A 137,561-nucleotide genomic window follows, 5' to 3' on the forward strand; every position below is an offset into this window, starting at 1 on the left:
TGCTAAACTTGTCAGAAGGGCGTACATAGAGGTAAATTACTGCTCACTGGTTGCTTGGATTTATTACAGTAGCATCCGGCAGGCAGACCACTCTCTGTCTCTCACCCATAATGAAAATTCATTGAGCTCCTGGTGGGAACTTCAGTCCAACTGCTTGCAACCTGCAGGCAGACTCTTTAATAATTAATAAGGTCATCTGCTTCAGGCTGCCATCACAGTGGGGTTGAGACCCAGTGTGTTCAAAAATAGTGATTTAGTAGTATAAACGGTCTTAATTAATCCATACCTTGAAACGCGGTGGACTTGAGTCTGCCCACAATTTGGATGTTGCCTTTGATATTCTCTTTAGTGCTCACATCAATGTGTCATCTAAGACTTCCTTTTTCCACCTACAAAATGAAGGAAAATGAAGATGTTTTTAGATAGGTAAACATTTATTTTGTGCCTTTGTTTCAAGAAGAATGGATTTACTCCAATTAGACAAATAATTTTTGTCTACCACCTGTATCAGATGTTGAGAAGCTGCTGCAAAGATCATTCAAAGGAATTGAAAGTACAACCTTACCACTCCTGAGCTTGGGTCTCTACATTGACTTCTAGACAAATTTAGCTCTGGATTTCCCAACATTTAAAATGTTAAATGATGCTGGTGCGCCCTGTACCTTACAGAACATCTCAATACAACTGGATCTTGGACTTCCATACAGAGATAGACCCCAGGCAGTCTGTGTCGGACACCATCACCAGTACCATCATGCTGAACACTGGTGGCCTCCCAGAGCTGTGTACTCGGGCAACTTCTGCCCACTCTGCTGACTCACAATTGTATGGCTGCAAACAGCTCTTAACACCATTTTTAAGTTTGCAGATGACCCAATCGGTGAAGGGTCTCATCAGCAATTGGAATGAGTCAGCTTACAGAATGGAGAAATGACGATTGTCAAAACTGGTGCAAGCGGCACAATCTGTATTTTAATGTGGACAAGACGAAAGAGATAATTGTTGACTTCAGGAAGGCCCATGCTGTCCACACTCCACTGCACATTGAGAGCTCTGTGGCATAATTGGTCAAGAGCACCACCTCCATAGCCAAGAAGGCACAGCAGCATCACCACTTGTTTCGGTGGCTGAAGATGGCAAGCCTACCTCCTCCCATTCTCACCACATTCTTCATGGGCACTAATGGAAGAATATCATGGGGTTGACCCAGGGGACACTGGGAGGATTACACTGGTCAATGAGAATAGAAGCATATCATAAAAGTCCCCAGGAGGACCTTAAACAAGTCCCTCAGAATTGGATGGTTTGGTTTGTTTCGCTTGACATATTGCGTTGGACCATCACGTGGATAAACAGAGTGAAAGTAAAGTAAAGTAAAGTGAAGTGACTGGCTGAGTTTATGATTGTCAGTTTTAGAATTTGAACTTGAGGTGAGAATGAAAGCCTATGTACGAAACGTGTAATGGACAGGAATGCATGCAATGAGTAGTGCTATTGTTTCAGTTGACTAGTTGCTTTTAAGAATGTATCACAATGTACATATTATGGACCACCAAAGCAAACAGTGTACCAATTCTGGCTTCAGCGTGATACATGACAGACTGGGCTGTGGTCCGGAGCACCACCTCCATAGCCAAGAAGGCACAGCAGCATCCCCACTTGCTTCGGTGGCCGAAAATCGCAAACCTTCCTCCTCCCATTCTCATCACATTCTTCATGGGCACCAATGAGAACATTCTGACCTGCTGCATCAAACTTGTGGTTTGGGAACTCAAGTTGGACAGTTGGGAGACAAAGTCAGAGAAGCGAGATTGCGTTGGTTTGGACATGTGCAGAGGAGAGATGCTGCGTATATTGGGAGAAGGATATTAAGGATAGATCTGCCAGGGAAAAGGAAAAGAGGAAGGCCTAAGAGAAGGTTTATGGAATTTGGTGAGAGAGGACATGCAGGTGATGGGTGTAACAGAGCAAGATGCAGAGGACAGAAAGATATGGAAGAAGATGATCCACTATGGTGACCCCTAACAGGAGCAGCCAAAAAAAGAAGTGTCTCTGACCACAAGGTCCTACAGTGGATCATTGGGACCCCTTTGCCCTCCATTAAAGACATCTTAATTAAGCACTGTGTCGAGTAAGACCTACAGCATCGTGAAGGTACACTCTCACCCTTCTCATTGTCTCTTTGACCGACTTTCATCCTGCAGAAGGTTCTGTAGCATCCAAAGCAGTTCTGCCAGGTTCTGCAACAGCTTCTACTCCTTGGTGGTCCAGACTCTGAATTTTGTGATGCTGACCATCCCTTCATATCTGCACCTAGCTTATTTAAATGTAGTACATTTGTTACACTTGGTATTACTTTTGTACTTTTTATTATTAGTTATTATTGCTCTGTATTTTAAATTACTATCTATTCACTTGCCTATTATTTATTTATAGTATGTTATACTTCTTTACCTGCCTTGCACTTGTACTGTGTTTATATGCATGTCGCATTGTAGTCTTGGGGGATCTTATTTTGTGCCACTGTATACTGCAATATGGTGTATGGACATGACTTGATGTGAACGTATTAAACCATACATTTTTAAGATGCAGACTTTCTCAAGCTTCCATAGCTGAACAGGCTTGCTGTAGGGGGTTATACGATTTATCTGCAGGGAACACAAATTTAAATCTACTTGCAAGCTAAGTGTAGAGGTTTATTATCAGGAAAGACATCCAGTACCAGGGATCTCCTTAAAGTCTTACCTCTTTGATCTGGTTATGGGTGTGTTGACACTTAAGATGAAAGATCAATTCTCCTGGTGCATTTTTTTTTTTTTTGCTGAGAACATTGTGTTGGATAACACCAGAAAGGAGGAAGTGGAGACTAAGTGGGAAGAATGGGGAAGGGCTTTGGAAGACAGAGGAGTGAAGATATGCAGGAAGAAGAGAGGATATCTGAGGTTGAAAGATGATCAGGATTCATAAATTTATCTGCATGGAGAGCTACTGAAAACAGTGGAGATGTTTAAATATCTAGGATCAGAATACATAGATGCAGAGATAACATACAGAGTGCAATGTGTATGGAACAATTGGAAGAAGGTATCAGGAGTATCCTGTGATCAAAGAATAAAAGTAAAGGTTAAAGGTAAGGTTTTTTTTAGACAGTCATAAGTCCAGCAATGACATATGGAACTGGGACAAGAGCAATAAAGGGTGTACAGGAGAAGGAGATGGATGGGTGTGGAAACAAACAAGGACAGAATAAGAAATGAGACAAGTAGAAGTACAACAAAAGTGGGAGAGATATCCAAGAAGGTACAGGAAAGTAGGTCGAAGTAGTATGGACATGTGATGAGGAGTGACAATGAATACATGGGAATGGGGAAGAGAAAGCAATGGAGGCTGAAGAAGAGGTGAGTGGGTAAAGTAAAAGAAAATCTGAAGGAAAAGGGTTGGATTGGGTGGGAGGGAGGTGCAGGACCGAGCCATATGGAGAAGGTGGATCAAGCACATTGACCCAACACAGAAGTGGGAAAAGTAGATTGCTGAATGATGCAGGCACAGTGTGAAGATTTTGTTAACATCGTTTAACTCCGGGTCACTAAATTTAGTTACGATTGCTTTAGACCAAATGTACGAAATTCAAATATTTTCAGAGAGGGACCGAGAAGCACAGATTCCAGCCACCCAGAGACCGTCTCTCAATGATCCACCTATTGAATTTTGGTGAGCATCCAGGTGACTTGAACGTTGCTCCCCTTTACAGACGGACCCTCGATTGTTTGTTTATGACACTTCAAACTCAATGGACCTCGACTTATCCGCCAATTTTTGCAAAAGCAGCCCGAACTGAACTGACAGACTGCGCCAGCCTGTTGAGCGGCCGCCTCTGCCAACAGCACACGGGCACGCGCGCGTTCGCTCACGCGCTGTGTCGTACTCGAGCCGCCGTCGCGTAAGGGGGCGCTCGAGCCGAAGCTTTTCCCACCGCCATCTTGGAGACCCCGAGGCCGCGGCGAATTGACTGGCGCTCCGAGGCGGACCGCCATGGAATCAGAGGAATAAGACGAAACCGTTGAAAAGGTGGTCCTCGCGTCCTTTTGTAATATTGGTAGTGGTGTTCACGGTGACGAAAGACAAGAACAAGGAGGCGGCGAAGGAAGAAGAAGACAACTACGCGCTGCCTTTTTTTCCGACGTGGATTTCTGTTTATTCTGCAGGAAACGAGCGTCTGGAATGCTGTGTTTCGTCCCCTTCTGAGCAGAGCTGCCACGGCACCTCAGACTGGAAGCAGGGTGAGGGTGAGGAGGAGGAGGTGGAGGAAGAGAAGGAGGGTGCGCACCATGTAAAACCGCTAATAGGACGGAAAGACCCCCGGCACAAGCAGATAGCTCCCTTCGGCTGCTGTTGGCGTGGAAAGACGACACAAGATTTTGATATTAGAATTTGTTTGACTTAAAAAAATGTCGTCAAACTGCACAAACACTGCACCGGTGAGCGCAAGCAAAACCAAGACAAAAAAGAAGCACTTCATTGGACAGAAAGTGAAATTATTCCGAGCCAGCGAGCCCATCCTCAGCGTCTTGATGTGGGGAGTGAACCATACGGTGAGTACGTGATGCAGTTGTCCGAGGAGGCGCGCCCCGCTGGCCGCTTCGGGGGTGACTGGCAGGGCGGCGCGGACAGGCATCTCCGTCTCCTCCCCGTCGCTGTCTGTCTGTGATCTTAAATAGCCCCGACGGGGTCTGTCAGTCCTGGCTAATCCAGAAGAGAACTGCAATCCCAAATCACCTGTCGATTTGCTCAAAATCGACCATGTGATCAAGAGATCAATCTGTAAAAGAGGGAGCACGCCTTTCGCGAGCGCATGTGGCCAGGGTTGTCACTCAGCGCTAATTTGCATTCCGGTAAAGGCCGTTTTGCCTAATGTTCTGCTCTTTTTCTGTTTCATCTCCATCTGTTAATGTGTGCGTACATTTAACTGTAAAATGTGTTACCAGACAGCATTAACTGTATGTCGCAGTCGAGCAGAATAATTTGCATAGCGCTGTTCATATTTGAAATCTTTTCAACTAACAAAATCAAACGTTAAGAAAGAGGAGAAGACGTATACCGTTAGTGCCTTCTTTGGAGTAATACACAGGTCTCTGACATTAAATGCTGCAAATGTGTATAGAATATAGGGGGCTGTTTAGTTTACCCCTGGTAGATGAATCAGTTTATTGCCCACCTTTAATCAGTTGTCAAATTTCAACACTCGATGCTCGCAAATGACACCAACATTTGGGGAATAGCAGACAGTGAGGAGGTTTCAGAAATACCCGGACAAGCTTCAGAACTGGGCAAACACTTGAAAAATACAGTTTAATGTAGATAGAAGATGGGCAACACTGAGCAACAGGGAGCAACCTCTGGAAAAAAGATTTAAGGGTTTATGAGGACACACCATTTTCATCAAGTAATGTCCAGATGCTGTTAATGGGACAAATAAAGTGTTAGATTATATTATTAAAAAAAACTGTTCAATATAAATCAAGAAACATGCTTTGACTATGTAATGCACTAGTGAGACTACATCTGGAGAATTGTGTGGATTTCTGGTGACCACACTACAAGAAGAACAGAGCAACACTTGAAGCTGGTGCATCCCAGGACATAGATAGACAGGTTGAACCTTGTTTTTCCCCAAGAAGAAATATAGCTTTTTCAGAAGGTCTTTAAATAAACACATAAATAAATAAGTGTGTGTATGCATGTTTATTATATATATATATATATATATATATATATATATATATATATGTTACATAGTTTACTGTCAGATAATGCAAAGAGTATGTGACATGTGTTTTGCCCTTATTTGGGTTCATCTGGTGTACACACTCCAGTGCACCCCTCGCGGGAATCGAACCTCGGACATCAGCATCAGAGACAAAGTCCCTTTACGCTGCGCCACGGTGTGTGGTTCGTTTATTTGACAGCATGGAGATCGGAGTAATTACATTTATAGCATCTGTAGTCTGAGTCTCGATCCAAATAAGGGCGAAACACATGTTGCGTACTCTTTGCATTATTTGACAGTAAACTATGTAACATTCTATGATCTGCTTCTCGCAACTAAGAGGGCCCGTGGTGGATGTTTGCCGACTGGCGGGCCAACCACATGTGTTACCTGGTAGGTAACCACCCATACAGTCAGATCGAGACTCAGACTATGGATGCTAGGAATATATATATATATATATATATATATATATATATATATATATATATACACACACTTAGATCTGAGCACACACCAGAATGACTATAAAGAAAGAAAAGTTCTGGGTTTTGGCTGTCACCGTGAGGCATTATGCCCACGTACTGCCGTTGGTATAAAGGAGCCCCAGTAGTGTTTCTTGGCACACACCTGCTGGTTTATTCTTTGGCTGAAAGTCCTCAGTGTTATTGTGTTAGAGATAGGCAGTATTGTTCATAATGGTACTCAGTTTTAAGTCTCTCCTTTGCTGCTACCACCAGGAGGTCCAGAGTGTGGACCTTCACACTCTTAACTGAGCTTGCCCTTTTAATTACCTTGTTGATTTGGTTGTCCTCTTTTAACATGTCCTACTCAGGCAGACCCAGAGAATGGAGCAGAGAAGACTGCATGGAGAGCTAATCCTGGTCTTCAAAATCCTTAGATGCATTAATGAAATAGGTCCAGCAGAATTCTTTCAGTTTAGGTGAATCACATACTCAAAGACACCTGTGGGAATTAAAGGAATACTCCTCTCAAAAGTGATATTTTTTTGTGTTTTATTCACATAGTTTGTAGTGGTGGCTGAAAAAAGAATTTCATGTTTTTGTAGAAGGAAAAAAAAACCTAACAGGTTCAAATAGAATGGGACCAAATGGTTACCAATCCTGTGCAATGGCAAACAATGTGAAACAGTTGTGTTGCATATTCCACGTTGAAGGCAGGATTCTTGACCAATGAATGAGGAGGAGAGGTGAATCTTCAAATGCATTGTATTGTGGGAATCAGCCTTTCCTGTGATATCTGTTATGCTGGGTTTACCAGAAGTAAGAAATAATAGCATTTTAGCAGAAATGCAAGATTCCTCCCTGGGGACAAATACAGTTCTATCTGTCTGTCTATCGCATTCTGAGAATATGAATAGATAAAACAGTGTGAGCATCACCTCAGCACTGACCCTCGAACTGAAACTAAAAGAAGTGGGAGTTAAGGGTATTGTGTGTAGATGGGGGCAGAATTGGCTCAGGCACAGGAAGCAGAGGGTGATGGTGTGAGGAACCTCATCAGAATTGTTAACAGTGGTGTCCAGCAGGGTCAGTGCTGGGGCCGCTGCTATTATTTTAATATATATAAATTATTTGGATAGGAATATAGGTAGAAAGTTGGTTAAGTTTGCAAATGATACCATGCTAGGAGGATTGGCAGGAGATTCTTTAATCTGTTGAATAATTACAGAGGGGCTTGGACAGCATAAGGGCTTGAGCAGATTTGTGGCAGATGAAATGTAATATAAGTAAATGTAAAGTATTACACATAGGAAGTAAAAATGTGTGGTTTGAATACACAATGGGAGGTCTGAAGATTAAAAGTCCACCTTATGAGGTTGATTTAGGAGTCGTAGTGGACTTGACATTATCAATTGCCAGACAGTGTTCAGAAGCCATTAAGAATGCTAACAGAATGTCAGGTAGCACCCTGATGTGTGCAGTACAAGTCCAAGGAGGTTCTGCTCAAGCTTTAAAAAGCACTGGTGAGGACTCGCCTGGAGCACTGGGTACAGTTTTGGTCTCCAGACTACAAAAAAGGACAAAGCAGTGCTAGAAAAAGTCAAGAGAAGAGCGATGAGGCTGAGTCCAGGGCTGCAGTTGATGAATTATGAAGACAGATTAAAAGAGCTAAAGCTTTTCAGTTTAAGCAAAAGAAGAGACCTGATTGAAGTGTTCAAAATTATAAAGGGAATTAGTCCAGTGGATCAAGGCCATTATTTTAAATGGAGTTCATCAAGAACAGTTGGAAACTTGTTAAGGGTAAATTTTCCAGAGACATTAGGAAGTTTTTTTCTTTACACACAGAACCACAGACACACGGAATAAGCTACCAGGTAAACTCGACTTGATGTCCTTTTAGAAGAAATTAAGTGGATGGGACTGGCAAACTTTGTTGGGCCGAATGGCCCGGTCTCCTCTAGATTGTTCTCATATCTCCCCGATGAACTTGCAGACTTCGGTGGCTAAACATTTTCTATAAGGTTTTCAGATTTGCTTTTGCATCTTCATCAGAAAGAACGACTATTTCTTGGATAGTACATCAAAGAAAGTGAACAGTCTGCAAAAAGGTGAGATCAGTGAACCTATTTCATCTTTCCACCTTATCAACCCTCTTTTTCAAGTATAGGATCACGGAAAACTGGTTGCTACATTGATGTACTCTTGTGTAAGAAATTGCACATTCATTTTTCCTCCAGTTCTTAACAACAACATTTATTTCTATAGCACATTTTCGTACAAATAATACAGCTCAAAGTGCTTTACATAATGAAGAAAGTGAAACAAGACAAATAAGAATTAAAATAAGGGAGCACTAATTAACATAGAATAAAAGTAAGGTCCGATGGCCGGAGAGGACAGAAAAAACAAACAAACAAAAAAACTCCAGATGGCTGGAGAAAAAAAAATAAAATCTGCAGGGGTTCCAGGCCACGAGACCGCCCAGTCCCCTCTAGGCATTCTACCTAACAAAAATGACCTCAATCAGTCCTTATTGTATTCAGGGTTCACATGGAAGAACTTGATGATGATGACGGGCATGTGGACTTCTCGCCTTTAATCCATCAATGTAGGGACATCACGGTGCTTTGATTAGGTGGTGGTGGTGCAGGTCGCCACCCCAGAAAACCGGAAAAAGAACAGAAGAGAAAGTAGGGGTTACTACGGGTTTTGAATATGAATACTATGAATAATAATGATATTTAATTGAATATACAGAGCATCAGGATTAAACTAAGATGAAGCGATGAGAAAGCCATGTTAAAGTAATGTGTTTTCAGCAGTTTTTTTTTTTAAAGTGCTCCACCATGTTTGCCTGGCAAATTCCTATTGGCAAGCCATTCCAGATTTTAGGTGCAATAAGAAATGAAAGCACACAGAGTATGGATGACAGCATAGTGGTGTGCTGTGCAGCACCGAGGCCTAAATGAGAATCCTACTACATTAGTCCTGTATGACTTAGGCATTTCTCTGGGCCCCACTTTTTGCCGTGCGAGTGATGTAATGTAGCAAGTCTAAATTGGCCTTGGTGTGAGTTGTTGTTGTTTGTGTGTGTGTACCCCGTGATGGACTGGCACCCAGCCCATGCTTGTTTCTTACATTGTGGCTAGTGCTGCTGGGATAAACTCTGGTCTGCAATGACCCTGACTTGAATTAGGCAAGGTTTGGAACCATACATGGTTATCTTTATAGGGTAGTTATTGTCATATGCATTGGGTGAAATGTTTGGGGCTGTCCAGCACTCTAATCAGTGAATATGACAACCTTACTTTGAAAAGCCGTCTTTCTTACCTCAAGGTTTCTGTCTTGCATCAAATATATGTACTGTGAGAGCTGGTCCGAACACCATCAGACAGACACCAGCACCTTTATAAAACACACGGTTATTAAATCTAACAGTCCCACACAACACATGGTGCTCCCGCACCAATCACTCCCAACATGGGCCTCTCCCAATGTCTGTGGGCTGCCTTTCTTCCTCCTGTCACTGGAGCTTCATCCTGCTCCAGCTCCTGACTGTAGGAAGGCGGCCCCTTTTATATTCACCCGGATGTGCTCCAGGTGCTTGCTGGTGACCTTCCGGCGGCACTTCCTGGTGTGGCAGAAGTGGCACACTAGCACCCGGAAGCACTCTGGGCGTCCCTGGAAGGTTCTTCCTCCACCTGCACAGGTGTGGTAGAAGTGCAGGTTTCCCAGGCTCTACAATGCTCAGGGCGCCCCCTGGCGGAGGCCACAGGCCCCTATAGGTTTGAGCCACCTGGCTCGGTCCCCGTGGTCCCCTCCATATCCAGGGCGGTTGCTCCCTTGTGGCCCGGGGGACGTATAGGCTGCCTCCCGGTCCTTCCAGACATCCCAGCTGGGTCTGGCCTCCTGTCACAGTACATAGTAGAAAGATTTTGACTTAAACAGGCTATTCAGCCCAACAGATTCAGACTAGCTACTGGCTGAGCTGGCATAAAATTTAAGTAAGATGGCGATTGCTGACTGTTCGATGTGATAAGATATCACAGTTTTCTCTTTTTTTCCATGTTGAACTGAAGCTTTTTTGTGAGGTTGGAATTTTCTGGGCCATGAAATGAATCCATCGATGACAACTGTTCTTCCTTATGTTGCCTATATAGTGCTGCTGCCTCAACACACCAAGGGTTTGGCTTTGAATCCTGCCCTGGTCTCTGTCTTTGGGGGCTATCGCTTTGTCTCAGTTTCTTCTGTGGGTTCCTCTCCAAGTCCTCTGATTTTTTTTTTTTCCTACCACATCTCAAAGACATGAGGCGAGTTAAATCGGTTACTATAGGTTGACCGTGTGGGTGGATGTGCCCTATGGTGAACTGGCACTTTGTCTAGGGTTGGTTATTGCCTCATGCAGATTGTTGCTGCGTTTGACTTCACACCACCCTCTGTGAAAACAGAGCTGGATTAAGTGGGTTAGAAAAATGGTCAGACATGCAGTTTGATGTTTCTGGTTTAACATTCAGATGGCAGACACCAGGCGTGTAATTGCAGCAGCTCATTAAAATGCAGACGTTTTCATCTGATTTTAAAAATGATTAACGCTAAAACCAGCAGCTTATACTGGGCTATGAGGATCAAAATTTAGGAATAATGGACTTGATCAGAATAAAAAATATATTGTCCTATTTACTATTTTTCTTCATCATTATTATTTATTGATATGTCACGTTGGTTTTGTTGCTGATGGTTTGAATATAAAATAATGTAATTAACAGTTTGACATTCTAATATGTACATTTCCTAAAATCAGTGTTGTAACTTAAAAACTCCAAACTTGTGTGTTTGGATATTTACAGCAGTATATTTTTGACAGAGAATGGCCTTGCAGCTTGAGAGCTAATGATGAACATCTTTAATGGCATTTAAAAGGTGTGCTTTTAGTGTCACAACATTCAGTTCCAAAGTGTTACTGGACTGTCAGCATTTCTTGTATTTCGGCTGTGCTGAAGTCTTGTTGTTGAGTTTTTAAGATAGATAGATAGAACTTTATTTGTTCCCAGGGGGGCTGGCGTTGGCTTTGGCTTCTTACAGAAGCTCTTTAAATAAATAAATAAATATAATAAATACACACGTACATAAATAGGTAGATAAATAAATATGTATACACACTATGGCCTGAAAACACACCAGAATATGTAAAAAGAAAGAAAATTTCTGTCCTAGTGAGGCCCTATACAGGCATATTGGTGTTAATATAAAGGAGGCCCAGTAGCGTTTCTTGACACATTTCTACCGATTGATTCATTGGCTGAAGGTCATCCGTGTTAGTTTGTCGCAGAGAAGATATGCAGCATTGTTCATAATGGCACTCAGTTTTATTTTAACTCTCTCCTCCACTACTACCTCCAGAGGTCTAGAGTGTGTTCCATAACCAAGTCTGCCCATTAATTTAGCATGTTGATCCAGTAGGCCTCTCTTGAAGTGATGTTACCAGTCCAGTACACCACACCGGACATCATAGAGTTGAAAAGGATGTGAAGGATGTCACTTCCCACATTAAAGGAACGCAGTTTCTTACGGAAAAGAGTTCATCTTTAGTTCCTTTGTGTTCCGAGACCAGTGCAACCTGTCATTAATGTGGACCACTTCTATCTACATCCACTCCCTGAATAGTGACAGGACATAGAGGCTCTTTGGTGTGGTGAAAGACACTCGCCAATTCCTTGGTTTTGATGATGTTAAATTGCAGACGGTTCTCTTTGCACCAAGAAGCAAAGTTCTGCACCTGACTCCTAAACTCTGTCTCATCTCTGTTATCATTACACCCCCATACATGCAGCATCATCTGGGAATTTCTGCAAGTGACATGACCTGCTGTTATATTTATAGTCTGAGGTGTATGGAGTGAAGAGAAAAGAAGACGGGACTGTCATTGTGTAGGTCCAGTGTTGCTTACATCCGTATCAGAAACACAGTCTTTGAGCCTCACAGACTGCGGTCTGCCTGACAGGTAGTCCATTATGTGGAAATGCCATATGCTCATCTTCCTGTGTATCTCTCTGAGTTTACCCCTTAAACAGGGATGGCTAGATGGTATTGAAGACTGTGGAGAAATCTAAAAAAACAGAATCTTCACTGAGCTGCCAGCTTTTTTCCGGTGAGAATAAGCCTTGTGGAGCAGACAGACAGCAGTTATCCTCCACTCCAGTCTTTGTCCAGTAGGCAGTGCGTCCAGGTGGTCTACTAAGGGAGATTCGGGCCCATTTCATACCAGCCAACCAGTTCACCTCCTGGCCACTTTAAAAAAAAAAAAAAAACAAACGCGAAAACTCTCAGTGATACTGTATTGGCATAAATTTAGGGTTCTGTCTTGATGCGGGCAGCACAGTAGCACTCTGGTTAGTATTGTTGCCTCACAGCATTCTGGGTTTGAACTCTGTGCCTGATGATTGTTTTTACTCCCCATTTTCCCCTTTTATTTATATGCTATTCAGATTTTCTCCTCCTATTTCTAAAGATGTGCAGGATATGTTAAAATGGCAGGTCTTAATTGGCCTTGTGTGTGTGTGCGCTTGATTGCTAGTGTGCAATGCAATGGTGACCTTCTTGTCCAAGGCTCCTTCCTGTCTTATACCTCATTATTTTGGGATGGGCCGTGACTCTCATAACCATGATTTGGATGAAACAGGTTTGAAAATGTTATTTTATGTTTGAACCTAGCCAAATCTAATAATTGCAGGTTTCGATGCAAGTGATGCAATGGTTGTGCCACACCTCAAATTAAAGCAGTCCCACGTTGAAGAAAACCTGTGCAATGGATATAGAATTTATGTCCCATTTTTACACGTCCTTCTGATTTTTTTTATTTTTTTATTTTTGGAGGGGGAAAAAAGTCTCCTGCCTTTGGAACAACTACACCATCTTGAAAACCCACCTGTGCACACAGCACTTGAGTACAGTTGTTAGCTACTGTGATTCGGCAGGTATCCCGCACTGTAACAAACCTTCTGCCACCTTATGAACATGCCCACAGCCCCTTCAGTTCCTGCTTAGTTCCATGGCCGTTGAACCATATTCACTTAACGGCAGTCATTTTGCATCTATGCTTACCTAGGCCGACTGTCAACTCTGTTAACAGCCCACAGCATTAGATTGTGTACTGAGCGGCTGAGTAAGAAGGGCCATTATGATAAGATCGATTCATGCTGAGCCTGCTGAGAGTCCCCGGTGGGGAGGATGCATGTTTATTTGTTTCCCAGTCGTCTACTGCTCTGTCAGGTGTGTCAACCGGAGACTTGTGCCCTGCAGTGAAAGAGGAGCTTCATTTTTGCAAATGGAAGATGCCTTATCAGATGAGTGTGAAGTGAAATATGCATGGGTTTGTGTGCTTTTTTTATTATTATTTTTTTTAAACATCTGTACAGACAAAAATGTTCAGAAAGGAATGATGTCTATATGTGAGCATCTTTCTGTTTAAACCCACCCAATAATCATGTGAAATGGAACCAACCATGTTATGCCCAAAGTAGCATTTTTTTTAATAAAAAAAGGATGCAGGCCAGTCTTCAATTTAAAAAAACAAAAAAAAACAAAACAGTTTTGTTTATGCTTTTTCATCCATATATACAGTGGGTATAGAAAAGCGCCCCCCCCCCTCCCCCTTTGAAATTATTCACATTTTGTTGCTTTAAAACAGGAGTGCCCACACTTTTTTGGCTTGCGAGCTACTTTTAAAATGACCAGGTCGAAACGATCTACCTACATTAAAAATGATGTATCTATACTAATAAAAGGCAAAGCCCTCACTCACTGACTCACTCACTGACTCACTCACTGACTCATCACTAATTCTCCAACTTCCCGTGTGGGTGGAAGGCTGAAATTTGGCAGGTTCATTCCTTACAGCTTCCTTACAAAAGTTGGGCAGGTTTTATATCGAAATTCTACGCGTAATGGTCATAACTGGAAGCAGTTTTTCTCCATTTACTGTAATGGAGATGAGCTTCAACGCCGTGGGGGCGGAGTTTCGTGTGACATCATCACGCCTCCCACGTAATCACGCAGTACATAGAAAACCAGGAAGACCTCAAAAAAGCGCTGAAGAAAACATGCATTATATAATTGAGAAGGCAGCGAAACAAATACAACCATATTGATGAGTTCTGCAACTTCGGAAACAAAGCACGATGTAAACCTACACTTTAAATTAAGTTCATAGACAGGCTGCCGCTGGCGTTTGTAATTTAGTGCCTGCCCATTAAGGCCGTCCGTCAGCGGCAATCCAATAGCAAACTGCCACTAAATATTCACGGGTGAAGGACTGTGCTTATGGAGAGGAAGATGAGATGGTCAGGGTGGTGTTTGACACAAACTCAGCGAAACTGCGAGAGAAAGTTTTAAGTGCCAGGACTAAGGTAACATTAAATACAGCTATGGACATAGCACGAGATGGCACCAGCACAGCTGGGAACCTTCGATGCATGTACACCGAGCGGCTCACGTGAACTGACGCAGTGCACAGATAAAAGCAACAGTTCCAAAAGCGCTGAACAAAACCGAATTACACAATTGAAAAGGCAGCAAAAATATGAAGCGCCTGATAAGCATATTCATAAATCCAACTACTGCGGAAACAAAGCACACGGTGGAAAAAGTCAATGTCCCGCTAAAGGAAGACAGTGTAAAAAAAACCCGTGCATGCAGTGTGTCAGGTCTCAGATAAAGAAGAAGACGAGCTGTTTATTGATGCAGTAAGAAACGAATCGATGAATGAAACCTGTCATCTTTACAACGATTGACAAACACGGAATGTAACTTGAACACAACACATCCTACAAATACGAACCTGATTGAAAGAAATAATGATAATCAAATCCTTGATGACAGCAACACTCAGTAACACTCACAAAACAAATACTGTATATTGACAGTCATGTTACGTTATTTTTAAAATGTTCCCTTTTCTTTTTCTAGCTTTTTTAACACACTACTTCTCCGCTGCGATACGCGGGTATATATATATATATATGTATACATACTCGAATAATGGATACTTTATTCGCCATCAATGATTGTTTTGGTAAAGCCATACTCAGTGTATTCATTAGATGAACGGTAAAAAAGTAAGAGCGAGGGAGGATGACTCATTGAGGCATGCAGGCTGTAGTGCTGCGTCAACTCTATCTGAATTGCGATCACATTTGAAAAAATATATCTTTTCAAGTTCTATTTAGTCCATATGTGTCAAACTCAAGGGCGCGGGCCACATCCGCCCGCGTGTAATTATATCCGCCCCGAGATCATTTTATATACTGTATTATTGTTATTAATGGCCCGGTATATGAAGCGCTGGTAACACAATAAACTACAGATCCCATAATGCAGCGCTTCAGCTGCCTTGCCGAACACTTACCGCATTAATCAAGTCTACCTTATGATGCTGCAAGTTATTGCGAAGCTATAGTTATTGCGCACTGAGTTTGCACGGCGCTTTGGTGACTTTGAAGAACAAAAAAAGTCCGTCTACATGCGGCTCGAACCTTGTGCATGTTTGGTAGCACATATCTGTGTGAGAAGCTCTTCTCAGTGATAAAGACTAACAAAACAGCACACAGGAGTCGCCTCACTGATGAGCACCTGCAATCCATCCTGAGAATCTCCACAACACAGAACCTCACACCAAACAGAAACGAACTTGTGGCCAAAAAAAGATGCCAGGCGTCCAGCTCTAAAATGACATGAAAAGACAACTGAATGATTTGATTTGTTATTGCACGTAAGAGCGGAGTCAACCGTTTTAACAAACAGCGTATTGCACTGATACGAAATAGCTGTGTGTGTATATATGTAGATATGTATGTATATGTGTATATATATATATATGTTTATATATGTGTGTGTGTATGTATGTATGTATATATATATATATATATATATATATATATATATATATATATGTATTTGTGTGTATATATGTGTGTGTATGTATGTATCTGTATATATGTAGATATATATATATATATATATATATGACAACAACACTCATCACTCACAACAGTGACAAAACAATTACATTGACAATCAGGTTACGTTATTTTGAAAATGTTTCCTTTTCTTTTCATTGCTTCTTTAACACACTACTTCTCCGCTGAGCTGGTATTTTGCTAGTATACTATATATACAGTATATATATATATATATATATATATATATATATATATATATATATATATATATATAGCATTCGAAGTCTGAATCACAATCTGATTGTATGGGGGGTTACCTACCAGGTAACACGTGTGGTTGGTCTGCAAGTCGGCAGCCATCCGCCACGGGTTCCCTCTCAGTTGCGAGAAGCAGATCATAGAATGTTACATAGTTAACTGTCAAATAATGCAAAGAGTACGCGACATGTGTTTCGCCCTATTTTGGGCTCATTAGGCGTATACACTCCACTGCATTCCTCATCGGGGATCGAACCTCGGACATCAGACAAATGCACTTCGATTGTGACATTGTGAGGAAAAAAAAATCCTCTACCAATTCCACATCCAGCCCATACTCTCCTGAAACAATTTTTTTTTTTTTTAAATCCCTTCTTTAGTCGATATAAATTGGAAGGCTAACTAGATCACTGCCGGAGTTTTGCAGAAGCTCGTGCGTTTGATCGTGCCTGCATGATGACCAGTGTGTTAGAAGAAAAGAGATCTCAGAGTGGCCGCCCTGTATGTCAATCAAGTGGCAGATGTCATAGGGAGAATATATTTTGACTAATGTTTAAAAACTGTTTTTTTTTTTTAATACAACGCGATCTACCTGCACTACCTTTGTGATCTACCAGTCGATCGCGATCGACGCATTGGGCACCCCTGCTTTACAGCCTAAAATGAAAACAAACCATTTTTTCCCATCTCTGTTTACTCAATGCAACCATTCTCATCCATGTCAAAGATACATAAGGAACGGTTCTGAAAAATAATAATTAATAGATACCGATGAAGTTTAAATTGATAAAGGATCACTAACCCTGTGTTAGTACTTTGTGGAGCCACCTTTTGCTTTAATCTCAGCCTTGAGTATGTTGGGATACTTCTGTGCCAACTTTTCACATCTAGACTGAGCATTATTTACCCACCCATCTGTACAGAACCATTCAAGCTCAGTCAAAGCAGATGGTGACTGTTGGCGGACTGCAAACATCAGATTATTCTAACGATTTTAAATAGGGTTTTAGTCTGGGCTCTGACTAGGCCCTATAAGAACATTCACTTTTTTTTCCTCCTTTAGCCACTCTCTAGTCTAATTTTGCTTTGTGCTTTGGGTCATTGTCATGTTGAAAGGTGATCCTTCTTCCCATCTTTAGCTTTCTGGTAGAGGACAGCAGGTTTTCCTCAAGAATTTGATGTAATGTTTGCCCCATCCATTTTTCTTCTACCCCGACAACTGCCCCAGTCTCTGCTGCAGAAAGACACCCCATACAACGGGATGCTAGCAGCTCCATGCTTTACTGCAGGTATGGTGTGTTTTGGAAGGTGACCTGCATTAGCTTTCAACCAGGTGTATCATCTGGTTTTGGGGCCCATTTGTTCAATTTTTACTGTAATAGTGTTCACTTCGCCTCAGAATTGTCAAGGTACATCTTGACAAGACCAATTAAGACTTGATGTGGCATTTCTTGAGAAGTGGCCTTTTTTATTGCAACCCTCCCATACAAGTTTCTGATATTGATATTACATGCACACATTGACCACTCTTTGGTATAAAGTTCTGTATCTTTTTCAAAGTTGCCATTGGCCTCTTGGTGGCCTTTCTCACCAGTTTTCTCATCACTCATCCATTCAGTTTGGAGGGATAGTCTGATCTGGGGAGGGCCCTAGTAATACCAAACACTTTCCACTTCTTGGTTATGTGCTTGGCTGTGCTCCTAGGGACTGATAAGGTTTTTAAAATCTTTTTGCAGCCATCTTTTGACTTGTGTCTGTCCACAACTCTATCTCTGAGATTGAAAGCAATTGCCTGTTTTCAGTTGCACTTCCAAGCACTGGAATACTAGAGGAATAGCTGGTTTGATGCTAAACCTATCACAATGGTTACAAATGATCACGAATAGACGTCATTTACCTTGGTGTACAATGGAGAAGGAGACTACTTGCTGTAACACCTGATGAAGTTTATAAATATTGCTTAGAAGGGGCAGAGATGCTCTATCAATCTATCAAAATTTATCAAAAAAATGCCTGGATGATAGCGGTGCATCAGTATCTCACAGTGGCCTCTCTGGACACAAAATGGTGCTGTCTTGTACTATTTTGTCTCTTACCTTGACCTTCTTTAGTAAATTGACATCGGAACAACCAGTGTTCATGTCTACCATCATCATACTCTTTTGCTGTACAGAAATCGTCCAAAATTCATCCGAAAGGACGATCTTCTGAAGAAGTTATGTAAACTCGGACTGCTGCGAGGACCTTGCCTTCAGTCTTTGGTGTTGCCTGATACCAATGACAAGAGAAGGTGCACACAAAAGCAGTGTGCGGGGACGTAGAAAATGAGCAGGAGTCTGTGCCAGGCTCCTAGGAAGCCATAGCCGGCGGGCTTTTTCATCTGTTCTGTTCTGAAATGTTTGCTCCCTGGGCAATAAACTGGATTACATCTGACTTTGGCAGGCTACCCAGCATGACTTTAGAGGCTGTTGCATCTGTATTGTTACAGAGATGTGGCTTTGCGACAGCATCCCGGATTCCGCAGTTCAGCTGGACAGACAATCTGTGTTTTGTGCCAACAGAAATGCTGCTCAGTGCGGTAAGGCACGTGGCGGCAGCGTGTATGTTTACATCAGCACGAAATGGTGCAAGAACTGTGCAAGTGCCTAGCCACTGCTCACTGCTGGTAGAGGTTGTGACTGTTATTTGCAGACCTCCTTATTTACCTCGGGAATTTAGTACTGTGTTTGTAGTTGGAGTTTACATTCCCTTCCTAGAGCAAACGTTAAGAAAGCGCTCTGTGAGCTGTTACGTGTTATCAGTGAATGGCAAAATGCTCATCCACATGGACTGTTCATTGTTGCTGGAGATTTCAACCATGCAAATCTCAAGTCAATGTTCCTTAAATTCTATCAGTATGTGGACTTTGCAACGACAGGAGGGAACACACTGGATCTTGTTTACACAAACATTCTTGATGTTATTGGATGTAGCCCGTCACCACCTGGGCTATTAAGACCACCTCTCTGCTATGCTAATTCCAGCATACAGCCTGCTTGCCAAGGGATTCAATATGGCTCTAAGGCAGGTGAAAACCTGGTAAGCAGGAACCATCTCAGTTCTTCAGGACTGTTTAGAGCACAGTGACTCGGAAATGTTCAGAGAGGCTGCAACCAACAGCGACTGCACTAACCTGGGGGGTACAGTGCATCTGTGACCAGCTACATCGACAAGTGCATTGATTGATGTTAAAAAGTTACCAATCTGAATCCGTGGATTATTGCAGAGGTGTGTGCGCTACTGAGGGCCTCAACATCAACTCTATAGACAAGAAAGCCCAGCAGCATCTTTACTTCCTGCAAAGGCTGAGGAAAGCCCATCACGCATGTTCACCATATTCTACAGAGGGACTATCGATGACCATCCTGTGCAGCTGCATCACTGTCTGATTTGGGGACTGCACTGCCATGCAGAGCATAGTGAGGACAGCTGAGAAGATCATTGGAATCTCTCTTCCCTCCATTATGGATATGTATACTACAAGCTGCATCCACAAGACCACCAGCATTGTGCTGGACCCGACACACCCCTCACATAAACTATTCACTGTCCTGCCATCTGGAAAAAGTTACCAAAGCATTCAGGTCTTCACTACCAGAATATGTAAGTTTCTTCCCTCAAGCCATAAGACATCTAAACACTCAGGGACTAGACTGATAGCTTACACTCTGCTTCCCACTCCAGTAGATCATGTCTTTATATTTATTAAATATATTCCTTATATTAAGATATTATCACATTTTGGCACACCCTGCTAATTTGTTTGTATCTTTAGATATCAAAAAGGTGTACTGGTTGGCACTGCACTGTCTTCATTTGTACCACTGTCTGTCTTTGCAATGTCCTGCAATGCTTGCACACTTGCTCTTTATGTTAAATTGTGTAGTTTGTCTGTAGTCCTGTGTAGCATTGTGGTCCTGGAGGAACGTTGTTTCCTTTTACAGTGTACTGTACTCACTGTATGTGGTTGAAATGACAATAAAAAGCTGCTACTACTAATAATACAGTATCAGGGATTCTTGTTTTTTATTATTTTTCCAAACAGCTGCTGTTGCATCTTTGACTTGGTTGTGATAGGTTGGTTGCATCAAGGTAATAAAGCTGAAAGAAATATTTTGGATGTGTTTTCATTTTAGGCTGTAAAGCAATGAAATGTGGATATTTTCAAAGTTGTTGATTCTTTTCTGTACCTATAGGGAGGGTGGTCCAGATCTAATTATGCAATTTTCATTACGCTATAACTTATTAAGTTTATTACATAGAAAATCACCCGAAAAATGCCAGACCATCGAGAAGAGAACTGATGACATGAAGAATAGTCTTCGCGCCAAACTGGAATCGTCCCAGCATAAATCAGAGTCATCCAGACAATCTGTATCTGCATAATTAGATCTGGACCACCCTGTACTTTATATGAAAACGACAAGTGCTTAGGTATTTTTAGCAATTAAAGGTAGAACTGTTTATATGATAGTTTGAGGATACAACCAGGGCTGTGGAGTCGGAGTCGAAGAGTCGGAGACAATTTTGGGTACCTGAGGTTGGAGTCAGCAAAAATGTACCGACTCCGACTCCTAATAAATTTAAATTGTAATGAAAAAAAAAAATACAGCAAGTTCAAATGTCCCATTTCACAAACAATAGTCATAATTAAGTACTAATCTGATGTAAGAATAAAGTCCAGTGCATAGTAGTATTACTACTAGTGTGAAGTTCAGATGAAGTATTATACAGCCTGACATTCACATATTGTAATCTGGATTATGGTACATTACAAAAAGTGTTTTAATTTTATTTCAGATATAATGTGTTTTAATAAGTTTATTTGAGTGTAAACAAGTGTAATGATGTAGGCGGAGGTGTGTGCTATGGCCTGGTGTGTGTTCCGGGATTCTTGTCTTTTGTTTAAACTGGCCAAGACGGTAGAGAGTCAGCTTCCTAGCCAGTATTTCTGTGTTTAAATGATGTGCATGTTGCCTTCCTTTAATCAACATGGAAAATACATTAGCATATTAAATAGAGAGGAGTCGGAGTCAGAGTCAGAAGTACCAGACACTAAGTAGTCGGAGTCGAAGGATTAATCTACCGACTCCACAGCTCTGAATCCAACGACAATCAGTAGTATGTAACTTTTTTATTAGCAGGTGCCAAGTATGGGCTGGGTGGGCTTTTGGCCTGGAACCCCTGCAGATTTTTCTTTTTTTTTTCGTCCACCCTGGCCATCTGACCTTATCATCAGACAAGACTGTTACTTAGAAACTTAATAAAATAATTCTATATTAAATTTTTAAGGGCTCTAATTCCCTTATTTAGATACCTTTCTTATGTAAGTGTCCAATATGTATTTATCTTTTGTACACTGTGTATTCATTAATATTCTTGTCTAAAGTTAATTTGTTTTCCTTTGCATGTAACTGCTTTTTTGACATGGATCTAAAACACTTTTAGCAACATCCTGTGTAAGAAAATTTCCTATGTGTTTTTTTTTTTTGTTTTTTTTTGTTCTTGTGATTCTTATGTTACGTTATTCCTGGCTCAACAAAACGCAGAAAAGCCACCCCTGCTTGCAGCTCATACGCCCTACTATGAAGGTTACAAATGCGAAGTAACCTTGGTGTTTTAAGTAATAGCAATTTTTAATTTCTTGTGCTCATATTTAAAAGGTATCTTATGTGATGTCTGAATTTCATAAGCCTGTAACATGTCAGCTGTTAACATTCCCAGCATGCATTTCATTTAGGTTGCTATTTTTAGCCATATGTGTAAATTTATAAGCCAAAATCACCTCTGGTTTCAAGTGTTCATATGTGACTTGAGGACCCCCGAGCGGCCAAAGCATTTGAGACACCTTGGGTGTGGAGTACATTCTGAAAGGTGTCAGACAAAATATGCAACCTAAACTTACAATTGGATTGGTTGGGAAGTGGTTTATTGTATCCAAACTTAATATTTATTATAAAGATACACAGATTCACAAAATGATACCTAGAAGCAAGCCTCTTTATTATGCACTTACTTTCTGATGCTCAGTAAAATATAAAGTTAGTAGGATGGCAAAATACCTTCATTATATTTGTATTTGCCATCTTTTTTTATCATTCAGCTTAGTAAAATAAAGCGTGTGTTTCTGTTTAGTCTACTCTTGTAAGACTTGACTGTTCCGTAGATATGTAAGGCTTAGGTTTCCCTTTCAGAAATTCCAAAAGTAAACCACATTACTTCTAAGGAGTTTTCAAAACCAGACAACAAAACAGAGAAAAAGCAACTGTTTTGGAGCATCATATTTGTACTGAGTTTATGTCAGCAGATTATAAACATAATAAATTTGACAAACGAGAGGAGCCTTTCAAGCCATCAAGCCTGTTTGTTTAGCTAATAGCTAAGCTGTCCCAATATCTCATCCAGGCTGTACATAAAGGTGATCAAGGTTTCTTCTTCAACTCTATACTTCGTCAGTTTGTTCCAGAACACCACAACTCTTTGCATAAAGATGTGCTTCCTGGCGTCAGTCATAAATGCACATCCCCTAAAGTACAGGTGAGGAGGCACCCACATTGGAACCAGGGATCTCTTGATCTGCAGTCAAATGCTCCACACTCATGTTCTGAATCAAATGTATATCACTAATAAGCCATATGACCTCATTGCTCCAGCATTTTTGCTTCTCACTTGTTTATGTGCTAACAAGAACGTAAGATGTTTGACAAACAAGAGGAGACCATTCCTTTCATCAGGCTCATGTTTTTAGCTAATAGCTAAGCTGTCTTGAGTGCGGGATTCCTACTTAAGCCAAAAGAATCTTGCTGGGTCTCCTTTATCAGTGCCTTTGAGGATTTTACATACCTGGCTGAGGTGCCCACTCGGTCTCCTATGCTCGGGACTTAACAGGTTTAATTCTCGGAGCCTGTCACAGTTGGACCTGTCCATAAGTCCTGGGATTCACCTGTTTAGCTCTCCTCTGAACCCCAATGTACAGTTTTAGCATAACAACCCTTGAGTTAAATTCAACAGGTTTTATGATGTAACCTAACATTTTATTTGCCTTTTTAATTTAGTGCATTGCTTTGTAAATTAAAAGTTAGCATCAACATAAACCCCTACATCCTATTCATAGGTTGCTTTCCCCTATGACAGTGTCTCCCATCTTGTGTTTATAATTGATGTTCCTTTTGCCCATGTGTAGCACTTCGCACATTTCTACATTAAACTGCATCTTCCAGGTATTCGCCAAGCACTGAAGGTTGTCCAGGTCTTTTTGAATTCTTCTTACTGCCATTTCAGTGTCTGCTATACCTACAATTTTAGTGTCGTCCACGAAGTTCACAAGTTTACTAACTGTAGCGGCTGGTGGGTAAGGCAGAATCAGGCTTGGGTCAAATGCAAGCCAAAAGAAATTGCTTGGTCCAAAAGTTCATTTTAAAAAGTTTAGTGAAAATTCAAAGCAAACCGTCAACACAAGAATAAAGAAAAAAGGTGGTTACACACATAGAATAAAAAGTAAAATAAATGGGGAAAAAGTCTCTTCTCTAAGCCTTTTCTTGTTAAACTTCAGTTGTTTTTATACTTAAAGATGCTTTACTTCACCTTCAGTACACTCTGTATGTACGGCACTGCACATACAATAGAGCATGTTGTGTTACATACTATTGGGCACGTTAAGGCCCTCCATGCCTTACTTACAGGAATGGCAGATCACCAACTTGAGACTAATTTATGGTCAGAGGGACAAGAAACGGAATGTACCAATTCAGTTCAGTTTGTGGGGGTTACAAGAACCTCTCTTAGGCTATGCATTTTTTATAGCCAAACATTTAACTATCAAATACTTCTATCTACTTGACATAACCTAAATAACTAGCAACTGGCTCTTACACTAACTATACCATCATTAATATACATCAGAAAAAAATAACAGGCCCCTGGGAGACTCCACTCATGACCCTGCTCCACATAGAGCATTCTACTCCTATCTGTACATTTTGTCTCCTCCTGGTTAGTTAACCAACTAGAAATGCCATTTTGTAGGTTACCTCCAATGCCTACACCTGATGTTGAGATTAATATTTGGCTGCTTTGTACCTTGAAGTTTATCATTTTCAAGAACCACCATATTTGCCTGTGTGCAGATGGTTGCCATGTGTCAGTAGGAAGTTAGCTAGTGCCACTCACTCAGTAGTTTCCAGGCGTGAATGAGGGATCAGATGTCCAGTACTCTTTAAAATGCCACTGTACTGCATATGCAGCTGTTCATTTGTCTGATGCTACAGCCAACACATTCCAACAATGGCTTTGATAGTTTGAAAAAGATATTAACTTTTTTTTTTTTGTCAGGGTGACTTCTGTACAGACTTTTATGCTTTTTGTTAATGTATTTACACCCTTAATAGTTGATTATTTTTCCTTACACAAATTTCACTGTGCCTGCTTGCCCTGCATTGCCATACTAGATGATTGCTTTGTTTTTGCTGGATATGAATAAAGTTATTGAAGTGTGCTTTGTAGCCAACGGCGACATCTCCATTTTGATATTCTGATTAGCTTTTTAGACAATGGCAGCTATTGTTCTTCTAAAGTCGACTGACATCCTTTACTGTTCCGTAGTTAAAAATGGCAAGCTGCATTTCCAAATAATTTAACAAAATACCAAATACACATTTTCAAGCCTTAACAATAACCTGTGTTTCTTGGAATTTAAGTTGTTTTTAGTAGACTTGTAGGTAATTTATATAGAAATGAAATGGATAATTATTTTCTTCCATAGGCTGTGTAAATGCAGGCATAAATTATATTCCTTGGCATTGTATGTGAGTTGGGAAAGATGCTAAATGCCTGTTGTCACATCTGTGCAAATCCTTTTTATGGTCTCCAGGACAGCACAAAAAAGTTTACACAAATGACTGAGTATGCAGCTACGGAGTCCATTACATGTTTTCTTAAGCCCTTTGTTGTGTTTACAAACAATTCCTGAAGACCCTAAACAGGACTACGAGGTAGAATGATGGTAATGTCCGCCATTCCTGTCCAGATTTGATTTTGATTTGATATACTTTAGTAATCCCCTAGGGGAAATTGTCTTTTCACATGACCATTGAGGGTCAGAGCGCATGGTCAGCCATCATACAGTACTCCTGGAGCAATTTTCAGGTTAAGGGCCAATGGAGCAGGAGGCCTTCTGGCAGTAACTAGATTTGAGACGAAAACCTTCCATATACCTGTACTCTCCCATCCTGCATTGCTTTTATGTGTTTAAGGCTATGTCACATTGGATGCTTTTTTTTTTTTTTGTGATTTTACATAATCTTTAACAAGTTGAAGGCAGTAGGCGCTGCACTAACATCAAGTCCAGTTGTTTAGTCTTGACATACCCAGAGACCTACTCCGCCAAAATCAAACAAGGAAAAAGGAAACTGTGTGATTGGACCTCCAAAACGGAAGAGAACATAATGTGTCTGATGTGTCATCTTTCACATACCACAACAGAATGGAAAAAGAAAGGGAAAAAAAGTGCAGAGAGTGGGGCTGAACTTGCAACTTCTTAACCCTTCGTACATCACTTACTAAATCAGGCTTCATGCAGTTTGCTGTTAGAAAAAGTAATGAGCATGAATTGGGCTGAACAGTTGCTAAATTTGACGTGCCCAACAGTTTTCAGTGGAGTGATGTAAATCCACACGGTCTGGCGATGAAGCCGACAACAGTACTCAGCAAGTCTGACATTACCCAACGACTAGAAGTTGCAGAATGTGACATTGGCTTTACTTGGAGTTGGAAGCTGTCATCTGCAAACATCTAATTGTCTGGCCAAGTGGCCATTGGATCCATAAATTCACAGAATTAAATGTTTGAATGGTTTGTTTTAATTCTTGCTTATAATTTCATAGTAACATATAGGAATGTTCAATTGTTCAAATTTTGCAACATTTGAAGCATGGTAAGTTAAATGATTTGAAGAAGGTCCTGCATCAACTCTATGTTGAGTATTAAAGGAGCAACTTTGTACGTTCCAGTCTAGTACTTTAACCACTGAGACACAATGCCTACAATATTTTTTTTTTGAATATATGAGATATTTTTTTTTTTATTGCGAAATCATGTGAATGTCATAGTCAATAGCAATGTATGAGTGTTTTAGTTATTTTTGCTGGGTTTATTTCTTCCTCATGGCTTATGTTAAGAGTCCCCCAAGCCCCCAATTTGTTAAATGAAGTGTCTGAAACAATGCTCTATAGCCTAAGAGGACAGAAATACTGCGGAGTCAAAAAACCAATTCCCTGAAACTTAAATTGTGCAAAGGTCCATACCTAAATAACCTCAGCTGTGCACCTTCTGTAATGTTTATTAGCGAAGTACAGGGTCTGCAACACCACCTTGCAGTAAGGCAGCATATTTAACAGAAAGTTTAGCAACAGCTGTTGGAACACAGAGATATACCTGTACAGTAGTTAGCCATTGAGATAGAACATGATAAATTTATTCCATCCATGGGCGATGTTTCCAAAGCCAGTAAGTATGGGGAGGAACTAAGAGAGGTATAAGGTTGCAGTTGTCATACATAGTCACGACCAGAGCACATTTTACAGTGTAATTATCTAATAATATGCCTGGCAATATTCTACACACAGTTGAGTTATTAATCTGATTGAAAATGTAATACACGTCTCCTTATAATAGAGTGCTTAACAGGCCCTTCTGTTTGCTCACTTAGTATATGGCAAGCAAAGCAGTGCTTGGTTTTTTTTAGTTAAAATGGTCTGAAAATGGGAGTCCACTCACTAACCATCTATAGACATGTCTACCTAATGAAAGGTTGGTTCCCCCAGCTTGGACTAAAAGACTTAAAATGCTGACCTATATGGGCTTTGTATCTCACTGATGTGGTCAATTTCGGTACCAAATCGCTTGTTTCATCTCATCCCACAGATGCTCAATCATTTTCAGATATGGTGTCACTGGGGGTGGAAATGCAACAAACTGAATTCACTTTCATCTTTCTGAACCAATTATAGGATTTTCCCGATTTTGTGGCATGGAGAATGTGTAGCAGATGGGTATGCTGCTGCAGTGATTGTGGTGAACCTGACTGGCATACAAATGTCTCTCTGCTTGTAACAAGGAGTACAGTGTCTGAGCAAAAAAAAAAAAAATATATATATATATATATTGTCACGGCCAAAAACACCCAGCTCACAGTAAATGTTAGGGAGCCAGTTGGGCAACACAGTTTTAATGTTAGAAGCACAAAAGTATCATGACATGCAAATGAAAAAAAGTGGGCCAATCCAACCTTTAAATAACAGAAAATAGCCATGAAAACTTGGCAAACAAAACAGCCCTTCCAGTTAAGAGTCCTGTGTCTAAATGAGACGTGACACTCCGGACAGGGCCCTTTTAATTTTGTCCCAACTGGAATGGGTTTGTCCTTCTCCGGGCTCCATAGGTGGCATCGATTGCTGAGGTGCTTCTCGGTAGTGTGGATGGAGGAGAGAGAACAGTTAACAACATTGCATATATATATGTGTATGTACAGTGTATGTCTGTGTGTGTGTGTGTGTGTGTGTGTATATATATATATATATATATATATATATATACACACACACGTGACAAAATTGTTGGTACCCTTCAGTCAATGAAAGAAAAACTCACAATGGTCACAGAAATAACTTTAATCTGACAAAAGTAATAATAAATAAAAATTCTATGAAATTTAACCAATGAAAGTCAGACATTGATTTTCAACCATGCTTCAACAGAATTATTTAAAAAATAAACTCATGAAACAGGCCTGGACAAAATGATGGTACCCCTAACTTAATATTTTGTTGCACAACCTTTTGAGGCAATCACTGCAATCAAACGATTCCTGTAACTGTCAATGAGACTTCTGCACTTCTCAGCAGGTATTTTGGCCCACTCCTCATGAGCAAACTGCTCCAGTTGTCTCAGGTTTGAAGGGTGCCTTTTCCAGACGGCATGTTTCAGCTCTTTCCAAAGATGCTCAATAGGATTGAGGTCAGGGCTCATAGAAGGCCACTTTAGAATAGTCCAATGTTTTCCTCTTAGCCATTCTTGGGTGTTTTAGCTGTGTGTTTTGGGTCATTGTCCTGTTGCAAGACCCATGACCTGCGACTGAGACCAAGCTTTCTGACACTGGCCAGCACATTTCTCTCTAGAATCCCTTGATAGTCTTGAGATTTCATTGTACCCTGCACAGATTCAAGACACCCTGTGCCAGATGCAGCAAAGCAGCCCCAGAACATAACAGAGCCTCCTCCATGTTTCACAGAAGGGACAGTGTTCTTTTCTTGATAGGCTTCATTTTTCCGTCTGTGAACATAGAGCTGATGTGCCTTGGCAAAAAGTTCAATTTTTGTCTCATTTGTCCATAGGACATTCTCCCAGAATCTTTGTGGCTTGTCCACATGTAGTTTGGCAAATTCCAGTCTGGCTTTTTTATGATTTGTTTTCAACAATGGTGTCCTCCTTGGTCGTCTCCCATGAAGTCCACTTTGGCTCAAACAACGACGGATGGTGCGATCTGACACTGATGTTCCTTGAGCTTGAAGTTCACCTTGGATCTCTTTAGAAGTTTTTCTGGGCTCTTTTGTTACCATTTGTATTATCCGTCTCTTTGATTTGTCATCAATTTTCCTCCCTGCCACGTCCAGGAAGGTTGGCTACAGTCACATGGATCTTAAATTTCTGAATAATATGTGCAACTGTAGTCACAGGAACATCAAGCTGCTTCGAGATGGTCTTATAGCCTTTACCTTTGACATGCTTGTCTATAATTTTCTTTCTAATTTCCTGAGACAACTCTTTTCTTCGCTTCCTCTGGTCCATGTTGAGTGTGGTACACACCATGTCACCAAACAACACAGTGACTACCTGGAGCCCTATATATAGGTCCACTGACTGATTACAAGATTGTAGACACCTGCCTGTGATGCTAATTAGTGGACACACCTTGGATTAACATGTCCCTTTGGTCACATTATTTTTAGTCTTTTCTAGGGGTACCATCATTTTTGTCCAGGCCTGTTTCATGAGTTTTTTTTTTTATTAATTCTGTTGAAGCATGGTTGAAAAGCAATGTCTGACTTTTATTAGTTAAATTTCATAGAATTTTTATTTATTATTACTTTTGTCAGATAAAAGTTATTTCTGTGACCATTTTGAGTTTTTCTTTCATTGACTGAAGGGTACCAACAATTTTGTCCATGTGTGTATACATTACATGCGGCTGCTCTGTCACATGATATCCTTCTTGCACGGCGCTTCGCATACTTAAAAGCCTGAACAGCACCTGTCCTTTCTGGCTGATTGCTTTGTTTCTCTCTCCTCCCCCAGACATCCTGTGCTCCTGTTGGGGTCCCACTCCCGTTGTGCACCCCTATGATTATTTGTCTATTCTTTTAATTGAGAACTAACTGCATAGTGAACTCATTTTACTTCACTCTACAGTGTTTCTGTGCCAGTCTTTGACCAGGGTGTGACTATATATATATATATATATATATATATATATATATATATATATATATATATATATATATATAGTACAGGCCAAAGGTTTGGACACATCACCTCCTGCAATGTGTTTTCTTTATTTTCATGACCATTTACAGCACTCCATCACTCTCCTTCTTGGTCAAATAGCCCTTACACAGCCTGGAGGTGTGTTTGGGGTCATTGTCCTGTTGAAAAATAAATGATCGTCCAACTAACCTGACTTCTGCACAACACAACTGCTGGTCCCAACCCCATTGATAAAGCAAGAAATTCCACTAAATAACCCTGATAAGGCACACCTGTGAAGTGAAAACCATTTCAGGTGACTACCTGTTGAAGCTCATCGAGAGAATGCCAAGAGTGTGCAAAGCAGTAATCAGAGCAAAGGGTGGCTATTTTGAAGAAATTAGAATATAAAACATGTTTTCAGTTATTTCACCTTTTTTTGTTAAGTACATAACTCCACATGTGTTCATTCATAGTTTTGATGCCTTCAGTGAGAATCTACCAATGTAAATGGTCATGAAAATAAAGAAAACACATTGAATGAGGAGGTGTGTTCAAACTTTTGGCCTGTACTGTATATGTACTAGCAAAATACCCGCGCTTCGTAGCGGAGAAGAAGTGTGTTAAAGAAGTTATGAAAAAGAAAAGGAAACATTTTAAAAATAACGTAACATTTGCTTTCTGTTCGTTTGCATATGCACAGTCCTTCACCAGCAATTATTTAATGTTAGCTCAGACCAGGCACTTAAAAGTTTCTCTCGCACTTTTGCTGAGTTTGTGCCTAACACTATTCTATCTCTGACCATCTCATCTTTGTTTTCATAAGCACAGTCCTTCACCAGCAATTTTAACTCAGTGATCAAAAGTCTCGTTTATACCCTGCGTCCTCTCAGTAAACTTGTATCTCGCGAATATCGTATTCGTCTTAGGCATGACAAACGCCAGCGGCAGCGTGTCTATGAACTTAATTTAAAGTTAAGCTTTACACCTTGCTTTCCTATTCGTTTTCATAAGCACAGTCCTTCACCAGCAAGTTTAACTCTGTTACAGCAATTTTAACTCCGTTACAGCAATTTTACCTCTCTTACAAAGTGATCCAAAGTCTCATTTATACCCCGCGTGTTCTCATTAAACTTGTATCTCACGAATATCGTATTCGTCGTAGGCATGACAAATGCCAGCGGCAGCGTGTCTATAAACTTAATTTAAACTTACGGTTTACACCGTGCTTTGTTTCTGCAGTAGCTGCACTTATGAATATGCATGTATGCGTCACTCGCTTCATATTCTTTTGCTGTCTTCTCAATTGTGTAGTGCGTTTTTTGTTCAACACTCTTTGGAGCTCTTCCTTGTTCTCTGTGTACTACGCTCATAGTCAGTTCACGTGAGCCGCTCGGAGTACATGCATCGAAGGTTCTCAGCTGTGCTTGTGCTATCTCGTGCGATCTTGCCATGTCCGCGGCTTTATTTAATGTTAGCTAAGACCCGGCACTTAAAAGTTTATCTCGCACTTTTGCTGAGTTTGTGCCAAACACTAGTCCATCCATGCCTGTCTCATCTTCGTTTGCATAAGCACAGTCCTTCTCCCGCAAATATTTAGCGTCAGCGTGTCTATTAGATTGCTGCCAACGGACGGCCTTATATGGGCAGGCACTCAATTACGTGGGAGGCATGATGATGCGGGACGCAACTCTGCCTCACATGGCGACCAAGCTGCAGGCTATGGCCATATATATGTACGAAAGAAGGTTCCAGTTATGACCGTTACGCGTAGAATTTCAAAATGAAGCCTGCCTAACTTTTGTAAGTAAGCTGTAAGAAATGAGCCTGCCAAATTTCAGCCTTCTACCTACACGGAAAGTTGGAGAATTAGTGATGAGTCAGTCAGTAAGTCAGTGAGGGCTTTGCCTTTTATTAGTTTATTAGTGTATGTATATATATATATATATATATATATATATATATATATGTGTGTGTGTGTATATTTGTCAGTAGTCTGTTATTGATACATTACGTTGCTTTTTCAGATACAGTACTCTCAAGTGAAGTGGGTCTGGCATGCACTTCTGTGCTGTGTTCAAAGTCACCTAAATTGTCTGCCTTACTCTTTTCCTTATGAATTGTGTAATGTAACGGTGTCTGTGTTTGTTCATGTTTTTTGTGCTGTTAGTAATTGATCAGTCATTAGAAGGGCAAGTGAGTTTAGTAAAGTGAGAACTTTGATTGAGCTACTTTTTTCAGAAACTAAAAGGCAACATTTCAGGAATAATCACTGTATACTTTCCACTCTGTTCACACTGCAGATACATTAATAAGACTGGAAATTAATATGGTTTTTAATTCAGCTTATTAATATTTTTGTAAACAAATTGCCATTCTGTCTTGCAGATTAATGAACTCAGCAATGTGCCAGTGCCCGTGATGCTCATGCCAGATGATTTCAAAGCGTACAGCAAGATCAAGGTGGATAATCATCTGTTTAACAAGTAGGTAGATGGATGCTGTTGGACTTGATTAACATACAGAAGCAGTCATTGGTTTAGAGTTCATATTCTTGTGGATGCCCGGTAGTTGGTAAAGGAGATTAAACAGGGCCTCGTCTTTTAACACACTGAAAATTAGTTTTAGGTTTTCTGTTGGATTTGAACTATTAGTCATGAAGTCCTTCAGAACTCTTTTTATATTAAAATTAAACTAACATATTTTGTCAGTACACATTAAAGTGATTAACATTTCTTATGTAGTTATGTTCATTAGTAACATTATGGTGTCAGTTATTTGCTGCCTGTTTATGCCTTTTTTAATGTATATGTATTTTAATTTTGCAAAAACATTCTTTGATTAAAAAATTCCTTTCATATACAATATTTCTTATATATCTGTTAAATTAGGTAAACTGATAAATATTTTCAAATTCTTTGTAACATTGTAAACATTGGCCATATACTTTTTGTTTAATTCTGTTCTCTTGTGTCTATTGGTGCTCATGGTGTTTTTAAATGGTTAAATACCAGGTGTTGAAAAAATAAAAATAACACCTTCTTTACTGTAAAGGATATAAGCCCAAGTGTAATATTTGCACACCTCCTTTTCTTGTATTGTCATGTTTTGATTTTGTTTTTAATATTTGAATGACTTAGTGGATAGTGGATGTCTTATGGTCTTAGTGAAGAATTTCTATAGACGTTTGCTGTGTTTGTGCAGTATGGCTGCTTTCACAAGTTACCATTCTGTTTATGTACATTGTCAAATGGAAGTTTGGGAAAAGTGTAAGGTCTCTGTTGATTTGCTACTTGATCTAATATTAATGCATTTTATTTATATTACGTCTTTAACAAAAAAAGAAAAATGTTCTCACCCTTGTTGGGTATTGTTTCACTGTAAATAGTATGACCACAAAATTAATTTATTATTAACAAAATTAATTATTTCAGAATTCGGTGCTTCTCCGTTTCCTCAATGACAGCTACCAGTTTTCAGCATCTTCCCACTGAAAATCCTGTAGTTTTACATTAAACATTAGCACATTTTTAACTTAGCACTTCTGTTAAACAAATGAGTGTGTGTGGTAATATTCTTGGTGGTTTGCATTAAAGATGCATTTAGATAAACTATAGAGTTGAAATCCATTTCCTTCACTGTAGTTCTATTAGAAAGTTGGCTTGGATGGCCTGTAGCTGCCATTTAAAATGAGGTATGTCTCTCTCTGTCTCTCTTTTTAATACTGCAAATTTATATACAGTAACAACAAAAGAAAGCAAAGAAATAGGAAAAACAAAATGTTGTGGAGAAAGCAGGTTAAGCAAACTGTTTTGTTCCTCTGATATTTGGGTATTGATAAGATCCAGAGTATGTGTTACAATGTTTTGTATATACTATACTAATAGTTTGTTTAACTGATTCGTTTCTGCCAGAGGAGTTTCACTTGGATTCTAGAACAAATGACATTTTTAGTCCAAATTTGGTATTTTATGCTTGCTCGTTCATTCATTTACCTTTTTTTTTTCCTTTTATTTTCATAAGGGAGAATTTGCCCAGTCGGTTTAAGTTTAAAGAGTACTGCCCAATGGTTTTCCGAAACTTGCGTGAGAGATTTGGAATTGATGACCAAGATTATCAGGTGAGTATGTTTGCATTAGTAACAGAAATGAAGTTTGAGGTATAGGATCCTTATTACTGTATATCATTAGAATTGTCTAGACGAGAGCAGGCCATTCAGCCCAACAAATCTCACCAGTCCTATCCACTTAATACTTGTTTAAAAAAGAAAAACATGAAGTCGAATTTTGAAAGTCCCTAAAGTCCTACTGTCTACGACACTACTTGGTAGTTTATTCCATGTGTCGTAGTGTTGTCCATGTGTTCCAAGTTCTCTCTGTACTAATTCCCTTCATTATTTTAAACACTTCAGTCACGTTTCCTCTTACTCTCTTTTTGCTTAAACTAAAAAGGCTCAGCTTTTTAAATCATTCCTCATAACTCACCCCTTATAGACCTGGAATCAGCCTTGTCACTCTTCTCTGGACTTTTACTAGTGCTGCTGTGTCCTTTTTGTATCCTGGAGAACCAAACTACACACAGTACTCCAGATGAGGCCTCACCAGTGTGTTTTAAAGCTTCAGCAGACCCTCTGTGGACTTGAACTCTACACATCAGGATGCTATATCACGTAACATTCTGTTAGCCTTCTTAATTGCAAATGAACTCTGTCTGGCAGTTGAGTTGTGACAGTCAGTTTAAGCTTATAATTACAAAGCGCATATTTGTGATTTCATTAGTCGTTATGTATATATATTTGTGTGTGTGTGTGTATATGTGTGTATACATACATAATTGGGGCTCATTAGATAGATAGCTCTTTATTGTCATTGTCACTTTTACAAAGGAACAATGAAATTGAAGGTGCAGTCGACTCAGTGTGTGGCATAAGAATTAAAAAGACAAGAAGAGAGAAAATAATAACAAAATGAATAGTAATAAATAAATGGTGTACGCACCTTTGATACACCTTATAGGGATTGAACCTCAGATGTCAGTGCCTGAGGCAATGCCTCTGACGTTATGCTAAGGTTATTAGTAGTGTGGTCTTGTACTCCCAGTTAAGTTGCAGACTTCTGGTTTGCAGATTCGTTGTATGTCTTCTGTTTTTTTTTTTTTTCTCACAGCTTGCAGTGTTTTATATTTGTGTGAACAAGTGTGTGACTTTTGTTCCTTTTGAATGTGCGTCACAGTCTTTACTGCCTTTCAGCTCTTGGTGTAAAAGAACCTGCAATCTGCAAAATCAAATGTTTTTTGTACCAAACAGGTTTTCTGTTGATTGCAAGGAGCTGTAACCAAAAAACACATGGGCATACACTTCATCATTGTCGTCAATAACAGGGTCTTTTTCTCCTTTCCAGACAGGTTTTTCAGACTGTGGTTAGAGTGATGGTGAAGCCTTTTTGTATTTGTACCACCTGGTGTTTTTGCTGACATGTACTGGCACTGCCCTCCTGTTTTTTCTTGTTACTTTTATATGTGTGAATCTTAGTCTTCTGTTTTCATTTAATCTTCTTCTATTGCCCACCTTTCTTTTTCTTATACCTCTCCATGCCACTTCTTAACTCTCACCAATGTAAATTATTCTGTCTTGGTACTCTCTGTCTTCGATCTAAACTAGATGTTTTTGTCCTTTGAGTTTGTTAATGTAGGCGGTCATCCTTCTACAGTTTAATTCACCTTGAGTCTTGTAAAGGGTGAGCCAAAAAAAAGTACCACATTTCAAACATGTATTCCACAAAAACGCTGCAAAATAAGAAGTTTCATTACGACACAAGAAAGGGTATACAACATAGATTTTTTTCACTGTGTTTTAAAAATGATGTCTTCAAGGTGGAGGTCATCATTGGCGCTACACTCTTCGAGTCAATTTCTGAACTCTTGCATGCCTCGTTCAGCCATTTCAAGGAGAATAGTGGCGATTTTGTGGCGAATAGCGTCCTTGAGGGTTTTGTTTTGGTGTGTACACCTTTGACTTGAGATAGCCCTACAAGAAGGAATCAAACGGAGCGAAATCAGGTGAACATGAAGACCATCCGACATAGCCGTGCAGGGAGATCAGCTTCCCCGGAAACATCTCCCACAAAACCTCCATGCCGCATGAGCTGCTGCTCCATCCTTTTGAAACCAGGCATCCACCACATCTATTTCTTCCAGTTGGGGCCGCAAAAACTTCTTTAGCATTTCAGTGTAACATTCTGAAGTGACAGCGACCGTTTCTCCTCCCTCTTCAAAAAAGTAAGGACTAAGTAAAGTCTGCAACGGTGCACCAAACTGTAACACACTCACTGTGCAGGGGTCTCTGATGAGTTCACGAGGGTTGGTTTCAGCCCAAATAGCGAATGTTTTGCTTGTTTACACAACCATTCAAATGGAAATGTGACTCGTCACTGCACATGACGATGGCATCTCGATGAACGGTTTGCGGAATGTTTGCACACAACTCTCTATGGCTCTCCCATTCTCTCTCAGTGAGTTCCTGAACTACCATCATTTTGAATGGATGGAAATTAAGGTCCTCATGCAGAATCTTCCTCAAAGACATGTTGGAAATACCTAATACAATACAATACAATACAATTTATTTTTTGTATAGCCCAACATCACACAAGAAGTGCCGCAATGGGCTTTAACAGGACTTGCCTCTTGACGGTCCCTAAGCCTTGACTCTTTCTAAGAAGACAAGAAAAAACTCCCAAAAAAACCCTTGTAGGGAAAATAATGGAAGAAACCTTAGGAAAGGCATTTCAAAGAGAGGCCTCTTTCCAGGTAGGTTGGGCGTGCAGTGGGTGTCAAAAAGAAGGGGGTCAATACAATACAATACACAGAACAGAAAAAATCCTCAATACAATATAAAAATACAAATTTTAGAAGTACGGAGTAGAATTTAACAGTAGATGATATCACATAATTGATTTAGAGTCCTGGAGACCTCATCCATCAAGCTGCCTCCCCCATTTGGCCATTCCACAGCTGAAATAGTGATAATCCGATGAAAGGACCCCTCTTTCCTATGATTCCTGTGATTCTCCATCTGGGATGAATTTACCTTAGGCAGGCAAAATAACTTGGCAGGTGGACCGTGGCACCAAGTGCCACCTTTGAGTACCGAGAAAAGAAACCGAATAAGTGAGGGTTAGTATCCAATTATAACTCTCATGTTACTTATGTTTTAGTGCTAATGACTAACAACAGAAATGCAGTCTGTACAGTTAATCAGCAGCTCTAGTCAGGGTGTGCTAAACTGAAGTAGTGAGTCTTCAGCCGGGATTTAAAAGCTGAGACCGAAGGCGCATCTCTTATAGTAGCAGGCAGACCATTCCACAGTTTAGGGGCCCTGTAACTTAAAGCTCGACCTCCCACTGTTATTTTATTAATCCTTGGAATCATAAGCAGACCGGCATCTTGAGATCTTAATGTGCGCTCAGGTTTGTAAGTCATGATAAGTTCAGACAAGTAAGCCGGGCCTTGCCCATTTAATGCTTTATATGTTAAAGAAGGATTTTGAAATCTGCCCTAAACTTAACCGGGAGCCAGTGTAAGGATTTAAGAACTGGAGTTATGTGTTCCTAAGACAGAAGCATTTCTGCGTGCTGAACAAAATTGCAAAATTGACGTCCTTACAGCTTGGATGTTTTGGGGCATTCGTGCAGGCCTAAGACGGCCTGGAGATTTTCTGTTCAATGTTGTATCCATCTGTCTAAATTTAGCCACCCACTGAAGAACTGTTTTCTGATTTGGGACGTCATCGTTAGGAGGAATGCTGAAGTGCGTTCAGAAGGTGCGTTGTGTAATGATGATGAATTCATTGTTTTTAAAGAATGCTTTCGACAGTGAAAGCACGGTGCACACCGGACCAAGGTATGTGGCCGACTAAAAACTACAAAGGACCCCCACTCCAACCCACTCGCCTACCTCTACAATGATCTTGAGAAATGTGGTACTTCATTTTGGCTCACCCTGTACTTTGTGGATCGATGGGGCATCCAGGCAATCCACTGTAAAATCTAGCCACATCAGCCCAGTAGCTCACTTTTATGACTCCCTGCTGCCTCGTGTTACACCTTTTCTTCACTGATGATCTTTTTCATTCTAGAGCTGTTTGATTGTGGTTACTGCTCCCTTCTTTTCCTTTTGAAGATGGGTTATTGTATGATATCTTCGATACTATATGATATTCTATAATATCTGGTTTGAGCAGGTTGAATGGGGTTGGTCTACTGTTATGGTTGTGCTTCTTCCTCCATTTCCTGTTATTATTTTGTATTTGATTCAGTGAAAACATTAATCACAAAAAGTCTCAATGTTGGCCATATGGTTGATGGCACCTCCAGTCAGTGCCACCACCAGTCACACACAGCCAGATGGAGAGATTTATGCAGCTCCATGCTAAAATGATAGGTTAATTATGCTTAGTATGACATGTTGTTGCCAAAGGTACAGAGTATGTCTCTTATATTAGCAGCTACAGTAGATAATGTTAGAGTTTTGGTGCCTACATTGTTTATCTAAAGGCTGCTTCTTCTGCCATTGTATTTTTTTTCTCATTTTTTCTCAATACTGAAGATTTAAATTTAAGACACTGAATAAAGAAGTATTAATTATATTCAGTGTGGGCTGTGAAAGTACTGAGCTTTTAAGCAATCTAGTTGGAACTGGATCTGAGGGTCTGGTGATTAAATTTCATTTTAGAAATCAATCTTAAAGTGTACCGTTCTATAATAAACTTAAACTTACTAAGGGGGCAAGCTCTTGGGATGCCATGTTGTGATCCAGTTGTGCTAAATATAGAAAGCTGACTGTTCTGTCTGCAGACTTACTGTTCAAATCTTATTATCAAAGGAATTAACTCATTGCTAGGTTTGGTAGGCCTCCTAGCTTAGGTTGGAGGTGCTCGGACTATCAATGAAGTTTTGAGTGCTGCTCTTCAGATATCTCATAGTTCTTTTTTTAACTGAATATTTATCTGTGAGGGCTGGTGCAGATTAAAAGGTACTGATATTTGCGTATGATTAATAAGAGTGTTTAGACCTTTCACAATTTGGAAAAAAACACATAAGCAATTAGAGCAGAAAATGTGTAAGAGGGCCATTTTACACATTTATCTGAAAAGCAGGTTCACACAGCATAATTAAGATAAGTTAATTAGGTAATGAATCATTTATTCAGAAAGAAGGTTTCTACATTCAGTTTAAGAGGAGGAAAGCAACCTAATTTTCTGATGAGCAGTGCATCCAGCAGGGGGTGCCATCTCCCTTGGAAATGAGGTATCGAAAATGAACAAAGAAAGCTGGCATGCGTTTAAACTTGGCAAAGAGACAATCCACAAAATAAAATAAAGAAGTGCACTTAGCTTATTTTCTTTTAATGTTTGAATGTGTACGCTCGTCCTAAAGAACAGCCAAAGGAAGCCCATTAGAAAATGGATATCAACACCAAAAGATCTCTGTTTGCCTGAGCTGATTTATTGAGGCACAAATGCTGTAAAGCAGTGAATGGCGAGGAGTAGAATGAGGCAAAGCAAAGCAGACAGCTTCATTAAATTCTTTTTGTGCCTATTTTGCTTTGCCTATTAGTGTATCAATTTGCTGATCCTCTTGTGTTTGTTTCATGACATCTCCTAGTTGGTTTCCAGCTTTTCAGAATTTTGGCTTTTTATTTTTTTTTAAACAGTTGGCAATGTCTGGCAATCAAGAAAGTACACATGCTGAAAAAAATATTACTGTGGAGTGATCCACCTTAACAAAAGAAGTGTCTGTGTGTCCATCTGGTTGCCGTGTCTCTGTCATTCTAAAGGTTGGCACCTCACAGATATTTTTAGTAATAAAATGCCTTGCATTTGTCATTGCAACAGATGCCGTATCACGAACATTAACACTGCTTTTACAAATCCGATAACAAATGACGTATAACAGAGACATATGCATTGCATGTCTACGTTGATTACTTACAGCACGTAACCTGTCTTAGATGGGTAGCACAGCTAGTATATACATAATTGTATTTTTCCATTGGTAAACCTGTTATTTTAAAAATTTATGTAGACTACAAAAATATGACTAAACTAATTTACATTTAAACAGAACCTCTTTAATAACGGAAACACATTTTTTGTCTACATTTAGACCTTGTAGGTGAGAACTGCAATGTTTTATGCTGCTCTGCCACTAGCGCCTAGGGTTTTATCTCCACTTCTTCCCAAAAAAATAAGTTCCTGCCATCTCTCTCTGGTGTTCCATGGCTTGCTCGGTTGTTGCTCCTTATGTGGGATCAGAGCAAGTGACAACATTTTTAACAAGACCGTGGAGATATCACGGTCACTTATGGCTTCCATTTTTCCATTTTTTGTATCAGACACGTAGTGTGACTGTATTCAAAGTATTGTTAAATTGATCTGTAGTGTATTTTATTTTATTTTTTTTGGTCTGGATTGGTTTTTTACCACTGAAATCTGAAGTCAATTTTGGGCTCAGCAGGGCTTGAAAAATCTGAACTACAACAAAGAAAAAAAAAGTGTTTCTGCTGTTTATACAGAAAAACAGCTTTAAAATGCCATCAAATTGTGAATAAATACAGATATTTACCACCATAACCAGTTTAAAGCAGATGTCACGTCATGCGACTTTTAGTTGTTAGTTATATCATATTTGCTGTATGCCATTGATTGCTTTGTCGGACTGTGTTAGTGTACATGACTGAAAATCGCTGGGTGTGTCACATTTATTAAATTGTGTGCTAACCTTTCAGAACAGTCATCCCTTTTTTCTGAGGGCCAATAAATAGTATGCTGCCTGATGGAGCCCATGACGTACTAAGAGTTCGCAAGTGCAGTGAGGTCAACCACAATCTCTGTGCCCAATATTTTTTTTTCCTTTCTTTTTCCATTCTGTCATAGTATGTAAAAGAAGACACAACATACATAAGAGCTTCACTGCTGTTTGTAGAGCCCTTTACCTGCACTTCACTTCAGGGCGAGCATTCATTGGTTGTCAGCTTTCATAGATAGATAGATACTTTATTAATCCCAAGGGGAAATTCACAAACTGCAGCAGCAGCATACTGATAAAAAAAAATATTAGAGGGTGATAACAATGCAGCTATAACAGACAATAACTTTGTATAATGTTAACGTTTACCCCCCAGGTGGAATTGAAGAGAGTGTGGGGGAGAAACGATCTCCTCTGTCTGGAGATGATACTGTTTAGTGGATGCAGTGGATTCTCCATTATTGACAGGAGCCTGCTCAGCGCCCGTCGCTCTGCCACAGATGTCAAACTGTCCAGCTCCGTGTCTACAACAGAGCCTGCCTTCCTCACCAGTTTGTCCAGGCGTGAGGCGTCCCTCTTCTTTATGCTGCCTCCCCAGCACACCACCGTGTAGAAGAGGGCACTCACCACAACCGTCTGATAGAACAGCTGCAGCATCTTATTGCAGATGTTGAAGGACGCCAGCCTTCTAGTGAAGTATAGTCAGCTCTGTCCTCTCTCGCACAGAGCATCAGTATTGGCAATCCAGTCCAATTTATCATCCAGCTTCACACAGTCACCTCTGTTCATGGGGTCCATGAGGGGCCTGGGCCTCCTAAAATCCACCACCAGCTCCTTGGTTTTGCTGGTGTTCAGTTGTAGGTGGTTTGAGTCGCACCATTTAACAAAGTCCTTGATTAGGTTCCTATACTCCTCCTGCCCACTCCTGATGCAGCCCATGATAGCAGTGTCATTGGCAAACTTTTGCACGTGCACACGCACACTCGCCCGCCGCTGCGACTAAAGACAAAATCAAACCTGTTTGATTTTGTCGGAGTGAGTCCTTGGGCATGTCGCATTACATGACTGATTGACAGGAGTGTGCTGCTGATTTCCTCTTAACACATTAGAATTATGTAAATCAGAGCCACGTCTGAAAATTGCCGGAAATGTCATGTAATGTGACAGAGCCTTTTAGTTGTTGATATATGTAAAAGCATTCAATCCTCCAATATTGTAGCATGAAAAAGTAGCACCTTACATAAACGTTATATGTAGACCTCCTGCTCCAAGTATAGACTGGGGTTAAATAAGGCACTGCAGGTTCCCACAGGAGAATATTGAGGCGCCAACCCGCTTTAATAAAATCCAAATTAATGAAACAAAATGGGCCACTATGTACGTCTCTGTAATTAAACAGCAACAAAACAAGGCAAGTAAGCCAATATCTTCTGATTGTCGTTTGGTACGTTTTTTGGAGCTCCGTTCCATGGTTTAGCTGAATTGGAACTGACTGCCTCTTTCTGACAGCGGTTTGCTTTAAAGGTGGAAGACCAGAAGGAGTGAAGTTAAATGCTCTCACTAGGCATCTTCTCGCTGCTGTGGAGGGAAAAAGAAGAGGAGATGGTTGGCACTAGTGCCCCCTCTCAGCCCAGGGTTGTATTACGTGCTTCACGTGATCCTGGAGGCGATCCACAGATGCGCATGTCTGAGAAGACCTACTGTATATGCATGTGTGTATTATTTCTCTTTAATAATTAACAGTATTTATCTAGTAAATAAAAACATAACGTAATATTGCAATGTTTTAATAAAGTAAATGAACCACGGTTTTATATATTTTATGGATATATATTGTAATGAAACTTGAATTTTGGATGCCATCCTGGAGCAATACTTACTCTTATGGACTGGACTTCAAATCCTGCCTGGTCACTTTCTGTGTAGAGTCTTCATATTTTCCATTGCCTTTGTGGCCTTTTTCCTCCAATAACAACACACATAATGAAATAATTAGTGGTGCTAAATTGGCCCCGCATGAGTTAATGTGAATATACTGTACAATATACCAAGTGTTCCCTTCAGTGCACTGGTGCTCTGTCCAGAGTTAATTCCTGTCTTGCTTCTATAACTACCGAGACAGACATCGGTTCTCTGTGCCCCCTGTTGGATTACTTGGATTTAGAGACGGGTGGAGTATTGGACATTTAATATAAACATATATTGAATACAGCACATTTTCACTGAGGACAGAACTACATGGTTGAGTTGCAAAAGTGTGACTGACCCCAACTCTTCTGACTTTTGATATTGTGTGTACTGAATGTTGACAGGCTGAATTGTTATTACGTGAATGGTAGTTTATGGATTTATGCTCACAGAGGAGCACATGCCGTACAAAGAGGAGGACATGTTAGATTTCCCTTCTATAGCAAGCCAGGTCCTTATGTTTTTGAAGTTTTATAATCCATCATAGAGTCCCAAACTTAAAATGTTCACTGCTGAAAATTAGGTAAGGTTAGAACTCCCTCTTCTTAGTTCTGTGAAGCCACAATTTTTTTTAAATTTCCTGTTCAAAATAAAGAAATGTCACAGTTGCACCTAGTTTTGTAAACAGGTTTCTTTATGTAAATAAAGACATACTCCTAGAGGTACAGGAATTTGAGTAGAGTATGACTTTCATTTTCATATAACTGAAACTCCTAACTAAACACAAGTGGCTAGGAGGCCATCTGGTAAGATCTCATTTTAACACACAGCACAAGACCATTTAATTTGACTCCATAAACAAATAATTGTATTAGTCTCTATCCCAGCGGTTCCTAAACTCAGTCTTGGGGGACCCCCTATGGCTGCAGGTTTTTGTTCCAACTTCTGTTTTTAATTGGACTCCCAGCCAAATTAAGTGAGCTGTTATTTCCCAGTTATGTGTTTGGGGGGCAATGTAGAAAATAAAATTTAAAAAAAGTATGGCATTTTTTTATTAAAATATACTAAGCAGTTATATTGGGATGTTGTTTTTTGTTTTTACTTTTTAACACAATTTTATCCTGATTTTTCATTCTGCTTTTCCAGGTGTTTTGATTAATGAATCCATTATTTACTCATTAGGCAGAGTGTTGGTTCTGTAGCTAAGGATTTCCACTTTAAAATCCCATTACTGCCAGAAGAAATCCTACTCCATTGAGCCCTTGAGCAAGTCTCTTAACCTGAAATTTGCTCCAGGGGTTCTGCACAGTGGCTGACCCTGCTCTCTGACCCCCAAAGGTCATGTGAAAAAAGGAAATCCCCTCGGGGATTAACAAAGTATATGAAATCAAAAGCAAATCATTAGGGGTCTGATGCTGAAGTAGTTGCAGCCTTTTGCCATTCGGTGTTGTTTGCCCGGGTGTTTGCTCCTCTTGTTTTGAATTGTCATTATTAGGATACAATGAAGCAGAAGATAATAGGAAAAGAACAAAAGAAGGTTAAGCAATTAAAACTATAGCAAAACAGAAGTATTATATCTTATAAATGTAAAAATCTTACTGATGTGCTTTTCTGAATGTAAAATACGCGGACAGAAAAAAAAAAGGCTAATTAAATGAGATCAAATATTATTACTGATTTATGAATCTGGTTGGAACAAAATCTTGTCACCACAATGGGTCCCTGGTGCCAAGTTTGGGATTTCCTGCTCTGCTCCATTGTCTGCTTGTAAATCCTAGAATCTTAAATTAATGTAATGTTTGAAAAAAAGAACACATGTTCACATTTGGATTTGTGTGGAAGAGTTCACTGGGAATATCACAATAATGGCATTGAGATACATTCCAGCGCTCATTCACTTGGTCGACTATAAAACAAATACAGTTCAGTACAATAAGGTTCTTAAAGAGCAGGATTTCTCTTTTGTGTAGAACATATCAACAAGGCTACTGTTCCTAATAAATTGTTAAGCCCCATAATAAATTCATTTGTTTCTTTTCTTTTCTTGAGAACACAGCAGATTGTGGACTGTTTTAAAAAAACAGTTAAAAGACTTTTCTATTTAGGAAAGTATATTAACAGAATTGCCCCTAATTATTGTTTTATCTTTGTTTTTTATCTTGTTGTGTCTTTGTTAAATTTTTTTTATGTAGCACTTTGAGGTTTACTACAAATGTAAAGTGTCTTATAAATAAAATGAATCATTATTATTATTATTATTATTTTCTTTGAGTAGTTCCCAAACTTTTCTCTATCCCACTCCCCCAGAAAATGTTTGATTTATGTTCACACCCGCAACAAATGTAACATCACATTTGAAGATGAAGTAGTCAGACTTCTAATTTTTGAACCACATACAGTACTGCAGGTGAACAAAGTGAACTCAAAAAGTAAGCTTTGAAATGTAAATATAAATTAAGCAACTCACCTTTATAAATCTCAATATTCTTGTAAATGTTTCCCCTGTGAACGATCCTGTAGGTTATGGATTGGGGGTATCCAGCGAAGCATCAAGCACCCCTGAGGAAATGACTAGGGCCCACGATTTAAGGCAGCCCGCGGAATTTAACGCCACACCGCAGAATTTAGGGTTTTGCTGCGGTAAAACACCACGCCGCAGAATTAACCTAACTGCCACGGAAAATAACAAATCTGAATGAAATCTCACCATTTCAGGCATATTGATATTAGTATGATTAGTTTTGATTACTTCTTTAAGTTTTTTCTTTAGCCTATTGCATCATCTCATTAATGTCTCGTTCGTTGCTACTGAAATCGAATACAGTGGAGCTACAGTCCAGTTAAAGAAGCTGTCGGCGTTGCTGCAAAGTACTGATAAACTTAACAAGCTGAGAGCTGAACTTGAATTTGTATCTGTTCACTGCCAGCCAATGACTATGACTTCTTTTGAGGCACAGTCCTTTAAGGCTGTCGATGTCTACAACAAAGTGTCTGACTTACTGCCTTGCCTGAAATCGTCTGGATTTCCAATTGCAACCAGCAGCTGTGAAGATGCAAAGCACAATACTGCTGCTAAACAGCCGGCAATAGACCAATTCAGATCTGTGAGACTATTTGATCCACGACAGCTACCACTCTTATTGAAGAATTTTGCTGATCATGCACAATCAATGCCAACAATGATGGCTGCAGCAGATGAATGGCAAGCTTATCTGGACATAGCATTTTGTGAAGTAATTCCAGCTGATATCACTGCTTTTTGGCGTACCTTAGAGGACAGACTGCCTTGCTTAGCAGCTCTTGCTAAAGTTTACATTGTGTTGTCGATATCTTCTGTTGCTGTGAAACGTTCGTTCCCAAAATATGGATAGGTGTTGTCACCACTGCGATATTCTCTGTCACAAGAAAACCTACAAGCTTACAGTGCCGTTTTCTTCAACAATAAACAATAACATTAGAAACATTATTCGATAGTTTGTTGAGAATAATATTATGCCTACAAATGTTTCAGCATCGTTTGCCTATAGCAAATCTGTGGATTAAAATGTGTGGATGTGAACGCTTTGATATACCTATTTGATTAGTATTACGAATTATAATTGATTATTATTAAGGATTAAGAATAAGAAAAATTGCATTTATTTTGCATGGGTTACGAATTAGTCTTATGGATCTCTGGTACTGCATTTGCCGCGCCGCGGTACGACACGGAATTTAAAAAAACATGCCGCGGAATTAACGATTTCTTGTGGCGGTAAATCGTGGGCCCTAGAAATGACCTATGATCATTGATTGGGATTTGAGACCCCTGTGAAGGTATGGGTGTCAGTGCTCCACTCAGCAATGAAACACAGTCGTCGAGCTTTGTCCCCCTGATAACATCTGCATGGCAGTTCAAAAACAGATATGCCACACAGCTAAAATTGCTGCGCTACTACCAGGACCGCCAGCAGGAGAGATGGACTGTGAGCAGCAGGTGTTGCATCCAATTCAGTCCCCCTTGTCCCACACCAAGGCAAAAATATCAATGAAACCTTGAAATCAGTGACATTTCACGATCGATCTTTTGGCTTGGAACCCCTGCAGATTTTGTTTTTGTTTTTTTTTTTTTTGTTTTTTTTATAATCCCTGTCCACCCTGGACCAACGGACACCCATCGGACAGAAAAAAAAGACAATTCTGTATTTAAGGACTTTATTTCTCTTAATTTTATACAGTGAACCCTTCACTTACGAACTCAATTCGTTCGCGTGGGCTGGTTGTAACTCAAGTTGGTTGTAAGTCAAGACTATTTTTCCCATAAGAAATAATGGAAATAACCCATAATGCGCTCCGAACCTCCCACAGCAACACTTACTTAACCTTTTCATAATAAAAAATGGTTGTATAATGTGCATAATGTACCAAAACACCAATAATTTTTCTAATGTACTAATCAAAAAGTTATAAAAAGTGCGTAGCCTACCAGAAACAACAATTTCATACTGTACTCACCATTTAATTTGACATCTTTGGGCTGCAGGAAGGGAGAAGGAGGAGAATGAAACGGAAGGTGGTTATTGTTTAGAAGGAGCCTCCTTATGCAAATCTTTTCTTTGTAAAATTGTCGAGATGGTGGATTTCGACATGCTGTACATATTAGCAAGATCGGTCACGAACGCCACTCTCATATTTCAGCACAATTTCCTTCTTCGTTTGGATTGTGATCGCTGTTTTACAAGTTAATAATGACAGTAGTCGAGCACTCCGTTCAAAGCTGGTCGTGTTGTTAACTGCTGTAATAATACACTCCAAAGCAAGCCGGTGCTGACTCAGCCTGATGACATCATCATGTGCCGCGCCAGCCCGCTAGCTAACATCCGTTAACAATCACTTTCTTTACCTTTGTTACCTTCTCTTCCTTCCTTAGCAATTATGCTTCTTGGTTGCCATGGTCTTAGTGAATTATATATATAGATAAATCACTGCACTGACTGAAATTACGTCCACAAACACATGTATCTGGGCTCCGACTGACGCTTACGAACGATCTCGGCTGTTTGTTTACAATCGCTCAAGTGGATACACGTGACCGCTTTCGGGTCGTAACGCTGGTAAGATGTTGGTCATAAATCAAAACAAAAATTTTGGTCGTAAATCAAGTTGTTCGTATGTCAGGCCGGTCGTATGTCAAGGGTCGACTGTATCTGTCTTTTGTAATTTTTTTGGTGTACTATTTTTACATTATTGTTCTTACCTAAATTTAATTTGCTTTCTTTATGTGTAACTACTCTGACATGATGTAAAGCACTTTGAGCTATATCCTTTGTATGAAAGTATGCTATAAAAATAAATGTTGTTGTTGTTGTTCATGCTGCATTAATAATGGAAACCAGTCAGAGTACAGGAAGGGTGGGGAGGACTTTGTCTTGTGGTGCAGGCACAACCACCTGCAACACAACATCAGCAAACCAAAAGAGCTGGTGGTGAACTTCTAGTGGGCCAAGGAGCCTCTGAGACCTGTCGCCTTTCAGGGGGATTACGTGGAAGAGCTACAAGTACCTGGGGGTTCACATGAACAATTTACAGGACTGGTCTGACTACACAAGAGGTGCTGGACAAGAAGGACCAGAGCAGACTGGACTTTCAGAGAAGAGTTGGGTCTTTAGCTTTGTGCAGCAAGCTGCTGAAAATGTTGTACCAGTCCTTAGTAACCAGTGTGTTGTTCTATGCTACTATGCCGTAAACATGTCTTAGGGAAGCAACCTGAGCACAAAAGAAACACAATGCATGAACAAACCTACCAGGAAAGCCTGTGCCATTGCAAGGCAAAGTCTGGGCACACTGGAAGCTGTTGTGGAAAAAAGAGAATGATGGCAAAATTGTATGCCATTATGAAAAATCCCCTCCATGAGCCACCGTGTTGGGGCACTTTTAGCCAAAGGCTCATATACCATGGGGTGCTAAGACGTGCTTCTGGGGGTCTTCTCTGCCCACCGCTGTCAGCTAATTCAAACCTTCCACCTGATGTACTTGTGAAGTTTATTTTTATTGATTGATTGTCTGTATTATCTGTCCTGTGAGTCTGTATCCTTATTTTTATATTTCTTCTGCTGTATGCATCAGAATTTCCCCTAAAATTAATAAAGTTTATCTAATCTAATTTTGTATTTCTTTGGTAGTTAGTAGTGTCTGCTCAAATATGTCAATTTTTCATTATTTCAGAATTCTTTGACAAGGAGTGCACCATTGAATGTTGACTCTCAGGGTCGATTTGGTTCCCGATTCCTCACCACGTATGACCGGAGATTTGTAATTAAAACCGTATCCAGTGAAGACATCGCAGAAATGCACAACATATTAAAAAAGTATCACCAGGTAAATCAGTCAATCATTTAATGCCTGGGAGCTTTCAAATACAAAAGAAACAAAATTAAAAAGGAATATTTATGTGTATATTTTTTTATTTTATTTGGTTTGATTTCTTTTTTTCCCCAGTTTATCGTTGAGTGCCATGGCAGCACACTTCTGCCACAGTTCCTTGGGATGTACCGGTTAACCGTGGATGGTGTTGAAACCTACATGGTGGTGACAAGAAATGTTTTCAGTCACAGGTTAACCGTGCATCGTAAATACGACCTAAAGGTGAGTATGTTTTAGGAGAGTAAGAGCCATTAAGTACATTTACCAGCCATTGTCTCTTTTTGATGACTTTATATGATTCATAATGCTGAGACAGCTTTATGACCTTTTTTCATTATAAGTATGTAATTTATTGTATTTTGCAGGGCTCAACAGTATCCAGGGAAGCTAGTGATAAAGAAAAGGTACCCCAAATCAACAAATCCTCACTTATAAGTCAAGTGCAGGCTGTTGTTACTTGTTGCCATCAACCTGCATTTTAACTAACTGACCGATTCCTCTGCCTGGTCTCTTGTGTCTTTTAGGCAAAGGAATTGCCAACTTTTAAAGATAACGATTTTTTGAATGAAGGACAGAAACTTAATGTTGGAGAGGAGAATAAGAAGATCTTCCTAGACAAGTTGAAGAGGGATGTCGAGGTATGGGCTCCGTTAAAGTTTGTCTTGTTACGCTTTTTTCTTCTGTGTCACACTTTTCTTTATTGAAAAAAGTGTATATTAAGTCAGTCGTCAGTCTTTCTTACCCACTTATTCCTGAACAGGATGGTGATGGATGCTGGGTCTTATCCTAGCTAGCATACAATGCAAGGCAGGACTGGACAGGGTGCCTGTCCATTACAGTTCGAACGCACACATACACCAAACATACACTAGGACCAGTTTAGCATTGCCAGTTCACCTAACCAACATGTCTTTGGATGGTGAGAGGTAAGCCACGCAGAGAACATGCAGACTCCATTTGAGGAGCATTTGGGACTTGAACCCCGGCTTTCCTTGTTGCAAGGCGGTAGACACCGTGCCACCTGGTAGTTCATTTATATACATGTACAGTGCATCCGGAAAGTATTCACAGTGCATCAGTTTTTCCACATTTTGTTATGTTACAGCCTTATTCCAAAATGGATTAAATTCATTTTTTTCCTCAGAATTCTACACACAACACCCCATAATGACAATGTAAAAAAAGTTTACTTGAGGTTTTTGCAAATTTATTAAAAATAAAACTCCGAAATCACATGTACATAAGTATTCACAGCCTTTGCTCAATACTTTGTCGATGCACCTTTGGCAGCAATTCCAGCCTCAAGTCTTTTTGAATATGATGCCACAAGCTTGGCACACCTATCCTTGGCCAGTTTCGCCCATTCCTCTTTGCAGCACCTCTCAAGCTCCATCAGGTTGGATGGGAAGCGTCGGTGCACGGCCATTTTAAGATCTCTCCAGAGATGTTCAATCGGATTCAAGTCTGGGCTCTGGCTGGGCCACTCAAGGACATTCACAGAGTTGTCCTGAAGCTACTCCTTTGATATCTTGGCTGTGTGTTTAGGGTCGTTGTCCTGCTGAAAGATGTCATCCCAGTCTGAGGTCAAGAGCGCTCTGGAGCAGGTCTTCATCCAGGATGTCTTTGTACATTGCTGCAGTCATCTTTCCCGTTATCCTGACTGGTCTCCGAGTTCCTGCTGCTGAAAAACATCCCCACAGCATGATGCTGCCACCACCACGCTTCACTGTAGGGACGGTATTGGCCTGGCGATGAGCAGTGCCTGGTTTCCTCCAAATGTGACGCCTGGCATTCACACCAAAGAGTTCAATCTTTGTCTCATCAGACCAGAGAATCTTGTTTCTCATGGTCTGAGATTCCTTCAGGTGCCTTTTGGCAAAATCCAGGCGGGCTGCCATGTGCCTTTTACTAAGGAGTGGCTTCCGTCTGGCGCCACTACCATACAGGCCTGATTGGTGGATTGCTGCAGAGATGGTTGTCCTTCTGGAAGGATCTCCTCTCTCCACAGAGGACCTCTGGAGCTCTGACAGAGTGACCATCGTGGTCTTGGTCACCTCCCTGACTAAAGCCCTTCTCCCCCGATCGCTCAGTTTAGATGGCCGGCCAGCTCTAGGAAGAGTCCTGGTGGTTTCGAACTTCTTCTACTTACGGATGATGGAGGCCATTGTGCTCATTGGGACCTTCAAAGCAGCAGAATTTTTTCTGTAACTTTCCCCAGATTTGTGCCTCGAGACAATCCTGTCTCGGAGGTCTACAGACAATTCCTTTCACTTCATGCTTGGTTTGTGCTCTGACATGAACTGTCAACTGTGGGACCTTCTATAGACAGGTGTGTGCCTTTCCAAATCATGTCCAGTCAACTGAATTTACCACAGGTGGACTCCAATTAAGCTGCAGAAACATCTCAAGGACGATCAGGGGAAACAGGATGCACCTGAGCTCAGTTTTGAGCTTCATGGCAAAGGCTGTGAATACTTATGTACATGTGCTTTCTAAGTTTTTTTATTTTTAATAAATGTGCAAAAATCTCAAGTAAACTTTTTTCACGTTGTCATTATGGGGTGTTGTGTGTAGAATTCTGAGGAAAAAAATGAATTTAATCCATTGTGGAATAAGGCTGTAACATAACAAAATGTGGAAAAAGTGATGCGCTGTGAATAATTTCCGGATGAACTGTATTACCAAATCATCATCAATCTCCCACCAATGTTTAAGCCCTCTTTTCTACAGCCCTGGAGGACTAAAACTGGGAATTAACGGGCCTGGACTGAATTGAGTGCCAACCTGTGAGCTGATTCCTTATTATTACTTATTCACATCTAAAAGTTAATCCAAATGTGATGACTCAGTAGTAGCCTTGCAAACACACCGACAGAAGAGAACATGTCCACACAAATGGATATCGTGCCAGACAGCATGCCCAGGTTCAAGGAGTTGCGTGGTTGTGCTAACTACTGCATAACCCTGCCTGTTTACTTTGTCACAAATTTATAGAGCACCTTTTCTATAATCACCATCATATAGCGCTTATGTGACAAATGTAGTACAAAACATCACAACAGTGCAGACTACAATAAAAATTCAAAGTGAGATGAATCATAAGGAATGGTTGCATGCAGGGACCAAGGTTGGCAAGTAGTTGGGGCCAAGCCCGAATGCCCGTCATTGCATCACTGGAGACGAAGCTGCCATTAGAGCCAAGCTGGTCGTATCTAGGAAAGGGTCAGCAGACGTTGTGAAAACACATCAGATGAGTTGGAGCACCTCGGGTGTCAGCGCTCTGCAGACAGCTCCACGCAGGGAGGAACCGGGATGTGAACCCAGGTCTCCTTACTGTGAAGCAGATGCACTGCCACCTTGCCTCCTAAAGTGTATTGTATGCCAAGCATTTTGAAGTAGTAAAACTAATTTTAAAAGAATGTGGTTTTATTTAGTTTTAATACCGAAAGTGAGATGGTACCTATTTGTTTCTGAAGTACCCCATTTACTGAAGGAGAATTTCTTTTGATTGAAAAAGCAATTATATTAGGCATGTTTTCAATCGCAACAGTTGAATTAACCCAGCGTCATTTTGGTAAATTTAGCAATAGAGGTTGCTTTACACACATTAAAACGTTTTTCACTTGGTTAATGATGATGATGATGTCATTCTTTTGAAAACTTGCTTTGAGATTTATATGTTAAACCGTCACATTTCAGTTTCTTGCTCAACTGAAGATAATGGACTATAGTTTACTAGTTGGCATTCATGATGTGGACCGTGCTGAACAAGAAGAAATGGAAATTGAAGAAAGGGGCGAAGACGAGGAGTATGAGAATGATGGGGTGGGAAGCAATCTGGCCACTGGATCTTTTGGGACGCCTCCAGACAGCCCCGGAAATCTGCTCAACTTTCCTGGCTTCTTTGGTCCTGGAGAGTTTGACCCATTAGTGGACGTTTATGCCATAAAGAGCCATGAAAGTACGTACTGCAAACCTCTTCTGTTCTTTTATCTTTGTACAAAAGACTCGAGTGAAGCGTGGGTTGTGCATGAGGCCTGTTTTAGAGGATGAATGTAGGTTGTATTTTATTTTCATGATCAAGAAGAGTGTTAGAATTCTGTGAAACACTGAATCATTTAGACATATATTCAGATACGCAATTTTTGCCGATCATATTTTTATTTCCTATACCATTGTCTTTTTCTCAAACATATCTACTGTGAGATAAACTGTCATCCTATAAAGAACTCACCCATCACAAGCAAATCACAGGTTTGTGAAGGGAAAAAAAAAGTTGGTGGGCTTTGGGGTTTAGAAGGTTGCGAGAATCTCACTAGACCATAACATAGTTACCAGTCGACTGAGCAACAGCACATCATTCTTCAACAGTGGCACTGAACAAACCATAAATGCAGGACAGTGGAAGTTACAAAAGCATTAAAGGCGTTTTCACACCTACTTCGCTTGGTGCCATTTTTTCAAGTAATGGTGGTTTCCCTGAAAGTCCTGTTTAGTTACGTAGATGCGAACACAACAGTTGACCTGTGCAAATGGAATGAGACCCTTCAGAAAGGGCGGTCTCGGTGCAGCACTAAGTGAACGCCAGAGCGGTGAAGTACGCATGTAATCCAACATGGGACCAATCTAATTAAACTGTGCATCACGAGAGAAATTCTGCATGGTGTACTAGTCAGGCTAATCGTCTGCTGTCGCTAACCAGCGAATTTCATTCATAGCAGAGTCGGGGGTTAACATGGAACATTAAAAAATTTAGAAGGCAAAAATAAATGAGCACAAAAGTACAAATGCGACACAATTCTCCTAAAACAGCTCACAGACTTACCAGTGAATAGGAGTAAGTAAGGAACTTGACACCAACCACCTATGTGCGCGATCTAAGTGGGTTTTTAGGGGAGAAAACGAGAGACGTAAATTCATTTGTGATGATTCTCGGTGGTGAGAAACAAACGAAACAAACAGCAGTGCCCCCTTAGATTGATAGACAAACCCCTTAATCTTTCCCCATGAAAGTGATGCGTGAAGGCGATTGCTGTTTGGGTGATGAATGGATAGAGAAGCACAGTAACACAGTTTGACACATAGTAAATGTTAACCAGATATTCCAAAATCATCATTATTAACAAATAGTTGCAGGAGTTCCGACATTAGACCTGTGATGACAGGTTACGTCCGTATGGTGGCTACTGGAGAGTAAACCCGCAAGCTGACACCTGATACGTCTACAGTGTGTGCACTCCGCAGACGTTGCCTCCTTTTGTACACTCGGCTATTTGAAATGTGCACTTTTTGTAACAACACATTTTTGAGTTATTCGATAATAGGCAATTTGCTCAAGAATTGTGTTAGGTAAATAAATAATTATAGGAAATGCGATGTTGCGCAAATACAACTATTGCTGACCTTCTGTGATATTTTTGTTCAGGGATAAAAAATATTTTTGCCTAATGAAAGGAGCCCACAGGATGCTTATTAATGTTTAGTTCGCTTAAAAGTTTGTAGTGTGAAACTCAACCAAACTGACTGGAAATCGAAACAAAGTAAAAAAAATCACCCCTTCTGATTCGATCAAAGTAAGCGAACTAGGAGTGTGTAAATGCCTTCAATTAGAAAAAGCAGATTTTCAAGAGATTTGGTAAAAGACAATCGGGAGACTTCTATTTAGAGCGGGGGTCTGTAAAGTTGGTCCTGGAGGGCTGTAGTGGCTGTAGCTTTTCGATGGCATAATTAGAAACCAATCCTTGCCAGTAACGGATCTAATTTAATGTTATGATTTGCTGATGTTTTCACTCTGCCATGTTAGCTCATTCTTCGATAGTAGATTTTTTTTTCTCCCTTTTAAGCATGCCACCCAAATGATTTCTGCCCTTCAGCAAATGAGTACTTCTCAGTCCTTCACTTTTTTTCTGTTCAGATTCCCCCCAAATATTAAATCTGATTGTTTGTAATGAATACACACAAATGAATGACACATTAGATGGAGAGCTGCTGGCTCATTTGCATCTTATTGTTAACTAGCAGAAAAGGAAATATTTTAAAAATAACATGATTGTTAATGTAATTGTTTTGTCATTGATACGAGTGTTGTCATATCTCTCTCTCTCTCTCTATATATACAGTATATAATTGTGTGTGTGTATTATATATATATATATATATATACACACACACACACACACACATATACATATATATAAACATACATATATATACATATAAATATATATACATATATACACACTGTAAAGGACAAGAAAAGACAGTAATAAATGTTGGGGTTTTGCCGGCCCTGTATATTATACACAACAAAAAAACAGGTCAAAATCATAAACTAATAGTTCATAACGCGACGCCGAGTCCTGGCGTCGCGGCCATTTTATTGGGGAGGAGCCGGAAGTGGAGGAATGCTGGGAAGGACCGTGAGGGAGGATGGGAAGGATGACGTCAGGGCAAGATGGCGGAGGAAGGGCGGAAGTGCTGCCGGCTATAGAGGAGGGAGGTCTTTTTTTCTATAAGGAAGCAGAGGGAGAAAGTTAATACCCCGCCATTCCCTGCCGGCGAATGTTTTCCCAGGTGCTTTCGAATCCATCCGTGGCCTCCTACTCGCGCGTGCGTGACAACACATACATACATACATATATACACATATACACACGTTTATATATATATATATATATATATATATATATATATATATATATATATATGTGTGTGTGTGTGTGTGTGTGTGTGTGTGTGTGTGTATATATATATATATATATGTATATATACTGTATATACGTATATATACAAATCTACATATATATCTACATATATATATATATATATATATATATATATATTAGGGTGGACTTGATTAAAAAAATTAATCCAATTAATTAGAGGCTGTTTAAGAATTAATCTTGATTAATCGTATGTAATCGCACACGTAAATTTGCCCCAAATCGCAAATGTTTTTTTTAATTTAAAAGGGTTTTACTGGGCGACAGAATCAAATAATAGACATGGACATGAATATTGTAAACTCAAGCTCTTTTAATTTCTGAAAAAAAAAAATGCTTTTAAACTGCATTTGAATTTAAAACAGAAACAAAAAATATCATCCCTGGTTAAAATTGGGCGGTGGTAGTTTAAGTACTTTAAGTACATTTTCAGAATGGTATTGTCTTTAAATAATAATAACAAAAATTTCAACATAAAGTGCAGTTTTTCTTCTTAAAAAAATAAGTCAGAAACATAAAAGGTAATTTGACCAGCTTCAGCTTTAAGCTCTGAGTAACCTTAGCCAAAATTATTTTGTACATTAGGCTAAAACAGTGTGATCATTGAACATTTTGTAATTAGATGTAATTAGAATTACTAACGGTCACGGAAGTCCAATGGTCCCCAGTAAGAGCCACAAAGTCCGCTTTCTGTAATGCATCTAATTTTGCTTGCTTTTCAGTGTGTACAAAACCATGCTTTTATCAAGGCTTCGCTCGGGTAGTTTTTTGAAATGAAATTTTCCTCCGATCAGTCGTAGGAACGCGCTTCATTCCGACTCTAACATTTTTGTAGCTGTGATGTGTGCATCAATGTAATCAATGTACTGTACCAGGAAATCATGCATTGACAAAAGTTCCCCTTTGCTTGGAATTGAAAGTGTGATTAAATGCGTTATTTTTTGTTATGGAGTACATGCATCGAAGCTTCTCAGCTGTGCTTGTGCTAAGAAAAGTAAACATTTTAAAAATAACGTAACATGATTCTGCATTAGCCGCATATTTTTTCATGCGTCCCAAACCAAGGAGATGCGAGGTTAAAATGAATCGGGAAGCGCGCATACATACTCAGTACATCCCCTCTCGGGAATCGAACCTCGGATGTCGGCGCTAGAGGTGAAGCCTCTACAATTGCGCCACGCGTGTGGCTTGTCTATTTGAGAGTATGTAGATCGGGGTATATATATATATATATATATATTCGCAGCGGAGAAGTAGTGTTAAAGAAGTTATGAAAAAGAAAAGGGAACATTTTAAAAATAACGTAACATGATTGTCAATATACAGTAATTGTTTTGTGAGTGTTACTGTCATCAAGGATTTGATTATCATTATTTCTTTCAATCAGGGTCGTATTTGTACGATGTGTTGTGTTCAAGTTACATTCCCCGTGTTTGTCAATCGTTGTAAAGATAAGAGGTTTCATTCATCGATTCGTTTTTTTACTGCATCAATAAACAGCTCGTCTTCCTCTTTATCTGAGATGTGACACACTGCATGCACGGGTTTTTTTACACTGTCTTCCTTTAGCGGGACATTGACTTTTTCCACCGTGTGCTTTGTTTCCGCAGTAGCTGCACTTATGAATATGCTTGTATGTATAAGACGCTTCATATTTTCTTGCTGCCTTCTCAATTGTGCAATTCGGTTTTTGTTCAGCACTCTTTGGAACTGTTGCTTTTTGTCTGTGCACTGCGTCAGTTCACGTGAGCCGCTTGGTGTTCTTGTATCGAAGGTTCCCAGCTGTACTGGTGCCATCTCGTGTAATGTCAGCTAAGACCCGGCACTTAAAAGTTTCTCTCGCAGTTTCGCTGAGTTTGTGCCAAACACCACCCTGACCATCTCATCTTCTTCTGCATAAGCACAGTTCTTCACCCGTGAATATTTAGCGGCAGTGTTTCTATTGGATTGCCGCTGATGGACGGCCTTATATGGGCAGGCACTAAATTACAAACACCAGCTGCAGCCTGTCTATGAACTTAATTTAAACTTTAGGTTTACACCGTGCTTTGTTTCCGAAGTAGCAGCACTCATGAATATGGTTGTATATGTCAGTCGCTCGCTTCGTATTGTTTCACTGCCTTCTCAATTATATAATGCATGTTTTCTTCAGCTCTTTTTTGAGCTCTTCCTGGTTTTCTACGTACTGCGTTGACAGTCAGTTCACGTGATTACGTGGGAGGCGTGATGACGTCACACGAAACTCCGCCCCCCACGGTCATCCAGCTCAACTCCATTACATTATATGGAGAAAAATAGCTTCCAGTTATGACCATTACACATAGAGTTTCGAAATGAAACCTGCCCAACTTTTGTAAGTAAGCTGTAAGGAATGAGCCTGCCAAATTTCAGCCTTCTACCTACACGGGAACTTGGAGAATTAGTGATGAGTCAATCAGTCAGTCAGTCAGTGAGGGCTTTGCCTTTTATTAGTATAGATAAGGAGGCGTTTAAAACAGTGAATGCTGCAATCTAAGGCTAAAATAAGGACTAAAGGGGAGGGAATCTTAACAAGTAAGACGGCAAAAATGAAACCTAAAAAATGTTACTTGAGAAATAAGAGCTCATTAAGAAATTGGGTTGGAGCAAAAGCCTGCTGGCAGAGCCGCCGTCCATGATAGACGCTGCAGATACCCGATCTACAGGCCAGGTTTAGCTGCTATGGTGCCTAAAAAGAAGAGAAAGACAGTGTAGACAACTCCAAAAGAAGGGGAATATTTAAAAAAACAAAACAAAAAAAAAAAAACAATCAATCTCTTAGAAAGAGAGATGGAGACAAAGGACCCGAGTAAAGCAACAGGTTGGTAAAGGTGCTAAGGGTATTAGAGAGAGTGAAAGTTACATAAGAGACTGGGAGCAAGTCCCATCGCTAAACACTTATGCAAGGTAAGATATAAATTGTGCACAAATTGAAACTGAAAAGCATACATATTGCAAAGAAGAAAAAAAAAAAGCAGTAAGTGCCATATACGAGGTGATACACAAAAATAACCGGATTGGTTAAAAAAAAAAAAAAAATTTATTGATGAATTGCAGCATTCTAAACATTGTCACCTTCTATATACCCACCCCTCCCGATCTCTACACCACTATGTTCGCATAGTCCATTGATTGATATTGTGCTGGAAGTCTTCTTGCTTGAGGCCTTTCAACAGGCTTGCCAGTTCTGTCTTCACTAAATCCATTGAAGAAAAATGTGTTCCCTTCAGGCCACTTTTGATTTTTGGGAACAAGTAAAAATCACAGGGAGCTAAATCGGGTGAATAGGGAGGATGATCGAGAACAGAAATGTTTTTGTCAGTCAAAAATTGCTTTACGGAAAAAGCATTATGTGCGGTAACGTCTTGTTTCACTGTTCGATTTTTTCCACCCGACATTGTCACGGCAACTCATGTAGCGATTGTTGTGGAAATGCTGACTGGGTCATTCGCAAGATATACCTAGCCGGTCAGCAGTTTGAGAGATCGTGTAGGGGGGATATAGTTCTATGATTCACGTTCGGCCGACATCTAGACGGTTTTCCAGGAAAGCCCCGAGCCCAGTCTGGTTAATTTTGTGTCTCACCTCGTATAACGTAAAAAAAGAATGAATGCACCTTACAGGTCTAAAAGGTCTAGAAGTAAGGAGTCATATTCAAATAGTCATAATGGTAGTGCCAAACGAAACATATGAGTGCTCTTTGTCTGTATTTGTTTTAAATAAGAATAGTAAATAGTTTGTCAGGCTTGGTGTAGTTTAGCTTTTTCAAACATTGGTCCTACTGTGTGTGTAAACAGATATGGACCCTTTGCCAGTGAAGCATTCTAGTTTGTGCCTCACCAGTAAAGCAGCATACAACATTTTACTAAACTGGAGTGAACAATCAAAATGTTTTAAGAACGTTAGATTTGTATTTTAAACTGAGAAGGTTACTACTTGAAGAAACATGAATTTGTTTTTCTGTTATTTCTAATTGTTGATTTAACAAGTTGTACTGTTGCTGGATTGACTGAAATTATCGATGCTTTCTCAGATGCCCTAAAAAAGGAGGTGTACTTTATGGCAATTATTGACATTTTGACTCACTACGATGCAAAGAAGAAAGCTGCCCATGCTGCCAAAACTGTCAAACATGGGGTAAGTACATCAAAGAAAGTGAATCTTAAAGATATAAGACCTTAACGTTGTACTGGATTAAAAAAACAAACACCAAAACATTAAATAATGAATCAAAGAAAACAATGTAAGAATCAGTGACACGCGGTAGACTCTTGTCAAGGAGAATTAAAGTAAACTGGATGGACCCGAGCACAGTATGGAGTGCAACTGGCTCTGAATATCTAGGAATGGGGTTTTCAAATTTATTTATTTATTTTTTTAATAAATTTGTGCACCTTTTGAAATATACTTTTGTCATTATGGTATGTTGACTGTAGGCTCAAAAAATATGGGAAACCTACCTGCTTCAAGTCCATGTTTCAGTAGTTTCTTCCCGTTTCCCAGAACTTAATGAAATACACGCTTCCTGGCTTCAGTCCTAAATGCACTTCCCTAAACATACTGGTAAGGGGGCATCCATATGCAAGCCGAGGATCTCTTGAACTGCAGTCAAATGTTCCACAATGTGGTATGTTCTGAATCCACTGTGTAACACAAAGAAGCCATATGACCTTATTGTTCTGGTGTTTTTGAGACAAGAGAAGATCATTCAGTCCATTTGTCACCCGTTTGTTTAGGTAATAGCTAAGCTGCCCCAATATCTCATCCAGATACTTCCTAAAGGTTGTCCAGGTTTCTGCTTTATTTAACTCCATGTTTCGGTACCTCAACTCTTTGAGGTAAGACGCTCTTTCCTGGCTTCAGTCCGAAATTTATGCACAAATGAGAACATCAGATGTTTGACAGACAAGAGGAGGAGACCATTCAGTCCATTTGTCACTCGTTTGTTTAGCTAATAGCTAAGCTGTCCCACTGTCTCATCCAGATCCTTCTCGAAGGTTCTCATGGTTTGTGCTTCAGGTCCATGTTTTGGTAGTTTCTTCCCGATTCCCAGAACATTTAACAAAATACAGTGATCCCTCGTTTATCACGGGAGATAGGTTCCAAGGCCGGCCGCAATAACTGAATTTCCGAGAAGTAGGGACACCATATTTATTTAATAATTGAACGTGTATTTGGACGTTTTTAAACCTTCCCTGTACTGTTTACAACCCACCCTTTACTCTATTAATAACAGGGACATCTGTTAAGCAATATGAAATCGGTAGATAAGTTTACAGTTACTGTATAGCGAAGTACACGTACCTATATATGACGTGATGAATATGCTGTGCAGTAAAAATGATAACGATGAAGGTGATGATGACTTTTACTGCGCAGCCGATGACTGTATTTTACGTCTCTTCAGATGCCGGTGCCATTTCCTGGGGCACCTCTTCCATGGTTTCTGAAGGTGTATCCGTAGTAGTAGTAGGAACTGCCTCTTTTTTGCGAGGCTGCAAAAACATTGTGATCGGCAGCTGCTGCCGCTGCTTCTTTTTCTGGTCGAAAAGCAGCTTGTAGGCGGTCATGACGTCGTCGACCTTATTGCAAAATTGGACCGATTGAACCATATTGCCGTCCCATTCCTGTGACCACTCTTGCAGATCCTTAGCCAGTCTGCAGCCACAGCCGCGAACGTTCTCCCTTCCTTCAACATATCCAGAAGTTTCACCTACTCAGCGATCGTCATCATTCTTTGTTGGCGTTTAGGCTCAGCACCAGCCTTGGAAGAAGGAGCCCGTTTGGGAGCCATTGCAGGAGGTGAAAATTGAAGCGAAGTTCAACACAAAGAAACCACAAAAAAAAAATCACACACAGTACAGTGTAAAGTAAACCGCTCAGCTAAAAAGCTTCAAGCGAAATGGCCGCGGCAGAGAGACAAGGGGAGGTGCTGTGGGATCTGGGCATCAGTCAAAGCACCAATCACGGGCCCGATTAGAAAGTGGGAAGCTGTGATTTGTCATCTCCCTCCCATGTACCAATCACAGCCTGTGTTACAACGCACTTAGTCACTGAACTTGTTTTGTTGTTCTTAGACTAGGAAATACTACTACTACTATATTTAAAAACTCGAAGTCGTGAACCGCGAAGTAGCGAGGGATTACTGTACACGCTTCCTGGCTTCAGTCCTAAGTGCACTTCCATAAACATACTGGTAAGGGGGCACCCATATTTGAACCGGGGATCTCTTTATCTGCCCTCAAACGCTCCACATTCGTGGTATGTTCTGAATCCACTGTATAACACAAAGAAGCCATATTGATCTACTTGCTCTGTTGTTTTTTCTTCTAAAAACATAAGAAGGTTTGGTTATCATTCGCTCTATCAAATCCGTTTGTTTAGCTAATAGCTAAACTATCCCAACATCTCATCCAGATCCTTCGTAAAAAAGGTTATCCAGGGTTTTTCTTCTTCAACTCCATGGCTCAGATGTTTTTTCCACATTCACACTAACTCTGGATATATTGACCACAGATTATTAACTCACTCCTCTTCTTGTTTCTCCACAGGCTGGAGCTGAAATATCCACGGTAAACCCTGAGCAGTACTCCAAACGATTCTTGGAATTCATGTCCAACATCCTATCATAGTATTGTCCCCTTCCGTCATGTGCCACGTTTTTCCTCCCCTTGTATCTCCTGCGGTTTTGAGAGATGCATGAGACTGAAACTTATTTCAGAAGAGAAAAAAAAAAAATTGTTTGTTACACTAAGACCAACAGACTGTAGCAGGTATGTGTGTGAGAACAACAGTATTTAACAGATGTACATTTTTGAGAGAAAATGGCTGCATCCCAGCTGCGGATCTTAGTAAATGTGAATGAACCCAGCGCAAGCCTATCATGTATGTACTAAAACCTTTGTCAGCATTGCCTTGGAGTGTTAACTTGTCACAGTTCTTCAGCGGTAATCCTCATTTCCACCCCCCACAGCCGCCCCTGAGCCGATTGGTGTCCTGACTTGCACAACACACACGTCAGATTAACATGTCAGGCCGCGCTCAACAGCTGGATTTTCATTGACACAACGTAACGTTCTAATGCATGTCTACCATCGAAAGACACGTAACGCAGTTTATCCTAGTGACCCACTTGAAACAGACACACTAGTCCTACTTTGGTAAGGTTTTAATTTTTCTTACATATGTTAAGTTGCCATATGATGTATTTATAATTTAAAGATAAATGCAACTTTTATCAATAAAATGAATGCTTAAAAAGGATTTGATACCCATTCAAAAAAAAAAAGGGTTTTATATGAATCAATATTTTACATATTGTTTACATTTAACATGTAGCATTTTATTTTTATAATTTTTTTTGTTTTGTCATTTGTATGCAGTATTGTTTTGTTGCCAGCAAACAGCAGTAAAGGTAAGTTACTTGAACAGAAAACATAAATAATTCTTACAAAAGGGATTTCCCCCTCCGTTTTTATTCCGATTTAAATTGTACTCTTCCCATCCAGTATGAGAAAGGCCTCTATGAGTAATATTAGGTTTTGCGAGTGCCTAACTTTTATGTACAGTTTTTTTTATATTTGAAGTGGATAGCAAGGTGCTTTTAACACAAATAAAACTATCATGCCTTGAAATGTCCTTTCCTTTTGCAATCTAATTTGAAAAGTTAGAAGGTTCAACTTTAATGTGGACAGTACTGGGATAAGACTTGAGTGATCATTAGGAGACATCTGAAGAAAGAATTGTGTAATATGTGCTATTCAACTAAACTTGAAATGAAAATGTTTAATTTTACTGTTTAAAAGGAGATTCATGTGATGGTAGAGACCCCCTTTAAAAAGGCATGACACTTAGTGTTTTAGCACTAAATGACTCATTGTGTATATTTTAAATTACCAGTATGTGTGCCAGATTAAAAACAAAAGCAAGGACTTTTCTGTCTTGATCCCGAGCTACGACCACACTACTGCGCTTTCATTTAAAAACTCGAACTAGTTTCCATTCTCACCTTTCGTTCACTTTAACTCCCGTCAGGAGACTTTTAAAAGACGCTCTTTAGGACCGTCTGCTTCTGAAAACGAGTGAAAACAGAGAGTTTCAAAAATACCGACTCTGATTGGATAGGACGTGCTCATTACGTGGCCCTTCCCTGATTGGACTCTGCTCATTACAACATCATTACCTGATTGGTCACCCTTCACAGAAAAAAAAATGAAGTTAATTCAGCCAATGTAGAAAAGTTACTTTCTATGGTGCTTGTTGGGTTGCTTACCTACATATGCCTAAATTGCAGTTTTGTACAGTTTGAATGCTGCATACAAGCGCAAAAGGCAAATAATTTACCGGTCACTACAGTTTTGCTGGCATTATTGCAATCCTTTGAACAATTTTTCCACCGATGTGTCCATCTCCAGTGTAAGCAAACGTCTAGGTCACCACATTTTTGGTCAATTTTGTGTGGGCTGAGATATTCATAAAAATATGAAAAACATTAGTTTGGGCAGAGTCTTTGTTTAAAAATCATTTTTAAATGAAAGCGTAGAAGTGTGGGCACACTCCATCCAAAAACATCTTACCCTTGGTAACTTGTAGTGAAGTGGCAAGAAAAAACTTCAATTTCATGTTTTCATGCAGAACAGAGGAAGATAGAGGGGATGTTGGGAAAGGTGTGAGGGTCCTGCCATCAACCCACAAAAAGTTCTCCATTTAAATTGGAGGGCTGGATGGAGGTTAACGCCAAAGGCCAAGATAGATCAATTGTGGGTCAAGGGCCCAACGGAGTAGAATCACTTCTGGCATTTACAGGATTTGAGATAAAAAAAATGTATATCTGGATACATACAAAGTAAGTTTATTGTGACCAATGGTAGGTAACAGCAAACAATGTCAATTACATCCACGAAAGTAATCACATTACTCGTGTGGCATGAAGTCATCCAGTCATATGCTCACAATGTCCTAAACACATGTAATATTAATAAAATATTGGTAAATAAGTGCTATTGTGAGTTAAAACAGAACACAGTGACACAAATATGGATTTAAATTGTAGACCCTCATGCTCTATTAACATTTATATTCATATCCACCTTGGGATTACTTAGAGGTGAACAGACCTTCTGTTTGTTGAAGCAGCTCGGATATCCACAAGTCCAAAGCCTGCTCTCTGGTCCTGATTAATGTTTTTACTTGATTTTTAAAAATCTCTCTCTCTTAAATTTGTGCACCTCTCTCAGCGAGCTTTACACTTTCGCTATAACCTGAAATGTAATGTTAGCCAATGAGTAAGCGGTTACTGGGCAGGACTCCGGACCAATGGGTGAGGCAGCCCTTCAGTTCAAACGCATTTTAGTTCATGAGATAGTTTTCCAGTGGTTTAGTTAACAATAGGTTTAGTGAAAATTACACTTGTCTGGGACATTTGGAGTATGTGACATGACTAACATGAAATTTTTTCTCCAGGGACGTTTTGAAATTGTTTGCAGTTGTCCAATGCAGGTCACTACAGACTTGAATTCTATCAGAAACTTTTATCTCCATTCTTCATGAAAACAAGATAAAAATGTTTTGTCAGCCATCCCTACAAACTGCACGGGACATGTATTTTTAAAGAAAATAATTTTTGGGTGGAGTATTCCTTTAAATGTTTATATTCTAACTGAAAAAAATGAGCAAAATAATACAGGGGCTTTGATTGTTAAATTGTGTTATCTTGGAAATGGTGGTTTGTGGGAACCCAAATTGAAAGAACCTTGGGCAGCATTTGTGTAATTTGCTTGTTTTTTTTTTATGGGGGGGCATAAATCCTTTTAATGGGGAGGTAAAGTGCAGCCAAGTCAAGAAGAGTGTGGCTAGGGTTAGACTTCTTGAAGCACAATCCACATGGCTCATATACTAAATATACTTTATATAGTGTATGAAAACATGCAACTCTAGATGTAGCACAACGACTTTGTGGTTTGGCTGGATGTGATGTTGAAACAAATGTTCACCAATATTGGGCTGCTTTCACTGGCTTTGCTTTTATAGACTGTGGAAATCTACTATTTTGGTATTTTAATGTCCACATTCCCTTCAGTGTTAAAATTACGCTCTGAAAACATACTCCCTTTTGGTATTTTTGTACTGCATAACATAAAACTACCAATGTCATTGAAGGCAATGTTTTAGAAGTACTGAGACACCAACAACTCTTGGAAACTACATTTTTAAGTGTTATCTGTCTGTAAATCTTTTCTTCAATCCTTTATGACAGGATATTTAAAATAAAACAGGGAAACCAGATTTTAAGAATACTCTTGCTGCTTGTGTGTGTCGTTTCTTTGCATTATTGCTGTGAACATGAAGTAGAGACGTCGATAGAAGGACTTAACACAAACATGACCTGCGTGTGTAAATTGGCCTCATATGCAAGAATAATTCAACTTCTATAGCACTTGTTCTCAAGCATCGTATGTGTAGAAGCCGAGTCCTCAGAAGGCGTAATTAAGCTTTGTGCGGTTAACGAACCACTGCCATGAATACACCCAACAGTTGACGCCCCACCATTTGACGTAAAATTATATTTTAATTCAGAAGTGCTAATAAGATGCTAAAAAAACAAATTCCTGTTTAGCTTGCCTTGTTCTTAAAGGTACATGCATCTCCATTAAATGGCACCCAGTCTGTTTCATTACTCATTCCGGGGTTTTAATGAGTGGATTGTTACATTTGTAAAACAAAGAATGGCAATAAAAATACAAATCCATGAAAAAGAAAAGTTCCAACATTATACCGATTTTAATCCATACGAGCTTTCAGTGTTCTTGTGGTTACTTTGTCCTTTTCACTGTGGGAGAGGGGGGAAAAAAAAAAAAAAAGACATTAACTGTGTATTTTTATTTTTAAATAAATGTTATTTCTGGCAGCAAAGGAGCAGAACGCATACTCACATTACATGGACTATGACCCCCATACCCGATACAGCGTCTCTGTCAACCGCATTCAGCATTGCCTGAGAAATGGTTTCAAAGAGGTCTTCTGGCTCCTGAAACACACAAAGGTGGGCAAGATGTCAAGTACATGGGACCCTCTAAAGAGGTGATGCTAGTTGAGGTGTGTAATATTGTGCTAATTATGCTGGACGATTAAGATGATGCTTCCTGAACCCTTTCAGGGGTATCATTAGGATTTTGGGCTGTTGATTAAAAAAAAAAAAAAAAAAAGGCAACTTTAAAATTTTCCTACCTGTCAGGCCCCCCAGGTTTCTTAACTGGCAAATCTGGGAGACCCCAGGACCCTGACAGAGACATCGAGGGCAGTGGAACACAGTATGAGAGTCAGACACAGAGGTGCAATAAACAGATAAACACACTTCATAAAGTACACGTTCCAAAAATGGGAAAACAGTAAATAGGTGTTTAATCTATCCAACCCGCTATACCCTAACTACAGGGTCACGGGGGGTCTGCTGGAGCCAATCCCAGCCAACACAGGGCGCAAGGCAGGAAACAAACCCTGGGCAGGGTGCCAGCACACCGCAGGGATAGGTGTTTAAACAGGATAGAAAAATGCACAATAAAATATCTATTATAATAAAAAAAATCCTGGGAAAATACGACTTTTTCAGAGAGATGATCTCAAGTCCCGCGAGATGAGACTTTGTGCCAAGAGATTTAACCACGCCTGGGGCCGGAAATAAAGGACAAAGAGTAGATGACAAAGTAGAACAGCGTAAAGAATTCAAAAACATTGGCATGATACACATGCAGAGCAGGTTAGAGATAATGGAAGTAGGAAAATTCAAAAGACTCAAAAAAAAAAAAAAAAAACGAGAGTAAAGATTGCATTATCACAAACAAATGGAAATCATCACTCAGTGAAGTGACAGAACAGCGAAAAGAGATTGAATATATTGTGCGGATTTAAACTTTAAGTTGGAGACTTGTAGATCATCTAATTCATGTCGCCATCAGGGAAAAGTACTGTTTCTTCCCAATGAAGAGGCGTATCCGAAAATTAAAGGATTTGTTGTTTGGTGAAAGTGAAATCCGCATACAAGAGCAGCAGAGACGCAAAGTGACAGGCGCGTAGCACAGGCCAGGGGGATTGGCGAGTGAAGCGAGCAGGGGGCAAAGCCCCCTAGTCTCAGAAAAACAAGTAAAAATTGCACACACTCAAAATCGGGGCACTTCACATCCAAGCACATTCAGTTCCGACAAGCTCTCATTTCAGCTATCATTTGTGTTTTGCCGCCCGTCTCACTAAAGCCGAGAGCGTCGCTAAGCCTTCTATTGCAACAGAATCCCACCCCCTCTCATCCAGCAAAACCAGCATACGGCCATAAGCAATGCTGAAGACCTCCAAATCTCTAAGCCTGTCCCCCTTCTACATTCAGGCCAGGCTTTTATAAGCCTCTCCTGCCATCAGCTGATAAGAGGCCTGGTTCACCCCTGCGCCTGTCACACGTACTGTGCCTCTAAACAAGTGAGCTAACCAAGCATGCTCACAAGATGGCGCTGGTGTGCCTCTCGACCCCTGCTTCCTATGCCCAATAAAACAAACCGTTCCGATCCCCCAGCCATTAAAAAAAAAAGGGGCACCATTTTTAAAACCTTACCATACTTTCCTGTTCTGCTGCCCCCAAACCAGTGGCAGCAAGCAAGCGACTCCAAAAGAAACAAACAGACAGGCGGCCGCTGATGCAACTTCCTGAGGGCCCTTAGAGGAGAGACACCCACAGCGCTGTTCAAAATCCCCCCCCCAGAAGTGTTGTCCCTTTGCTGCTGACATTGTCCTACACCCTTCATGTGCAACTGAAAGGATGCAGGTCTGTGCCATTCCTCCGATCTTTATTTCAAATGCTAAACCCTGACGGGGCACAGTTAGATATATTCAGCAGGACATCACAGGGAAGAAACTACACCGTCCTGCAGAAAACTGGAAAGGCGTCATATAAAACTAAACTGTTGTGAAAGGAGTTGCAGCCTCACACTACCACGTACCGTTTTATTGCAATCGCCTGGTTTTGTGATTCCTTGGCGTACGTTTAATTTACACCGACTACAACTGAAACGTGTGCTGATCTCAAAGTCACCCATTACTACAAATGGGACAACCGTACTAAAGAGTTTCATTACATTAAAAGAAGAACCGACCACTCCATAAGTAGGGCTGAAAAGTGAGGCATATGAACCACTGGTCAACCCAACCAAGAGATTTATGCCTCCTCTTCATATAAAACTTGGACTGATGAGACATTTTGTGGAAGGGATGAACAAAGAATTTGAAGGATTTCGCTATTTGAGGCTAGGGTGTTGTACCGCGTTAGCCATTATGGATGTGGTGAGGAGCTAAACAAAATAACCTTTTATTGGCCAACTAGAAAGATTACAATAGGCAGGCTTTTGAGGCAACTCGGACCCCTTTCTTCAGATAATCTAACCCTAACCCAATCTTGCCTGAAGGGGCCCCGAGTTGCCTCAAAAGCCTGCATATTGTAATCTTTCTAGTTGGCCAATAAAAGGTGTCATTTTGCTTAACCTCTCACCACTGTTTGAAACGGACGTCTCCATAAAGAGCGGATGCCAAGATTTAAGGATGGCATTTTTTGTTGATATCCAAATCAGACACATCATCAATGACGAGTGTTTGAACATCTGCAAATGGGGTCAGAGAATCTCCTGGAAGGCACTGGAGGACTCGGTCCAGAGGTTGACCGCATCCTTCAAGCATACAAAGGCACGAAGATTAAAATAATGTTCTAATCAGTCTAGGATTCCTTTTCTGCATTCACACTTGGATTTCTTCCCAGCTAATCCTGGTGCAGTAGGTGACGACCATTATGAAAAGTTTTATGACAACAATAGAAGAGCGTCATCAGGGCAAATGGATAACTATCATTGGACGCTGAAGTAAGAAGCTTCAGATGGAGAGTTCAAACGAAAATCAGCAGCAAAACATTTTAAGCTCAGTTGAACTAATGCAATGTGTCAGCCTCATTAAACGTGTTAATTAAATAAAAGTTCAGCTTGCATTTCTCCAAATTCCTACGTGATGCAGTCTATCTGAAATGAAATTTGTGTTCAGTGCCTGGTGAGGTCTGTGAATCGCAGATTTCAAGCAGTCCCTGCATGTAAGGGATACGCGACAAACTCCTAAACATCATCTTCTTTCGGCTACTCCTGTTAGGGGTTGTCACAGCGGATCATCTTCTTCTATATCTTTCTGTCCTCTGCATCTTGCTCTGTCACTCCCACCACCTAAATGTCCTCTCTCTCTCTCTCATCACATCCATAAACCTTCTCTTAGGCCTTCCTCTTCTCCTCTTTCCTGGTAGCTCTATCCTTAGCATCCTTCTCCCAATATACCCAACATCTCTCCTCTGCACATGTCCAAACCAACACAATCTCGCCTCTCTGACTTTGTCTCTCAACCTTCAACTTGAGCTGACCCTCTAATGTCCTCATTTCTAATCCTGTCCATCCTTGTCACACCCAATGCAAATCTTAGCATCTTTAACTCTGCCACCTCCATCTCTGTCTCCCGCTTTCTGGTCAGTGCCACCATCTCTAAACCATTTAACATAGCTGGTGTCACTACCGTCCTGTAGACCTTCCCTTTCACTCTTGCTGATACCCGTCTGTCACAAATCATTCCTGACACTCCGCTCCACCCACTCCACCTTGCCTGCACTCTCTTCTTCACCTCTCTTCCAGCTGTAATAGACCTGCTGTGTGCCCTGAAATGGTGGTGACCATGTAGAAAAAGTGCCATTATTTCTACCTGGTGGGTCCGAAATGCATGCAAATACCCTTAAATGAAATTCTGCGATGTACACTTGAATCATGATATCTGAATTGTTTGATTTGTAATTTTAAACTGGAGCAGAGGGGCAAACTAAGAAAGAAAAAAAAAAAAAAGGTGTACTTATATGCACTCAGGAAATAAGACTGTGCTCCGATCTGGAAAAAGCCAACAGTGTCTTGGTGAATGACAAGGGCACCTACTGGCACGCAAAACACTGCTACCTGTGCTGAGAACAATGTCTGCTGCTCCCCTGGGTAAGGGCACAGCCAACACCTGAGACCCCATAATATGCAATGGGCTTCCTTCAGATGGTTTTATTTGGCAATGCCAGTGGAAATTAAAAGCAGGCCACGTGACGGCTTTCTTTAGTGTTCCATTTCTTAGTCTTAACTGCCTCCTCCCAATGTGCAAAGAAGAGATAAATAAATAAAATTAAACGATGCAAAGCAGGAACAAACCTTGAAATTCCAGTCCACTGCGGTCCTACCCCTCAATGCTCAACCACGCTGTGCCAGTTTGCAGATGCCATTTAACTAATCATGCAAGCTTCTGGGATGTGATTGGAAACCAGCAGGAGTGGGGAGAGCGTGATGGCTCCATAGATACTGACCTGGCCTGGCGCTCTGCTAACTATGCCTGTGCTTTAGCAGTGTATTTAAAAATTGATAAAAAACTGGGGGTTATGGTGCTTTGGTTTGATATTTTCTACTCAATCCTTTGTAAGTACGAAGCAAACAAGTGGAAAAAAAAAAAAAAAACCCACACTCTACAGTTGTCATATCTTAGTTGAATTGATTGATGTTGAAGTTATTCCGTGTTTTTTTTTATTAAAACTTTCACACAAAAGCCAGTGGCCACCTCACGTCTCCCCCAAGTGAATAAAATAACGGAAAGCACGCACGCGTGTGCCCACTGTAGGCAATGTCAGGCAGTTGTCAACTTACCATGTTTGGCTCCCACAGGGATTCACACATGCCATACATCTGCTCCGCACAAGTGCCACTGACAACAAAGTCCTCTGTGATCATTGGACAGCCGATCAAATCCAGCGAGCATATGAAGGGCTCAAAAGTCTTGGGATCCAAACCGGCGATAACGGGCTCTACGTAATATGGGCCAAACCTGTGGAAAGAAAGCATGCAGTAGTAGGTCAGTCTGTTAATGAATGAAGTTCCTTAGTGGCTTCATAGCATGAATGCTTACAAATAAAAAAAACACTTTTAACGGTAAAGGACTGGTTTATCAAAAGTCTTGTAAACTTCTCCCATGTCGTTTAGGTCGGACATTTCTCTTTCAAAACTTTTACATCTCAAGAATATTGATATGTTGTAATGTTTTTACCAAAAACTGCACTCTGAATGTTCTTATTTCCATACATGTTGAAATAAGCATCCAAACACTAGAAGAGTGACAGTGAATGTGTCAGGAACATCAGAAAAAAAAAATTATGAAATATCTACAAGTAAATATGTCTAGTTGTACTGTTCTGAAGCTGCGCAAAAGATTTTTTTCTTTTTCTCCGCTTTTACTGTTTTCAAGCAAGTGTCCATGGCATTCATGTCCATTATTGAAGATCAATGGCTTTTTAGCATTTTTGAGGGCAGATCTTACGGTCAAGATTGTATACCGTTGGTAAAGAAATTATATTGTGGATCGAAATTACAACACTAACAGTTGCAAAATTAATAATAAAAAAAAATAAATCTGAAATCCATAAAATTGGATTCTGCTGTCATTTGAAAGTTCAAACATCCCTCTCATTTAGCAGTCTGGTCAGCAATTCAGCCATATCTTGAAGGGGTTGGTTTGCAATGTGGTATCAGAGTATGTAGTTTGGCATTTTAATGGCAAAACAAAGTACTTTAATTATAGCAATTAGTAAATTAATGAGGTTTTTTATGCAGCTTTTAAAAATTATGCATCACTGTTCAGTCCCACTGGTGGGTCCAAAACAATAGGATTGAGTTTACAGAAGTTACAAACATTAAAGCTACTCAAACAAAAGACAGAAGTTATAAAATTAAAAAAAGCTAAATTTGTATCAAAAGGCTGGAAGAGAAAATAGCTTAATAGAATTGGTATGTGTGAAATTAGACATTTTAAACACATTATATTACAATTTACATTAAGTCTGAGTTGGTACATCTCCCCCATATGACTCCAGTCATCCAATAATTGCTTGTGACTCCACAGCTCTGCCTTAGACTCGCTATGATTTTGTACATGAGGTCTGTCACTGAAAATTGCTGGAAAATAAAAGTTGTGCAATGTGAATAGTTCATGCCCGCTTCTGAAAATGCACAGCCCTCTCCGCTTGTGCAGTAGACATCATCTGCTGTTACTTTTGGCGGCCAGTAGAGGTCGCTAAAAACAAGCCTTTCGAGGTCTTTGAGTCAGTTCTCCTTTTATTTTAATCTCAACCTGCTTACTCAGCTTCTAGGGTGAGCAAAAGGGCGAAGGCCCACACCCTTGACGGCATCTGTGCAGTGCTGCACCCAACCCTGGGTGGAGCGCCAGTCCATATCTGGACCATCCTATACTCAACCAAGTCAATTTAGAGGGAAGAATCAACCTAAAACGTCTGTGGCACATGGAAATAATGAGAGTTTCAGAAGAAAAAAAAAAAAAAACCTGACACACACACACGGGGAGGAAATGCAAACTAAGCCAACCAGTGTGCCTCTGGTTGTACTTTTGGAAGTGGTATCTGCATGCATTACTTGCTCAGTTTCTGCAGTTTTGTGTCCACATAAATACCAGACTTCAGCTTTTGTTTAAAAAAAAAAAAAAAGGGGTGGCCTGTCCTTAAGGTGACACTGAGATATCCTTCTTTGGCTAACCTAGTTTCATTACTTCTGCTCATTTTATTCTTAACAGTGGTAACTGAATTAATATCATCTCATCCAGTAAACTAATAGTTTGTACCCAAAGCAATACTGATCACCCTTACAGACTACAGCAAAATTCTTGTGGGTGCACGACTGGCAGTGCCTTTGGGGCATTGTGCCCTTATTCAGATGCAGCTACAAACATCGACAGGGCCTTGTAAAAGTACTCAGCCCCCTCAGAAGTCATCACCTTTCTCTGGATTTCAAAAGATACATACACTGTGGACTGAGAAAGCCTTCAGGCCCCTTCACTTTCTGCATACTTTATTGTGCTGTAGATTTAAGTGGATAGATTTGCAGGTTTTGCCTATCAGACTAGACTGAATAACCCATAATGACAAAAAAAGTTTCAGAAAGTTTTGTAAACTTATTAAAAACTGAAACCTCTAAATTTCGAGAAGTATTTGGACACCCTGTGCTGTGGCACCCCACATTGTGGTCAGGTGTATCCTGTTCACTTTAATCCCCCTTGAGATGTGTCCAGAACTTGATTGGACACAGCCAGAGGAGTACGACAGTTTACAGGACTCCGAGCGTTAGAAAGAAAGATCCTCTGGTCTGATGAGACAAAACCTGAACTCTATGGGCAAACCTCCGAGCACTCCGTCTGTCAAAGACCAAGCCCTGCTCATCATCTGCCTAATACCAGTCGTACACTGAAGCATGGTGGTGGCAGCATCACGCTAAACGGAGGCTGGGACAGCGAGACTGGTTAGAATTTAGGGAAGAATAAATGCTACCAAATACAGAAAGGTCTTTGTAAAGACCACCTCAGACTGGGGGTGATGAATTACCTTTCAGGATGACAACACTGGCTTAGGATGGTCTTAGGGATAAGTCTGGAACTGTCCAAGTGGGTGTGGAGAGACCTGAAGATGGCACTTTACACACACTTCCCATCCAGTCTAACAGAGCTTGAGATCTGTCAGGAAGAATGGGATAAAGTGCCCAAATCCAGGTGAGCAAAGCTTATCCAAGACGACTGAAACTGGAATTTCTGCCAAGGGGGTTTCTATTCGTATAAAGTATTAAATTACGGGCTGAATACTTCTATGAATGATGGGGTTCAGACTGAATTTCTTTTTAATTAGCAAACCTGTCTGAAAACATGTTTTCACTTTCTTATTATAAGTTATTGAATGTAGATTGACCTCCCTCCATTAGTTGGAGTTATGCTTTGCTAATCCATGGTAGAACAAACATAAGTAACACCCAACATCATGCTGGTACCTACAACAAGGAAGGAGGAAGAAAAAAAATCTGCAAACCTCATATCGTTAGCACGGCTGGTGAAAGGGCAAAAATATTAAAACGGATTTGCAGATGACACACAAGAAATGACCTCACCATCTTACAGTCTTTCCTCACAAGGCAACTACAACATGAAAATGACAATGCTTTAAAAATGGTCACTCAGAGAACCAACCATAGCATACATCCGATGACGCCAGCCCTCCATTACCATTCACGGCTGTTCAAATTAAACATCAGACTGGAATCGAAGTGGCGTCCGCACAGAAGCACACACAACTTTGTCAATGAGACCTTTACAGACTTCTACATTTGCATCGCTTGCTCTAAATAGACACCTCTCTCTAATTTTTTCCACTCTTTACATGCAAATCAGACATCTTCCCTCCACACTTCAATGTTTCATCCGTTACTGACTACAGAGGTTTTGAACACAAAACTTCAATATGACTGACTGTTTTGTGACTTTGGCTCTTCCAGATCTCTTCCTGTCAGAGTTTCTTCCAGTTTCCATTTGTCTTTGGATTGTGTAGGGCACCACTGGACTCACAGACACTGATATATATATTTTTTTCTTTCAATTTCTCTGAATGAAAGGCCTACACTTCTGGGGGTAATAATGCTCAGTCTTATTTAATTTGTTAATTGCCGTTTTCTTGCCATAATCACTGGAATTGACATCTTTCTACAGTGTAATATTTTCCAAGTAGTACTTAAGAAAGTGTAGCAACACAGTCTGTTCTAACTGTTTCAAGACAGACAGAGAGTTTTGAAGTAATCGACAGGAGTTGGGACACTTGAGCAAATTGTGTGCTTCAACTTGCAAGGCTTCATTTACTTTGATTGCTGTAGAAAAATCAGTAGGTTGTAACCTATTGGTTGTTGCCTGAAGAAGGCCCATTTGTAATATTCAGAAATTTCCTATTTTTCAATTTTTGCTAACCTTAATTTTAATTTTTTTTTTAAATAAACCTCTGGCAATTTACTGCTTAGCTTTTCACCATTTTCGATCATTACATGCATTGCGACCGGGTTTGAAGAAAAACTTTGGTTTTCTAAAGCTTTTGACCAGTAGCATAGGCCTGGACCCTCTAAAACAGTGGTTCTCAAACTCAGTCCTGGGACCCCACGGGGCTGCATGTTTGTGTTCTCACCAGTTTCATAATCAGTCAAGTTGTTTTTCTTCTAACTGATCTTATTTAATTTGCTGGTCTTCTTTTCTCTCATTCAGAGCAGCAGAGCATTGTGATTTTTACATTCATAAGACACATTGCTTTAAACACTGAACTTATTATTTTCCAATGAATTTGCCCCCTTAATTGCACTGTCATAATGACAGTAAATAGCAAGTAAAAGAGACGCCTGGGAGATGACACTGAAGCCTGCAACTACTTCAGCATCAGACCTTCTAATGTGCTCACGAGTAAAGAATGATATAAATAACCAACAGAAAAATCATTGGGATGATGAAAATCTTAAAAGACATATTGGAAATAAAAAACTCTAAATAATCCCCTGTAATATTCATAAATGAAAAGGTACATTCTAATAACCATGTGCCAAACTTAGTTTTGTAATTTCAACATTAACTCCTAAACAGAAACTGAGAAACAACATCTTATGTTAACGAGTCCAAACAAAAACAGAAGTTGGTGAGAACAAAAACGCCTTCAGCCACCATCCCCAGAACTGACCTTGAAAAGCACTGCGTTAACAAGACCCCACGATGCACTTAAACTCCTACTTGGGCCATCTCCTCCCCACTCACCAGGGGCCTCATGCGTAACGCCGTGCGTAGAATTCACACTATAACATGACGTAAGCACAAAAGCCAAAATGTGCTTGCGCACAAAAAATTACAGATGCAGGGATCTGTGCGTTCGCCAACTTCCACATTCTTCCGCTACATAAATCCTGGTCAGCGTGCAAAGTAACGCTCGTGCACATGCCTGCCGTCCTGCCCCAACTCCTCCCAGAATTACACCTCTTTGAATATGTAAATCAATATAAATAGCCCTTAAGCTCAATATTCTATGAAAAGACAATGGGAAAAGCACGGTGGAAAACATAAGAATCTCAGCGAATACCAAGTGCAGGCAAAGGAAAAACATACTATTTGTTGGTCTAAACAGTGGTATAAACAACAAAAGGAAGTCGATCGAGTGACATAGCATAACGGAGAAACTTGAAAGCCCAAGTTCACAAAGTCGCACAGTGCCCAAAATAAAAAAAAACCTTGTCACATATAAAAGTCGCCGTGAAAAGGCAAGTCGTAGCCCACCGGCGGAGTGTCATATGAAAGCTTCTTAGGGTACAGAGATATATATATAAAAAAATATATATATATATATATATATATAAATGTCAACTTTAATCACGTAATTTGTCATTAAAGTCGAACATCATAAATTTCATCTTAAAATTGTTTCATTTACTAGTTTCTCAAATCCCATTGTAACTAAAGTAGCACGTTAAATGCTTTGTTTTGTATTTGATCTTCTATGTGCTCTGTGTGTGCGAATAATTACGTGCTTCTTCAACCAGCTTTCTCTTCCTCCGACAGGACACAGAATCAATTACATTCGTGATATTACAGCTCTCTGAATAATTAAAATACTGAGATGTATACGTGATATCATTTTCATGATGACAGGAGTTAAATCATGTTATTAAACATGGGAACACGGTGGCGCAGTGACTGTTCATGTCTCAGATGCTTGCTGCGCCATGCGCGACCTTCGATGAAATACTTTCAGACACAGAAGTACGGTCTCTTTCAAACGTACTAACCTCCAATTCCTGTCCTTACTTTTCTTTCTCCAAATACCCAATCGCCACACAATCAGCTCTGTAATAGACTTTAAGCCATCTGTAAGCTTTGAATGCCAATTCTTTAAAACTTATAAGGAGTACGTGTTTAAATTATTTTACCCATCTATCCTTCCAGTGTCACGCCAGTCCCAGCAGGATTACAGCACGAGGCAGGAATGATCTATGAACGGAGTGCAAGCCAATAGTGAATTTTAAATTATTCAGTTCTAACCTGTAATATTCTGTGGGACACTTACACCACGTGTACATTAATAGTAAGAACCAAAACCAGCCATTTTCTCATTACAAGCAAGAAAACTACAGAAGTCGTGTTCCTACCAATATGAAAAATGCAGAAAAATGTTGCCATGTTCTCAGTACACTTCGTTGTTATTACGTAGCATTTAACTTTTTCTAACCACCCAATTATGCTGCACAGGTTGCCCATTTCTTTCATGTTCTTTTATATCCATCCACCTACCTTATCAATAGAGTTTCTATGGAACACTGTCCTCAACTCTAACAAAATTAAGTATATAGACTACGCTTGTGGCCCAGTGAATTAGTGGCTATTTTTTCTTTTTGGGAATCTGCTTTTTCATGCAAAAGTGAGCACTTACAGTAGAAACATAACCAATGGTCATTTGGCATGGTGACACAGGGTAAACGTTAATACCAAGCACAAAATCAACCTGACCTCAATGAAGGATACATCTATGGAGCATAAACTATAAGCAAGATGTAAAATTGTACGAGTAGGAGTGAAAACACTAGCGCAGACGGAGAATGTTTCATTTAAAAAGAAAACGTAGTCGTGTGGATGTAGCTTATGGGACCCGAAGTGAATAACACTAACAAGTGTAACACTAAATGTTAGCAATTGTACTGTTGCTCTGCAATCAAAGCACTTTGGGATGGTAAGTCATCACACAAAACTGCTATATAGAATAAAGATTGCTTGTTTATATATTGTATATTTAGTATGTCATGCTTGCTGCTACAAACGGTAGTTATTTTAAAAAAAAAAAAAAAAAAAATTAATAATAAATATGCAGCTACAAGTCCCCCGTCTTCAGAATTCTTTAATTGGTTTTATGAGAACCTATACATTTATAAACGCTTACATTTGCAGCATAAGCGAACCATCTTAAAAAAAAAAGCTAACAAACGTGTTTGTCACCAGCATGCTATATTAAAATCTGTCATTACTAATTAAAACATTTAAGTAAAATGAAAGGCCCCTCACCTCCTCTCATACAGAAGATTCGACACCATGCTCATAAAAGTCTTTGGCTTGATTTGCCTTCCTTCCTTCAATTCATACAAGTTTAACCTGAATTTAAGGCGTTGTGATCTGCAAAAGAGGAAAGGCAACTTTAAAACCTTACAAAAAAAAATAAATAACACTCCTTGCATTAAAAAGTAGGTTTTAAAAGTTCTAAAAACTTCCTTCTTGGTAAAAGAAAGAGAAGGTACTACTCACACTGTCTGCACATCTGTTGCCAAGCCGGCAAGGCCGATGAACAGCCGATCTCCCATGGGAAAAATCTTCTGAAAGTCTGTGGTCACCATTTGGGCCTGAATCCCAAATCTTCTGTCAGCAGCAATTGCGACGCAATTCTTGCCTCTCATGGCCATTACGGCCCCACCATTATAGGACATAATCGACTGAAACAAAGAATTAGCACTCAGTGAGATATTTGACAAAGCCAAGTGTGACAGTGGTGCATGTGCACCTGTCAAAAGAAAGAGAGGAGGAAACGTAACAGGATGACGTCAAAGGAGGATTAACAGCAAAATCTACTGCAAGAGCCTAAAAGGAAAAAAACATAGCAAACCTTTAGCTTGAAATAAAACAAATTAAACCAAAGAACACACTTTTATTAAGTTTAAAAAAAGAAATGTTGGTTAGGCTTTGTATATATTAAAATAGATAACTCGTTTGCTGAATTTTCATTAGAAAACAGGCCACCGCAACCTCTGTGAGGTATCCTCTTAAACGGGACAGATTTGTGCACATTGGGATGTGTAATTACTATTCAGCAGACCAGTGATTCTTAACCTTTTCTGAGTCACGGACCACTTTAAGAATCTGATGAAAGCTATGGGCCCCCTTCCCCAAAAATATTCACATAAACATAACTTTAACAAGTACTTTATTTATTGGGATTCGATTGTCTCGTACATACAGGGCGCGTCAAAATGATGTTAACATTTGAATGGGGGAAACAATTTATTCACAAAACATACTTCATATGTGTAAGATGATTTACAGGAATGTCTCAACCTGTTCGCCATTATGTTCAACACATGTACCTTATGAAAAATTGTATATACATAGCAGTACCATTAGTGTTAACATAATTTTGACTTGCCCTGTATATGACATACACAAAGTGTAATTAAACTTTACACAGTGGCAGGGTGGGTTTTCTTTCATTTCTTTCAATGGGAAACTGTTGATTGGGACAAAGGGGGGTGCCGTATGGTGACTTTTCTTGCATGAAGTTTCTCACGCGTTATTTTTCTCACGAGTGTGTAACTCGTGCATTAGGCTTAGGTGAGATAATTACTTGAGAGAACAATAGCAGGAAGACGTAATGCGCAAGAAAAATCAACAGTATCTGGCTTTATAGAGAATATAAATGTAACATTTTTATCTGACCCACATGAACACCTGAAACCCATCCATGGACCCCTAGGAGTCCACGGACCTCAGGTTAAGAACCCCTGCAACAGCCTGAAAAAATGAAGATGTAGATGTTTAAAAGTCTTTGCACCCTTTCTTCAATTCTGCTCTCAACATTCACAGGCTCTGATAAGCAGCGGACTAAAGCCTGGAAAATAAAAAAATAATTCTAAGAGAGCAGCAGAAGCTATAAAATTACATCTGCTTGTTTTCAGCATAGACTAAAAACTTAAATAATGGAGATGCATGTTAGTTACTGAAATAGAAGCAAAATGTTGGAAGCTTCAATGGAAGAAAAAAAAAAAAAAGGTTTGTGTTACAACTGCTTATAATGTGGTCGGCTATGCAATGAAGATCAAACGTGTCCCTTGTAAAAGGCCAGTGTCTTTTATAGTGAGCCACAGAAAAATGGGCAGAAGCCAGCTTCTCCTACAACCTCAGCACAACATATGAAGTATACGAAGCAACTTGATAAGCCAGACATGCTACGTACTGATGAAACAAAAGTTGTATCCAAGCAGGGAGACCCTAATTGACAGCAGGCACCCTGCTCATGTGCCCACATGTTTTGGGACTGATGCAGGCTGGGATCATACTGGGAAAAAATGTTTCTCTACCTACCACAGAGTATTGGCACTATTACTCCCAGTGCACTTATCAGAACATTAGACAGATTTAGATGACAACAGGCCATTCGGCTCGGCAGTCCTATCGATGCAATTCTTCTAAAATAACAACAAGTCAACTTTTAAAGGTCCCTAAAGTCCTACCGTCTATCACAATACTTGACAGCTTATTCCGTGTGTCTGTGGTTTTCTGTGGGAAGTAAAACTTCCTAATGTTTCAAAATTTCCCCTGAACAAGTTACCAGCTGTGTCCCCATGTTCTTGATGAGCTCATTTTAAAGTCACCGTCTCGATCCATTGTGGACTAATTCTATTTATAATTTTAATCACTTCAATCAGGTCTCTCCTTTTGCTTAAACTATAAAAGGTTCAGCTCTTTTAATCTTACTTCGCAATTCACCCACCGTAGCCCTGGAATCAGCCCAGTCGGCTCTTCTCTGGACTTTCTCTAGTGCTGCCATGTCCTTTTTGTAGCCTGGAGATCAAAACTGCACACAGTACACCAGATAAGGCCTCACCAGTGCGTGATAAAGCTTCAGCAGAACATCACTGGACTTGTACTCCACACATCAAGGCGCTATATAACCTGACACTCTGCTAGCCTTCATAATGGCTTTCAGACACTGTCTTGCAGCTGAGAGTGTTGAGTCCACTACGACTCCTAAATTCTCCTCATTTCTTATTTGGAGTGTTACAAGACCTTATGTGGTGAAGAGCCTGTTGCTCACTCATGGCCTTTACCTTAAGAGAGAAAACAAAATCTTAATCTACCCATTTTAACACAGTGGAGATGGTTGTCCTAGTCTGGTTAACATTAGTACTAGGGTGTTGTACCTTGTTAGCCATTATGAATGTAGTGAGAAATCAAGCAAAATGACACCTTTTATTGGCCAACTAAAAAGATTACAATATGCAAGCTTTCGAGATTTCAACATCTTGCCTGAAGAAGGGGCCTGAGGTGCCTCGAAAGCTTGCATTTTGTAATCTTTTTGCTTGACTTTTCTCCGTTTAACATTAAAATGAAAGGGAAAAAAATACACATTTTTCTATTTGAGGAACACTCCAAAACTTACTTGGAGCTTGTGAGGAATTTATTAACGTTATCCTTAAATACGCACAGTGGGTTTGATAACGCCCAAGACTCTCTACTGTTTTTAGTCAACAACGCAGTGGGCTACCCAGTATGACTGCTCCCAAAGTAAGCTGGAGATGCTGTGGAATCGGATATGAAATATTACATAAAAAGATTGCTGGAGCTCACAATAAGTTACCATAAGTATAAATCTAAATAAAAAAAATAACGCAGCTCTGCACCAGGATCTTCCCATGCCAACAAAAGTATCGGTGTTCTTTGAAGATTGCGTTATGCCGAATCCATTTCTGAAATGGGAATTTCTCTACCACAAACCTTTCCAGCGAGGTATTTGATTCAGTAAAAAATGCTGTTTTGAGAAGAACTGTTGATTTAATAATAAAATAAAGTTATGTTTGCCTTTAATGCTCAGATTATTTGAATTATATTCTGGGCTGAAAAAAAGCAATCTTCCTCATTCTAAACATCAGTTGAGGTGGAAACAACCCAAAAAGCAAGTACTTGCTGCACATTTGATATTTGTGTTTTGCTTTCAATCAGTAATTTTTCTTTTTGTTCCTTTAAAATACCCAGCAAGGCTTCTGGACAAGAGGGGGTCAGAAAGATGAGAGAGAAAGTGCTGTACAAGTGTGTTTTTTTTTTTCAGAAATATGCAAAGTCATGAGGATCCATCAATTGCCTTGACCACCTAACAAAAGAAAGAAAGAAAGAAACAAACAAACTCAAGCAGAGGTTTCTCTGCATTAACAAAGCAAAAATAAAAACAGATCTTTGTTGGGCCTTAAATCTGGCAGCTTTTCAATGGATGCAAACTTCAAATCCAAGATGTACGAAGTTCAAACACAAAGAGTTTGGGCAAATTTTAAATCGCTCTTCCTACTCTCTTTAAAATAAAACAGTTCCAAAATGACATTTTACTGGGTTGTGCGATTCCTTGTTGCACATGAAATTGGGTCTTTGGGAATCAAAAAGTTTCCTAACATGTGGGGAGGGAAAAAACTCCAAAACTTTAAGGTCTAGCAGGAAGCAACAAATGAAGAACACCTGGAATGAGCCTGGGCCACAGTATGCAGTAAGAGTCCTTTTAAAATCAGAAGATTTTACAGATTTAGAGATTTCACAAACCTGTGACCCTCTATTCACAACTATTTATAAACGAAGACATTTCTGGAACCTTCATCAGAATGGTTCCTAAAAACGTCTCCCCAGTGGCATCGCTCTAAAAAAAAATCACTGTGGCACCTTTACATTCAAGGGTATAGCAAGAACTTGGGTGCAACATGTTCCTCCCATTCGGGTTCCCAAGATAACAAACAAGGAGAGCAATTCCACCCGGAGGACATCACTCAAAGCGATCGACGTTAAGTAGACAGCCGAGCGAATCTGCGTTAGCAGACATCTGTTGGTCATTCCACTGTGAAACTCCTTCAGAGGACTACAAGAGGAAAAACTACCAAGTGACTGCTTCTTGTAAGTAATAATTATATCTAAAATCATTAGATGTGTATTTTAAAATATCTGAGTATTTCATTTTAAAAAATATTACATTTTTCCTCTCAAAAAGTTTTTTTTTTTTTTTTTAATTTTAAACATTTATCTTTTAAAAATCTGATGTGATAGAACAATTCATGATTGCCAGATTTGGATTCAGCTTCCTCAAATCTATAAAGAACTCCTACCATTGCTGACAGACCCCTGTAATGGAAAACGGGCTGAAAAAGGTGAACTTTTGGCCACAACCACACAAAGTAAGAGATGTGATGAAAGGCACATCATCTCAGCCAGTAAAGTGTGGTGGTCCACTAAAGATGTTAATTAGTTCTGGGGGCACAGAAAATGTTTTTTTTTGTGGAAAGAAGAAATGGTTTTGGACAAAAAAAGGAGGCTTGTGCAAGGCAACAATCCAGAAAGAGACCTTTAAAGTCCCAGCTGAAATGTCGGCCTCCACGAGTGCCTTTGAGGTTGGCTCTGAATCGCCAACTGCTTTTGAAGTGCACGAACGTGGGCACACATGCCATAATGAAGACCATAAAGATGAAGAGCTCTTAAGATCAACCTCAAGAAAAAGCCCCCTGAAAAAACAGTAGGAAGCTAATCAGGGACATCGTGTGAAATAAGACCACGAAACTGGACAAAAGGCACCAAGCACTAGGTATCTACCGAGGCTAATGAATGGGCCTTGCAGCATCCGAGTCCAGCACCAATCGTGTGCACACGCCAAGGAGAAAGCGAAACCAAAACCAACACCCCGATCTCATTACTTTTTCCAGTTACACACAGTATCTGATCTAATATTTCTTTTTAAATAAATAACAAAACGTGCGTCAAAATGAAGCTCAACTTAAAATCTCTTTAAACACACGACCGATTTGTCATGGCAAGCGCTCAGCTCTGCCCCACTTATTCTAGGCAGGTACTCTATTACCCCAAGTAAATACAAACGAAATTATCCTGAAAACGCCATAAAACATATATTAAAAAAAACCGCAAAGCTCTCATCAATATACAAAGTAAAAGTAACCACTAAACGGCAGTTTTTAGTTTAAACCACAAAACAATCTTCGTTTAGTTCAGCCGTATAAGTGTTTTATTCTTACCATGATAGCAGCTGTACAACGTTAACAATTCCTTTGAAAATTGTTTATACAAGCGTAATTTTCGTATAGCTCTTAAATATCGAAGCGGATCTTTCCTTTCAGCGGCACCGTGCGTAACCTAACATGACGCTATTTACCCCCTGTTTTTTATTGGTTGACGTTCACGTCATAGACCGATAGCTATCCGGTTATTGGTTGCTTTGCTCTCATTGGGCGGGATAATATTGCGTGTATAGTTTGTCCGACGCGAATGAGCTGCGGGGATGTGAAAAAGTGAAGAGTCACGCCGAGGAGATGACAGACTCTCTGGCAAAGCGGAAGCGCCGGTCGTTAAGAGAACTAAGAGAATGTAATGTCGCTAAGCTTCACCATTGTCGCTTCTTAGCGCTGTTTAAAGGGGTTCGTGCAAACCCATCCGTCTGTTTTATACGCCCGCTTTATCCAATGCAGGGTCGACGGGCGCGGAACATTAATTTAAACCGGTGGTCTTCACGTTCAGTCCTGGTGGACCCCCCTGCGATTGCAGGTTTTCATCCCAACCAGTTTCTTCTTGTATTAGTACCGCTCTATTAGTTAAGTAACCATTGACTTCCCAGTTTGTGTTTTGATTTTTTATTATTTTTATTTTTATTGATCCAGAAACTGCTCACTGGTTGTTCTAAATGTTTACTGAATGAAACGGTAATTTAAATGCTTTTTTGCTTATTAGTAATGTGTATCTTTTAATTTTCTGGTTATTTATGTCATTATTTACTAACTACACAAGTGAGTAACACTAAAATAGATCAGGGAGTGTCACTTACTGTGGCGTCTTGTAGTGTGTGTGTTTGTGTCGTTCAGATACAAGAAAGAGAGCAAACTCCACGGAGAAAAAAAGTGAATTAAAAAGAAAATGAAAGAGTTGAGCATCAAAACATATGGCAAAAAATACAAACATTTCTTAAATTTAAAACTGGTGCATTGCCCTGAATTCAAAATGAGGACAGTTTCTTTTCTACACTGCAGTCACTATGGCTAAACCAGTAGCTTTGTGGGGATAAATTTTGAGGCTTTTAGCCTCTGAACTGCTGCGTCCAACCCCTGATCTTTTTTCGGGAATGTGCAAAAGTAATATGGCCCCTGATGTTTTTGTCTATCTGAATTGATTCAGCCCCTGATTACTACATGTAAGGCCGTGGACCCCACTCCCTCAGCTCTTAAGTGTGAAACTTAAAGGTGGACTATCATATCTCCCACTCTTTTCATTTATATTCCGAGTAGTAAGAGAATGTGTGAAAAAATTGCAGAGGGGCTAAGATCCTGATATTTGCAAATCTTAATGTTGGGCCTGGGCTAAACAAAGTCTCTGATTTCACCTTTGTATTTCCCTGTTTTCTAAACTCCTCCAACCAATCTAAATTGTGCTTATTTTGTGTTTCTTTTATAAATATAGTACTGGTCGGCAGTACAAGTCTACATTGTCTTATTGTTTTCTGTATGTATGTTTTGTGCTGCATATTATGGCACCGGTGCTGAGTGCCAGAATGAATCCTATGCTCTTTATACGGCTCTTTTAGGCGGCTTGCCATCCATATTAGCACTGCTCGCCATTGCCACCCTAAATGGAATTCTCTTTGCAACTCTGTACGCTTGCTGTTTTATAGGTGCCCCTGCTGCTGGTGATGGAATGGCAGCTCATCATATGGGTGACTTATCCCTGGCTGATGCAACTTGTCAGTACCATTACAAAATTCGGTATTTCACTACTACTGTATATACAGTGGGTACGGAAAGTATTCAGACCCCCTTCAATTTTTCACTATTTTGTTATATTGCAGCCATTTGCTAAAATCATTTAAATTAATTTTTTTCCTCATTAATGTACACACAGCACCCCATATTGACAGACAAAAAAAATTTTTGAAATTGTTGCAGATTTATTAAAAAAAAAAACTGAAATATCACATGGTCCTAAGTATTCAGACCCTTTGCTGTGACACTCATATATTTAACTCAGGTGCTTTCCATTTCTTCTGATCATCCTTGAGATCACCTTCATTTGAGTCCAGCTGTGTTTGATTATACTGATTGGACTTGATTAGGAAAGCCACACACCTGTCTATATAAGACCTTACAGCTCACAATGCATGTCAGAGCAAATGAGAATCATGAGGTCAAAGGAACTGCCTGAAGAGCTCAGAGACAGAATTGTGGCAAGGCACAGATCTGGCCAAGGTTACAAAAAAATTTCTGCTGCACTTAAGGTTCCCAAGAGCACAGTGGCCTCCATAATCCTTAAATGGAAGACGTTTGGGACGACCAGAACCCTTCCTAGAGCTGGCCATCCAGCCAAGCTGAGCTACCGGGGGAGAAGAGCCTTGGTGAGAGAGGTAAAGAAGAACCCAAAGATCACTTTGGCTGAGCTCCAGAGATGCAGTCAGGAGATGGGAGAAAGTTGTAGAAAGTCAACCATCACTGCAGCCCTCCACCAGTCAGGGCTTTATGGCAGAGTGGCCTGTCGGAAGCCTCTCCTCAGTGCAAGACACATGACAGCCCGCATGGAGTTTGCTAAAAGACACCTGAAGGACTCTGAGATGGTGAGAAATAAGATTCTCTGGTCTGATGAGACCAAGATAGAACTTTTGGCCTTAATTCTAAGCGGTATGTGTGGAGACAACCAGGCACTGCTCATCACTTGTCCAATACAGTCCCCTACAGTGAAGCATGGCGGTGGCAGCATCATGCTGGGGGTGTTTTTCAGCTGCAGGGACAGGATGACTGGTTGCAATCGAGGGAAAGATGAATGCGGCCAAGTACAGGGATATCCTGGACAAAAACCTTCTCCAGAGTGCTAAGGACCTCAGACTGGGCCGAAGGTTTACCTTCCAACAAGACAATGACCCTAAGCACACAGCTAAAATAACGAAGGAGTGGCTTCACAACAACTCTGTGACTGTTCTTGAATGGCCCAGCCAGAGCCCTGACTTAAAACCCAATTGAGCATCTCTGGAGAGACCTAAAAATGGCTGTCCACCAACGTTTACCATCCAACCTGACAGAACTGGAAAGGATCTGCAAGGAGGAATGGCAGAGGATCCCCAAATCCAGGTGTGAAAAACTTGTTGCATCTTTCCCAAGAAGACTCATGGCTGTATTAGCTCAAAAGGGTGCTTCTACTAAATACTGAGCAAAGGGTCTGAATACTTAGGACCATGTGATATTTCAGTTTTTTTTTTTAATAAATCTGCAACAATTTCAAAAATATTTTTTTTGTCTGTCAATATGGGGTTATGTGTGTACATTAATGAGGAAAAAAATTAATTTAAATGATTTGAGCAAATGGCTGCAATATAACAAAGAGTGAAAAATTGAAGGGGGTCTGAATACTTTCTGTACCCACTTTACATTGTTATATGTTTGGATGAAACGCCAAGAGAAACAGCAACTAATCTGCCTGTCAATGAAGTTCAAATTCTAAATTCAAATTCAAGTTCTGAAATTCAAATTTTAAATTAGTTAACTATCTGTTATATTTCAATATAGACAACAACCAACACTGGAAATGAATCAAAAATAAAAAGCAAGTTTTTTCTCACAAACTTGAGAAAGACTGTAGTGCAGAGGTTAGTGCATCCATATAAAGATTCCAGAAAGAAACCTTATTTTTTCTCGATCTGTAACTGGCTCCATAAAAACCATGAATAGACTTATAATAGATTTGTGAAATCCTAGTGGGTTCCTGATTTTAAATGGACTCTTACTGCATACAAGAACACAGACTTAAGTTCAGGCTCTCTTGAACTGTCCATACCCTACTAGGTAGGCCACGGGTTCAGGTCTTCTTAATCTGAACCTTTTCGAAGTGCAAAGAACCAAATAACCCTTCTAAGAACCTGCGGTGGGCAGGCGCCCTGCCCGGTATTTGTTCCTACCTTGTGCCCTGTGCTGGCTGCGGTTGGCTCCAGCAGGCCCCGTGACCCTGTGTTAGGATATAGAGAGTTGGAAAATGACTGACTGACTGGCCTTCTAAGAACGAGCTCATGTCTGCTGTTTTCTGAGAATGAATGTACCCTGACAGCAGGGGGCACACACAGGAAGGCGATCGGAAAGGAAACTGAGCGGGACAGGCAAGACGTCAGGGGCAGGAAACGCCTAAAGAACACGTGGACAATTGGAAGGGGAACCCCGCCAATAAGGGAAAGACTAAAAATGTGCCGGGGTAACCAGAAGTAAAATATTTAGGAACAGTGATATCTAAAAACTTGATCAGAAGGGAAGACACCAACATCTGCAATCGTATTGTCGACATGAAGAGATCTCTTAGTCGTTGGCTGACCAGAGATATTGCAAATCTGAAGGTCTATCCAAATTAATTTACCCATGTCATTCTCTGTATGTCTCTCCCCAAAACATAAAGAAAGCCAACTCAGTAATTTTAAAATTTCTATGCAAAAAAAAACTCACTATATTAAAATATCACAGTAAAAGATTATGATAAGGGTGGTGTTAAAGCCTTAGACTTTGAATCAATGGCAGGAACTTTTATGATTAACTGGATCAGAGCTTGTTTGTCACAATGTGATTCCATGTGGTTTCATATACCCAGATCTACTTTTAAAAAATTAGGAGGAACTGAGTTTCTATTAAAATGTGACTTTGAGATTAGCAAAGTTCCTGTTAAATTATCTAGTTTCTACAAACAGATCCTTTCTTTCTGGAAAATGATATTTACACACAATTTTGCTCCCCACATGTCTACCCTATGGAACAACAGAGTGATAACAGTTAATAGAAAGTCATTATTTAATAGAAACTGGTTTGAGAGGGATATCTTGTGTGTAACTGATTTACTGGACTCGGAAGGTAATCTGCTAGATTATATTTATATTTTTGAAGAAATTTAAATTAGGTTGTACTCAAAATGAATACAGGCAGGTTTGCCAGGCAATCCCATTGGCATAAAGGCAGTTAATCTACAACATCATGTGATATTCAGAAGTCAAGCCAGTGTTGCCAAACCTAAAAATTGGAAATTGTAATCTAAATGATAGCAAATGTAATAATAATGTTATTAGAGCAAATTTTAAATCCATTTTTTTCCATGATCTTAACTCGAAAGCATTTATAAGTTTTTAATGAGGATCAGTCAATTATGGAAAAGGCTTTTTCTAAATTTCTTAAGTGGCCTCTTTTCCCAAAAATTTAAGAAACACATTTCAAGATAATTAATAATATATACCCAGTGGCAGAATTTTTAAAAAGAGGATTTCAATTTGAGGTGGACCCTTGTGTTCTTTTTGTGATTCAACTTGTGAAACATTACAACACTTGTTCTTTTCATGTCCTGTCTCGGCTAATTTTTGGTTAGTAATACTCAAGGTTAATGATATCCCACAGTTTGACTTCTCTCATATTATGTTCTGCGTGGATAACTTGTATCCATCTGTCTCTGATATGATTGACATTGTCATTCTCTTAGGTAAATACCATATACACTGTAGTAAGTGGAGAAATAGCAAGCCATCTTTTACATGATTCATTAATGATTTGAAACAATACTTCCTATCACTTAAGAGACTGAAATCCAGCAAATCTGTAAGAAGGATTTATGATAACATGTCTCATTTATTACTGTTTTGCGTCTTTTGGCCTATGCTCCCTATTTGTTATCTTGCACTATTTTGTATACTGTGAAATTTATCTAGCCCCAATGTACTGTAAATGTTATTTATACTTTTTTGAATGTTGAATTTATATCCTCTACAAGAGTTTTGTATTGTATTGTGTTTCCATCCATCCATTATCCAATCTGCTATATCCTAACTACAGGGTCACGGGGCTCTGCTGGCAGGAAACAAACCCCCGGCAGGGCGCGCACACAAACACACCAAGCACACACACGGGACAAATTAGAATCGCCAATACACCTAACCTGCATGTCTTTGGACTGTGGGAGGAAACCCACGCAGACACGGGGAGAACATTCAAACTCCACGCAGGGAGGTTCTCCTAACTGCGAGGCAGCGGCGCTACCCACTGCGCCACCGTGCCGCCCTGTATTGTGTTTCATTTGGAAGGAGACTGGAATTCACGGAGCCAGCAAAGCATTTGAAAGGAAATCAAGCAATGAAAACCTAAGGCTGTTCTTAAAAGCCATCATTTACCTTAACATCAGACATCCATGTTTGTTAAATGACAGCAAGTATAGTTATACGGATGATATGCTCAAAAATTACATTTTAAATGCGGATTGGTTTCATCTCCGCATCTAAACGTATCAAGACAACAGCATATGACGTTGCTGAAATTTCTGAAACACGTTTGCTTATTCCTAAACAGAAATCAATATTCAAGTTCTGATGACGCATCTTAATGGCGGTGGTTAGCGTTGCTACCTCACAGCTTCCCGGCCCCGGGTTCAGATTCCAGCTGCGCGACGGTGTAGCCAAGCAGAGCAGGCGGCCCGTCCAGGTTGGGGTTGACATGAGCCATTACTCTTAAAAAGAAAGGTGCCAGAGAGCCTGTTAAGAGTGATGTTTATGTTTGTTTATTGTGAACAGCAACCGCGAATAGATAATAGCACATTTGTAAAATATGAATGGCTTCCTGGTTTGTAAAGGATTTTTGATGTCTACAATAACACAGACTTCTCTTATCGTAACCTTGTTTACTTGAGCAACTTTATTTTTATTTTATTCATATCTGGCAGAAACAGTAAAGTTTCGCGCTATAGACAATCAGGTTTAGTCCTTCTAGCTTTTCGGGTTTTTATTTTCAAAGTAGCTCCACGGGGGTCGGGCTGGAACCTGTTTTGGAGGGACTACACTCTTTAAAAAAAGTCGGCGAGTTAATAGGAAATGTGATGCTTTACTTCATAAGGTCGAAGTGCATAATAAACAAGAATAGTCGCGTCAAATACTGTATTTGACCTATTAGAACGTGTGCTTCCATTTAATTGTTTATATTCTCAATTGTAATGGAAATGTGTCATTTGTGCCCTCTGGCAGAGGTCCACAGAGGGCTAGACCCCTAGTACAGGATCAAGAAATAAAAATAACTTCATATTCGTATAATCACCCGCCTTATAATGTTAAACGATATCCCACATAACTATGTTTCAAATTTGTCATTTTTAACCTTCTGGGCGGGCTAACATCAAAAATATCATATTCGTGATCAGCATAAAACTGCAATGTACATGTCAATATTATGCTATTACAGATCCCATTGTTTTCGAAGTTTTGTGAAAAAGGAGTAACTATGACCTTCTGATAATTTTTGCTGAAGATGCTTATTGGTTTACTCCTTGTCGTATAAGGGAGTGATTTCCCGCACAAAATATGGTCCAGACATTACCTACAATTAAGGGTTTGGGGGTCTAGAGGGCCAAAAATACAGGGGAACCCGCCGAAAAGCTCGACGTCTCGGCTAACTAAACATGAAGAAGAGTCGAACGGCGTATGTGGAGTTTCCTTCGTACTGGTGAGTCAGGAGGCGCCGTGGGGGTTAAGCGAGGGGGTGAGTTAAGGACTGCAGGGATTTCAAAGACGAACACATTTCTGGCTCTATAATGGCTCTTTACTGGGTTGTGTGGTTCCTCGTAGAGCTTCACAAAGAGCCACGTCTTTTTGTGAATTCTTTCTTGCTTATGAAATTGTTTCTTTGGTCTTTTAACAGTTTCCTGATATGTGGACAAAACAGACGTCTTTAATGTACGTTCTTAAAAAATAAAGATATCCAAAATGGTTCGTCATGAGCGATGCCATAGGGGGACCATTTTGGTACCCATAAGAACAATCCACATGCAGATTCCGGAAAGAACGTTATTAGTTTTTAGATCTGTAACAGCTACTGATCATGAATAGGTAATAGCAAATACACAAAATACCAAATGATTTTAAAGGGACTAGCCCTACATATATAATAATACGCTAAGCCCATGTCTTCTTGATCTGTTAGTATCTTTCTCCAATACAGATTTATATTTTGTCCACCTATTAAGACCCTTTTCAAATCCCAAAAAACCCTTCCCAGAATAAAATGGTTCTTTGTCAAGCAATGAGAAACAACACAACTCAGTAAGATCCATTACAGAACTGATATTTTTAAGAGGGTACCGTAAAAGCATCGACCCCACACAGAAGTGGGAAAAGATTAAGAAGAATGAGGGCTACCAGGATACCGACCGATCATGAAGACCTGAAAAGAAGTTCAGCGAGCAGAACATTTTGGACCTGACAAGCGGATCAGAAAATGGCTAGAAAAAGAAGACCAATTAAATAAGAGAAGCTAGACCTTTTTAGTACACTCTTACTAAGCCAGTAAACTCTCATTAGGGTTTCAAATTCCATGCCTGGAATATTTAATACTCACTTTGGGATTGACTTGTTATTCCCAATGTTCACTGCTCCGTAACCAAACTCAGAAGGGACTCATAAGTTATCCTTTGAATACCTGCATGATGCTTTAAATCAATTTTCCGTAACATTGCATTTTAAATATAGAATATGATTCATATTTTCAGTGTTTATATTTTCCGGGTTTTTTTTTTTAATTGCATAGAACCTACCACGTCTTTCTTTCTTTCTTTCTTTCTTGCGCATGCTATTTTGAATTGCTATAGAGCCTACCACATTGGGAATCACTCTTTCTTTCTTTCTTTCTTTCTTTCTTTCTTTCTTGTGCATTCTTTCTTGTGCATGCTATTTGGAATTGCGTTTTGAGCCTAGCGCGTTTGGATTTACTGTCGCTATTTCCTTCCTTCCATTTTCCTAACCCGCCTTTCCAAGGCAGTGTGGCGGGCAGCTGCAGCCAATCCTAGCATTCATGTGACGTAAGGCAGGAACACGCCCACGCTGACATGAATAAATAAGCGTGCTGCTATTTTAAATGAATGGCTGCTTCCGAGTGAGCAGAAGCGAATAAAAATCCCGTCTTTATGGGAATGTAAACATTCAATCGAAGTAGTTGGAGGTATCCATGGCAGGTTCCCCAAGGCTCTGGTCCTGAACTGATATTGAGGGCGTTCAAAACCTGATGGGTATGGGATGGATGAATGGAACTAAAAGCATTGACGGAATTAAGACGTGCAGATAATCTAATACTGGCGTCACCTGCTGTTGGGTATAAACAACAGACAAGGTCGTTGTCGACTATAGTGTCAACCTCCAAGAGGGTAGGTGGCGACAGGACATGTCTATATTTCTGTCTGCCTTCTGTTCTTCTTGCAGCTTTCTTGATGCCCATGTCCAATCTCTGATACCATCCATCCACCTTCTCCTCTGCCCCTGCTATACATTCCCCAGTCTCCTAGTCGCATGGCCTTAATACTTAATTTTTCTGCATCTTAAGCAGCAGCTGACCACCCTGTTGATTGAATTTGCTGTACAACCCACTCTTTTGCCTTGCGTTCTGTCCAGGAAGACCTCAACAGTCTTCGGTAGCATCGCATATTTGAAAAGCTTCTAACCACCGTTGATGGTCCTTCCTTAACGACCACCATGCAACATCTGCATGTTGCAATCTGCCATAGTGTTTGTAACAGACCAACTTTCATTGTCACTGTGATGTCCCTGCTTCTCCAGATGTTTCTAAGCTCCTGCACGACATTTCCGTATAGCTAATCTATATCTCTTGTGTCCCTATCGTATTACCGGCCTTTTTTTTTATCATCGAGCGAACCCAAGCTAAAAAAAAAAAAAACACCCACCTCTCCACTCCCTTTTCTGCCATTGTCGTTGTCACTGTGTTGTTGTGATCGTTTAACCTGCTTTATCACTAATGCTTGATTTACTCAGTCTTATAGTTCTGATGTATAGCTGTCAGAACAATCTGCATACCGAGACGTCCCCCCATTTTGAATTCTTTCTCGTACCCCTTTCATCACCATTTCTGCACTCAGATTTTAAAAAGTACGGGAGGATCACACATCCCTGCCTTTAAACCAGACGGTCTCCCCTGCTGACAATCCTATTACTGCCCGTTGTCTTTGGTTTCATTCACAAATCAGTGTAATGTGTACAGGTGCCCAGCGATGGACTGGCGCCATGTCTAGGGGTCGTTCCTGCCTTGCGCCCTTTGCTTAGCGGGACAGGCTAAAGCCCCAATTCCCCCGAGACCTTGCTCGGGATTAAGCGGGTTTACAAAATGGGGTGGTATGGTAATAGGTGTAGGAAAGCCATGTCTCACATTGTAATCCAGAGCTGATTGCGTGTCATTGTGTCAGATACCTTTTTAAAATCAATGACATTTATTTATTGATTAGAACAAGTAAGGTGTCCCCCTTCTAATAGTACTCATTTATTCATTCATTTTCCAAACCATCTCATTTACTCTTGGACACCAACCATTTTTGATTCACTAAAGAATCATCTACATGAACGTTCCAGAAAGATCCTTTATTTATTTAGATCAGTAACAGGCTCCATAAATAACCTTGAACAGATAACAGCGGATTTATACAATACCAATGGGGTACTGATTTTTTAAAAGATTCTTACGTATTTGCTATACAATCACGCAGGCGCGGCTGAGTTCTGGGTTCCTTGATATGTTGTATACTGCTTAGTAGCCTATTAGATATTAACCATTTCTTACTTTTTTCCACATACAGTATTAGGGACCTTTTTTAAAGCTCAAATGAATGAAATGATTCTTTGTCAAGCGATGGTTTTACAAGGAACCTCACAAGATGCATTAAAGAACCAGTGTTGCAAGACAGGACCCTCACTCACATGCACCCACACCTTAACGAAACTTACGCGCCCTTTGTTTTGTGGGAGGAGTCAAATTTCACCCCACTTATCTGAACCGCTGCGCGCGGGTCGGGATTTGAGCGCAACCGTTTGGCGCCGTGAAGCCTTCATTAAACAGAAACCACGTGTGAGTCACAAATGGCGCCGTTCCTAGTTAAGAAGGTAGCATCATAATGTCTTCTATCAGTACAGTGATTCCAATTACAAAATCCACTTTCATTTCATAGCCCAACAACTAAAGCCAACACTCAATTGATCAGACTGAAAGGCGAGTAAATATAGTGACGGGTGTCTAGGCAGATAACTCAACAAATGAACCAAAGCCCTTTGGGCAATGAACTATTTTGCCGTTTATATGTTCAGGTGCTGGTCATAAAATTAGAATATCATGAAAAAGTTGATTTATCTCAATAATTCCATTCAAAAAGTGAAACTTTTATATTAGATTCATTCATTACACACAGACTGATGTATTTCAAATGTTTATTTCTTTTAATTTTGATGATTATAACTGACAACTAATGAAAGTCCCATCAGTATCTCGGAAAATTAGAATATCAATTAAGACCAACACAAAAAAAGGATTTTTAGAAATGTTGGCCAACTAAAAGGTATGAACATGAAAAGTATGAGCATGTACAGCACTCAATATTTAGTTGGGGCTCCTTTGGCCTGGATTACTGCAGCAATGCGGCGTGGCATGGAGTCGATCAGTCTGTGGCACTGCTCAGGTGTTATGAGAGCCCATGTTGCTCTGATAGTGGCCTTCAGCTCTTCTGAATTGTTGGGTCTGGCGTATTGCATCTTCCTCTTCACAATACCCCATAGATTTTCTATGGGGTTAAGGTCAGGCGAGTTTGCTGGCCAATCAAGAACAGGGATACCATGGTCCTTAAACCAGGTACTGGTAGTTTTGGCACTTTGTGCAGGTGCCAGGTCCTGTTGGAAAATGAAATCTGCATCTCCATAAAGTTCGTCAGCAGCAGGAAGCATGAAGTGCTCTAAAACTTCCTGGTAGACGGCTGCGTTGACCTTGGACCTCAGAAAACACAATGGACCAACACCAGCAGATGACATGGCACCCCAAACCATCACTGACTGTGGAAACTTTACACTGGACCTCAAGCAACGTGGATTCTGTGCCTCTCCTCTCTTCCTCCAGACTCTGGGACCTTGATTTCCAAAGGAAATGCAAAATTTACTTTCATCAGAGAACATAACTTTGGACCACTCAGCAGCAGTCCAGTCCTTTTTGTCTTTAGCCCAGGCGAGACGCTTCTGACGCTGTCTCTTGTTGAAGAGTGGCTTGACACAAGGAATGCGACAGCTGAAACCCATGTCTTGCATACGTCTGTGCCTGGTGGTTCTTGAAGCACTGACTCCAGCTGCAGTCCACTCTTTGTGAATCTCCCCCACAGTTTTCAATGGGTTTTGTTTCACAATCCTCTCCAGGGTGCGGTTATCCCTATTGCTTGTACACTTTTTTCTACCACATCTTGTCCTTCCCTTCGCCTCTCTATTAATGTGCTTGGACACAGAGCTCTGTGAACAGCCAGCCTCTTTAGCAATGACCTTTTGTGTCTTGCCCTCCTTGTGCAATGGTCGTCTTTTGGACAACTGTCAAGTCAGCAGTCCTCCTCATGATTGTGTAGCCTACAGAACGAGACTGAGAGACCATTGAAAGGCTTTTGCAGGTGTTTTGAGTTAATTAGCTGATTAGAGTGTCGCAACAGGTGTCCTCAATATTGAACCTTTTCACAATATTCTAATTTTCCGAGATACTGAATTTGGGACTTTCATTAGTTGTCAGTTATAATCATCAAAATTAAAAGAAATAAACATTTGAAATACATCAGTCTGTGTGTAATGAATGAATCTAATATACAAGTTTCACTTTATGAATGGAATTACTGAAATAAATCAACTTTGTCATGATATTTTTATTTTATGACCAGCACCTATGTGTATATATACATGTATGTATAGATAATATGGTGGTAGCGCTGCTGGCTTTGAGGAGACCAGGCTTCGCTTCCCGGGTCCTTCATGTTTTGGATTTTGACCTAATCTGACATACTTTGTTAATCCCCAAGAGGAAATGTACTTTTGGCTTTGCGTGTTCTCCGGTTGTCCGCATGGATCTCCTACTACTGTTGAAAAGATATATACGTTCAGAGAATTGGCAACGTAGTGTGTGTTTGGTGTGTGCGTGTTCGCCCTGCGCTGGGGTGGCGCGCTGTACAGGTTTTTTTCTGCCTGGCGCACTACGCTAGCTGGGATAGGCTCCAGCTCACCACGTGACCCTGGTCTGAATTAAGCGGGTTAGAAAATGACATTCTAATATAATGAACATTTACCCGTCTAATTTAATCAAAGTGATATTATTATTATTATTATTATTATTATTATTATTATTATTGTCGTTTAGTGAAGTGTTAAAGCTTTCGAGTTGAAACCCTAAGGTTGTGGGTTCAAATCCTGCCACTGTGTTATGTTGAGCAAGTCACTTCACCCGCCTGTGCTCCAACTGGAAAAAGAAAAGGAAATATAACCAATTGGATCTGAAATAAATGTAAATACGTCTAAACCTCTGACTGCGTCAAAAGATGTCCGAGAATTAAAGTTTCCAATTGGATTTTGTGCAGCTTGTATTGAAATACGCTAGTTTCTGAACTAAAAGAAATTAAAAAACGCGCTGGTAAATGTCAAGTGTATCCATTCCTTTCAAATAATCGGCGAAGATTGATCGCAATAAAGTCAGCATGTTCTAAACCCTGAATATTATTTTTTTTTTTGTATTAAAAAGGCAAAATGCCCATTGTCACAAAGGCTTGCGAAGTACAAGCGATGTACACAAAGGACTATTGAGCCGGGGAGTATTTATCCAAGAAGCAATCCACCAACAGGGGGCAGTAAGACGGACCTGAATAGGGCTGTGATCGGAGCCGTCTGTTGCCATGGCGCTCTGTTTTCAGTGAAGGCTCCGCTTTCATTATCTGTCCAAGCGCTTTACGTTTAAATCTACCTCTGTTCGTTTCCCTGTTAAAAAGCCTTATTGATTGCTTCAATTTCCTTTCTCTTTTAAGTCGATTTCTACTTTTTTTATTTCCGCGACCGTGTTAACGCCGTTTCTGCTGTTTGTATCCTTTAGCTGTAATCAGATCGGCGCTGTTTGCAGACCATTTTACTTGCTAATAATTTGCAGGTATTATTTAACATTATATAAGTAGCATACAGACGTTACTCTGTCAGAATTTTAAAATAATTTGATTTTGCTCTGTTCTGCTAATTATGAAGAGTCTTTCTTAGTTAATCCTCCATAGTAGACGTGTAATTCTCCGTATCGATACATCGTTCCTTCTCCGCAGCGCTGTCTGCCCAGTCCACATGACTCCTCACTTTTAATGTCAGCTCAGGGCGTTTCATTTGTGACACATGGGAAATTTTAAGCCGTGCGGATTTTTTTTTATACACGCCAGTCTACTGAAATGGGGCGGATGTCTTCACTTGATTTTCGACCTGGATTTTGTTTTCCGAAATCACACCTTTTCACTTCCAGCATCGTGCACAGGCTAGCGGCGATTTTGAGGAGCGACCTGTTCTGGACTGGACGCCGGTCCCCCGCTTTCATTACGTAACATGTGGCACGATGTCCACAAGCTCCTGTTGCGGGGACAATACCTTGATAACACGCGATCCTTTGTGAACAAGGAAGCGTCATTCTGTAGGCTAGTAACGTATTTTACACAAAAAGACGTTTTTAAAAATACCAAAAGTCACCACACCCTTAGAAATCGAATTTAGCGAGAACGAAGAAGCCAAGTAGAGGACACCGGAGCCGCCCAGAGAGCCGCCACGCCTGCCCGTCTAAAGATTTGCACGTATGAAATGACGCGGACTCCGAGGGTTTGACACGTTCATCTTGGCGAATGCTTTGTTTTCTCCGGTAGTTCGTTAAACGGTGCTTACGGTCTCTGCATGATTGCAGTTAGTTATTGATAGCAGCTTTACTACCAAGCAGTAAGTCGAAAATGACACTCAAGTGTGCAAATTGTTGAACGCAAACACTAAAACTAAAAAAAAAAACTAAACTAATGGACATCCATTCAGAACAGAACACAGCAGTCGGGTGCTTCGTTTTCACGCAGAAAAGCGATCCTTTTGGGAGCGGGATACGACTTCCACGTTGGTTTTCATGGGATTTTTGTTTTTAATTTCCCAGCAGCGCAGCTCCCTTTCTCGCCCCTCACTCGAATGCCCACCAGGTCCTTATTTGTTTGAGAGCGGTAAGCAGCTTCTCGCTAATCAATTGGGGGGGAAATCCCCAAAGGCTTACCGGCAATTAAGAGAAGTAAATTTGGAATATAATTGCCTTTTCGTCCTTGAAAGTCCGTCCTTATTTCTGCGTGCGAAGCCCAACTTAATCTCTTTTCAAGATGGAAAGTTAAGTTAACTCTGACCAGAAGACATGCCCGTTATCATGCACCGCTCGGCAAGGACATGCATTGGCCTTTCAAAAAATGTGAAATACTGGGAACTCGAATAAAACAACCATCATGCTGAAAGGTTTCCCAGTTTGTGACTCTCAGTCCAGTCTGTGTCCATTAAATATGCCAGGAATACCCAGGGGACCTGAGGCCATTAGGAAGCCCAGGGGGTCTTCAAGACTTACTACAGGGCTCATTGGATAGGTGGGAAATAAAACACATGCGACCTCAATGAACAAAGTATTGAGAGAAATCTAATAGACACAAATGAAAGCGCTATGAAATAGATAGCTATGAAATACACTATATAATAGATAAATAAATAGATAGATGGGAAAGACATATATAATAGATGGCGAAATATGATAAAAAGATATGAATGATACGAGATGGATACATGATAAAGACACTATAATATAGGTAGATAATGAAAGTACTCTATAATAGAGAGATTTGAAATGTACTATATGATAAATATATAGTGAGATGTGAAAGGCACTATATGATTGAGAGATAAATATAGATATGAAAGGCACCATATAATAGGTAGATGTCAAAATATAATTAACAGATGTACAAGGCACTATATGATAGATAGATAGATAGATAGATAGATAGATAGATAGATAGATAGATAGATAGATAGATAGATGAGAATGGCAGTATATAATAGACTGATAGATGTTTTTGTTTTTAAGTTTTAAAAGACATCCATCCATTATCCAACCCGCTATATCCTAACTACAGGGTCACTGGAAAAACAACCTACATAATCACAAAATAACAGTAAAACAATTTCAGATACACGCTAACCTTAAAGTTTCCAAGGACAAACTCTCAGTACGACATCTTTATCCTATTATACATGTATGATCGATAGATATCGTCAACCTTTAGGCTTGTATTTCTTCAATGTAAACTTACTTACTTACGTATGCGTTAGAGAAAGCAGAACATTTAATTATTTTGTGTGTATAAAAAGCTTTTTAACCCCTTCAGACGTTTAATATTGAAAGAGATCCAAGATGGATCTTAAACTGTGCATGATTATTTAATAGTGACTATTTAAAATTAAAGGCCGAGTTATGATTGGATAAAACCCAAACGATTGTCCTGATTTCTTTAAAAATGTATCTATCTATCTATCTATCTATCTATCTATCTATCTATCTATCTATCTATCTATCTATCTATCTATCTATCTATCTATCTATCTATCTATCTATCTATATTTCCAGAGATTTTCAGTTTGTGTTTTAGTGACCCCCGTATCTCCTTGCGCCTAAATCTATAACACCACGCGGACGCCCCTATAGATGTCACTTCTATGAGTGTTAGGTGAGGCGTATAAAAGGTGACCTTATTGATTGCCGTTCGCCTCGCCCCGTCTTCCTGAAGGATGGCCCGATAAATAATTGTGTGTGTGTCTAGACCTGATAAGGGCCAGTCGATGGACCCGAGCAGATTGCCCCTTTTCTCCCATCTATCTTGCACAAGTCCTTGCTCGGCACATTGAGGGTCCTCTGACTCGGCTTTTTCAAACGGCGTCGATACCCCAGCTACCACCGAGTATGAACAGAACAAATAAAATCCGCTACAAGCCGGCACCTCTCGTCCTCCTGGCTGTTGTTTCATTGCCATTGCGGTTCGTCGCCCTCGTGTCGGCAGCCCGCGCTCGCTTTATGACACGTCCTGCAGGTAGACGGGTGGCACAAGACACGGGAATGACATTTGTTGTTTAATGTCGACACCCATTATGTGTCCAGAATAGTGGAGCAGAATTCTACTGTATATGTGCGTGCCTATTCACAAAAATGTATGCCAAGAAGGAGGTGAGAAATCACAAACTGCGCCTTCATTTTAAATCGTGTTGGGCGAACAAAGAAAATATTATTTGAATTCAAAATTCTCATATACTGAAATAAATTGTTATATTAAAAAAGATAAAGAATCATTTTAAAATGAGTATTTAACACTGTGACATACAAAGGGACAGTATTTGGGAGTCGATCTGGTTTGTATACTTGATCATCATCTATGAATTATTATATAATGAGTTTTATTTTGAGATAATAAACCAAATCAAATGGAGCACACATTTCAATTGTCTATATAGGCGTTTGGAATAGAGAACAGACATGAACAAAGGAATCGGATATTCATGGGCGGCCTTTGTTTCGGCGCTCTCGCTTCCAAAGGCAGACTCCGCCGCGACAATATTTTAATTTGAAAATAAACTCGCAAACGAAACCTTGGAGTTAAAATGCGAGGTTGTTTTCTTGAAATTAAAACCCGACTCTTACAGTATCTGCTGTTCCTTCCGTATACTGAAATTTGACCTTTGTTCTTAATCTCCGAATTATGAAGAAAATAGCATTGATGGTAAATCGGACAGTGATGTCAAATACGGTTATCTATTAAAATAATAATACCTGAGCAGGCAATTCTATACACATTAATCACTGTATTCAAGCAGATTAAAAAATCCTTTAATTTACCTACGGAACCGAAATACTGTCTTATAGAGATTTTCTATAGACCAGTACTTTTTTTAGTTTGACCCTTTAGCTTAATTTATCCTGCTAATATTCAAATAATGCATTCGTATGACGCATAATGAGCTCCAGCCTTAACCGATTCGTTCCCGTTAGCGATCGCCGTTAAGAATCACGTTACACCCCGTTTACCACACAGGAATCCTCGTCGTTCAAGGCTTCGCGAAGACGATTCTTGAAATTGTTCCAACTACGTAGAAAATCTCTCAAAATGTTATGTCTTCAACTACAGGATAAAAGAATAAGTTGTAGGGGGTGCATCAGCAGGAACCAAACCCGGTAGGGACGCCTGATAATTGGAGTACACGTGCACGGGCACGCGCCTTAGTGGCTAGTCAGCTTTATATGCGTGATTGAAATGTGCGAGAGCAGCGGAGTGTCTGAAGAAAACCTACTGATGCACTAGAAGAACGTGCAGGCATTTCATAGAAAGTCCACGGGCCATTATGTTGATATTGGAACCTACAACCAGGCGATATTAACGGTAACAGCTGTGCCGCAATAGCGCCCGGTATTCTGTTACACGCTATACAACACGTCCTTTTTGTCTTTCTAAAATGGCCCGTGACGAAGAAATCCAATAGTAATTTCGTTGTGGCTTTTTAAATGGTCCATTAACGTGAAATACTGTACTTGGAGAAGATACGAAGTGTAGTGTTTTAGGCTTTAGATTTTAAACCCTGGGGTTGTCAGTTCTGAAACTGTGGGACCCTGAACAAGCCACTTCGTCTGCCTGTGCTCCAACTGTCAAAAATAAAAAAAATGTAACCAATTAATTTTGTAAGTCGCCTTGGATAAAGGCGTCAGCCAAATAAAGATACACACACACCCACACACACATATATATATATATGGTCATTTTAGGATCTTGCTTATCCCCTAAAATAATCAACACTTCTGCCCTTCATCCTGCTAGTGAATGGTGGAAGCCGTCTGTCACGCAGTCTGCTTCTGCTGCCATGTGGGACTCGCGGCTCTGCTTTGGCTTTTAATGTGAATTCCCGGGCTCCACCAGTGTCAGTGCTGCATTTTCTGATCTATTTCTGTTTTTAATAATAATAGTAATAATAATACATTATATTTATATATCGCCTTTCCCGTACGGAAATCGCTTTGGTTTAAGTTGAATTATGCTAGTGTGGCTTAGAGGGTAAGACTTTGGACTTCTGCCTCTGGGGTGGTGGGTTCATATCCGGCTTCTTACACTCTGTGCCTTTGAGCAAGTCACTCCACATGGCTGTAAATGATTCAATGGGTATAAGTACTAATATTTTAAAATTGGAGGACCGATACTATTTTTTTATATTGATTTTATTCAAAGCAAATTACATTTCATAAATCAGTCAAACTTAGCAAGACTACATTCAATTCATTCGGAAATGTTATTGATTAGATCCTGACAGGTTTTAAAAACGTGTTGAACAGATCCTCTAAGGGAGAATTTAATTTGTTCCAGTTTCAAATAGTATATAACATCAGTTACCCACTGACTTAAAAGAGGTGCGCTTGGATTCTTCCAGTTGAGTAACATACGTCAATGTGGTGAAGAAAAGGCAATTACAGTTTACTTATTCTTTTCCACTTTAAGCCAATCTGAGCGTACACTGATGTTAATCCTTTTAAATATTCTCGTGTTTATGATCGTATATCTAATGGCGTTGTATGAAAATGGGTTGATTGGTTTTAGGGTTCACTTTACATTTGCAAAGTGTCGGCAAGCTGTATACGTTCTGTTAGTACCCTAACTCTGATTTAAGCCAAGTGGTATGTATTTTAATACAATGAATGCAGTTCAGTGTTGCGGTGGGTCGGGGTGTTCTCTGGCAGCACTTAACGGGGCTCAGATACAAATGAGGGTCTAGTCACACACAGACCCCACAATGCGGAACATTTACCTGCAACACACGCTTTCTGTGAAGGGTTCCTTGCATGAAGTTGGTGTTTTGGGCGTTGAAAAAGTTTCTAATTTGTGGACGAAAGAGAAATCTTTAATGTACGATATTGACTGCCTATAGCAGGATACCGAGAGATCAAGAAAACCTGAACTCAGCCTGAGTTATTGTATGCAGTAAGCGTCCTTTTAAAATTATTAGTATTTCACAAATCTGTTGTCACCTTTCGTGATTATTTGTAATGGATCTAGATAAAAGATTATTTCTGGAGACGGTTCGTTAGGGTAACGAAAGGGCTCTATGACATCGCTCTGAAGAACCACCCTGGCATGGTGTGGATGTGGCAAAGATTTGCTGTAGAATAAACAACATATATATCTGATGTGCTGTATTACTCATCGCTTACAGCGCCCCTCATAATATATCTGGTACCGATTACTCTTTAATGCCATTTTGTCTATTATTTGTTTTTTGTTTTTTATAACTGCTGATTTTAATTAAAGACCCCCATGTTTTTAAAATAAATGGTGTCCATAGTGCTCCAAATAACTAAACTGGTGTAATCTATTATTATTATTATGGATTTAAGGATATTAATTATAGTATTCGAGTAACATTAAGTGAAGATTGTGTTTTGTTCAAGTTCTGTTTAACTTTTTTTATTGACGTTTAGGCGGTGCCTCTACAAATGATGTCTGCTGCGGGAGGACTCTAACGTCCCTTACGGTTAGATTCGCTGGTTTGGAGGAAATCATCCATTCGTCCATTAGTTTACTTTCAGACATGCAGTGGTGATGGGGTAAGCCTGTCCCGGTAGAACCTGAAGTAAATCAGGATACCAACCCCAGGCACACTTCATTTTATTGAAATGTTAATTAGAAATAATCTTATTGACTAAATAAAAGTATCCGGCGACGAAAACATAAGCTAAAACCGAACAGTGCAGTCGTCATTATGAAGAATAAAAGTGATAAACTGATCGGGAGTTGCCACAGAAGGAAATGCAGTTTAGTGGGGAAAAATACGTGTGTTTAGTAGGAGGACCCGCCCCTTCAAGGACAACGTGGACCACGCCCGCTCTGCAGCGCCTTAGCCACGCCCACTTTCCCCAAACTGCTGCTTCATGGGTAAAGCCTTTAGTTTTACCCTGCACTTCTGACATGAACCAAGAAACTCTAAGACAGGACAGCACGGGTTTCTCCAACTGGCCCTTAGATATTATTTTTGCCGCAGTTTGTATTTTTCCTCATACATAGGGAAGATGGTCGCGACTTTTACTTTCTTGTTCTTTAGAATTAACATTTCAGCTAAAGAGAACTCGTATAAACCTGCTATCCCCGTGATCTGGTACACATTTACCAGAAATTGTAAAGCTTTGTGTTTTGTTCGTGTAACCATATTTTACCTTGCGATTGCAAAGCAAAATTCATCTTGTCATAAACAGCATACAAGTCAAATGTTTAAAATGTTCAATTAAAAACGTGGAAAAGGATATATTTTAAAATATACACCACGCATATGTATATGACTTAAGTGGGCTCCTATATTGTTTGCATCCAAACAAATGTTTCACCAGTACACTCTCAAAAATACTGGTTCTGTAATGGTACTTTACTGGGTTGTATGGTTCTTTTGGAAACTAGAAATGGTTCCCTTATGGTACTATTCTGATAAACCACTTTGACGCTCTGACATTAAATTCCTAAGCAGGACCTCCTTGCCATTTGACTTTTTGACATTTTAAATATCTTATCCTCCAATTCTAAAAGCCTTAGCTTCAACAAACTTTGGCAAACAAAATTATGAAAGTGTGAAGAGATCAGATCAGACACGGCAAAGCCCATTTGCACTTGAAGCAGGCCTGGGCCCTAAATCCACTTTGGAACCACCATTTGCAAAATCACATCATCGTCATGTGTATTCTCATGTTGCAAAGTCACGTCCCGCTTAACAATCCCATAATCGTCAAAGTCCAAGGGGACTGAAACAGAAAAAGTGTAAAAAATTCCGATTTGGAGGCAAGTGAGCTTCAATACCTGTCAATGATGGTCAAGGTGTTAAAAGCCAATGAGAAACTTGCCAAAAAACTCAAAAGCATTTCTTTAATGTCACATATGACAACACCACCCCATGATCTTGGAATGGCTCAAACTCTGCCTCAAGGCACTGTATTAAAAAAATCAATGGCTGTACGAGGTTTTGCCTTTACCGAATAATATTACACGATTTTCTTCTAATTCAAATATTTATTTGCACCATTTAAAGGCTTGTTAAAAGCTGCTGCCTCACACCTTCAAGATACTTCATTCGGTTCTGCTGGGATTACTTTCTTCCAGTTTTTTTTTTTTTTGCTTTCCTTCCCAAAACCCAAAGAGGTTGTTGAGGTTGTTTAGCAACTTTAACTGTGCCCAGCAAGAAAATGGCACGCTGACCACTGCTAGAGTGAATCCCATTCCAGAAGCTACTGTGATATTCTCCAGTTTCCCAAGACCATAAACTGGAAAAAACTGCTTCTTAAAATGGATGGATGTTCAAACTTGAAGATTTTGCTTTGAGTTACCATCATAACACACCGTGTTTAGTGCTGCCACTTCGCAGAAAACCCATTCTCGATCATTGTCTATGTGCAAGTTGCACCCTCTAAGTGTGCCCGCCTGGGCTTTCCTCCTGTACATTCTGATTTTTCCTTCTAGGATACCAACATTGCTCATTTTAGATTTAGGAAGTCTTTGTCTTTCAAAGGCAACCATGAACACAAATTGAAGTATCTTTTGGTTTATTAATTCAAAGTAAAGAAAAATCAGGAAACAATACAACATTTTTAAATACTTTTATCCGATGAAAGTTTCCACAGAAATGTGTCACCACAGCTCCTTCACACCTAAAGAATTAGCAAGTAGACTTCATTTGAAGAGGCATTGACCTAATCAGAAGTTTTTATTCCTTTTTTGTAATTTGTGTGTGTGTGTTTTGAAGGATGATTGTTGTTGTCTGTTATAACCTAATCCAGTGTTTCTCGGTCCTGGGGACCCCCTGTAACTGCAGGTTTCTGTTCCAACCAGATTCCTGATCAGTGACAATACCTGACAGCACTGATCTCATTTAATCAGCTGCTATTTTTTTTCTTTTATTTGACATTCAGAAAAGCATAGCAGCATGATTTTTACATTTAGAAGACATTTAGAAATATTTCTGCTTTTGCTAGAGATTTAAAAGCTTAACTTTCTTTTGTTGATTTCATTATACTTTGCCCTTTCTCTGTGCAGTTTTCCCCCCTTCATTGTATCTTAGTAATGACAATTTAAAACGAGCAGAGCAGACATGCGGGCAAACAACACTGAAAAATCAAAGGCTGCAACTACAGGGTGACACAGAAAAATGGGAACTTTTGAAATGCGTAGTGGCAGCCATGTACAGTTGGCAGCAATGCGGAACATGGACCTTGAGCTGCAAACAATCTCGCCATTTAGTAATTTAGTAATCAATTGCAAGGCAATCAATGGCAGCTGTGCGATAATTGTTCGGTAACCGTGTCATCTCAAGATTCGGTGACATTCCCTGGCCCTCAAGATCACCAGATTTGTCCGTTTGTGATTTTTTCTTGTGGGGCTTCCTTTGAGTCGGGTCTACACGACTCGGCCAAGGACACTGAATGAATTGAAACAAAGAGTTCAAGGTGAAATTTGTGTATCCCAGCTGAGATGTTGCAGCGATCAATGGGGAACCTCAACAGCAGATTGGAAGAATGCATACATACAGGAGGACGCCATCTACAGGACGTCATTTTCAGACATTGATAACTTGGATTACTGCCTCTTATCCATCCATCCATTCTCTAACCCGCTGAATCCGAATACAGGGTCACGGGGGTCTGCTGGAGCCAAACCCAGCCAACACAGGGCACAAGGCAGGAACCAATCCTGGGCAGGGTGCCAACCCACCGCAGGACACACACAAACACACCAATCACACACTAGGGCCAATTTAGAATCGCCAATCCACCTAACCTGCATGTCTTCGGATTGTGGGAGGAAACCGGAGCGCCCGGAGGAAACCCACGAGACACGGGAGAACAAGCAAACTCCATGCAGGGAGGACCCGGGAAGCGAACCCGGGTCTCCTAACTGCGAGGCAGCAGTGCTACCACTGCGCCACCGTGCCGCCCATTACTGCCTCTTATTTTATTTATTTTTTTTTTATTTTATTTTTTATTAATTTTATTACAATCCATACAAAGCAATCAAGTTTTTACAATAAGAAGAGTTGAGTTAAGAACAGATCGATCCCAACCCCTGAGAGAGAGAGCAAGCCAAATGGCGTGAAATTTAAGTCTTGTAAACCTACCTAAATTAATAAATTCTCTGTGCTTTATAAACTTATTTTAAAATATTACTGATTAGATCCTGTCATGTTTTGAAAAAAAGTCTGTACGGATCCTGCCTCTTAAAAGGCAAGTTGTGGTGCTTCAATTGCTGTCAATAAAACGACTTTGTTGGATTTCTTCTATTTTTATTGGGTTCCCATTTTTCTGTGTCACCCTGGTACTTTAGAGTCAGACCCACTAATTAGTAAATAATGGATTAATTAAACATTTAGAACACCTTGAAAAATAGAATGAAAATCAAGATGAAAATACTGTTAAAAAGAAAAAAAAAATACATTATTTTTATATAACTGCTTGGTACATTTTCATATTTTTTGTTTAGCAAACTTAGTTTTCTAATTAATATATTGTTCCTGGGGCGGCACGGTGGCGCTGCTGCCTCGAAGTTAGGAGATCCGGGTTCGCTTCCCAGGTCCTCCCTGCATGGAGTTTGCATGTTCTCCCGGTGTCTGCATGGGTTCCCTCCGGTTTTCTCACACGGTCCAAAGACATGCAGGTTAGGTGGTTTGGTGATTTGAAATTGTCTCTAGTGTGGGTGTGTGTGTCCTGCGGTGGGTTGGCACCCTGCCCGGGATTGGATCCTGCCTTGCACCCGGAGTTGGCTGGGATTGGCTCCAGCAGACCCCTGTGTTCAGATTCAATGGGTTGGAAAATGGATGCATGGATGGATATTGTTCCCCAACACAGAACTTGGGAAATATCAGTTCACTTAATTAGCCCAGGAGTTCAATTAAAAACAGAAGCTGGATGGAAAGAAAAACCTGCAGCCAGAGGGGGTCCGACGTTGACAACCCCTGATCAAATCTATCTATCTATATTTTATAGATGCATTAATTAAATTACAAATACAGAATTTATATAAATGCAAAGCATGTGAATGCATTGGGAGCACCTAGAGAGCTTTTAACAAGGCAGGCATACCACATCAGCAGCTGCTAACTCCCTCTTCTCTTTCACCCGTAGGGCACACGATGAGCCCTGCAGTGACCTCTGATGTCACCACTAGTTTTGCCACGGAAATCCCTTCTGCCCCAGAGTCTATTTAAAGAACAGAAGCCCTGGAAGTTGGCATTCACTTGCAAAAAGAATGGAGTGCACAGCAGAGAGCAACTGTTAGCTCAGCTTAACGTAAGGCAAAGAGGATGTGTGATTTTGTTTGGACTTTACGTCCACATTCTTTTTTTTCATATTGAACAGAACAATTTATCATCTTTCTGTCATTTTTCTTAATATTTACAGTTAGGTCCATAAATATTTGGACAGAGACAACTTTTTTTCATTTTGGTTCTGTACATTACCACAATGAATTTTAAATGAAACTCCTCAGATGCAGTTGAAGTGCAGACTTTCAGCTTTAATTCAGTGGGTTGAACAGAATGATTGCATAAAAATGTAAGGCAACTAAAGCATTTGTTTAACACAATCTCTTTATTTCAGGGGCTCAAAAGTAATTGGACAAATTAAATAACTGGAATTAAAATGTTCATTTCTAATGCTTGGTTGAAAACCCTTTGCTGGCAATGCCAGCCTGAAGTCTTGAACTCGTGGACATCACCAGATGCTGGGTTTCCTCCTTTTTAATGCTCTGCCAGGCCTTTACTGCAGCGGCTTTCAGTTGCTGTTTGTTTGTGGGCCTTTCTGTCCGAAGTTTAGTCCTCAACAAGTGAAATGCCTGCTCAGTTGGGTTAAGATCAGGTGCCTGACTTGGCCACTTCTTTGCTTTAATAAACTCCTGGGTTGCTTTGGCTGTATGTTTTGGGTCATTGTCCATCTGTATCATGAAACGCCCAATCAATTTGACTGCATTTAGCTGGATTTGAGCAGACAGTATGTCTCTGAACACCTCAGAATTCATTCGGCTGCTTCTGTCCTGTGTCACATCATCAATAAACATGAGTGTCCCAGTGCCACTGGCAGCCACACACGCCCAAGCCATCACACTGCCTGACTCCACCGTGTTTTACAGATGATGTGCTATGCTTTGGATAATGAGCTGTTCCACGCCTTCTCCATACTTTTTTCTTGCCATCATTCTGGTAGAGGTTGATCTTGGTTTCATCTGTCCAAAGAATGTTTTTCCAGAACTGTGCTGGCTTTTTTAGATGTTCTTTAGCAAAGTCCAATCTAGCCTTTCTATTCTTGAGGCTTATGAGTGGCTTGCACCTTGCAGTGCACCCTCTGTATTTACTTTCATGCAGTCTTCTCTTTATGGTAGATTTGGATATCGATACCCCGACCAAGCCCTGGAGAGTGTTGTTCACTTGGTGGGCTGTTGTGAAGGGGTTTCTCTTCACCATGGAAATGATTCGGCGATCATCCACCACTGTTGTCTTCCATGGACATCCCAGTCCCTTTTTTTTTTTGCTGAGTTCACCAATGCTTGCTTTCTTTCTCATGATGTACCAAACTGTAGATTTTGCCACTCGTAATATTGTAGCAATTTCTCGGATGGGATTTTTCTGTTTTCGCAGCTTAAGGATGGCTTCTTTCACCTGCACGGAGAGCTCCTTTGACCTCATGTTGTCTGTTCACAGCAAAATCTTCCACATGCAAAAACCACACCTCAGATCAACTCCAGGCCTTTTATCTGCTTAATTCATAAGATATAACGACGGACTTGAACACACCTCAACATGAAATAGCCTTGGAGTCAATTGTCCAATTACTTTTGAGCCCCTGAAATGAAGGGATTGTGTTCAAAAATGCTTTAATTGCCTCACATTTTTATGCAATCGTTTTGTTCAACCTACTGAATTAAAGCTGAAAGTCTGCACTTCAACTGCATCTGAGTTGTTTCATTTAAAATTCGTTGTGGTCATGTACAGAACCAAAATGAGAAAAAAGTTGTCTCTGTCCAAATATTTATGGACCTAACTGTGCACTGTCTATATATATATAGTATATTATACAGTATCTGCCAAATAATACAAACAGTACACAATGTGTTTCGCTTGTCAGGTGTACACACTTTTGCATCCCCTTACTGGGATCAAACCTCTGACATCAGTGCCTGAGGTGAAGCCTCTGACGTTACACCATGGTGTCTGGTTTGCTTATCTGACAGGGTGAAGATCGGAATACTACCTGCATAAGTCTGAATCACAATCTGATTATTTGTGTGGTTACTGAACAGGTAACACTTGTGGTTAGTTGGCCAGTCGGAAAATATTCTCCATGTCCTCTCAGTTGCAAGAAGTAGATCATAGATATATTATATATATATATATATATATATATATATATATATATATATATATATATATATATATATACAGGGTGGTCCAGATCTAATTATGCAGATCCAGGTCATCTGGATGACTCTGATTTATGTGGGGACGATTCCAGTTCGGTGCAGAGGCGGCTCTTCATGTCGTCAGTTCGCACACTTCTCAATGGTCTGGGATTTTTCAGGTAACTTTATATGTAATAAACTTAATAAGTTATAACATAATGAAAATTGCATAATTAGATCTGGACCACCCTATACTTTATATGTACATACTAGATAGATACATAGATACATAGAAATATAGATAGCTAGAACCCAGAAGAAGCCCACCTGATCTCAACCAGGCTTCCAATACTACCTGCTGACTTCAGGCAAAGCAGGCCTCAAAAATGGAAAAGCTGGTAAAAGGAACATTGAAATGTCTATAAACCTATCAAAAAGCCCAACAAAGAGGAGGGATAACCGTCAACCCCCAAACTTGTGAACAAAAAAGGCAAAAATTAAATCTTTACAAACCAAAGATGTATTTATTACAAATAGAAAAATACAGAACAAATGCTCAAAAGAGCAAAATGAAACAGAAGGAGTTGCCTAAAAGGCAATCTTTTAGCAAAAAAGTCCAAAAACACCATCCAGAAAACAGAAACCTTAGCCAGAAGCAAGAAAAGTCACAAAAACAGTATATAAAATGAAAAATATTGATACTAACTATCTATAATGCCTTTCATTATCTATCTATCTATCTATCTATCTATCTATCTATCTATCTATCTATCTATCTATCTATCTATCTATCTATCTATTATATAGTGCCTTTCATTATCTATCTATCTATCTATTATATAGTGCCTTTCATTATCTATCTATCTATCTATCTATCTATCTATCTATCTATCTATCTATCTATCTATCTATCTATTCTATCTATCTATCTATCTCCAAGTATAAATATCAGAATGTAATCATTTGACAGATACTTTTTAATAATGAGAGGAACTGTACAGATTTCACTGCTTTCATCATACTAGAGGCCATTAATGCAGACTGTACTCTTATGCTTATCATGAAATCTGAAGAACCTGGATTTCTGTCAATCTGAGAGGACTAGTAATTTGCACTTCCTCTTCACAGCTCCAAGGACACAAGTCTGATGGCTAATCTGGACACTGTTCAGTTTTGTCTCAGTTTCTGAAAGTTGTGCCAATTAGATGACTCTAAAGTGGCCTTCGATGAATGGGCATGACTATAGCTCCCAAGCACCCTACAGTAAAAAAAAAATGGCCCCCAAAATTGAATGGATTGAGCGTATTTTCTTAGTATAATGCAATTTATTAAAATTGTATTTAGTTTCATTGTTAACAACATTATAGTGTATGAGAAACTATCAGAATATAATTCACCATAAACTTACATAAGATTTCTTAAGAGAAACAAATTCCAAACAAGTACACAAGATTCTCTTTATCTTTAAAACAATCCGATCATGAATTCATATTCATCATAGATTGATGGACTAGGATTAAATGAAGTTTGCAGTTTATTTTTAATAGGCAGAATCAATTTTATTGAAATGAATATAATCCCTTTCCTCCTGTATTGTTTTCAGAGCTTCCCTAAGTACTTCAGCAACCCGTTTTTTGAGAAGTTAAACTCAATCGTCACCTAATTTATCTGGAATTCAAAAGGCCATATATCAGAAAGTCAACTGTAAAGAGATCTGAAGCAGAAGGTGTCATGGCACCAACTCATTTTCAGTTCTTTGAATCTGCACATTCTTAGTTTGCAATGGAAAAGAAATCTCATTCTGAGTTTTATTTGTAGGCTTTGCTCTCTGCTCCAATCAACATTAATTATCATGAATTTTCCTGCAGTCAAGTGATCCGTCATCTACTAAAGATATGGAACTAATGGAGGACACATTTTAAAGGAGTCTTAATGCTCACATACAGTATTTCAGCTTTCTCCAAACTATGCAGTTTCTATCAATGGCAATAAGAACTGAAACATCTAGAGATCTCTACATTGATAGTATATTTGTTTATATTTATTTATATCATTTGAACAATTAAGCTCCAAGTTTAATCTTCTAGCTAAGCAGTTTTTTTTTTTAAATACAAAGCTTTGTTAAAAGTAACCTATCAAAATTCCTGCACCTTTCACCTCTATCTACCTCTAACACAAAAGAGACAGACGATACCCAAAGAAGATTCAGAACAATGTAGACGAGAACAGGCCACTCAGCCCAACGAAGCTCGCCAGTCCTGCCCACTTAATTCTTCTAAAACATTATCAAGTTGAGTTTTGAAAGTCCCTAAAGTCTTACTATCCACCATGCTGCCTGGTAGTATTCCAAGTGTCTATCATTCACTGTGTAAAGAAACTCTTCCTAATATTTGTGTGAAATTTACCCTTAACAAGTTTCTAACTGTGTCCCAGTGTTCTTGATGAACTCGTTTTAAAGTCACTGTCTCGATTCACTGGACTAATTCCCTTCATAATTTTAAACACTTCAGTCAGGTCTCCTCTTAATCTCCTTTGTTTAAAGGAATGTACCCTTTAGTGATCTTAGGGAATGATGGGAAAGGGATCGTTCAATTAAAATATCAGAAACATAATGGAGTCCAGTCATTCATAAAGTACATTCTAGTTCGGTATGTGCTAAGCCCATCATGGTTCAACTAAAATATTTTCATCAATCACATATACTTCATTTCAAATTGTCTAAAATGTACCCAGGGCAACATACAACCTGTGAGAGATGCCATTAAGCCCTTGAGTTGCTAATTAACTTGTTTTGGGAATGTCCTGTCCATCTATCCATCTATCAATCCATCCATTTATTTTCCTAACCTGCATATTCAGGGCAGGGTTGCAGAGAAGCTGGAGCCTTTCCCAGCAGTCATTGGGCACAGGGTGCCAGTCCATTACAGCCAATTTGGGCCTAAATGTTTCTATGTCTCTCAGAGAGCTTTGGTCTTCAAATCACGAATCCTAATGCTTTAACAGCACTATGAGGTCTCACCAGATGCGTTAATAGTGTGCCATGAAAAATCAGTTGTAGCATCCAATGCATCCCACATTACCAGCACAAATAATTATTTTGCTCAACTGGAAAAATCCCAATTCACCTTATATAACTCGATGGGGAAGCTATGTCCTATATCATCTCAAATGGGGAAAGAAAATCAGATTCCCTTTACAAGAATCAGAACTCGTAAATATCATTTAAAGAAACACACCAAGCCATTGCTGAAGTGTTTTACAATTCCATCTGCTGTTTTTTTTTTTTTTTACTATTAGTTACATTGCACTCTTTTGTCGGGTGGTGACCGAACGCCAAGTATTCTGTCTGGATTGTTTTCATAGCAGATTATTATACTTGTTACAGTATGTTGTTCTGTTATAATGTTGTGTTTGCAAATTAATGGATTTTATAAAAAGACAGTCACGTCAAAGAGTCCCATCCTTAACAACAACAACAACAACAAAATTTATTTCTAGAGCACATTTTCATACAAACAATGAAGCTCAAAGTGCTTTACATGATGAAGAAAGAGTACAAAGACAAAATAAATAATTAAAATTAGGGAACACTAATTAACATAGAATAAAAGTAAGGTCTGATGGCCAGGGAGGACAGAAAAAACTCCAGACAGCTGGAGAAAAAAAATAAAATCTGCAGGGGTTCCAAGGGCACAAGACCACCCAGCCCCCTCTAGGCATTCTACCTAACATAAATCAGTCCACACACAATCCATCCATTATCCAACCCACTATATCCTAACTACAGGGTCACGGGGGGTTTGCTGGAGCCAATCCCAGCCAACATAGGGTGCAAGGCAGGAAACAAAGCCCACCACAGGGCACACACACCCGCACACAAGGGACAATTTAGGATCGCCAATGCACCCAACCTGCATGTCTTTGGACTGTGGGAGGAAACCCACACAGACACGGGGAGAACATGCAAACTTCACGCAGGGAGGACCCGGGAAGTGAACCCAGGTGTCCTTACTGCGAGGCAGCAGCGCTACCCACTGTGCCACCGTGCACAACACAATGTACTGCACATCTATATTAAAAATATGTGTACGTGTCATGACAGTTTCCTGGTTTACTATGCAAAGTGGAGGGCAGAAAAGGTGACACCATATAAAAGGAATGATTTAGTGCGGCAGACTGGGGCCACATGTCAGGCTCATTAAAACCCACATGGCTGGCGACATAAGAGGCCGAGTGTCATAATGTGCAGATGTGCTGCTTCTCTTCCATTTTGCAGGTCCTGTGGGCTTAGCTTGCTCACCATCCATTTGCATAAGGAAATAAGAGTAAATGGAATATAAGCATAACAACATCAAACTTGCTTAATCCAGTTTGGGGTTGCAGAGTAATGGAGCACTTTACAGGCAGCATTGGGCACAAGGGAGGAACCCAACCTGGACAGGGCATCGGTCCAGCATATGGCACTCGGATGCTGAGACTGGACTATTTAAGAAATGATGTGTTTGGGGGGTGAGAGGACAGTGAGTAGCCGGCATTACTGTGCAATGATTATCACGTCAGTCTATGTGAGTGCCGTAATGACCTTCTTCAGCTGCAGGTTCATATTTTTACTTTTATATTTAGTTTCACTTTTTACCTTTATCGTCCTTTACAATCATTATGGTATGTGTTCAAACTATGTGTGTGTGTGTGTGTGTCCATTTATTTATCTATCTACAGTATTTATGTATTTAAAGAAGTTCTGTGCAAAGCCAAATTTTCCCTGGGGACAAATAAAGTTCTATCTATGTATCTAAATGTTACACATTATGCCTTGTTATTTAATTATTTTGTGTTTCACGTGTGTAAAAATTCTGCATCTGGCCATTCATTTTACTTTTTATATTCTCATCATTTCTAACTGTGGTATTATACGTCACAGATTCTGTTTACTGCATATGACAAGGCCCCCCGTGCATGAGTTTCACATGTTATCTCACCTTTCAAAGCCATCCTGTTACAAAGAACCGGGTTCTTAGAACTAAAGGGCAAATTGTTAAAAGTCACTCAAGTCCATGTTAGGTCATTTTGGGGACCAAACTGCTGGAGGTTGTGAGACCACATGGGAACATCATCAGTGTGAAACTAAGTTTTTGAGTTTTAATTAACCATTAAAAATGTCTGCACTGAAATGTGGATTTAATTTATACATGCTATGTGCTTGTTTAACACAAGTGATTTTGTAGTGCAGGGTCTTACACAACCAAAATGGGATGTGCTCGTAAACACGAAGGAGGTTATCGCTCATTCTATAGTCTTCATTTGGCTGCTTTACCAGGGCCGTCAAAATGCATTGGCACGCTGGGCAGTTGCCTGGGGGTCCCATGACCATAGGTGCCCCATGCTAATCTATACATGTTGTGACTTACTGAGTGGTTGTGTAGGCAGGGACCTCAGTGGGGCTTATAATGCTGTTAAGGCGGCCCTGTGCTTTACATAATGGTTTAAATACTGTATACTGGGCTCTGCAAAGTCAGTTTTCAGACGCCTGTAGTGGCTGCAGGCTTTTGTTGCAATCTGATTGCTTAATTAGAAACCAATCTTTGCCCAATAACAGATCTTTTATGACTCGTTCTGCCATGCCAGGTCATATTTATATCACAGATGTTTTCTTCTTTATCTTCAAAATACTTATTAGCTATGAAATTTTTAGTTAATCTTTATATACAGTATAATACGCTACCGTGGCTGTTCATTTGTCTGTCCAGGATTTTCAATCACCTGTAGCTCGCACACCATTTGAACTATTGACCTATACTACGTGACGCCTACTATCCGCTTTTGGGGTTATGATTGACCTCCAAGGTTATTCCTCTTTTTAGTTTTATTGTAGAATCAACTCTCGGCAGTGGCCAGCAGGGTGGCCGTGTGGCGCATGCATTCGGGCGCCATTTTTATTCCCTACCACCTTTGCCATCATTTTCCCTAACTCTTCATATCTTAAATCATTCTTGAGGCAGATTGAAGACTTAAGTGCCAGCTTAAGTGAAAAAGTAAAGAAAACGTGCTAAGTAATTGCAACACAAAAAATGGACTTAATCAGTTTTAATGTGAGAAGATGCCAACAAAAGAAGAGAAGAAACGGGCCGCTAGGGTGGAGAAAAGAAGAGCTGCTCAGGAAGCAGCAAGCGCATCAACCTCTGAGCAAATGAATGCTAAACGTACAGAGAAAGAGGATGAAAATTAGGAATGTTCAAGTCAAGTGGATTTACTGCACGTTATTGTGCCGTGTGCTGTTACTGATATATATATATAGGGTGGCACGGTGGTGCAGTGGGTAGCGCTGCTGCCTCACAGTTAGGAGAGCCAGGTTCACTTCACGGGTCCTCCCTGCGTGGAGTTTGCATGTTCTCCCCATGTCTGCGTGGGTTTCCTCCTGGTGCTTCGGTTTCCTCCCACAGTCCAAAGACATGCAGGTTTGGTGAATTGGCGATTCTAAATTGTCCCTAGTGTGTGCCCTGCGGTGGACTGGCACCCTGCCCGGGGTTTGTTTCCGGCCTCAGGATATAGCAGGTTGGATAATGGATGGATGGTTATATATATATATATATATATATATATATATATATATATATATATATATATATATATATATATATATATATATATATATATATATATATACATACTGTATATACAAGGTGTGGCAGAAAAGTAATGAGACTGGCAACAATTTTCTTAAATCTTTACACTGGCTCCCAGTTAAGTTCAGGGCAGATTTCAAAATCCTCCTTTTAACATATAAAGCATTAAATGGCCAAGGTCCGGCTTACTTGTCTGAACTTATCATGACTTACAAACCTGAGCGCACATTAAGATCTCAAGATGCCGGTCTGCTTAGGATTCCAAGGATTAATAAAATAACAGTGGGAGGTTGAGCTTTTAGTTACAGGGCCCCTAAACTGTGGAATGGTCTTCCTGCTTCCATAAGAGATGCCCCTTCGGTCTCAGCCTTTAAATCCCGGCTGAAGACTCACTACTTCAGTTTAGCATATCTTGACTAGAGCTGCTGATTAACTGTTCAGACAGCATCTCTGTTGTTAGTCATTAGTACTAAAACATAAGTAACATGATAATTATATTTGAATACTAACCCTCGCCTATTCTGTTTCTTTTCTCGGTACTCAAATGTGGCACTTGGTGCCACGGCCCACCTGCCAAGTTGTTTGCCTGCCTATGGTAAAGTCATCCCTGATGGAGGATCACAGGAATCATGGGAAAGAGGGGTCCTTTCATTGGAGCAACGTTTCAGCCGTGGCATGGCCAAATGGGGAGGCAGCTAGATGGATGAGGTCTCCAGGACTCTTAAAATATCCAAACCTAATTATGTCATATCATCTACTGTTAAACCGTACTTCTAAAATTTTTATTATTATGCATATTAAGGAATTGTTCTGTTCTGTGTATTGTATTGTATTGACCCCCTACTTTTGACACCCACTGCACGCCCAACCTACCTGGAAAGGGGTCTCTTTGAACTGCCTTTCCGAGGTTTCTTCCATTTGCCCCTACAAGGTTTTTATTGGGAGTTTTTCCTTGTCTTCTCAGAGAGTCAAGGCTGGGGGACTGTCAAAAGGAAGGGCCTGTTAAAGCCCATTGCAGCACTTCCTGTGTGATTTTGGGCTATACAAAAATAAACTGTATTGTATTGTAACTGCAAGCGATCTGGCAACACTGCAAGCGATCTGGCAACGCCGCGCTGTTGTCCTTGATAGAGCACGTGTATCAGTACCCTCCCATAGCTCAGTGCGAGTTTCAACTCCTTCCGTTAACTACGTGATTTTTGTGACTGCTATTAGCGAAGTTGTGTTTTTGGTTGTGCGTCACGCAAAATGGAACAGCGGAATTTGGAGCAACGTTGTGCCATTAAACGGCAAGTGTGACGTTTGAAAAGTTAAAACAGGCCTATGGGGAACATTCTTTATCCCGAGCTCAAGTTTTTCGCTGGCACAAATCATTTTTGGAAGGCAGAAAACACGTTGAAGATGAACACCGTTCAGGGAGGACTTCAACTTCGAAAACCAATGAAAACATCGAACGTGTGAACACTCTTGTGAGATCAGACCGTCGTTTAACATTAAGAATGTTGAGTGAACAATTAAATTTGAACAGATTTACCGTTCATCAAATTTTGACTGAACATTTGCACATGCGAAAGGTCTGTGCCAAAATGGTGCCGAAAAACTGCCCTCTCCATAACAGAATTTTTGACCTCAAAATGCATTCCTGTGGTTCCCCAGCCCCCTTATTCACCTGACCAGTCCGTGTGACTTTTTCCTTTTTCCTAAACTGAAAAATGTCCTCAAAGGACGTCATTTCGGGACTTTAGAAAACATCCAAGAGAGTGTAACGGACGTGCTGAAGACCATACCGGTTGAAGACTTCCAGAGCTGCTACCAACAGTGGGAACAACGTCTCCATCGGTGTGTAGCTGCCCAAGGGAACTACTTTGAAGGGGATAACATTGATGTTTGAAAAGAATAAAAACTTTGCTAAATAAAAAATCAGTCTCATTACTTTTCTGCCACACCTCGTATATATATATATATATATGTTTACGAGGTCTGACAATTAAGTTTGCAAACTTGCCGATATGCACTTACATTGGCAGCACTGTACAAACAGTGTACAAACCTCAGTAAGGTTTCATAACCTTGGTATATCTGTGACTCACAGCTGTGTTCGTGTCGACGTGTGGCGGTGTCCTGCTGAGTGGGACTCATTATCGTTGTTATGTATTCTTGTGTGCCATTTCGAGAATGTCGGAGCTTGCATTAGAGCAACAAACAAACACCAGCTCACTCGGCACTGTCTGTGAGGGAGTTTTTAGCCAGTGTCAGGGATGCAAGGAGAGACGACCCGGCCGGGACGCCATGAAGGACTGGAAGAGGGCGTGCGCCCACCTTGGACCACGTGGGGGCTGCCAGCCTGGTGGTTCTGGTGGCCACGGGTAGGGGGCTTGGAAGCCCAACCCTGTATGGACCCGAGGCCTTGGGGACCCTGCACCTCAGCACTTCCGCCACACCAGGAAGTGCTGAGGGGAAGAGAAGAAGGGACACCCGGAGTGCTTCCGGGATTACAGCCAACACTTCTGCCACACAGGGGCGTGTTGACGGGTGATTGCCGGGGAGCACCTGGAGCATATCCGGGTGAGGATAAAAGGGGCCGCCTCCCTTCATTTGAGGCTGGAGTCGGGTGGAAGAAGGACTAAGCAGGAGAAGAGAATGTGGAGGCAGTCTGAAGAAGGTATTCTGTGGCCAGGACTTTGGGGGGTTTGTGGTGCACTTGAACTTCTATATATTTGTAAATAAACGTGTGGTGGTGGAAAACAACATGTCTGCCTGTCTGTGCCCGGGTTCTGTTCACACCAGTAAACAAATAACTATATTGGAATACCCTCCCTGCTCACCTGGTCTGACCCCCAATGACTTTTTCTTTGCACGAAGATAAAATAATATTGAAAGGAAGACATTTTGATGACATTCAGGACAATACAACGACAGCTCTGACGGCCATTCCAGAAAGAGAGTTTCAAAATTGCTTTGAAGGGTAGATTAGGCGTTGGCGTCAGTGCATAGCTTCCCAAGGGGAGTACTTCGAAAGTGACCATAGTGATATTCAGCAATGAGGTATGTAGCACTTTTTTCAAGGCTGAGTTCGCGATTTTAATTGTCACACCTTGTACATATACATCTTATATTTAAACATCTACGTGTGGAAGAGTGTGACTGTCTGTCCAGCCCGGAAGTGTGAGGCTAAAGCATAAAGCTCAAAGAAAGTGATTCTGTTGCCAAAGTGAAACCGCCGAGAAAAGAGAACTCGCTTAGTTGCTAATACACAAGTGAGGTGAGCACATTGGCAAAATGAAAACTCCGAGGAGAGAAAAACTTGCTTAGCCCGGATAAACAATGGGGGCAAACACGTCGGTAAAATGAAACTGCCTAGGAAAGAGAACCTCGCTTACCTGCTAATGTGCCAGAATCCATGGTTTCTAGGAGCTCGGGCTTTATACGGTATGGGCTTACACAGCTAGTATATTATATTTATGAAGCCATAACAGAATGAATTATTAAACACAAGTAAAAGGACTGAATGTAACTCAAGAGTTAACTATAGCTAACTTAAAGCTGAAAGCATGTGAGGTCTCTGCCTCGTCTTAGAGAAGCTACCAACATAATTTTCCAAGATTAGAATGAGGTAAATGAGTAATGAACACCCCTCCACAAAGCAGGGATGAACTGAAGGGAAATCCTATACACCCCCACCTATGAAGCTGTGCAACGGTCAATAGGACAATCCACAAAACACTCCTCGTAACGAAGCGGTGTTCAGAGTAGTGGGAGAATCGACATGAGTGACAAATTACTGGTGGCAATATTTGATTGGTTGAGGTAATAAAGCTCTGGATATTAAGAGTCAGATGACGTGAATTCCAAAGCAAGTATAAAAGTGGATGAATTGTTTAATTGATTGCTCACTCCATGGACTGAGACATTTGTGCATAAAGACATGTTCTGCACTCTCATCTGGGCTCCGTGACTGCCTTCTTTGAAGATGGAGAAAAGTTTTTTTTTTTTTTTCCATGACATAGCCTGAAGCAGGTGAGTACTTCTCAGTCCTTCCGTTTTTTTCTCTCAACCTTCAATTCAAATGTTTTATTAATCCAGATAGTTCATGGTGGATGCACACAGGTGGAAATGGAAAACAGGTTAGATGGAGAAGTGCTGGTTCCTTTGTCATGGCATCTTATTGCTAAAAAGGAGCCATTGAAAATAGTGAATGCAGGTGTTTAAGATTAAAATAAACAATTCAAGGCGGAGAACCTGAACAAAAGTCACGCTAAAATGAAGCAGAAAAACGTTTGAGCAATAAGAGCTTTGGCAGCAATAACTGACTTCTCATTAAGAAATTGGTTTGGAACCCGCAGCCACTACAGCCATCCAGGAACGACTTTGCTGCCCATTATATAGTTTTTTATTTTATTTATATTTACAGACTGTATCCAGTATTAGAATACACACCTACTGTATATGTTTCACCTACCTTAAAACGGCTTGAACACACCATGACTCCACAGAAGCAGGACAGGTTCGTACAAAGCTACTGCAGGATGCTGCTTCACACCTCCAGTTTCTTAAGCTCAGATCCAGGCCCAATAACCCCCTGTCTGGAGAACTAATGATCTCCTTGTGTCCATGTCAGGGCCACGTTATGAAAGCACCCTGCATTGCACATGAAACTGCTGACACAAACTTGGAATAAAAATTGGTCAGAAATGCTACAGCTACACCATCACTTACAAGGGCACCATTTACAAAGATGGCAGGCCTGTTCTTCTCTGCCATTCTATATTTTACCTCTGAAACATTAACTCATTCTCATTATCTTTTACTTCTTTATTGCGCTCACTGCTCAAATAAGTGATTTTGTCAGTGAGCATGTAGATATAAGATTGAGCTTCATAGTCCTATTGGTCTGATCCTGTGTCTGTCATGAACAGAAGTAATGTGATTAGTGATGAACAGTAATACATTTTATTTACAGGGCATCCGGAAAGTATTCACAGCACCTCACTTTTTCCACATCTTGTTACGTTACAGCCTTATTCCAAAATGGATTAAATTCATTTTTTTCCTCAGAATTCTACACATAACACCCCATAATGACAACGTGAAAAAAGTTTACTTGAGGTTTTTGCAAATTTATTCAAAATAAAAAAACTGAGAAATCACATGTACATAAGTATTCACAGCCTTTGCTCAATACTTTGTTGATGCACCTTTGGCAGCAATTCCAGCCTCAAGTCTTTTTGAATATGATGCCACAAGCTTGGCACACCTATCCTTGGCCAGTTTCGCCCATTCCTCTTTGCAGCACCTCTCAAGCTCCATCAGGTTGGATGGGAAGCGTCGGTGCACAGCCATTTTAAGATCTCTCCAGAGATGTTCAATCAGATTCAAGTCTGGGCTCTGGCTGGGCCACTCAAGGACATTCACAGAGTTGTCCTGAAGCCACTCCTTTGATATCTTGGCAGTGTGCTTAGGGTTGTTGTCCTGCTGAAAGATGAACCGTCACCCCAGTCTGAGGTCAAGAGCGCTCTGGAGCAGGTTTTCATCCAGGATGTCTCTGTACATTGCTGCAGTCATCTTTCCCTTTATCCTGACTAGTCTCCCAGTTCCTGCCACTGAAAAACATCCCCACAGCATGACGCTGCCACCACCATGCTTCACTGTAGGGATGGTATTGGCCTGGTGATGAGCAGTGCCTGGTTTCCTCCAAACGTGACGCCTGGCATTCACACCAAAGAGTTCAATCTTTGTCTCATCAGACCAGAGAATTTTGTTTCTCATGGTCTGAGTGTCCTTCAGGTGCCTTTAGGCAAACTCCAGGCAGACTGCCATGTGCCTTTTACTAAGGAGTGGCTTCCGTCTGGCCACTCTACCATACAGGCCTGATTGGTGTATTGCTGCAGAGATGGTTGTCCTTCTGGAAGGTTCTCCTTTCATCCACAGAGGACCTCTGGAGCTCTGACAGAGTGACCATCAGGTTCTTGGCCACCTCCCTGACTAAAGCCCTTCTCCCCCAAATGCTCAGTTTAGATGGCCGGCCAGCTCTAGGAAGAGTCCTGGTGGTTTCGAACTTCTTCCACTTACGGATGATGGAGGCCATTGTGCTCAATGGGACCCTCAAAGCAGCAGAAATTTTTCTGTAACCTTCCCCAGATTTGTGCCTCGAGACAATCCTGTCTCAGAGGTCTACAGACAATTCCTTTGACTTCATGCTTGGTTTGTGCTCTGACATGAACTGTCAACTGTGGGACCTTCCATAGACAGGTGTGTGCCTTTCCAAATCATGTCACATCAACTGAATCTACCACAGGTGGACTCCAATGAAGCTGCAGAAACATCTCAAGGATGATCAGGGGAAACAGGATGCACCTGAGCTCAGTTTTGAGCTTCATGGTAAAGGCTGTGAATACTTATGTACATGTGCTTTCTCAGTTTTTTTATTTTTAATAAATTTGCAAAAACCTCAAGTAAACTTTTTTATGTTGTCATTATGGGGTATTGTGTGTAGAATTCTGAGAAAAAAATTAATTTAATCCATTTTGGAATAAGGCTGTAACATAATAAAATGTGGAAAAATTGATACACTACAAAGCAACAAGTCCCCAAATACCTACTAACTTCTGCCAAAGCAGGCCCCGAAAATGGGAAAGCTGGCAAAAGGAACATGAAATGCCTACAAATCTATCAACAAACAGGAGGGATAACCATCAACCCCTAACTTGTGAACAAAAAGGGCAAAAATGAAATCTTTATAAATCAAACATTTATTTATTACAAATAGAAAAATACAGATAAAAATGTTCACGGGGCAGAAGGAGTTGCCTAAAAGGCAGTCCTTTAGCAAACAAGTCCAAAAACATTAACCATAATTCAGAATCCTAAGCCAGAAGCAAGAAAAGACACATAAAACAGTAAATCCAATGTTAAAAATAGCAAAATTAGAAGAAATGATCTCCTGTTCCTGTGCCTTCACAGCTGAATTAAATAGCTAGAGGGAGGGCTCAGGAGTGATGATGTCAAAGTGTCCACACCTCCATGGGCTCCACCCACAAAGAACAAGAAACTGAGGTACATTTCAAAGCACAGTACTTATCAACAGACATATTGGAAAAAATCAAAATTAACAATCGAATGCAAAAAGTCATATTAAAACATAACAACTGTAGAGAGGTTTTAGCTTCATGCAGAGTGTCAATGTTCTCATTTTACTTGAAAGGAAAATTGTTGTAAATTCTTTCTCAGTCCAGTCAGGGCTCACAGCTAACTGGCAGTTAAGGCATTCAAGCAGGAAAAAGAAGGACAGCCATTGTTGGAGTGCTGTTTGATGTAAACTCAGAAAAAAAAACACATTTAAATTTTGGTGGCTGAGCACTGCAGCAACTTGATATTAATATACATTGGCATTCAAATGTTTGGGCACCCATTAAAATGAATAGCTAAGTGAACAGAAGATGAACTGATCACCAAAAGGCAATACTTTAAAGATGACACGTTTTTATAATAATTTAAGCAAGATTATTTTTTATTACCATCATGCGCAGGTATGAAATATCAAAACAAAAAGGCCTGCAGCAAAAGTTTGTGCACTAGTGTGGTCAGTGCTTAATAACAACCCCGCTGGCACATATCAAAGTTTGTAAACGCCTTTTGTGGCCAGCTAAGAGCCTTTCATTTGATACTTGGGGTATTTTCGCCTATTTCTCCTTGCCAAAGGCTTTTAATTCTGCAAGATTCTTGGTTGGTATTGCATGCACTGGATGTGGATGGATCTGCATCATGGCCTTTTGTCTATCTTTTTAGTTTCTTTCCTTACTATTTATTGTCAATTATGACCACCTGGGGGCATAACTGCACTCCAAACCTCAAGATACAAATAGATAGTCCTGGGTTCAAATACAAGACGTGTTATTGCACAGAATAACTTCACACGCTTCCAAATCTTATAGCGGGTTGGAAAATTACTGACTGACTGACTGGATTCCAAAGCCTCTTTCCATGTAATACAAGTCAATAACAGGCTTTCCATTTCCTCCTTCCAAACCTCCCACAAAATCTCATCTACCTTCATGTGACTCTGATTACTCTATTGGAGAAGACCCCCTCTTTAATGCTGGATCTGGGAGTACTTCTGGTGCCAAAGCTTTGCACCTTAGAAGCACTTTAAGGTCATGGAGAAGTCCCTCAAAGAATGGAGAAGGCATCCCAGTAGCTCCCCCTGTTAGCTCCTGTAACTCCAAAAACGGTGTTACACAGAACCTCCATTCCCAACCTGCCCTGTGGGCATTTATATGGCAGTTCTCCAAGTGGGATGCTGCCACTATGTGTACTGAGGGAACACATACTCCTGGTGCACAGACACCTTCTGTTCTCATGAGCAAGACATCCCATCCTGGTAAGGAATCAGCACCAATACCGGTCAGTATGAGAGTAACATCTTCAACCTTCCATTATGGTCTCCCTCCCTGGCAACCATTATCCATCTCTGTTGGGATACCAATCCATCCTATCTATCTATCTATCTATCTATCTATCTATCTATCTATCTATCTATCTATCTATCTATCTATCAAAAGACAGGTTTTAATGTCAGGATGTAAGCATTCGACATTTTATAATAATGACAGAGCTGTACAGTTTTCACTGCTTTCATCTTAGCAGAGGCCATTAATGTAGATTGTACATTTTATGCTTGTCATGAAATTTGAAGAAACAGGGTTATTGTCAAGCTTAGAGGGCTAGTGGTTTGCACCTCCACCTCACAGGTCCTAGAACACAAGTTTGGTTGCTAATCTGGACAGCATTCAGTGTTTTCTTAGAATCTGAAAGTCGTGTCAGTTAGATTGACTGGTGACTCTAAAGTGGCCTGAAATGAATGGGCTCGAGTGAATATGTCCCGCAGTGGGCTGTTGTGCCACTAGCTGCGTATGCGATAGCTCATTTTGTTTGTATAATACAATTTATTAAAATTGCATTTGGTTTCATTTTCACCAAAATCACATAGGTATGAGAAAGTATTAGAATATAATTCACCATAAATGTGCATATAAACATATTTTAGGTCTATGAGTATGATTTCATAAGAGAGTCGAAACAAATACATGAGATATGCACCATCTTCAGTACAATCCAGTCATGAATTCATATCAATCATAGAGTGAAGGACTAGGATTACATGAAGTGCCCTGTTCTTTTTTAAAAGGAAGATTGAATGTTATTAATAATGGACATCCTCCCATATCCCTGTTATCTTTTTCACAGCATCCCTATGTACATTAATAAACCTTTACTTGAAAAGTTAAACTCGATTGTAGCATCATTTGTCTGGGACTCAAAGGTGACTCTAAATCTACTATAGAGATCTTATTATTTATTTATTTTAAATGCTTCTGTAAAATGCCAAATTACCCCCGGAGCCAAATAAACATCTATTTATTGGTTATACAGTGCCTTTCTATCCATCTATTTATCTATTTCCTTTACCACTTTTCCAGGCTGGCGCCTAACCCAGCAAGCATGCAGCACAAAGCAGGAACAACCCCTTCACTGGCCGACAGTCCATTGCCGGGTAAACACACAGACTTAGGGCCAATTTAACAATGCCAAGCCACCCACCCTGCATGACTTTTGACTGTAGGAGGAAACAGAGGCATTGGGAGGAAACCCACAAAGACATAGGAGAACATGCAAACTCCAAACAGGAAGTACCTGGAATGCAAACTCCATTCTCCTTACTTATTAGACAGCAGTTCTGCCACTGTGCCACCGAGTCTCCTAGACCGAAATGAACATAGGATTCTGATAGTGTGAAAAACAGTCCTAATGTACAAAGCTGTTCTTTACAAATGTGTGGTTCCTCGTAGAACCATTGCTGAAAAGGTTCATAATATGTTCACAAAAGAGAAAACTTTAATGTATAGTAGGCAACTTAGTAGGAGACAAAAGATGAGAAAACCCTGAGGTTAGCCTGTATCATTGTCCATTTAAAATCAGGAACCCATTGGTACTTCACAAATCTGTTATCTCTAAACAGATCTAGATAAAAGGTCCTCTCTGAACCCTTCATGTGGATGGTTCTTTTGGGAAACAAAATGGTTCCCTGTGGCATCACTCTGAAGAACCACTTTGATTTTTAGAGTGAAAGTGAGGACTAGCAGACCCAGGAGCAGCTCAGGAAGAAATTCTGGAATGGATGCCAGTCCACTGGGGAACTCTAAGCATTTTATGAAACCACTTTTGAATTGCAGAGATGTGGGGAGCTGAAGGTTACCAGGTGGCATGGGACAGAGGGAATGAGCCTATAGTTACAGATGGGATGCCAGTCCATTACGTGGTGTCCTTTCCCACACACGCAGACTCTTACAGTTTCTCCATATAATCTAAATACATGTAGGTGGGAAGAAGGAGTCCAAACGCAGTTAACAAGACAAAAGAGAGCAATGAGACAAAGCAAAGTGTAAGGAGTGAGTTAAACAAAAGGATAAAGTCCATCCATTCTCCAACCTGCTATATCCTAACTACAGGGTCACGGGGGTCTGCGGGAGCCAATCTCAGTCAACACAGGGCGCAAGGCAGGAAACAAACCCTGGGAACACATCAGGATCGCCAATGCACCTAACCTGCATGTCTTTGGACTGTGGGAACCCACGCAGACACGGGGAGAACATGAAAACTCCACGCAGGGAAGACCCGCGAAGCGAACCCGGGTCTCCTAACTGCGAGATAGCAGCGCTACCACTGCGCCACCATGCCGCCCAAGCATAAAGTCATTATATAATAAAGAAACATGATATTGCCAAAAAGAGACATTGTTCAAGGAATCGTGGTTAGAATTGTGCGCAAGCATAGTAAAAGAGCAAAGCGAAACAAACGGCCATGCAGAATTAATTAAAAAAAAAAAAAGTTTAAAATATATCGGAGACTGAGTAAAGCCCGGATGTCCCTCACAACCCCGTGCAGATTCTACAGGTGTACTGTAGGATCCATCCTGACAGGGTGCATCACATCCTGGTACAGCAACTGACCAGTTCAGGACTGCAGAGCACAGCAGATTACGGGCACACAGCTCCCTGCGATCCATGACATCCACACTATACGCTGTCTCAGGAAAGTTAACGGTATCAGGCGGGACCCCAGCCACCCTACACTGTCACTTTTCACCCTCCTCCCATCGGGGAAGCGACTAAAGTCCATTCGGACGCGCACCTCCAGGTTCAGGAACAGTTTCTACCCAACTGCAATCAGACTCATGAACAATCAGTAACCTTGTGTCACCTCCACTGCTACCTGCACCTATACTTCTGCAACTGTCACTATTTATTCCTAGGATTCTGGTTTTATTTATTTACTTATTATATTCATTTATGTATTGTGTGTGTGTGTGTTTTTTTTTGTTGTTGTCTGTGTTCACTCTCTGCAGGGGCACATGCAAGCAAGCATTTCATTGTACATGGTACTTGTACACATGGCAATAAAGAATTGAGATTGAAATTGAAATTATTTTGCTTTTATTGTTTTCGATCGGGCGTTTAGCGCTGCTGACTTGCCGATTCAGTCGCTATGTGTGTGGAGTTTGCAGTTCTCCTTACGTGCCCGTATTTTTTGCCTCAGCTTGGTAAGTTTTCCCACCATACCCTCGGAGGAACGCTAATTAATTTAACTATAGTGTCTGAACTGGCTCCTTGTCAGTGCAGAGTGTCGGGGCGGGTCCTGAGAAAAACTGGCGGGATCTCCTGTCAGTCACCCGAGACCCCGCCTCCCACGAACCCGAGTCTGCTGACGCGGCATTGAGAAAGTTAGGTTAGTTACGTAATCCTACCCTCAAAAAGCCTATAGGTCTAATACATGGTATTTCAGTGTGTTAAGCAAATGATATTTTATCATCTGTTTCCAAGTATGCGTATCCACATTAGGTATTTTAGACCCATTGTATTTATGTGCAATTAAATTAATCTTTAAAAATGTAAAGATAATGCTTTCGTGCATGAATCTTATAGAAATTATTACAGGAACAAACATTAGCACGTACTTAAAAAACGTGTGGTCTTATTCACATGGCATAAATATTAAAGTTGCTCGTCATGGGCTGTTTCCTATAGCTTTCACACGCATTAAAATACTGGTTTTAAAATGGTGCATTACTGGGTTGTGTGGTTACTAAACATCTGATTGACAAAGCACCATTTCAGGAGGTTTTTTGTATATGTTATTGGTTCTTTGGACTTGTAAATTACAATATGTGGACAAAATCGAAATATCTAATGTACACAAAGAGCGGTTCTTCAGAGAGATGCATAGAGGAACCATTGTTCCAGAAAGAACTTTTATTTCTTTGGATCCTTAACAGGCTCCACACAGTAAATAACCACGAATAGATTGGTGAAATACCATGACCATGGTCATGATTTTAAAAGGACTCTTAGGTCCAGTAACATAGACTAAGTCCAAGTTTTCTTAATCTGCTGGTGTCCTGCAGCCTACCATAAATTAAACATTTAATTTTTTTCTGCTTATTAGGAAGTTTTTCAAAACACAAAGAATCAACTTCATATACAAAGAACTCCTCCCAGAATTAAATGTTACTTGGTTAAGCAATAGTTCAATGAAGAACTACACGGCCCAGTAAAGAACCATAAAATTCCTTTAAAGAACATTAATATTAAGAGTCTAACAGGAAAAAACAGATTGACTGCTGAGGCCCAGTGAGATTTCACAAATCAGTTAGCATCTATGCATTTTTTTATTTATAGAACCTGTAACGGATCTACTGTAAATAAAGGTTTCTTTCAGGAGCATTCATGTGGAAGGTTCCTTGGCATCGCTCTGAAGAGCCACTTCGGAACCTTTATTTTTAAAGAGTTCATATTAAGAGTTGCCTTGAAAGGCTCCAGGCCGGGGACGCCGAACGCGTTACGTTCACAACAGAAATATTTCAACATGGAATCGAAAACGAGGACACACAAGCACGTGCATAGCAGAGGTAACTGAATTTAAACAGCAAAGGTTTTTATTTTTCTCCTTGGAACTGTAAAACTGACGAAAGAAGACAAATAATGAAACAGTTTTCTCCAGCTGTACGAACTTTTCGGTTTATATAGAAGTATTTCTCTTTAGTCCGCGTATATATTTTACACTAATTGAAATTGGCAGCAGTCGAGCTTAGTTTCCACTTCCAGTGGTTCTCAGAAGAGACCACCAAATCCTTAAAAGTAACGTAAAATTCTTTAAAGTGCCGTGGCGGCCCCCATGCACTCGGCATGGCTTCTAGGGGAGTTCGCTAAACTGCTGGCCAGTGGGACTGTCAACGAGCCTTTCATGCACAGTCACTTTAAATCTGCACGTTCGATGTTAACCTTTTTGTGCAAATATACAAAATATCGCTGTATAAAACGTGCAGGCATCCAAAGGGTGTGTGTTTGCACGGGGTCGGCGTTTAGGTAGTTATCTTCTTAATGGGTTATATATTAACCGTAGCCTGCACTTTGTTGACGTGGTTGGAAATCGGAGTACCAAATTCGGAGTACGAGTACGCGCGGGAAGTGCTTGCTAGTTGCACATGGACGTCGGGAGGACTCGAAATTCCAACTTGGGACGCTGCACCCGTGACGAAGCAACGTTAAGCACTTCGCCAACGTGCTACTCCTCGACGCAATTCAAATGACGCTAAAATAATACCCTTTATATTGGACTATGCGTTTTTATGAGTGGTATAATCTATTCTTGCACTTTGGCCAGTAGTTTGTACTGTGGGATTGTATTTCTGAGGTGGCCAAATGACTTGTGTTTTATTTTGTGTGTTGCATTTAGTCCATTTTGAGACACATGTTGCACGCTGTGCCTAATTGGAAAGGGATCTCTCTCAGAATTGCATTTCCCAAGAGTTCTTCCATTTTTCCCCTAAAGGTCTTTTTTGGGAGTTTTTTTTTTTTTGTCTTCTTAGGGGGTCAAGGCTGGGTTGGGGGAGTTGTGGTGTGGCTGTCAAAAGTTTAAGTCCATTGAAGCATCCCTTGTGTGATTTTGGGCTATGCAAGAAAGCCATTGGTCTTGTTGTTTTTTAAATCGAAACCACATACGTCAACTTTATTTTCAGACTCATTTTAGAAATTCAATACAGGAAACAGAAGTAGCATAAAAATTTTCCGTGCTTAAGTAACTGTTCAAACTCTTCAAAGCTCTTCCTTTTCTCGGATTGCTTCGATGGCTGCCCGGATAATTAGCCTTGAATCCACCATCACACGCTTTAGTTTCCACATACTTTCCGGAATATATTGACGGCTTCTGGACTGGAGCCTTGGCCGCAACAACGAGTTTCAAGTTTTTGTCAGGCCTTTGGAGTTGGCTGTAGAGGGGCACCAATCTGTTGAACGATTTTACTTCATTTTTTTTTTAAACCTTTTGATCAAATCGGTATCGCGGATTATAACAGCATTTTTCTTTTAAAAATACCTAAGGCAAAAGCAATTAAAATTTGTGAAATCGGACCATGAACCACCAGTAAATATAATATTTATGTTAAACTATCTAACCCGGTATTGAAACCGCCATTCAGAAGTTAGCAATGCATTATTATAACCGCGCAGAAGAGGGGCGGCACTGTGGCGCAGTGGTTAACGCTGCTGTATTAAAGCGCCAGACTCCTACTAATTCAGCGGGCGGCCACTGCTTACACTCTTAAAAAATAACGGTAGCATTTTATTAGGTCGTGTGGTTCCTACTTAAACCACCGCTTCACAAAAAAATCATTCATTTTGGGAAAGGTCATTTGCGTATGAAATTGATTCTTTGGACTTTGAATAGGTTCCCAATATGTTAGCCAGGCGATAAGGCATTGGAGGCTGTGGGTTCAGATTGCGCTACTGACACTGTGTGACCTTGAGCAAGTCACTTCACCTGCTCGTTTTCCAGCTCTAAAAAAGAAAACCTTGGATAAAGGTGTCAGCAAGATAACAATAATAATATTACATTTATAGTATAGTGCAGGATACAGCAGACCAAAGGAATCTGAACTTAGCCTGTGCTATTCTCATTTTAAAATTATGATCCCCTTTAAATTATATAAATCTATTACCAACTATTCCTGATTATTTCAGGATCCTATTGTGGATCTAAAGGTTTCTTCTGGAAACTTCATGTGGATGGTTCCCCTATGGCATTACTCTGAAGAGCCTCTCTGGCACATTAATTTTTAAGAGCGATATGAAGACTGAAGGTTCTCTCTGTTTGTCTGCAGGGTTTTCTTCTGAAACTTGGACGTTTCAAAACTACGTAGACTAGTAACAAGAAAATTCACCGTTTTAGGCTGGCCCTTTACGAGTGGCTGTCGTTGGGTGCCCTGCAATACACTGACATCCCATCCAGGGCTTGTTTTCGGTGTTGCGGACCCTGAACTGGACTGAATACGCGTATAATAAATTTTTGATATCCGAGGTTTCCTCCCAGATGGGTAAGAACATATGTCCTAAAATCGTTTTTTTTCAGCCCTGGTGATAAGTTAATGATATTGGAAGACTTTTCAGGGACAGCTTTGAACTGACAGAAATTAAACTGAAGACGTCTTTTTTGTCTGATAGAATCTGAATGAGCAGATAAGCCTGTGGAAGAATTCTTTGTGTGAGTCTGGGCTACACAAAAAATAAATTGTTGTTGTTTTATTTGAATAGTTGACTATTGCCTTTCAGTTTCATTGTAAACCCACCCAGTTTTCCATCCATTCCTTTACCAGTAGGTTCGTGATAAACGTCAGCCTATACCTCGGTAACATCAAATATAACGAGGGAACCAGAGCCGGACTGGGTGCCAGTTCTTCCACACTCACTGGTTCTTGTATAATGACATTCTATTGCGTGGTTCCTCGTTAAAACATCGCGTGACAACCATTTAATTTCTGAAAGGTTTCTTTGAATATGAAATTGGTACTTGGGGCGTTGAAAATATTCTTATGTGGACGAAACAGAAACATTTATTTATGTAAGGATACTGACAGAGTAAGAAAACCACAGATTTTTGGTACTTGTTTGCACAAGAGTCTTTTCAAAATCAAGAACCCATTGATACTTCACAAATCTGTTATCATCTCTTCACGACTATTAATGGAGCCTGTTATGGATCTAATATTCGGAACCTCCATAGTTTTTGTTTTGGTGTAGGTTAGGCAAAAATGGTGTCCTTAGGCATCGCTCTGAAGAACCAACTTGACACTTTTGTTTCAAGGCACAATATAGCGGGTAAGGTTCAAGCAATGCCAGTTGAAACCGACCATCAATCTTTTTTTCTGGTTGTGCCCCAAGTTAAACAGAAAAGATAATAATCGTTTGACTGTGGCAGGGGATACAACAGACATTTCCACAATATTTAAATCACTGGTCAAGTAGTGTAAAGAAACCTTATAAGACTTCCATATAGGCGAAGATGACTTACTCATTCTGAAACTTTGTCTTGATGGTTTTCCTGTACGTGTGTATATTAATTTTTAAATAGGACAGCTACGATTGAACGTGATATAAAAACACCGTATCGTACCTGAAAATGTATCTTAATACACCGTAGCGTACCTTAAACTGCGAAATGCATTCAACATTCATTTAAATATCAGCCTGAGCGCTTTGTGCGCATGTCTGAAGTTTCGGCAAGTTTGATTTTTGCAATTATTATCATTCATGAAAATTGAACACAGAACAGTTGTAGAGATAGATGGACACAACACGTCACTTACTGGGTACGTCAAGAGAGGACAAAGGAAGAAAAAGCATGGAAGGTAAGAGAAGAGTCCAGCGAAATTAAAGATTTGAACAACTTACAAATCTCTTAAACATGAAGGTGCTATTGTGTTTCTTCGGTGCGGTACCATAAGGGGATTGTTTTTGGAGGCTCCAGAAATAGCTCTGAATAGATGATATGTGAAGTTCCAGTGGGTTCCTGGTTTTTAAAGACTCTCGCTGTACTAAATAACACGGTTCAGGTTTTCTTGATCGCTCAGAGTCCCCACAGGTAGCCTACTAGACAGTAAATATTTCTGTTTTGTTCACATGTTTTTCAAAGGCCACAGAAACAACTTTATATACTATGACGTCGTTCTAGAATGAAATGGCGCTTTGCCATGAAAACCACACACCCCACACCATTAAAGAGCCATTCTTTTTAAGAGTGCGGAGCTGCTCGAAGAGCTTCCGCAAGGATCGTCGACACTTCAAGTAAAGAAACAAACGCGAAATAATACCCAATGTATACCCCCTTTGGATATGACTGTAATAATGCTCGTTATGAACGTTTATGCCCGGAACTAAGCAGAACTGACGAACATCGGCGCTGCGGTGTTCGCCGCGTGAAGCAGGGTCGGATGACGGTGGCGCTCGTCGCTTTACACTAAGCGAGCTGATGCAATGCTGTTTGTGAACAAGTGGAAATACTGTGAAATGCACGTCGGATTTTCTACGAAATATGCCGTATAGTACAGCTCTAACCAGATTAGGAAAGAAATGAAATTCGAAAAGTGGTTGCAAGCTTTGGGAAAACTCGCAGCTCCGTTCACTATACCTGACTGCTTGATATGTTCGATCTTCTGGGGTCCAGCCTTTAAAACTTCCATTTGCTTCTGTGCATGGATGGTCTCCACCGTTTACCCTGCTTTTATTAATCTTCATTACGGCTTTGTGTAATTGAAATAGCGTACGCTTAACACTTTTCACATTTTATAAAAGTGCAGATTCACTAGTCGAGTCTGAGAGCAGTCCGATAAATGAAGAAGGCAAGCCGTCGATTTTTTTTTATTAATCAACATTTAAGTGACGCGTTTTATTTCTACTATACGTACAGTCTTTAAAATAAAGCTGCCAGAGTGGCTCTTCAGAGCGATAACATAGGGGGGTCAATTTTTGGTTCACAAAAGACCCATCCACAAGAAGGGTTCAGAAAGAAATTTTTTTCAGTTTTTTTTATATTATTATTTATTTAAATCTGTAATCGTCTCCCTACGATAAATAACCACGAACAGATTAGAACAGATTTGTGAAGTACGATGTCTCAAGATTTTAAAAGGACTCGTGCTGCCTACTATAATACTGGCAAATTTCAGGTTTTCTTAATCTGTCAGTGTTCTGCTAGGTTGCCAACCGTACGTTTAACATTTCAGGTTTTTTTCTGCATAGTACACAAAATAAGCAACTTCATAAGTAAAGGACCCTTCCCAGTATTATATGGTGCGCGCAATAGTTTTATGAGGAACCACACATCGCAAAAATATAATCATAAAGTGCCATTAAAGAACCAGGATTCTTAAGAGCGCAAGGCAAAGGGAAAATGTACCGATTAGAACAAACGCGTTCCTTTTGTCTTTTTTTAGATTTAATTTCATTTTAAATATCATTCGGTTTTTGCATTGTTTGTTTTTTTATACTAAGAAAAGATTCCTTAACACTTTGAAAGCGAGCACTTAAGCATTGTGTCCTATGTAACTTTACTGATTTGGCCATTTCCAGGACCCGTGATGCTGACCCCTGTTTTAAAGTGGCTCGTCCCCACGCTTCTCCATGCTCCTATTTTAGCTGAACACATTACACTGACTGATTCTCCCCGCGACTTTCAGTTGAATTAAGCGAATTTGAGAGTGATATATTATTTTTATGTTGATGATTTTTATCTGCCACTTTTGTTATGTGACTAGGAGGTTCATGACATAATGTAGTCAAGTGTTATTTTTCGACATACCAACAATCCTTTTTTTTTTTTGCTTGAAAGCTTTTCTTTTCACTTCAAAAAATCTCTACCCGTTAATAATTAAAGCTCGAATAAATAATCTCACAATAATAACTGTAAATGTTAATTAAGATTTATGCATGTAAATTCATATTTATTCTTTCGGATTATTGATTAGAACAATTTATCCAGTCACTGAGATGATCTATGAAATTGTTCGCGGCACTTTAAACGTGTTACTCAAAAATACTACTAGTAGTAATAATAATAATAATAATAATAATAATAACGCACGTTTTATTATTAAACAGCTTTGAGTTCTTATAACATACATAATTAGTTCACTACCACCTGACTATTCAACATATAAACTGCAATAAT

General features: G+C 40.1%; 2 protein-coding genes across 2 annotated transcripts; one reads left to right on the plus strand and one right to left on the minus strand.

Annotated features, from left to right (window-relative positions):
* Nucleotides 1–3,967: 3,967 nt before the first annotated feature.
* On the plus strand, nucleotides 3,968–66,155 carry LOC120517367 (phosphatidylinositol 5-phosphate 4-kinase type-2 beta). Its single transcript, XM_039739635.1, has 10 exons — nucleotides 3,968–4,595; nucleotides 32,394–32,491; nucleotides 34,029–34,125; nucleotides 48,923–49,075; nucleotides 49,196–49,342; nucleotides 49,486–49,524; nucleotides 49,645–49,758; nucleotides 52,820–53,081; nucleotides 59,894–59,997; nucleotides 62,412–66,155. Exons 1-10 carry the CDS (start codon nucleotides 4,452–4,454, stop codon nucleotides 62,490–62,492), a joined length of 1,239 nt encoding a protein of 412 aa, XP_039595569.1. The 5' UTR covers nucleotides 3,968–4,451; the 3' UTR covers nucleotides 62,493–66,155.
* A 372-nt stretch (nucleotides 66,156–66,527) lies between these two features.
* psmb3 (proteasome 20S subunit beta 3) lies at nucleotides 66,528–84,741 on the minus strand. Its single transcript, XM_039739636.1, has 6 exons — nucleotides 84,603–84,741; nucleotides 79,081–79,265; nucleotides 78,844–78,951; nucleotides 71,592–71,769; nucleotides 66,792–66,886; nucleotides 66,528–66,688 (listed from the first exon to the last, which is right to left on the minus strand). Exons 1-6 carry the CDS (start codon nucleotides 84,603–84,605, stop codon nucleotides 66,640–66,642), a joined length of 618 nt encoding a protein of 205 aa, XP_039595570.1. The 5' UTR covers nucleotides 84,606–84,741; the 3' UTR covers nucleotides 66,528–66,639.
* Between the last annotated feature and the right edge of the window lie 52,820 nt (nucleotides 84,742–137,561).

This window comes from Polypterus senegalus, chromosome 17 (assembly GCF_016835505.1).
Source record: "Polypterus senegalus isolate Bchr_013 chromosome 17, ASM1683550v1, whole genome shotgun sequence".
NCBI classification, from domain to species: domain Eukaryota; kingdom Metazoa; phylum Chordata; class Cladistia; order Polypteriformes; family Polypteridae; genus Polypterus; species Polypterus senegalus.

Bases quoted from the DNA above. Each gene is read 5' to 3' on its own strand.
- psmb3 (XM_039739636.1), bottom strand. The intron at 78,952-79,080 runs GTGAGTAGTACC...CCTCTTTTGCAG, and splicing joins GCAACAGATGTGCAGACAGT to ATCACAACGCCTTAAATTCA. The intron at 66,689-66,791 runs GTGAGTATGCGT...CCTCTCCCACAG, and splicing joins GGGGTCATAGTCCATGTAAT to TGAAAAGGACAAAGTAACCA.
- LOC120517367 (XM_039739635.1), top strand. From the start codon at position 4,452: ATGTCGTCAAACTGCACAAACACTGCACCGGTGAGCGCAAGCAAAACC. The intron at 32,492-34,028 runs GTAGGTAGATGG...TATTTTCATAAG, and splicing joins GATAATCATCTGTTTAACAA to GGAGAATTTGCCCAGTCGGT. The intron at 49,076-49,195 runs GTAAATCAGTCA...TTTTTTCCCCAG, and splicing joins TATTAAAAAAGTATCACCAG to TTTATCGTTGAGTGCCATGG.